This window comes from Symphalangus syndactylus, chromosome 12, assembly GCF_028878055.3.
Source record: "Symphalangus syndactylus isolate Jambi chromosome 12, NHGRI_mSymSyn1-v2.1_pri, whole genome shotgun sequence".
In the NCBI taxonomy this organism is placed as follows: Eukaryota; Metazoa; Chordata; class Mammalia; order Primates; family Hylobatidae; genus Symphalangus; species Symphalangus syndactylus.
Genome location: NC_072441.2, coordinates 126,753,732 through 126,897,173, shown reverse-complemented (window position 1 = coordinate 126,897,173; position 143,442 = coordinate 126,753,732). Strand labels below are relative to the sequence as shown.

Here is a 143,442-nt window from a genome sequence, read left to right as displayed (position 1 = left end):
TCTTTGCTTAAATATAAACTTTCAGAGGGGCCTTCCTGGACTTGACTTCTCTATCTCATTGATACTTCCTATCCTCCTTTCTTCCTTTTTTTTTTTTTTCTGGCTCTTCTCACCATCTAATATAATATATATGCTCTTTCTTTATGCATTATCTGCCTGTTTCTTCCTAACAGAAGCTAAGCTCCATGAAGGCATGTCGGTTCTGTTCACTGATGTCTCTTCAGTGCCTAGAACAATGCCTCACACATAGTAAGTTCTGCATATGTATTTATAGAAAGACTGCGTCAGCCTCAATGACCACTACAGGGAGGGACTGTGTCTGACTCTTCTCTGAATCCCTAGCGCCCACCTGAGAGCTGGCACAGGATAGGAACTAGTAGAATAAATGAATTGTTATTGTTGTTTTCAGGAGTTGTGCCTGTTTTGTCCTTCAGTGCTTTCTTGATTCTCATGGGGTAACAATCTCTACTCTTTCCTCACCTCCCAAATATTCCCGTGGAGAGACAGGAGCACTCTCTCTAAGTCACTTGATACCTGGGATCTCACTGAATCTCTCCCCTTTTCCCATACTTTTGGACTGAGACTGCGTATCCCAGCTATGCCCTGGACATGTATGTCACCATTACTCCTGCTGGCTCCATTTCTAGAACACCTATGTTTTCTACCTAATTTTAGGTGTCTGGTTTCTCCTTCAGGGCAGAAATGATATTTGACTTCTCTGTGTCCCTAGGACTAGCCATGGGACCCAGCACATATCAAGCACTCTATAAATGGTTCTTGGACTAAACCTTTGCCTATTTCCACCTGTTTCCTGTAATTTCATAGTTCTCATTCTCTCCATAAGTCCACTGTAGCCACCCAAATACCTTAGTAAATGTATTAGTATACATGTCTCTGTGGTGTTGTAATTAAGAGCACAGGCTTTGGAATCCAATAGGCTTAGTCTTGGCTCTGTTACTTACTGGTTGTGACTTTGAGCAAGATATTTTACTTCTCTGAGCCTCTCTTTCTTCATTGGTAAAATGAAAATAATAATGCCACCAGAGGTTACAGTGAAGATTAAACTCAATAGTGTATACGAAGCGCTAGCACTCTAGCACATAATAGCTACATGAATGATAACAGTGGTATCCACTAGCCAACAACAATAAAACTATGAGTATTTTGAGGGTCAGGGACTGTATCTCTAGCATCTAGAGAATATAGACTTTGTCAGGGAAGGAAATGATTAGAGACGGGGCTGGTGAAGTCAGTTAGAGCCACATTATGAAGGGTTAAGCAGTTTAGCGTTTATTCTTTAGATAATGAAGACTAATGAAAGAGTTATGGTAACACCTAAAGCTAAGAGCAAGTCAAAGATGATATTTTTGAGTACCAAATGAGGAAGGCCAGGAGAGCTGCCTGGGGCCATGTTAGCAATTCATTGAACCTTATGGTAACTGACATCAGTTATGAACTCAGGCTATAGTTGCATGATGTCAGCCTTTCAGATGAAAATGAAAACTTCAGTCAAACATCTGGTTGTTTAGTCTACCCAACATCAAAGACCTGGCTGTTCTGAAACTTTCAGATGTTTGGCTGAATGGTTTAGTTTTCATCTTCATCTTAGGGGCCTGGTAGGCACAATCACTATGATTTTTGTCAGCTTTGGGCTTGAGGGTTTTTTTTTTTTATATTTTAATTATGGAAACATTTCTATAACAACATAAAAGGTTTTTTTAAAAAAAAGAAAAACAGTGGAGGTGGGGGTTAGGGTGGGAGGATCACTTGAGGACAGGAGTTCAAGCCCAGCCTGGATAGAGAGGCCCTGTCTTTACTAAAAATAAAAAAATTGGCTGGGCATGGTGGCACACACCTGTAGTCTCAGCTACTCAGGAGGCTGAGGCAAAAGAATCCCTTGAGCCTAGGAGTTTGAAGTTATAGTGAGCTATGATCGTACCACTGCATTCTAGCCTGGGCGACAGAGCAAGGCCCTGTTTCTGTTTCTAAAAAAAAAAAAAAAACAAAGAAAAATAAAACCTCCCTAATTCTACCTTGTTAAAATAACTGGTTTTATTTTTTCATGTTCCCTTAATAGATATATAAAGTTTACATTGCTTATCCACAGGAACATATGTTTGTGCCCTTTTCATTGCACTTATTGTTATGTTTGATTTAAATGTAATTCATATTTTTTGTATACTTTTTATAAAGATAAGGTCTTACTATGTTGCCCTGGCTGGTCTAAAACTCCTGGGCTCAAGCCATCCTCCTTGGCCTCCCACAGTGCTAGGATTACAGGCATGAGGCACTGCGCCTGGCCTCATATTTTAAAATAATTACTATATAATATTATCAACTGGATATGCTAGAATCTACTGAATTTGAACATTCTGCGGTTGGTGTAAATTTTTGTGCCTCTTGGCCGGGCACGGTGGCTCACGCCTGTAATCCCAGCACTTTTCAAGGCCGAGGCAGGTGGATCACGAGGTCAGGAGATCGAGACCATCCTGGCTAACACGGTGAAACCCTGTCTCTACTAAAAATGCAAAAAAATTAGCCGGGCATGGTGGTGGGAGCCTGTAGTCCCAGCTACTCGGGAGGCTGAGGCAGGAGAATGGCGTGAACCCGGGAGGCGGAGCTTGCAGTGAGCCGAGATCGCGCCACTGCACTCCAGCCTGGGCAACAGGTGTGAGCCACTGTGCCCAGCCTCTATGAAATTATTATAAACAAAAACGATTGTTTGTATATATGTATGTATTTATTTATGTGAGACTAGTCTCACCCTGTCACCCAGGCTGGAGTGCAATGATGCAATCTTGGCTTACTGCAAAATTAGAGGCCCCCAAAAATTTTTTTTTTGAGATAGAGGCTTACTGCAACCTCCGCCTCCTGGGTTCAAATGATTCTCCTGCCTCAGCCTCCCAAGCAGCAGGGATTACAGGCGCCCACCACCACGCCCAGCTAATTTTTGTATTTCTAGTAGAGATGGGGTTTCACCATGTTGGCCAGGCTGGTCTCGAACTCCTGACCTCGTGATCCACCTGCCTTGGCCTCCCAAAGTGCTGGGATTACAGGCGTGAGTCACTCTGCCCAGCTGGTTGTTTATCTTAATGAAAAATTTAGCAAATAAAAAAAATTAATATCTCCAGCAAGAAAAATGTATACGAGGAAATGTAATTATGGTATATCATTTAGCTTAGCAGTAAACAACATTCATAATAATTCAGTAAATTTTGATTTAGTGAAAAAATAATTTTTAACTAGATTAGGGGAAAAATAGAGATCTAGAGTGATGAAAGAGGGCTAAATCCTCATCTTGCATCACAGAAATTCAAAAGATAATGTCTAAAATTGATAGGTCGAAAAAAGTACGTATACAAGCAAATTGCCTATTTAATGGAAGTAAATGCCAGATGGCTAAAAAAGTTTGGGGAGGGGGTTTGAGGTTAAAGATGAGCAAGGATAGGGAATCACATTTTTTAATCATAAGCCTTATGGTATTATCTGACTTTTTAAACAATGTGAGTATGTTACTTTGATTGATATTTAAACTTTAAACTTTATTCTTTTTTTATTTTTTATTTTATTTTGAGATGGAGTCTCACTCTGTCATCCAGGCTGGAGTGCAGTGGCGCAATCTCCACTCACTGCAAGCTCTGCCTCCTGGGTTCAAGCAATTCTCCTGCCTCAGCCTCCCGAGTAGCTGGGATTACAAGCGACCACCACCATGCCCAGCTAATTTTTGTATTTTTAGTAGAGATGGGGTTTCACCAGGTTGGCCAGGCTGGTCTTGAACTCCTGACCTCAGGTGATCCACCCGCCTCAGCCTCCCAAAGTGCTAGGATAATAGGCATGAGCCACTGTGTCCAGCAATTTTTAAACTTTAAAAATAACTTTTAAATGTTATATCATTTTCATTTGAATTTGCTTAACTGAAGATCTTTACCATGTGTTTACATACTGACTGTAAATTACTTAATAAACATTTATGTATCTATTAGTTGTTTTGCCCAGCATGGGAGATAATTAAATGAGCAAAAGTAAATCTTTACCCTTAAATAATTCACAGTACAGGTGGGAGAGAGTAAGTAATCAAATAATTATTAAACAGATGACAAGCGCTGTAATAGAGAAATATGTAGGGCACTTATAGGAGCAGAAAGGAAGACCTATCTGGCTTTACCTTGGGATAGGTGGATCTGAGCTACATCTTAGAGGACAAGCTTAGCTTAGCTCTCTAAGCTCTTAGGGAGAGCTTCCTAGGCAAATGGACTTGATGTGAAAAGGGTTGGAGGGGTCAGCAAGTTTCCTTTGCCAAGTTTGTGAAGGCCAAAAGGCAGGATTTATGTGGGATTTGTCTCATCCTTTGTTCAGTTTTATTTGAGCTGAGCCAAGTTTTGTGGCCTTCTGTGCTATGCAGGAAAAATGATCTCAAACTACGTTTCTCCTTTGCTCTCACACCACCACAATAATTATCAACATAGATGATTTCTGTGACCAAAAAGGTGTGGGGGGTTTCCCCACACACCAAGCAGCAGATGCCAGCTGGGTATCCTGCGATACTGTCTACCCAGATACAGTGTCAGATCACTGATTGAGGGCTCAGTCCCACAAAACTGTCCTCTCCTTCCCCCTAGTTGTATCTCCAGATCTCTGAAACTTCTGACTGACCAGCTTCAAGTTGGGGTTCCCACAACCCTCACTTTGGGTTTGATTAATTTGCTAGAGTGGGCCGGGCGCGGTGGCTCACTCTTGTAATTCCAGCACTTTGGGAGGCCGAGGCGGGCAGATTACGAGGTCAGGAGATCGAGACCATCCTGGCTAACACAGTGAAACCCCATCTCTACTAAAAATACAAAAAATTAGCCGGGCGTGGTGGCGGGCGCCTGTAGTCCCAGCTACTCGGGAGGCTGAGGCAGGAGAATGGCACAAACCGGGGAGGCAGAGCTTGCAGTGAGCCGAGATCGCACCACTGCACTCCAGCCTGGGCGACAGAACGAGACTCTGTCTCAAAAAAAAAAAAAAAAAAAAAAAGAAAAAGAAATTTGCTAGAGTGGTTCACAGAACTCAGGGAAACACATTTACCAGTTTATTAGGAAGGATATTTTAAAGGATACAAATAAACAGCCAGATGAAGACATACACAGAGTGAGGTCTGGAAGGGTCCTGAGCATGGGAGCTTTTGTCCCCATGGAGTTGGTGTTGATCACCCTCCCCGCACATGGATAAATTCTTCTGCATCTTCCTGTCAGCCTCCACATGTTCAGCTCTCTGGAAGCTCCCTGAACCTTGTCCTCTGGGCCTTTTATGGAGACTTCATTGGTTGTCCATGACTGAAGCATGTCAAAATGTGATTGGACAAAAAGGATATGATCTAAACCCAGCAAGGCCTATCTGTTCAGATTCTTCTTGGCCTCTCTGTTCAGTATTCCTTCCTCCAGAGTATGGGACATGACCCTCTCTGAAATGAGGGTCTTAAGACCCACAATCAGAAAGGTAGGGGAATATTAGAGTCCTGTCTAGGGACAGGTGAAAGGAGGGCAGGAGAAAGATTCTGTTTCCTGAAACCCCCAACATTATATTATAGAAAAGACTATAACAAGGGCTATGGGAATTATGAGCCAGGACCATAGACAAAAACCCATATATATCATAATGCCACACGCGGGCATTTTAAAATCTCCGAGATGTGTCTGTTCTTAAAATGCAGCTGGGGTCCTGGCTTTGAGGTGGAAATAATGCAAACAACTGTAGATGGTGCAGTGTCACAAATGTGAAGGCCAGGAAAACACTAAAGTATTCCAATTATTTTGATATGTGTGTCCTCTAATGGCCAAGAGTAAAGATTTTCACTTTTGAAAATCTTTGACCCAGCACTTTGGGAGGCCAAGGTGAGTGGATCACCTGAGGTCAGGAGTTCGAGACCAGCCTGGCCAACATGGTAAAACCCCATCTCTACTAAAAATACAAAAATTGGCCGGGCGCGGTGGCTCACGCTTGTAATCCCAGCACTTTGGGAGGCCGAGGCGGGCGGATCACGAGGTCAGGAGATCGAGACCACGGTGAAACCCCGTCTCTACTAAAAATACAAAAAATAATTAGCCGGGCGTGGTGGCGGGCGCCTGTAGTCCCAGCTACTCGGAGAGGCTGAGGCAGGAGAATGGCGTGAACCCGGGAGGCGGAGCTTGCAGTGAGCCGAGACTGCGCCACTGCACTCCAGCCTGGGCGACGGAGCGAGACTCCGTCTCAAAAAAAAAAAATAAATAAATAAATAAAATAACAATACAAAAATTAGCTGGGCGTGGTGGCGGGCGCCTGTAATCCCAGCTACTCGGGAGGCTGAGGCAGGAGAATCATTTGAACCTGGGAGGCGGAAATTGCAGTGAGCTGAGATCATGCCATTGCACTCCAGCCTGGCGGGGAGGGTGAGACCACCACCTCCCCCCTCAAAAAAAAACTTTCTTCAGCTTATATTTGTATAAATGTGTTATTAATATGTGTTCCAAAATTCCATGACATTCCTAAAATTCTGGTATGTCTTAAATCAGTAATAATTGTGATTATTATGTTAAATTGTTATATGCCACAGAAATAACCAAATTTCTTCTTTTTTTTTTTTTTGAGACGGAGTCTCACTCTGTTGCCCAAGCTGGAGTGCAGTGGCACAATCTCAGCTCACTGCAACCTCCACCTCCCGGGTTCAAAGTGATTCTTCTGCTTCAGCCTCCTGAGTAGCTGGGATTACAGGCGTGTGCCAGCACACCTGGCTAATTTTTGTATTTTTAGTAGAGACGGGGTTTTCCCACGTTGGCCAGGCTGGTCTCAAACTCCTAACCTCAGGTAATCTGCCTGCCTCGGCCTCCCAAAGTACTGGGATAATAGGCGTGAGCCACCACACCCAGCCATGAGTATTCTTAATTTATTGCAATATGGTTATTTGCATAAACTCAATAGAATCTGGTTTTTTTATTTTTGTAATAGGACACAATTGGAGACACTGGATTTACCAACGCTTTGACAGGAATATCATATTTTTAGATATGCCCAGGCTGCTTTAAGGAATAGAGGTTAAGGCCAGGCATGGGCCCATGCCTGTAATCCCTTTGGGAGCCTGAGGCAGGACAATCACTTGAGATCAGGAGTTCAAGACCAGCCCAGCCGGGCGCGGTGGCTCAAGCCTGTAATCCCAGCACTTTGGGAGGCCGAGGCGGGCGGATCACGAGGTCAGGAGATCGAGACCATCCTGGCTAACACGGTGAAACCCCGTCTCTACTAAAAATACAAAAAATTAGCCGGGTGTGTTGGCGGGCGCCTGTAGTCCCAGCTACTTGGGAGGCTGAGGCAGGAGAATGGCGTGAACCCGGGAGCCGGAGCTTGCAGTGAGCCGAGATCGCGCCACTGCACTCCAGCCTGGGCAACAGAGCGAGACTCCGTCTCAAAAAAAAAAAAAAAAAAAGACCAGCCTGAACAACATAGTGAGACCCCATGTCTACTCAAAAATTAATTTAGGATGGGCATGGTGGCTCATACTTGTAATCCCAGCACTTTGGGAGGCCAAGCAGGATTATCACTGGAGCCCAGGAGTTTGAGACTAGCCTGGGCAACAAAGTGAGATCTCATCTCTACAAAAAAATGTTTAAAATAGCCGAGCATGGTGGTGTATACCTATGGTCCCAGCTACTCAGGAGGCGGAGGTGGGAGGATCGCTTGAGCCTGGGAGTTTGAGGCTGCAATAAACCAAGATCATGCTACTGCACTCCAGCCTGGGTGACAGAGTGAGACCCTGTCTCAAAAAGAAAAATAAGTCTGGGCGCAGTGGCTCACACCTGTAATCCCAGCACTTTGGGAGGCCAAGGCAGGCAGATCACTTGAGGTCAGCAGTGTGAGACCAGTATGGGCAACATGGTGAAACCTTGTCTCTATTAAAAATACAAAAATTAGCCAGGTGTGGTGGCAGGCGCCTGTAATCCCAGCTACTCAGAGGCTGAGGCAGGAGAATCACTTGAACCCTGGAGGTGGAGGCTGCAGTGAGCCGAAATTGCACCACTGCTCTCCAGCCTGGGTGACAGAGCAAGACTCCATCTCCAAAAGAAAAGAAAAGAAAAATAACTTTTTAAATAATTTAAAAAATATATTAAAGGAGTAGAAGTTGACTTTATGGAGCCAATAAAACGTCTGGAGACTGGCGTGGTACCTTGTCTGTGCAGCTCCTTTACAAGTTTTCTGTTCTTGCAGCAAGAAAAGAATGTCACTTTCCGGCTAAGCACAGTGGCTAGCGCCTGTAATCCCAGCACTTTGGGAGGCCAGGGTGGGTGAGCCCAGGAGTTTGATATCAGCCTGGCCAACATGGTGAAACCCTGTCTCTAAAAATACAAAACTTAGGAGCGTGGTTGTGCATGCCTGTAATCCCAGCTACTTGGGAGGCTGAGGCAGGAGAATCGCTTGAACCCAGTAGGCAGAGGTTGCAGTGAGCCAAGATCATTCCACTGCACTCCAGCCTGGTGACAGGCAAGACTATCTCAAAAAAAAAAAAAAAATTCTAGCAAAGCCAATTTAAATGAACCTATATGGCCACTCACTATTCTTGCTGCACTTTATACAAATAATCAGGCCAAGTATATTAAGACTAAAACTTATTTTGCAAATTAATTGGTCCTGCTATGATTTATCCTTGCTGAAAATGGGAAACTAGAGAGAGAAAAATTATGTTTTAGAAGAAAACTATAGTCCACCCACTATTTGATTCTAGCCCTGTTCATCGTTTGTGAGTTTTTGTTATTTGCCTACAATATGAGCGAAATCATAAATTCTTGCCTGGCTACAAGTCCCTATATTAATGTTTCCAAATTTTTCTTCCACTTTTCTGACTTGGACGCAATACAATTGCTACCGTCTTTTTCCTGAGGCCCTGCAGGCTGAAGCTCATATGTTGTGACATACAAACTGCAGGCAAGAAAAACCTGTCAGAGGCCGGGCACGGTGGCTCAAGCCTGTAATCCCAGCACTTTGGGAGGCCGAGGCGGGCGGATCACGAGGTCAGGAGATCGAGACCATCCTGGCTAACATGGTGAAACCCCGTCTCTACTAAAAATACAAAAAATTAGCCGGGCGTGTTGGCGGGCGCCTGTAGTCCCAGCTACTTGGGAGGCTGAGGCAGGAGAATGGCGTGAACCCGGGAGGCGGAGCTTGCAGTGAGCCGAGATCGCACCACTGCACTCCAGCCTGGGTGACAGAGCGAGACTCTGTCTCAAAAAAAAAAAAAAAAAAAACCTGTCAGATTGCCAGCATCTACTTCCACTTTAACTGAAGATGCTTCAAGTCTTACATCCATACAACTCACCTGACTGCCTCCAGACTCTAAGGAAACTGGTTTATAGATTGTACCAAACATTAACCTTTGTTTTTCTTCTGTTTGAAAGCCCATCTGCGATGTCATCTTCTGATATGAGCAGCTTTTAGTGTGTGAAACTTCTAGGGAAGTTTCAGACAGGGTAATGTTGGGGCCAGGAAACCAATACCACAAAATATGGCGTTTTGGCATGGGGAACTGAAGAAGCCTCAAGGTCTTTCTGACCTTCCCCCAACATGCACGTATACTGTCTCACTCAAAGTCCCTATCTGCCTAACATCCAGACTCTCCAAAAGGAACAATTATTTTTTCTTCCCTTCCCTATAAGACCAAGACTGTAACCACACCTGAAGCAACCCCTTCACAAGATAATGTACAAGTTAATCTCTGTTCCCTGATCCATTTATTCTCCCTAGTAATGCCCTCAATGGAATTCCTCTTCCCCCTCTCACAACCTGCTTTGCCAGAATAGCATACAAGCTTCTGAATCGCATTGTGGGATGGGCAAACACCCCATAATTCTCCCCATGTATGCACATTAAATAAATGTGTATGCCTTTTCTCCGATTAATCTGCCTTTTGTGAGCTGATTCTTCAGTGAACCTTTGGAGGGCAGAGGGGAGGTTTCCCTTGACCTGTAAAGCCTCAGTGTATCTGATTTACTCTGTGAGAAGGACCACTGAGTTGTAGGCAGAGTTCCTGACCGTCCAAATTATAAAAACGAGCTTTTTAATCCAAGCCTCTCCAAGCAAAAAAAAAAAAAAAGCCATCATTGAATAATCTTTCAAAATAGAATGTCCTATAGAAAATATACATTCGCTATAAAAATAAGCACTAGGCCATGCATTCCTTGGTTCCCACTGCCACCGTCCTAGTTCAGGCCCCAATATTAGACCACCACAGCTGAGTCCTAACTACGTTTTCTCTGCCTCCAGTCTCTTCCATCAGTCCATTTCCCCTTGCCACCAGATTGCTGTTTCTAAAGCACAGAGCTAATCATATCACTCTCCTGATTAAGAAAAACAGAAAAACAATTTCAGTGGCTCTCACAGCCTATTGGATCAAGTACAAACTCCTTTGTCTAGTATTCAAGGTCTTCCATTAACTGGCCCCAAACTACCTCCCAACACACACACAAACACACACACACATACTATACACACACACATTCTTTCTCTAAATTTCAGCTTCCCTGAATGTTATTCTTAGAACACAGTGAACTTTCATGTCATCAAATATTTGTATGTGTTTTTCTCTCTAAAATGCCCTTTGGCCTGCCAGTCTTCTCTGTCTCTCTCTCTCTTTTTTTTTTTTTTTTTTGAGACAGGTCTCACTCTGTCACCTAGGATGGAGTGCAGTGGTGCCATCTCGGCTCCCTGGAACCTCTGCTTCCCAGATTCAAGCAATTCTCCCACCTCAGCCTCCCAGGTAGCTGAGAGTACAGGTACACGCCACCATACCTGGCTAATTTTTGTTTTTTGGTTTTTTTTTTTTTTTTTTTTTTTTTAGCAGAGTCAGGGTTTCGCCATGTTGGCCAGGCTGGTCTTGAACTCTTGCCCTCACGTGATCTGCCAGCCTCAGCCTCTCAAAGTGCTGGGATTACAGGCATGAGCCAGGCGGTGGGATAGCTTGAACCTGGGAGGTGGAGGTTGCAGTGAGCGGAGATCACGCCACTGCAGTTCGGTCTGGGCGACAGAGTGAGACCTGTCTCAAAAAAAAAAAAAAAAAAAAAAAAGACTCGGTTTATTTTACTGCAGTTTCAGAGTGAGGAAAAAAGAAAAAGAAAAAGATTCAGCTTAAATGTTCCACCTAATGGTTAAAATCATGATGTCTGGTCTACCTGGGTCCAATCCAGGATTACTTAATGGGTGACCTTGAGCAAGTTACCTAAACTCTCTTTCCTTTAGCTTCCTCATTTATATAATGTGGGAAATAATAGTAACTACTTCTTAGAGTTGTAGGTCATAAACCAAATAATACATGTAAAACATTTAGAACAATGCCGGGTATCTGATTAGAGCTCAATGAATGTCAGCTCTGATTTAAAATAATGATAAATTAATAATGAATAAAGAAACAATACATAAATCTCCTATTTCCTGAGAAGATTTTCTTATTTATCCAAAGAAATGTAATCACTTCTATCACAATACATTCATAGTTTATACTGCTTATAACATTTACTTTCACATCTCTTCATACAATTTCTGGAAGATAGAATGTGTTAAAAAATTATTTGTTTAAAATGAGGTCATATTTACTATTCAAAGTTGTTTTTTTTTTTTCTTTCTTTAGAGATAAGGTCTCACTGTGTCAGCCAGGCTGGAATGCAGTGACATGATCATAGCTCACAGTAGCCTCAAGCTCCTGGGCTCTAGCAATCCTCCTACCCCAGCCTCCCGAGCTGCTAGGCAGGTGTATGCACCACACTGGATTTTTTTTTTTTTTTCTAGAGACAGGGTCTCACTATGTTGACCAGGCTGGTCTCAATCTTCTGGCCCCAAGTGATCCTCCCATCTTGGCCTCCCAAAGTGTTGGGATTATAAGCATGAGCCACCATGCCTGGCCAAGTTTTTTTATTATTTTTTTTGAGAGGGAGTCTCGCTCTGTCATCCCCCAGGCTGGAGTGCAGAGGCACAATCTCAGCTCACTGCAACCTCTGACTCCCAGGTTGAAGCGATTCTTCTGCCTCAGCCTCCTGAGTAGCTGGGATTACAGGTGCCTGCCGCCATGCCCGGCTAATTTTTGTATTATTAGTAGAGACAGGGTTTCACCATGTTGGCCAGGCTGGTCACAAACTCTTGACCTCAAGTGATCCACCCACCTTGGCCTCCCAAAGTGCTGGGATTACAGGGTGAGCCCGGCCTCTGGCCAAGTTTTTTTTTTTTTTTGAGACGGAGTCTCGCTCTGTCGCCCAGGCTGGAGTGCAGTGGCGCGATCTTGGCTCACTGCAAGCTCCACCTCCCAGGTTCACAGCATTCTCCTGCCTCAGCCTCCTGAGTAGCTGGGACTACAGGCACCCACCACTATGCCCGGCTAATTTTTTTGAATTTTTTTTAGTAGAGATGGGGTTTCACCACTTATTTATTTATATTTATATTATTTACATTACTATAATATTTATTTATATAAAATAAAATAAAATATTTATTTCTTTTTTTTTCTTTTTTTTTTTTCGGAACAGGGTCTCATTCTGTTGCTCAGGCTGGAGTGCAGTGGCTTGATCTCGGCTCACTGCAACCCCTGCCTCCCAGTCTCAAGCAATCCTCCCACCTTAGCCTTCTAAGCAGCTGGGGCTACAGATGCGCACTACCATGCCCAGCTAGCTTTTGTATATTTTGTAGAGATGGGGTTTCACCGTCTTGCCCAGGCTGGTCTCAAACTCCTGGTCCACCTGCCTGAGCCTCCCAAAGTGCTGGGATTACAGGAATGCGCCACCACGCCCAGCCTGCGTACCTAATTATATAAATTCTATGTTCCTCTGGTAATCCAACAAATGTCTACATGCCATCAGAAGTAGCCCAACCTACTTCAACTAGTCTTCATTGGAACTAAAAATCAGAGCTATAAAGGCCCTTAGAGTTCACCTAACCTAGCCTAACACTGCTGAAGTTGGGGAAATAGTTCTAGAGAGGAGACACTGACCCAAAGTCATGGAGTATTTCAGTCGTCCACTGCTATGTAACAAACTACCCCAAAGCTTAGTGGCTTAACCCAACAACCATTTTATTATTTCTCATAATTGTGTGGGTCAGGTATTCAGTCAGGGCTAGGCAGGTCACTTCTGCTGTTCCACATGAAGTCAATTGGGGTCACTCCATGGTATTCACTCACATGCCTTGAGCCTTCACTCATATTCCTTAAGCCTTGGCAGGAATGGCTGGAAAGCTGGCTTCATTTAGGCCCCTCTATCTCTCCATGTAGTTTTAATATGATCTCTCCAGCCAAGTACGTGGTGGGCTCCAAGGGACAGTGTTCCCAAGAGGCAGGAAATAGTAGTTACTAGTCTGAATTTCCTGGGCTTGGAAAGTAGCACAGTGTCACTTCTGCAGTATTCTATTGGTCAAAGCAATCGCAGAGGCCACCCAGACTCAAGAGGAGGCACTCCTTGATACTCTTACCCACCTGTCAATGGTAAGAGTATCAAAGAATTTACAACCATCTTTAATCTGTAACAGTCAGCCCTCGGGCCACAAATTATTTACATTCCTCACACATGCAAAATATATTCACATCTTCAAAGGACCTACCCAGCAAAATTCAGCACATTACAGCATCAGACTCAGGATCAAGGTCCATGATCTCATCATCTGAATAAGTTCCAGATGTGGAGGTGGGCTCCTCAGATGCAGTTCCTAGGGTGTAGCTTCTTTTCAACCTGAAGACTTGTGAACTAAAGAGATAAGTTATCTGCTATCTGCTCCTTATATAACCAGCTATAATGGTGATAGAGGCATAAGAACTGCAATAGACACTTTGGTTCAAAAGAGGTGGTAGCCTGGCGTGGTGGCTCATGCCTGTAATCCCAAGACTTTTTTTTTTTTTTTTTTTGAGATGGAGTCTTGCTCTGTCACCCAGGTTGGAGTACAGTGGTGAGATCTTGGCTCACTGCAACCTTCACCTCCTGGGTTCAAGCGATTCTCCTGCCTCAGCCTCCCAAGTAGCTGGGATTACAGGCACCTGTCACCATGCCCCGCTAATTTTTTGTATTTTTGGTAGAGACGGGGTTTTACCATGTTGGCCAGGCTGGTCTGGAACTCCTGACCTCAGGTGATCCACCCACCTCAGCCTCCCAAAGTGCTGGGATTACAGGTGTGAGCCACTGCACCTGGCCTGTAATCCCAATGCTTTGGAGGCTTAGGAGGGAGGATCCCTTGAGCCTAGGAGTTCGAGACCAGCCTGGGTAACATAGGGAGACTCCATCTCTACAAAAAAAAAAAGAAAAAAAAATTAGGCCAGGCGCGGTGGTTCACGCCTGTAATCCTAGCACTTTGGAAGGCCGAGGCAGGCAGATCACAAGGTCAGGAGATGGAGACCATCCTGGCTAACACAGTGAAACCCCATCTCTACTAAAAATACAAAAAATTAGCTGGGCGTGGTGGCACGTGCCTGTAGTCCCAGCAACTCAGGAGGCTGAGGCAGGAGAATCGCTTGCACCCAGGAGGTGGAGGTTGCAGTGAGCCGAGATTGCGCCACTACACTCCAGCCTGGGTGACAGAGCAAAACTCCATCTCAAAAAAAAAAAACGAAAAAAATTAGCTGGGCATAGTGGCACATATCTGCGGTCCCAGCTACTTGGGGCAGAGGTGGGGCGTACATCAGGAGGATCGCTTAAGTCCAGGAAGTGAAGGCTGTAGTGGGTCGTGACTGTGCCACTGTGCCCCAGCCTAGGTGACAGAGCAAGACCCTGTCTCAAAAAACAAAAACAATAAACAAAAGAGGTGGTGGTGGGGAACAAAAGCACATAGCAGTCACTGGTGCATAGAAATTCTGAAATCTAGCTAGGCATATTTTGCCAGTTCTGCTCCCTACAGATGATTCTCTGTGAATTTTGATTCTGCTTCTGAGTCATCCTTCCTTTTCCATAAGAAATAGCCCATTTTTGTAGCTGAGCAGTTTTCTTAGTCTGCTTTCGGCCCTACTGGCTGGAGGGGAAGAAAGGGGGGATCTAAAGACTTCTTCATTTTGTACTATCTCAGTAGGTTTCAGGCCAAGCTAATGTAATCTTTCTAAAATTTGGGGAGTTTCCCATATGGCAAGTTACACTTCACTCCATTAGCAAAGCACCACACCCACAATGTCTCTCAAACAGCCTTTCTCTACCTTGGACCTCCTGTAAAGCTGCTGCGGCACCACAGCAGTAAGACTCTAAGAAACTCAATTGTTTAGCACAGAAGGTCTATAAGGCACAAAATTAAGTTCCTTATAATTTTTTCCTTAGAAATGATTTTGAAAGTATCTATGAGACACTGCCTTAAATCTTTCTGATCTCTTAACAAAAGGTTTTACATTGCGTGCTTGACTTGTCTTTGCCCTGTGATACCATTTTACTGGCAACACCATGGTCTTAATTGTTACCCTAAGGCCATTTCTTCCTTTTTTTTTTTTTTTTGAAGCCAGAGTGTCTCAATCTGTCACCCAGGCTGGAGTGCAGTAGTGCAATCTCAGCTCACTGCAACCTCTGACACCAGGGTTCAAGCAATTCTCATGCCTCAGCCTCCCAGGTAGCTGGGACTACAGGCGCACGCCACCACACTCGGCTAATTTTTTGTATTTTAGTAGAGACGTGGTTTCACCAGGTTGCCCAGATTGGTCTTAAACTCCTGGCCTCAGGTGATCCACCTGCCTCGGCCTCCCAGAGTGCTAGGATTACAGGTGCGAGCCACCGCGCCTGGCTCCTTTGAGATTCTTATTCGAACTAGAAATATTACCCTGGGCCCTTCTCATATCTCATCATAGCCAACTAGGAAAAGACAGATGACACTGTACTTTCTGCCTGGAATCTTCCCAGCCAGATCCATAAGTTCATTAGGTATCTTTCTATTTTCCATGTTACCTCAAGGGACAGCATTGCCAAACTTTCCTCCAGCTTCCAATAACAAGTACTCACCAACAATCTCCTCTAGGCCTTTCCAGTATGCAGTAATAGACTCCTCAAGACCCTTCAAATCTCCACCCATTGCTCAGTCCCAAAGCCAGTGTCATATATTTTGGGTTGTTATGAAACCACCATTGCAAAATTGTAACTGAGACAGTGAAAAAGAGCTGACTTAACCAACTCCATCTTGCTTCTAACCTTCAAGCAAATGGAGTTGGTTAGGTCAGATCTCCAAGTTATTCATTCCTGGGCATAGGCTGAACTAATTTTGGGAGGAACTTAGTTTATAGTTTTGTTTTGTTTTGTTTGAGACAGTCTCGCTCTGTCACCCAGGCTGGAGTGCAGTGGCGCAATCTCACCTCATTGCGACCCCTGCCTCCAAGATTCAAGCAATTCTCCCTGCCTCAGCCTCCCAAGTAGCTGGGATTACTCAGATTCAAGCTGCCCGCCACCACGCCCAGCTAATTTTTGTATTTTCAGTAGAGGCAGGGTTTCACCATGTTGGCCAGGCTGGTCTCGAACTCCTGACCTCAAGTGATCCACCCACCTCAGCCTCCCAAAGTGCTGGGATTACAGGCATAAGCCACTGCACCTGGCCATAGTTTATAGTTTAAAACAAAGATGATAACAGCCCTTTCCCAAAACAAACTTCCTTCTTGTCTGGGGACTAGACTGCCTTTGTAGGACTAACAGATTAACCACAAGATTACAAATTATGGTTTAGGAGTCCTGCAGCTGGAGGCTACAAGATTCTGACCCTCCCTAAACTGTTCCTAAAATCAGTGCTTGAGATATTTTGCAGACCCTGCACTTGATGGATCAGTTGACACCGCCCAGATGGATAAAATGGCTCATATGATCTTGTGGCCCCCAACCAGGAACTGACTCAGCTCAAGAAGACAGCTTCACTCCCTATGATTTCATCTCTAACCAGACCAATCAGCACTCCCGGCTCACTGGCTTCCCCCCACCCACCAAGTTGTTCTTAAAGACTGATCCCTGAATGCCTGGGGAGACTGATTTGAGTAATAATAAAACTCCAGTCTTCCACACAGCCCACTCTGTGTGAATTATTCTTTCTCTATTGCAATTCCCCTGTCTTGATAAATTGGCTCTGTCTAGGCAGCAGGCAAGGGGAACCCATTGGGTGGTTACAGTTACAGAAGCACCCCATTTCCAGGTATCAGATTCTGTTCCAGATATCAGTTGTTGTATAACAAACTATCCCCAAACTTAGTTGCTTTATTTAAAAAAATGTATTATTTCTCTCAATTCTGTGGGCCAATATTAGGGGTGAGGCTTGGATTGCCGATTCTTCTGCCCCACCGGGAATTAACCAGAGTCAGTTGATGGTATTCAGCTAGCAGTCGGGACAGTCCAGAGCTTCCAAGACTGCTCCGCTTCCATGATTGACATATTGGCAAGGACAATTGAAAGGCTGACTCAGCAGGGCCCTTCACCCTCTCATGAAGGCTAGGCTCAGCCAGATCCTTCTAGTCTCAATGCCTATCCATGAGGTCTCTCCAGAAGAAATGTCAGATATCTTACAGGACACCTAAGGACCCCAAGAAGCAGTGTTCCAGGAAATAGGACGTGGAAGCTTTTCGTCTTTTAAGGTCTGGGCTTGGAAACTGAAACAGCATCATTTCTACCATATTTTATTCATCGAAGCAGTTACAGAGTCTGCTCAGATTCAAGGGGAAAAGATAACTAACTGGGATAGCCCACAGTCTAATAAGGTGAGTAGATATCTTGAAAGATAATGCTAGATGCTAATAGACAGGTGTACCAAATGCTGGCAGAACACAGGACTAGGAAATATCTATAGTGGGGAAAAGGGAGGATCAGGGTGGGCTTCCCAGAGAAATGACTATAGTGTTGAGTTTTAAAAGATGAAGAACACTGGGTGTGGTGGATAATACCTGTAATCCCAGCACTTTGGGAGGCCGAGGCAGCCAGATCACTTGAGCTCAGGAGTTTGAGACCAGCCTGGCTAACATGGCGAAACCCTGTCTCTACAAAAAATACAGAAGTTGCCCAGTGTTCTGTTACCTATTGTTCAAACACTAAGCAAATCATTCTGCTTCTCTGTATTTTTCTTTCTCTGAAAGCTCCAAGGACTGTTCCTTCCCATCTTGGAATACAGGGCCCCGTTTGTCAAAAATAAGCTTGACAAACACAATATTCTATCCATAACTTTGCCCTCATTTTTCTAATTTTTTTCACTGCACAAACTGTTTTGAAACAATAATATTAACGAGAAAGAGAGAGAATATTGCTGACAATCCTCTCCTATTGAACCATTTTGATTTTTCTGTATTACCTTGGTGACCATTGTCTCCAAGTTCCAAAATTCTAGTCTCTGTCAACATGTCATTTTTTCATCGTTTTAATGAGAGAACACATTTCATTGTATTTTCTGTATTTTTAACTAAATATTATATCCCAATAAAGTTTTATGTTTCATTCATGCATATAGCCAACAACTATACAGTTCCTACAATGTGCTAAACTTTTTTTTTTTTTTTTGAGGCAGGGTCTATAGAAGCTCATCATTAACAGAAAAAATAAAATAAAGGGACAGGGTCTCTCTCTGTTGCCCAGGCTGGAGTGCAGTGGCATGATCATGGCTCACTGTAGCCTCAATCTCTCAGGTTCAAACTCTAGGGCTCAAACAGTCCACCTGTTTCAGCCTCCAGCATGGCTGGGACCACAAGCACGTGCCACCACGCTCCACCAGTTTTGTTTATTATTATTATTTGTAGAGACAGGGTCTCCCTGTGTTGCCCAGGCTGGTCTCCAATTACTGGACTCAAGCTATCCTCTGGCTTGGCCTCCTAAAGTGCTGGGATTACAGGCATGAGCCACCATTCCTGGCCATTCTTTTTTTTTTTTTTTTTTTTTTAAGACAGGATATCATTCTGTCAGGCTGGAGTGCAGTGGCCCCAACATAGTTCACTGCAGCCTCAACCTCCTGGACTTAAGCTCAACTCCCAATGTGTTGAGATTATAGGCGTGAACCACCATGCTTAGCCTCTGAAACCTTAATGTGCATACAAATCACCTGAGGATCATGGTAAACTGTATATTCTCATTTGGTCAGTCTCAGGTGGGGCCTGAGAGGTTGCATCTCTAACAAGCTCACAGGATATTCAAATTAGTGCTGATCAACAGAGCATCCTTTGAGTAAGAAGGCCTTAGAACAGCAACTCTCAAACTTCCCATTTTGGATTAAAAAGTGTTGAGTTCCTTCTTTTCCCATATGCAAAAGAAGAAAAGAATAAGAAAATGTTTTGAGAGAGAGACAAAAAAGAAAAATATTGAGAGGCCAGGCTTGGTAGCTCACGCCTGTAATCCCAGCACTTTGGAAGGCTGAGGCAGGAGGATCACTTGAGCCTAGGAGTTCAAGACCAGCCTGGGCAATGTAGTGAGACACTGTCTCTACAAAAAAAATAGCTGGGCATGGTGGCGTGTGCCTGTAGTCTCAGCTACTCAGGAGGCTGAGGCAGGAGGATAGCTTGAGCTAGGAGGTCAAGGCTGCAGTGAGCTGTGATCATGCCACTGTACTCCAGCCTAGGTGACAGAGCCAGCTCAAGCCCCTGCCTGTAAAACAAATAAATAAAATCTACCAATATTTATCATATTAGAAATTAAAATTGAGAAATATAAAAAATATTTATTTAATTTGTTTAAAAGTAATAAATTAAGCCCAATAAATGTTAAGATAAATAACATGTTTATGAAAAATAACTATATTTTCCAAAACAAAAAAAGTTCTACATTTCTGCAATATCACTTTAATATCTGGCTCATTTTCTTGGAGAAATAGGCCAGCAAAAAATATGTAATAATAGGCCGGGTGTGGTAGCTCACACCTGTAATCCCAGCACTTTGGGAGGCTGAGGTGGGCAGATCACTTGAGGTCAGGAGTTCGAGACCAGCTTGGCCAACATGATGAAACCCCGTTTCTACTAAAAATACAAGGAATCCAAGGGAAGTTGATCTGACATGGAGAGACATAATGTTACTGCTAGATCAGACACTAACCCCAAATGAAAGAAGTGCCACCATAACTGCAGCCTGAGAGTTTGGCGACCTCTGGTATCTCAGTCAGGTCAATGACAGGATGACCACAGAGGAAAAAGCAACTAAGTCAAAAAGTGAAAAGGGAGCTTACTAACTCAAAAATCTTAAAGTATGGGGCTATTCTGTTAGAAAAAGGTGATTTAACACTAACCACTGAAAATTCCCTTAACCCAGCAGATTTCCTAACAGGGGATTTAAATCTTAATTACCATACAAAGGTCCGACCAGACCTAAGAGTAACTGCCTTCAGGACAGGACGGATAGATGGCTCCTCCCAGGTGATTGAGGAGAAAAAAACACAATGGGTATTCAGTAATTGATAGGGAAACTCTCGTAGAAGCAGTTAGAAAAATTGCCTAATAATTGGTCTGCTCAAACGTACCCAAGCTGTTTGCACTCAGCCAAGCCTTAAAGTACTTACAGAATTAAAAATCTCTATCTCAATCCTGACCCAAAAGGTTACCTGCAACATCTCTGAAATGAATTTGCATAAGAATTGTTGTTTATGGGAATGCATCTTGATGGGGCAGCTGGGTTGTTATGAAATACTCAGGAACCCAGCCCAGCTCTAGGACTCACCCTGAGCACAAAGGCAATGTTGGGCATGCTGGTAAAGGATCACCAGAATTCAGCAACCTGGACCTTTCTTTGTGGTCAAGAAAGGCAGGAAAACAGGTGCAAGACTGCTACATTGGTAAGCATAACTAATCCGATAAGCAGAGGTCCATGGGTTGTTAGGCACCCTGGAAAGGAATAAGCATTAGGACCATAGAGTGACGCTCTAGGACTAATGCTCATCAGAAAATGACTAGGGGTGCTGGCATCCCTATGTTCTTTTTTCAGATGGGAAACATTCCCCCCAAGGCAAAAACGCCCCTAAGATGTATTCTAGAGAGTTCGGCCCAGTCAGAGTGCGTGTACCTTTTTCTCTCTCAGACTTAAAGCAAATTAAAATAGACCTAGGTAAATTCTCACATAACCCTGAGAATTAAGTTAGGACAATCCTTTGATCTGACATGGAGAGACATAATGTTACTGCTAGATCAGACACTAACCCCAAATGAAAGAAGTGCCACCACAACTGCAGCCCGAGAGTTTGGCGATCTCTGGTGTCCCAGTCAGGTCAATGATAGGATGACAACAGAGGAAAAAGAACAATTCCCCACAGCCCAGCAGGCAGTTCCCAGTGTAGACCCTCACTGAGACACAGAATCAGAACACAGACTGGTGCCGCAGACATTTGCTAACTTGCGTGCTAAAAGGACTAAGGAAAACTAGGAAGAAGCCTATAAATTATTCAATGATGTCCACTATAACACAGGGAAAGGAAGAAAATCCTACTGCCTTTCTGGAGAGACTAAGGGAGGCGTTGAGGAAGCATACCTCTCTGTCACCTGACTCTATTGAAGGCCAACTAATCTTAAAGGATAAGTTTATCACTCAGTCAGCTGCAGACATTAGAAAAAAAAACTTCAAAAGTCTGCCTTAGGCCTGGAGCAAAACTTAGAAACCGTATTGAACTTGGCAACCTCTGTTTTTTATAATAGAGATCAGGAGGAGCAGGTGGAACGGGACAAACGGGATTAAAAAAAGGCCACCGCTTTAGTCATGGCCCTGAGGCAAGCAGACTTTGGAGGCTCTGGAACAGGGAAAGGCTGGGCAAATCGAATGCCTAATAAGGCTTGCTTCCAGTGTGGTCTACGAGGACACTTTAAAAAAGATTGTCCAAGTAGAAATAAGCCGCCCCTGGCCGGGCGCGGTGGCTCAAGCCTGTAATCCCAGCACTTTGGGAGGCCGAGGCGGGTGGATCACGAGGTCAGGAGATCGAGACCATCCTGGCTAACACAGTGAAACTCCGTCTCTACTAAAAAATACAAAAAATTAGCCGGGCGTGTTGGCGGGCGCCTGTGGTCCCAGCTACTCGGGAGGCTGAGGCAGGAGAATGGCGTGAACCCAGGAGGTGGAGGTTGTGGTGAGCCGAGATCGCGCCACTGCACTCCAGCCTGGGGGACAGAGAAAGACTCCGTCTCAAAAAAAAAAAAAAAAAGAAAAAAAAAGAAATAAGCCGCCCCCTCGTCCATGCCCCTTATGTCAAGGGAATCACTGGAAGGCCCACTGCCCCAGGGGACAAAGTTCCTCTGAGTCAGAAGCCACTAACCAGATGATCCAGCAGCAGGACTAAGGGTGCCCGGGGCAAGCGCCAGCCCATGCCATCACCCTCACAGAGCCCTGAGTATGCTTGACCATTGAGGGCCAGGAGGTTAACTGTCTCCTGGACACTGGCAGCCTTCTTAGTCTTACTCTCCTGTCCCAGACAACTGTCCTCCAGATCTGTCACTATCCAAGGGGTCCTAGGACAGCCAGTCACTAGATACTTCTCCCAGCCACTAAGTTGTGACTGGAGAACTTTACTCTTTTCATATGCCTTTCTAATTATGCCTGAAAGCCCCACTCCTTTGATAGGGAGAGACATCCTAGCAAAAGCAGAGGCTATTATACACTAGAATTAGGAGAAGGAAAAAGGGTAAATATATATAGAGACTCTAAGTATGCTTACCTAGTCCTCCATGCCCACACAGCAATATGGAGAGAAAAGGAATTCCTAACTTCCGAGCGAACATCTATCAAATACCAGGAAGCCATTAGGAGATTATTATTGGCTGTACAGAAACCTAAAGAGGTGGCAGTCTTACACTGCTGGGATCATGTGAAAGGAAAGGAAAGGGAAATAGAAGGGAACTGCCAAACGGATATTGAAGCCAAAAGAGCAGGACCCTCCATTAGAAATGCTTATAGAGGCTGGGCGCGGTGGCTCACGCTTGTAATCCCAGCACTTTGGGAGGCCGAGGCAGGCGGATCACGAGGTCAGGAGATCGAGACCACAGTGAAACCCTGTCTCTACTAAAAAATACAAAAAATTAGCCGGGCGTGGTGGCGGGCGCCTGTAGTCCCAGCTACTCGGAGAGGCTGAGGCAGGAGAATGGCGTGAACCCGGGAGGTGGAGCTTGCAGTGAGCCGAGATTGCGCCACTGCACTCCAGCCTGGGTGACAGAGTGAGACTCCGTCTCAAAAAAAAAAAAAAAAAAAAAAATGCTTATAGAAGGACCCCTAGTGTGGGGTAACCCCCTCCAGGAAACCAAGCCCCAGTACTCAGCGGAAGAAATAGAATGGGGGGCCGGGCGCGGTGGCTCAAGCCTGTAATCCTAGCACTTTGGGAGGCCGAGGTGGGCGGATCACGAGGTCAGGAGTTCGAGACCATCCTGGCTAACATAGTGAAACCCTGTCTCTACTAAAAATACAAAAAAATTAGCAGGGCGTGGTGGCGGGCGCCTGTAGTCCCAGCTACTCGGGAGGCTGAGGCAGGAGAATGGCGTGAACCCAGGAGGCGGAGCTTGCAGTGAGCTGAGATGGTGCCACTGCACTCCAGCCTGGGGAACAGAGCCAGACTCTGTCTCAAAAAAAAAAAAAAAGAAATAGAATGGGGAACCTCACGAGGACATAGTTCCCTCCCCTCAGGATGGCTAGCCACCAAAGAAGGAAAAATACTTTTGCCTGCAGCTAACCAATGAAATTACTTAAAATCCTTCACCAAACCTTTCACTCTGGCATTGATAGCGCCCATCAGATGGCCAAATTATTATTTACTGGACCAGATCTTTTCAAAACTATCAAGCAGATAGTCAGGGCCTGTGAAGTGTGCCAAAGAAATAATCCCCTGAACTTCAAGCCATACATTTCAATCCCTGTATCTTTAACCTCCTTGTTAGGTTTGTCTCTTCCAGAATCGAAGCTGTAAACTACAAATGGTTCTTCAAATGGAGCCCCAGATGCCGTCCATTACTAAGATCTACTGCGGTCCCCTGGACTGGCCTGCTAGCCCACGCTCCGATGTTGATGAGATTAAAGGCACCCCTCCTGAGGAAATCTCAACTGCACAACCCTTACTTCGCCCCAATTCAGCAGGAAGCAGTCGGCCAACCTTCCCAACAGCACTTGGGTTTTCCTGTTGAGAGGGGGAACTGAAAGACAGGACTAGCTGGATTTCCTAGGCCAACTAAGAATTCCTAAGCCTAGCTGGGAAAGGTGACTGCACCTACCTTTAAACACACGGCTAGTAACTCAGCTCACACCCAACTAATCAGGTAGTAAAGAGGGCTCACTAAAATAAAAATTAGGCTAAAGCAGAAGGTAAAGAAATAGTCAAATCATATATTGCCTGAGAGCACAGAGGGAGGGACAATGATTGGGATATAAACCCAGGCATTTGAGCAGGGAGTGGCAACCCCCTTTGAGTCCCCTCCCATTATATGGGAGCTCTGTTTTCGCTCTGTTAAATCTTGCAACTACAAAAATAATAATAATAATAAATTATATTTTATAATTAAGTCCCACTCTTTGGTCTAAGGACACTTCCCAAGGGCTCCTTTCCAAAACCAGGTTAGGAAAAAGATCACTGAATAGCTACTTCCTTACATGTGAATACACGTTTATGCCGAAGGCATTCAAGATAAGCCTTCTCCCATTCCCTTTATCTGTGAATAGCCATGTGACATCACGCAAGTTACTTAATCTCTTTGAAGCCATATTTGTATTTCTTTTTTTTTTTTTGAGACGGAGTCTCCCTCTGTCGCCCAGGTGGGAGTGCAGTGGCACTATCTCGGCTCACTGCAAGCTCCGCCTCCTGGGTTCACGCCATTCTCCTGCCTCAGCTTCCCGAGTAGCTGGGACTACAGGCGCCCACCACCACGCCCGGCTAATTTTTTGTATTTTTAGTAGAGACGGGGTTTCACCATGTTAACCAGGATAGTCTCGATCTCCTGACCTCGTGATCCCCCTGCCTCGGCCTCCCAAAGTGCTGGGATTACAGGCATGAGCCACCGCACCCGGCCATATTTGTATTTCTGTAAAAGATGACTATCACTATACCTTCCAGGTCTCTTTATTTGTCCAGTTCTATCTAATAAATGGCAGTTATGATTATACACACTAACAACTGTGGCTGGGTGAGGTAGCTCACGCCTATAATCCCAGCACTTTGGGAGGCTGGGATTGCAGGTGTGAGCCACCACGCCTGGCTCTACACAAATTTTAAAAATTAGCCAGGTGTGGTGGTGCATGCCTATGGTCCCAGCCACCTGGGAGGCAGATGCGGGAGGATAGCTTGAGCCCAGGAGTTCGATGTTGCAGTGAGCTATGATCTTTCCACTGCACTCCAGCCTGGGTGATGGAGGGAGACCCTGTCTCTAAAATTCAATAAATAAATAAATAAATAAGAAAAAAATGTGTTAAAATATTCATATACGATTAGCAGTAGGCATACATAATATAATATAATAATAGATGCTTTTTTTTATCATTGCATATATTCCAACTGAATGAGATCAGAGACAGCCTCATGAAGAAAGTGGTATTTCAGGATAATTTTTTTTTCATGTCAGACCCATAATGTGTCGACGTTGTAACAAGGTTCCAGGGTGGCACATCTCACACATGCACGTGAATACCCAGTCATCATGCTTATGAATTACAAAAGAATCTGAGAATCTTAAAAGATGCTTGATTTCAACAGAAGGGAACAGCATGGCAAAAGTTAGAGGATAGAGGTGGAAAGGCATACTGAAAGTCAAGGCTGTGGAAAGCACTGTGATGTGGCTGGAATGTAGGATGCCAGGTTGGAATTGGAGTCACTTGGTTAAGTGTAGACAGTCAACGAAACAATTAATCAAGTCCTGCAACATTTGTTGATTTCCAACGTATAAATACTCTCACCATGGGCAATTTCAAGCTACCAATCTGGCATCATTAAACACAGAATTAGGGAGAGATGTTCAGCGGCTTGTCATTATAAAGTTTTTTGTTTTGTTTTTTTTTTTTGAGACGGAGTCTTGCTCTGTCGCCCAGGCTGGAGTGCAGTGGCGTGATCTTGGCTCACTGCAACCTCCGCCTCCCAGGTTCATGCCATTCTCCTGCCTCAGCCTCCCGAACAGCTGGGACTACAGGCACCCACCACCACGCCCAGCTAATTTTTTGTATTTTTTTTAGTAGAGACGGGGTTTCACTGTGTTAGCCAGGATGGTCTCGATCTCCTGACCTTGTGATTCACCTGCCTTGGCCTCCCGAAGTCCTGGGATTACAGGCGTGAGCCACCGCGCCCGGCCGTTATAAAGTGTTTCTACTACAGAGATACACTAGAAGGAAATAACCTCAATAACACAGATAATAGTGAAATACAGTAAAGTAGTTAGAAAGCCATTAGTTTTGGGTATTTATTATGTTTGTTTTTAATATACCTATTTAACTGTAAGTTTACATAATTTAATTTTTAGTAATGACTATGTTTAACAACAAGGTCACACAATTCCCGAAATTCTAACAATTGGCTCATATGAGCTAGTATGAACCAACTCTAGCACATCTGTTTATATCTTACATCATTTGTAATATGGGGATATCAGCAGTGTCCATTTCATAGAGTTTTGAGGGTTGAATGAATTACCAGAGAGGGCAAATAAAACACATGCTGTCAAACAGAGAGTGTTTTATAAGTATTTGCTATGATGGCTATTATTCAACTTGGGCCAAAGAAAATGTTATTTTCACATCTGATTAGCTTGTGAGTATCCAAAGAGCCATGACTGTGTTAGGCCCTAGTCACTCTGCAGATCATTTAATTAGCATTAAATGAACAGAAGTAAAGCATTTGGGACAGTGCCTGACACGTAGGAAGCACTACATAAGTGATAGACACAATTTTATTCTGGTAGTTTTATTCATTATTATCAAGACCACATGGCTGGGCATGGTGGCTCATGCCTGAAATCCCTGAACTTTGGGAGGCCAAGGCAGGTGGATCATTTGAGGTCAGGAGTTCGAGACCAGCCTGACCAACATGGTGAAACACCGTCTTGATTAAAAATACAAAAAATTAACTGGGCATGGTGGCCCCTGGCTATAATTCCAGCTACTCAGGAGGCTGAGGCACGAGAATCACTTGAACCCAGGAGGCGGAGGTTGCAGTGAGCCAAGATTGTGCCACTGCACTCCAGCCTGTGTGATAGAGTGAGACTCCGTTTCAAAAAACAAAAACAAAAACAAAACAAAACAAAAAAACTTCCATCTTTTTTTTAAACTATGTGAAAATTGTAGCTGATATTTTACTCATCCACAAGAAAATAATGGTCAATAACCATTCACCTTTTCTAAAATATCATTTCCCCTGAGCTCAGGGGAATATGCAACAGTTACTCTCTCACCAGACACAGAGGTCTAAAGCTGTACCTTTGTGAGGTAGTGATATATATATGCTCATGGAAGCAAAAGTTAAAAATAAAAGTAGAACAAAGATAAAGGTCTGAATGTAGCCCTGCTAACTGTTCACCTACTTGTCTCATCTACTTGAGTTTGAGCTATTTGAAGGCAGGGACCATGTCCAAGCCATTAATGGGATTCAAATGCTCCTCCCATCTTCTGTCGAACAACCAACCTTGTTTGTTTGTTTATTTATTGATTCTCCTGCCTCAGCCTCCCAAGGAGCTGGGATTACAGGCCCATGCCACCATGCCTGGCTAATTTTTGTATTTTTAGTAGAGATGGGGTTTCGCCATATTGGCCAGGCTGGTTTCGAACTCCTGACCTCGTGATCTGCCTGCCTCAGTCTCCCAAAGTGCTGAGATTACAGGCGTGAGCCACCGCGCCCAGCCCAAGCTAGTTTTAGACTTAGCAATATCACTTATTTTCACAAGGCACTGTAGAACTTTTCAAGGGCTTGTGTCAGTGTTATCCACCTGTGGAAAAAAAGTATGAAAAACAAAACTTAAAAAAATAAATCTGGCCTGGCGAGGTGGCTCACGCCTGTAATCCCAGCGCTTTGTGAGGCCAAGGTGGGTGGATCACCTGAGGTCAGGAGTTCGAGACCAGCCTGGCCAACATAGTGAAACCCCGTCTTTACTAAAAATACAAAAAATTAGTTGGGCGTGGTGGTTCGTGCCTGTAATCCCAGCTATTCGGGAGGCTCAGGCAGGAGAATTGCTTGAACCAGGGAGGTAGAGGTTGCAGTGAGCCAAGATCGCACCATTGCACTGTAGCCTGGGCAACACAAGCGAAACTCTGTCTCAAAAAATAAAAATTGGCCGGGCGCAGTGGCTCACGCCTGTAATCCCAGCACTTTGGGAGGCCGAGGCGAGCGGATCATGAGGCCAGGAGATCAAGACCATCCTGGCTAACACGGTGAAACCCCGTCTCTACTAAAAATACAAAAAAATTAGCCGGGCGTGGTGGCGGGCAACTGTAGTCCCAGCTACTCCAGAGGCTGAGGCAGGAGAATGGCGTGAACCTGGGAGGCGGAGCTTGCAGTGAGCCGAGATCGCACCACTGCACTCCAGCCTGGGCTACAGAGCGAGACTCCGTCTCAAAAAATAAATAAATAAATAAAAAATAAAAATTAAAAAAATTAAAAAAAATTAAAACTAACTAAATAAATCTATGTCTGGCCAGGCATACAGTGGCTCACACCTGTAATTCCAGCACTTTGGGAGGCTGAGGCGGGAGGATCGCTTGAGCCCAGGAGTTCGAGACCAGCCTGGGCAACATGGCAAGACCTCGTCTCTACCAAAAACAAAAACAAAAACAAATGCAAGGCATGGTGGCGTGCACCTGTAGTTCTAGTTACTGGAGAGGCCTTAAGCAGGAGGATCACCTGAGCCCAGGAGGTTGAAGCTGCAGTGAGCCTCGATCAAGCCAGCCTGGGTGACAGAGTGAGACCCTGTCTCCAAAACAAACAAACAATGTCTACAAATTCTAGCACTGTGTAAATATTATGTCAAATAATTTTATAAATTATTATTAATAAAAATTTCTTTAGGTGTGACAATAATTTGTGGGGTAAATTTTCTCATTTTGTAAAAATTCCAGGGTACCTCTGATTTCTGGTAAATTTATTTATTTATTTATTTATTTATTTATTTTTTTTTTTTTTTTTTTTGAGACGGAGTCTCGCTCTGTCACCCAGGCTGGAGTGCAGTGGCGCGATCTCGGCTCACTGCAAGCTCCGCCTCCTGGGTTCACGCCATTCTCCTGCCTCAGCCTCTCCAAGTAGCTGGGACTACAGGCGCCCGCCACCACGCCCGGCTAATTTTTTGTATTTTTAGTAGAGACGGGGTTTCACCGTGGTCTCGATCTCCTGACCTCGTGATCCGCCCGCCTCGGCCTCCCAAAGTGCTGGGATTACAAGCGTGAGCCACCGCGCCCGGCCTTCTGGTAAATTTAGCCAATCATAAATTAAACGAGTTCCTGGAAGCTCAACAATTCCAAAACCAAAATTATGAGTCAGTTAGTTTGTTCTTTCTTTCCTTTCCTTCTTTCTTTCTCTCTTTCTTTCTTCCTTTCCCTTTTCTCTTTCTCTCCCTTCTTTCTTTCCTTCCTTCCTCCCTCCCTTCTCTCTCTCTCCTTCCTTTTTTTTTTTTTTTGAGACTGAGTCTTACTCCCTCACCCAGGCTAGAGTGCAGTGGCACAATCTGGGCTCACTGCACTGCAACCTTCATCTCCCAGGTTCAAGCGGTTTTCCTGCCTCAGCCTCCCAAGTAGCTGGGACTACAGGCGTGCACCAGCACACCTGGCTAGTTTTTGTATTTTTAGTAGAGATGGGGTTTCACCACGTTGGCCAGGCTGCTCTCGAATCCCTGACCTCAAGTGATCCACCCGCCTTGACCTCCCAAAGTGCTGGGATTACAGACGTAAGCCACCACACCCGGCCCAAAATTATGAGTCTTTTCAAAAATTTTATATCAAAAAGGTGATATTTAATGTGGAATTTGAGTGCATTTAAATAAGATAGTGACTTCGTAGAATAGGGACTGCAGAGTAAGAATGTTCAGACCCATTCGAGTTTAATATAGCCCTACCTCTAAGAATCCTTTCTGTTCCTCACTCAAATGAACTAATTGCTGTCTTCCGGTTCCTCTAAAAACCTTGGGGTCCGTGGCAGGGTGTGGGCTTAGGACTCATCTGATTACTTGTATTCCCAGGTGGTCTCTGGGCTCTATCAGGAACAAGCCAGGTAAGATCATCCTTTTCCCTAGTCCTTAGCGTGGGGTCTGGTATACACACGCACACACAACTTCAGTAAATGGTGAATGAAACGAAAGGCAGTCAAGATCCACCTGTTGAATGAACGTCTATCAGGAACACTGTCATCTTCTTGGTTCCTTCTTTTGCATATGTTGTTTGAGCTGCTCATTCAACCAAGGAGAGAGCATACTCTACCTTGGGCAGTGTGCCAGCCTTGCACAGAGGGACAGATGATTCAGCTTGATCAGGCTGTGACAGAGAAAAGCTCAGGGTCTGAGAGCACAGAGGAAGCGACTAACCCAGACTGGAGGGTCAGGAGAGTCTTCCCAGGGGAAATGAATTTGCATCCAGAAGGATTCCTGAGAATAATGATTAGCCTGATAAGATGCAGAAAGTTTGGGAGTGGAGAGAAGTGGGTTTCTGTGAGAGAAACAATATGGACAAAGGCCCCAGTCAGAGGCAATAGTATTCCAGATAACGAAAAGCATTTTAGAGAATCTAGTTTAGAATTTGTGAAGGAGGTGACAGTGCTGCTAATGAGATTGAAAGGGAGTCAGATTTGTAAACCATTTAAGGATTGTCTTAAGGACAGCCTTGAGGAGACATTGAAGGTTTTAACAGGAGAATGACATGATCCGATTTAAATTTTAAAAAGATAACTCTGTCAACTGTGCCAACGGTGAATTGGATGTGGGCAATGATGAACTCAGGAACAGCTGAGAGTCTATTGCAGAAGCCAAGGTGAGATATGATGGTGGCTTGGACTTTGGTGCTGGGACTGGAAAGAAATGAACAATCTGATATACAACTGGAAGAATAATCTCTCTGGCTATGATGTGGGAGGATAAGGACATGATTGGATAGGTAGGGAGGGTTCACTAACGAGCTAGGACTTTATTCTGAAGGAATAAAGGGGAAGCCTTTTAACATTTTAATCATGGGACTGATCCATTCCGATACGGGTTTATATAAACAGACCGCTTGGCCGAGGGTGGTGAGAAGACTGTCAGGCAGTGCACAGGTAAGAACTGAGCCCTAGACGGGGCGGGAGCAATGAATGTGGGGAGGCGCGGAAGACGGGAGATTGGTTTCGGAGTCAGGTACGGAGCCAAGCAGAGAGAAGCAAAAATTGACGCAGCACCGGGAACAGCTGCTAGTGGAGAGGGGGATGGGCGCCGCCGGAGCCGCCCTCGCCCCCTGGCGCCGGGGGCGGGACCAGAGCACGCACGGCGCGATGACGCAAGGCCCGAGCCGGCCTCGTTCTGGCTGCCGCCGTCTCGCTGAGGCGGAGTAGGATGAGGCCCGCGGCCGTGGCTCCGGCGTCGGCGGGGGCAGCAGCAGCTGAGGCAGCAGCTGAGGCAGCCGCGACGGCCGCACCCCCCCTTGCTGACCTGGATTAGGCCCAGCAGCTCCGTGGCCGCCGCCGCCCCGCGGGGGGGCGGGGTGGGGAAGTGCTTGGTCTCCCCGCCCCCCCCCCCCCCATCGCTGCCTCGCAGAAGGCAAACGCCGCGACCCCAGCGGAGCCCGCGGCCCAGCCTTGAGCCCCCACCCCCGGGGGCTGGCATGAGCGACCCCTCGGCGGCACCGTGGGGCGGTGGAGTCGCCTCCGCCTGATCCCCGGCCTGCCGCCCGACCCCACCTCGCCAACGGAGGCGGACCGCGGAGCGTGCGAACGACCCCACCGCTGCTTTCTCCTCCCCTAGATCACGCACCCTAGCTCCGGAAGATGGGGAACTGCCTCAAATCCCCCACCTCGGATGACATCTCCCTGCTTCACGAGTCTCAGTCCGACCGGGCTAGCTTTGGCGAGGGGACGGAGCCGGATCAGGAGCCGCCGCCGCCATATCAGGTAGGGGAGGGTGTGTGTTGGGGGGAGCGAGGAGAGGCAGCTCTGGCGGAGATTGAGGGGGCTTCGGGGCCATCTCTGTCCCCGGCTTCGGCAAGGCCTCGCCTGGGCGGCATTGACCCCTTAGGGCTGGATCTGAGGGCATTTGCTCTCTGATCTCAGAGTAAGGTTGATTCTTCGCCTCCCCTCGGGCACCGAGTGGGGATGATACCCTCTGCCCTTGAGTTCTGGGATCAGAGTATGTGATCACATCCCCTTGGCCAGTGTCTGGTGGTTCGCTTGTGGAGTTTGGGAGTGACATTTTCCTGCCTTTATGTCTGAATCGTATGATTTCCTCATCGCACCGCCAACTGGATTATGGGTTCTGGATAGGTGGTTGCCAAGCACCACCCCCCCGCCCCATTTATGTTTTCATGTGTGGCCATCCTCTTACCCCCCTCCCTCGTCTTTTTGTTAATTAGATCTGGCAGGTTTTCCCTCTGCTTGGGAGACGGATCTCCAAGTGGTGATTTTAACCCTAGCGACATCGAGTTACTTGTTTATATATATATATATGTATATATACATTTTAATCCCTCCTCCTCTTGCTCCACCCATATGACACACCTTTTAAACGTGCTGACTTAAGAAAACTTGATTAGCTTGAACTTTGGAAACCTTTAAACCTGGCTTGGGAAATTCCTTCGGTTACTCGTGTTCTGCCTTTGTATCAGAGACTCTCCTAAATATGTTTTACTGCTTTTTGTACAACAATCAGTAGTCCCAGATGTGTTGCAGAATTCGAGTGAAGACCTCTTAAACTCAAAATAGGTATGTGGATATTATAATCCACAATATATGTGTGAAAACCTTTCCTGTGCTTTTTTCATTTTAGATGATATTGAATACAACCTTTTCCAGAGGGCTTCAATGGTAGTAGTGCTTAATTTTTTCCTGAAGAGTTTAGTTTTCTGACTGGGTAGGCTCCTTTGTTGTTTCATGTGATGACATCATTATCTAGTGTTTTCTTTTCTCATTTCTGTGTAAACCAATGTCTCATCATACCAGAAAAACCTGATCATATATGTTCGTTTTCTGAATAAAATTCTTCCGGGGTATTTCATATATACCAGTAAGGTCCAGTCTTGATTGTGATATACAGAAGCCTCCATGACTTCTCTCTCTTAACATTCCATATTCCAGGCCTACCAAATACACCAGGCTGTTCACACCTTTTTTTTTTTGCTCCAGTTCCTCTCTGCTTGGAGCCCTTCCTTCCCCAGGTCAGCCAGGTGGACATCTAATCCTCTTTGAGAACTCAGCTTTCATGTCTGAAGTCCCAGCATTCCCTTCCCTCCCAGCCCGAATCCCTTGTGTCCCCACTGAAACCTCTACACTTCCATAAGCAATATCTATAACACTTTAGTGTTGTATCTTTGTTAGATGTGTGTCTCATCCTTGCATTCGCCTCCTTGAGTGCAAGCTGCGTGAAGGTAGAGAATCTGTGTTTCCGGTTTGCTGTTGTATCCCTCGCATCTGCCTCAGTAGGTACTCAGTAACTGGGAGATAAATTACAAGTAAGAGCCCTTGAGAACAGGGACTCTTCCCTCGCTCAGTTTCTGGCACATAAGCACCTAAATGCTGAATTAATTAATTAAGTTGAATTTAGTATTTTCTGTATTTACACAAATATTTTTTCCAAAGTAAGTTGTCACAAGGGTAGTCTCTTAAAAATCAAAGCTGAATCTGGGTGTCTTTACAAGTACCTTTGAGTGAAGCAAGCAAGCTATGTTTATCCTTCACTCTTTCACTCCTATATTTACTAGACAACAAAAGTGCTTATTTAATTTTTTTTTTTTTTTTATGAGACGGAGTCTCGCTCTGTCGCCCCGGCTGGAGTGCAGTGGCAGGACCTCACTGTTCACTGTAACCTCCACCTCCCGGGTTCTAGCGATTCTCCTGCCTCAGCCTCCTGAGTAGCTGGGATTACAGGCGCATGCCACCACACCTAGCTAATTTTTGTATTTTTAGTAAAGACGGGGTTTCACCATGTTGGTCAGGCTGGTCTTGAACTCCTTTCCTCAAGCAGTCCACCCACCTCAGTCTCCCAAAGTGCTGGGATTACGGGCGTGAGCCACCGCATCTGGCCTGAAGTTTTTATTTTAAAATCTCTTATGCTCCCTACCCTCACCCCCTTCTATTTTTAAAAAAATAGAGACAGGGACTTCTATGTTGCCTAGGCTGGTCTTGAACTCCTGGCCTCAAGCAATTCTCCTGCCTCCTATCCCCTTTCTTAATTGAATATCTCTGACTTGTTCTCTTTCTCCTATCTTTGTGATAATTGTACTATTAAAGGTACTAGAATTTATGGAAACTGTGTTTGCCTTTTCCAGAAGAACTAGATGATGATGAGGGATGAGGGGTTTTTGGTGTCATGAAGGAACTTTTTTTTGGAAATGTTATATTTTTGACAGTGGGAGTTTTTTATGGTTGCAGTTTCCTGAAGTGAATGACGCAGGCTAATATACAAACTCAGTATCAATTGGAAGAAAATTGCTTTAAAAGATGGGAGCATAAAAAGAAACTTTTGGAGAAAAAGTATTGTCCCCCACCCCCAAAGAAATAAGATCTGTTTTAGGAATGGTTATTTTAGATGATCTGAGAAACAGCAGTCCAAGGTTATTTATTCATTTATTTGAGTTGAAAATCTCCCTCTGTCATCCAGGTTAGAGTGGATTGCTCACTTGGCAGCCTCAAACTCCTGGCTTCAGGTGATCCTCCTCCCTCAGCCTCCCAAAGACTAGGATTACAGGCGTGAGCTACCTCACACAGCAGATTTATAGTATTCTCAGTTGATAAAATTAACTTTTTCAACAAATTGTACGTAATTAACAGTGAATAGCTGATTGTAAAGGAACATGTTCTCTTGAGGTGAGTAGTTAAAAGATGTCATTGTTTGCTGCTTTATATGTACAGTGTACCTATAATGACAAGAGCCAGTTCCAGTTATTTCCTATTAACATCTGACAAATTTGTTTTTATTTATTTTTGCCTAAAAGTAAACCCCTGCACCATTATGATCCAAGTTTGTAGGAAGTGCATATTTCTTTCCATGGTTTCTTTTGTAGCCTCCTAACAGTTCTCCCTGCTTTCACCCTTGTCCTCGCTAAGGCCTGTCCTCAACACAGCAGCCACAGTTATTTTGGTAAAACTGAGCATGACAGGCTGCCCAACCCTCTGTGTGGATCCTTGTTTCATTTAAAGTAAAAATCAAATTCCTTATAGTGTCCCATAAACCCTACATAATCTGTACCCCTTGTTTCCACACATGTCCCTTGACATCTACAGCTAACCGCTTTGTTGGCTTCCCTCCGGCTTCCCTGGCCTCATTGCTATTCTAGGACCTTTGTCCTCCTTATTCTGGAATACTCTTCCCCAGATTTCATGGCTGACTGATCCCCTTACCTCCTTCAAGTCTTTTCTCACTGCCACCTTAAACCTTCTCTGACCACCCTGTTTGAAAGTGCAACCTGCCCTAATACCCTAGAAGTCCCTCTCACCCTGTTCTGTTTCTCCCCCCCAGTACCATTTATTATATTCTAACACACGTTAGAAAGTTACGTTGTCTATTACCTGTCTTCTCCCACTAGGTAGAAAGGAGGAAAGGGGATTTTTTTTTTTTTAATTGGTGTTTCCTAAGTACTTACAACAGTGCCTGGCACATATTAGGCATTCAGTAATTTGGTTGAATGAATGAATAGATTTCTTTTAAATGAACTAATGTATTTGAGGCAGGTATAGCTGAACTGCTTACAAGAACTCTGCATATTCCTAGTGCCATTTTTGCTTCTATATTGTAGATCAGTTTTTTTATTTTTTTTTTTTGTTTTGTGACTGGGCCTCCCTGTGTTACCCAGGCTGGTCTCTCTCTGTATATATATGTTTGGGTTTTTTTGTTTTCTCTTTTTTGAGACCAAGTCTCTCCTTGTTGCCCAGCTAGAGTGCGGTGGTGTGATCTTGGCTCTGCCTCCTGGGTTCAAGCGATTCTCCTGCCTCAGCCTCTGGAGTAGTTGGGACTACAGGCATGCGCCACCAAGGCCAACTAATTTTTGTACTTTTGTTAGAGATGGCGTTTTGCCACGTTGACCAGGCTGGTCTCAGACTCCTGACTTCAGGTGATCTGCCTGCCTTGGCCTCCTAAAGTGCTGGGATTACAGGCGTGAGCCCCTGAGCCTGCCCTTTATATTTTTTAAATTTAAAAAATAGAGACAGGGTCTCATTATGTTGCTAGTCTCAAACTCCTGGGCTCAAGGGATACTCCTGCCTCAGCCTCTTGAGTAGCTAGGGTTACAGGTGCACTTCCTCTCTGCCTGGCTCAGGTTTTAAAAAAAGTTTATTTCCTTTAGAGATGAGATCTTGCTGTGTTGCCCAGGCTGGAGTGCAGTAGCTATTCACAGGTGCAATTATAGTGCATTGCAGCCTCCACCTCCTGGTCTCAAAGGATTTTGTGGCTTCAGCCTCCTGAGTAGCTGGGACTACGGGGGTACACCACTGTGTCTGGCTGTTGTAGATCAGTTTTAAGGAATCCTAAAAAGTCAAATTCCAGGCCGGGCGCGGTGGCTCAAGCCTGTAATCCCAGCACTTTGGGAGGCCGAGGCGGGCGGATCACGAGGTCAGGAGATCGAGACCATCCTGGCTAACACAGTGAAACCCCATCTCTACTAAAAATACAAAAAATTAGCCGGACGTGTTGGCAGGCGCCTGTAGTCCCAGCTACTCGGGAGGCTGAGGCAGGAGAATGGCATGAACCCGGGAGGCGGAGCTTGCAGTGAGCCGAGATCGCGCCATTGCACTCCAGCCTGGGAGACAGAGCAAGACTCCGTCTCAAAAAAAAAAAAAGTCAAATTCCAGTAATATTAAATACAGTAATTGGTTTAAACTAATGTGTTAAGTGATTTAGGGGTTTTTACCCTGTATATATATCACCACAAGATATTTAGGTAATGGGAAAGTACTTGGGGGAGAAAAAGGAAGTACTTGAATCCCTATCCTTGAAGTATTGGATGGGAAGAGATTTAGGGTGTTTGTCGAATTAGAAAGTAGAAACAAATTTGTCACACCCTCTACCCAACTCCCTTATTCCTAAATGTTTAAAAATAGTACAGAGGAAATCTGCCCAGCCAAGGCAATCTTGGAAGGACGGTGAGTGGAAGGATAAGCCAGGAAAGGCTGAAGAAGGGAGGTCCATGAGAGGGGGAGGCCAGGTAGGCAGCCCAGCCCTGAAAGGCATATATATAACAGCTTGAGGTACCCCTCTGTCACTGTCAAGAGCTTTGTTATGTGTTAAATTGAGGGAGGCACTCTGTTAAAAGAGTGTAATATTCATTGAACAACAAACCATGTTATATTTTCTAATCTGAATATATAAAAATTAGGATAGGTGTCTCTCAATTTTGCAGTAGTTATATAGTTTGAGATTCGGCAGTCTTCTTCCCCGACCTATACTTTTTGATTAATACATTTGAAATTTTAAAATCCTAAGAAAATAACTTTGTGTAGCATTGAATGCAAGTATAGCTCTGGTTTTAGAGTCAGATGGTCCTGTGTTCAAATTCTGGCTTTGCCGCTTACATGTAAAATACGAAAAAGGAAAGAATTTATCAGATTGTTTTGGGGAACTTTTTTGACAAATAAGAAAATGTAACATTTTGGATATTTCAAATTGCGCCTGCATAAAGCTTTCTTCAAGATACTTTTGTTTTTGGCTGGGCACAGTGGCTCACGCCAGTCATCCCAGCACTTAGGTGGCAGAGGCAGGAGGATCACTTGACCCCAGGAATTCGAGACCAGCCTGGGCAACAAAATGAGACCCCATCTCTATTAAAATACCAAACAAAAACAAAAAACAAACAAAAACAAAAACCCTCTTTTTTCGTTAAAAAGATTGGTTTATCCTGTAGAATGCACTAAAAATAACCCCCTTCCTTATAAAAAATCTAGAATGTACTGCTTATTTTTAAGCATGCAATGCTATAATGTTTTGTGGGGGATGGGCTTGTTTTTTAGAGATGGGGTCTCACTTTACCCAGGCTAGTTTCGAACTCCTGGGCTCAAGTGATCCTCCCACCATTCCTCCCAGTGTTGGGATTACAGATGTGAGTCACTGTGCCCTGCCTGTAATGGTATATTAATGCCTCATTTTCCTGATAACTTACGAAGTTAAATTTAGATAATTAAAGGGTTGTGTTTTTTTTCTTATTAGCATTTTGTTTACTATTTTGGTGGAAAATATCCCCAAATTTATTTCATATATTTGGCCTTATTATACAATTATTCAGCTTTTAACAATTTACCTTTTTGAAGTTTTATCCCTCCCCTTCTTCATGTTCAAGAAGTTCAGCCTTCTTATTGAGGGGCAGATCAACTAACTCCACCTTTCCTAATAAAGCCTTCACTGACCATTTTTTTCCTTTCACTGCTGATTTGTCATGTATTTTTTTTGTGTGTTTGTAACATTTATCTGGAAATCATATATTGCCTTATTAGCTTTTGTTGCTTTAACAGTTATTTTTCCATATCACAATTTCCTCAAGAATGAGAATGATACATTAAACTTGTAAGATGTCTTAGTGGGGTAGAATGTTACCTTCCATATTGTAGACACCCAGTGAATATTTGATGATAGACTAACTTTGAACTGTGACTTCTTCACCTTGTAAGGTCACCATCATAATTGAGGTCCTCATCAGTTCTTACAGCAACATGATTGATGTCTCCTCCTCATTCATTTCATACCATGTTGCCAGATAAATTTCATCCCTGATCAGATCACTTGCCTCATAATCCTTAATTATTATTATTATTATTATTATTTTTTGAAACAGAGTCTTCACTCTGTTGCCCAGGCTGGAGTGCAGTGGTGCCACCTCAGCTCACTGCAGCCTCCGCCTCCCAGGTCTGAGCAGTTTCCCTGCCTCAGCCTCCCGAGTAGCTGGGATTACAGGCATGCACCACCACGCCCAGCTAATTTTTGTATTTTTAATAGAGATGGGGTTTCACCATATTGCTCAGGCTGGTGTGCAACTCCTAACCTCAGGTAATCCACCCGCCTTGGCCTCCCAAAGTGCTGGGATTACAGGCGTGAGCCACCATGCCCGGCCCTTAATGATTCTTTATTAGGACTAACCACTGAAGATATCTGACTTAGCGTTCAAAGTCATGATTTGGCTCTATGTATACTTTTTCAGCTCTTCATAGCCTTGTGCTTTCTTTTATACAACCTGTATACTCCAGTCATACTGAGCAGTTTGCTGTATTCCATGTATGTCTTCTGCTTTCTTGTCTTTCCCATTCTATATCCATTGCCCAGAATGTTCTTCCTTAATCCTTCCCAGTCTCATTTCTAATATCCAGGGCCCAGTTCAAATGCCAAGAATCCACAAATTCTGATTTCTCCTACGTATACTTTTCTTAATCTGAACTCCTTTATTACTTCATGCACCATTCTTAAGACACTTTACCCTTTTAATTTTAATTATTTGTGACAGTGTCACATCTACTCTTTTAGAATTCAAGTCTGGTTCATTTTCGTATTGCTAGAACTACAGTTTTCACAAAGCAGGCGCTTGTACTTTAGTGAATGTCATGATCAGCATTTTGCTGTAAGAGTGTGCGATTGTATGGTTGTTAGTGTCTATTAAACATTCCCAGAATCCTGTGCTTTAGTGTTTGGCCTATCACTTCTAATTTATAAAGTGCGTTGAGCTTTGGGAAGGTTAATTTCATTGTATATTTTTTGAATTTGGTTTTGTGTTCCATGAAGTTCAGCTTGCCTAGGTGACTTTTATAAATAAGTAACCAGTTATTTGTTATTTGTGTGACCCCATTGTTGCAGGTTTTTTCTTTGTTTCTGCCTGATCTTTCATTCTGAATGTGCTTTAATAAAGGCTGATTTTTTGGCATTAAGATTGTATGCATCATTGAGAGTAAGACAGTCTGTTCAGAGTTTAATTCTAGAGCTAATTGTAGGGTAACTTGAGAAGATGGGATGGTGAGTTACTTGGTACATAAGATCTGAGCACTTGATTTTCTTAAAATATTTTTTAGGTAATACTTAGTAGAAACCTTTGTTGCAGAATTTTGATCTTTAAAAGTTTTAATATAAATACTTAGGTAAACTGGGATTCTTTTTCTTTCTTTGAGACATAATCTTACTCTGTTGCCTAGGCTGAATGTAGTGGCATGATCACGGCTCACTGTAGCCTCAGCCTCACAGGCTCAAGCCATCCTCCCACCTCAGCCTCCTGAGTAGCTGGGACTACAGGTGTGCACCACCTTGCCTGGCTAATTTTTATTTTTTGTAGAGACAGGGGTCAAGCAGTCCTCCCACCTCAGTCTCCTGAGTAGCTGGGACCACAAGTGCGTACTACCGCACCCAGCTGTTTTTTGTATTTTTAGTAGAGATGGGGTCTCACTGTATTGCCCAGGCTGGTCTCAAACTCCTGAGCTCAAGCAATCCACCCACCTCGGCCTCCCAAAGTGCTGGGATTACAAGTGTGAGCCACCATGCCCAGCCAACAGCCTTTTTTTTTTGGAGATGGAGTCTTACTCTGTCACCCAGGCTGGAGTGCAATGGTGCAGTCTCAGCCCACTGCAACTTCTGCCACCCGGGTTCAAGTGATTCTCCTGCCTCAGCCTCCTGAGTAACTGGGATTACAGGCACCTGCTATCGTGCCTGGCTAATTTTTGTATTTTTAGTAGAGACGGAGTTTCACCATGTTGGCCAGACTGCTCTTGAACTCCTGACCTCGTGATCCACCCACCTAGGCCTCCCAAAGTGCTGCGATTACAGGCGTGAGCTACTGGGCTGGCCACCAACAGCCTATTTTTAATAACCCATATGAATACAGGACAGAAATATATCCCTAACTCTGTACCTGAAGTAAGGTAATACATAAAAGACATATTTGCAAATGACTTGAGGCAAGAAAAGAAATGTAACACATCTCTAATTCTGATTGTATCTACAGTCAACCTCTTATCACTTCCCTCTTCATGTGCAGAATTTACCTTGGCTGAGACACAGTCAAGAAAGAAGACAGGCGGCCAGGCATAGTGGCTCACGCCTGTAATCTCAGTATTTTGGGAGGCTGAGGTGGGCAGGTCACCTGAGGTTAGGAGTTTGAGACCAGCCTGACCAACATAGAGAAACCCGTCTCTACTAAAAATACAAAAATAGCCGGGCATGGTGGCACATGCCTGTAATCCCAGCTACTTGGGAGGCTGAGGCAGGAGAATCTCTTGAACCCAGGAGGTGGAGGTTGCATTGAGGCTAGGTTATGTTGTTGCACTCCAGCCTGGGCAACAAGAGTGAAACTCCATCTCAACAAAAAAAAAAAAAAAAAAAAAAAAAAAAAGAAGAAGATGACAGGCTGTGTGCAGTGGCTCATACCTGTACACCAGCACTTTGGAAGGCCAAGTGGGGAGGATTGCTTGAGCCCAGGAGTTCGAAACCAGACTGGGCCAAATAGCGAGAGCTCGTCTCTACAAAAAAATAAAAAATTAGTCAGGTGTGTTGGCACATGCCTGTAGTCCCAGTCACAGGCTGAGGCAGAAGGAATGCTTGAGCTCAGGAGTTGGAAGGTATAATGAGCTGTGATGGCACCATTGCACTCCAACCTGGGCAACAGAGTGAATGGGGGCATGGGGAAGGCCAGGTGTGGTGGCTCACACCTGTAATCTCAGCGCTTTAGGAGGCTGAGGCGGGAGGATTGCTTGCGTCCAGGAGTTTGAGACCAGCCTAGGCAACACAGTGAGACTCCCATTTCTACAAGAAAAAATATAGGCTGTAAGTGGAGAGTTATTGTTTAGTGGGTCGAGTTTTCTGTTTTATAAGATGAAAAGTTCGGGAGATGGATAGTGGTAATGGCTACATAACTTTATGAATATACATAATACCACTGAACTATACACTAAAAAATTGGAGCCAGGCTTGTGCCTGTGGTCCCAGTTAATGAGGAAGCTGAGGCAGGAGGGTTACCTGAGCCCAGGAGTTCGAGGCTGCGATGAGTTATAATTGAGCCACTGCATTCCAGCTTAGCCAGCAGAGTGAGACCTTATCTCTTAAAAAAAAGGAAAAAATAATAGGCTGTAAACAGTTGATTCTTTACCAGTAACTTTTAATATTGAATTAATATATTTATGGTATTTTTAACATGCTCAGAGTTCAGGCTTTTTTCAGCTGTGATCTAAATGAAAGTGAGGTGGTGAGAGAAGTCGGTGGAAATGTGAGTGAAAGATTGAAGAAGAGCTGGCTTAGATAGCCACAGTGTGTAGTTATTTTTTTTTAGAAATGCGGTTTCACCTTGTTGCCTAGGATGGAGTGCAGTGGCTATTCACAGGTGTGATCATAGCACACTACAGCCTCAAACTCTTGAGCTCAAGCCAACCTCCTGGTTCAGCCTCTCAAGTAGCTGGGACCACAGGCTCATGCCACCACATCCAGTCAAAGTGTCTGGGTTTTTTGGTTTTCAATTAGGTTCCTCAGGTTAAATGGAAGTATGTGTTTTTTGTTTGTTTGTTTTGTAGAGACAGTGTCTCATTATGTTGGCCAGGCTGGTCTTGAACTCCTGGCCCCAAGCGATCCTCCCACCTCAGCCTCCTAAGGTGCTGGAATAACAGGCATGAACCACTAGGCCTGGCCAAAGTTGAAAAGTAAAGTGATAAGGGAGAAGTAAATATATTTTATCCTCTTGGGGAATTTGCTTGACCTATTGATTTTTATATTCAAATTGACCTATTGATTTTTATATTCAAATTGGCCTTTTGAACTCTTAGATGAGTTCCTTATTTTGACAATGAATGCATGTGTCCCTATCTTTTAATTAAATTGCCAGCCTAGAGTGTACTCCCAGGGGCCAAACGAGTAATTATCTTGTTACTTAATCTAGAAAGCATACTGTAAGGTAACTAAAGGATCTGAAAGTGTGGGAATGAAGAAAGCAACCCTCCAAATATATTTGCTTCTAAAATTCTTAAAATTTTCTGACCACTCATAAAGTTGAATGGCTTTAAGAAGAGTGAGACTTTATAATTGACCTAGTTAGTTAAAGTTACATGTAATTTTGTGTAACAGTTTAAACCTTATTTTTGTGGAAGAAAAAGAAGCAGTTTACCATAACTGAGTAGCAAGGCCTTAAGGGTAAGAAATAGCATGCTTGATACCTATTTTCTTCTTTTTTTTTTTTTTTTGAGATGGAGTTTCACTCTTGTTGCTCAGGTTGGAGTGCAGTGTCATGAGAAAGTACATTTACAGTGCTATACTGTATTTTCTTTTTCTTTTTTTGGCTTTGAGATGGAGTCTTGCTCTGTCACCCTGGCTGGAGTGCAGGGGCACGATCTTGGCTCATTGCAACCTCCGCCTCCTGGGTTCAAGCGATTCTCCTGCCTTAGCCTCCTGGGTAGCTGGGATTACAGGTGGCGCCACCACGCCTGGCTAATTTTGTATTTTTAGTAGAGACAGGATTTCTCCATGTCAGGCTGGTTTCAAACTCCCGGCCTCAGGTGATCTGCTCGCCTCGGCCTCCCAAAGTGCTGGGATTACTGGCGTGAGCCACTGCGCCCAGCCTCTAGTTTGTTCTATCAGTTAGCAAGTATGTTTTAAGCTCCACGGGGAAAGGAGAAATGATGAGTCTCTTACCCCTAGGAGCCTACAGTTAAGGGACAAGACATGAAGCAATTATGAGGTCAGCATGAAATAGTACATAATCAAGTATTAAATTGTTTCGTATATAGTTTTGAAGTTGTGTGATCAGTTTGTGATAGGGCAGTGAATCACAAATGTACTTTTTAGCTTCTGAATCCTTCGGATAATCTTACTTGGAACTTGAGTATAAAAAATAAATAAAAACAACAGAGCTGCCCTGATTAAATTGAGTGGTGGAGCTTGGAGTCAAAAGATAGCCTTCTGTATTAACAGGTTCCACATCCTCTGATCCATCCAATCACAGAAAATATTTGGGAAAGAAAACAATAAAAAACAATACAAGAGATAATACAAATTAAAAAAATATATAGTGTAACTATTACATAACATTGTATTAGGTATTATAAGTAATCTAGCGATGATTTAAAGTATATGGGAGGGTGTACAGGTTATGTGCAAATATGCCATTTTATATAAGGGATTTGGGCATCTGAGTATTTTGGTGTTCAAGGATTTTGGAGTCAGTCGGGTGGGACTAATTATTAGATGGTGGATATGAATTTAGAGGTCATTGAGTTGTGTAATTTTGTACAGTAAAAGTATGTGTGTGTAAATCTTAATTAAAATGTATTATACAGAAACTAGTGTATCTTTAACACAGTATCTTGAGTTTCTTTTGATTGACTGATTGATTGGTCGATTGAGATAGGGCTCTTGCTGTGTTGCCCAGGATAGCATTGGGCTCAAGTGATCTTCCTGCCTCAGTCTCCCAAAGCTCTGGGATTACAGGTGTGAGCCACTGCACCCAGCAGGTTTCTTAATTACATAGGCTGGTGCACTTGCAAAATATAGCCACAACTATAATGTAGTCTATTTCCAAGCCCCCAAAAGGCTCCCTCCTGCCCCCTCCAACAGTTAGTACCTTTTTTCCAAAGGTAACTGTTGGTCGTTATGACCTCCTATCACCCATATTTGTTTTGTGTGGTCATGAATTTCAAACGGAATAACATTCTAGCATTGTTTGTGAAATTTGTGTTCTTACATAATGGCAGTACACATTCTTTTTCATTGCTATGCAGTATTCAAAATTGTGTAAATATACCACATTTTATTTATTCATTCCATTATGTGTATTTGGGTAGTATCAATTTTTGGCTGTATAAATAAAGATGCTGTGAACATTATACCTGAGCACCTATTTTGAGTTTATATCCAGGGATAGAGTTACTGGATAATGGAGCCACGTGTATATTTAGTTTTTCCTGCAGCATTTTATTACAGAAATTTTCAAAAATAAAGAAGAGTTGACAGAATTGTTTGAATACCCATATTCATTCCTACCACCTAGATTCTGCAGTAAACATTTTGCTGTATTTGCTTTCACACATACCTATTCATCATTCTGTCAATCTATCCTGTTGATGTGTTTCAAAAATAAGTTGCCAAATAGTTTTCCAAGTGGTTGCACTAATTTTCTGCTTGTACTGACAACATGAGAGTTTCATTTGTGCCACATCTTCACCAGAACCTGGTATTGTCAATCTTTATTTTTGAAACTTTTTTCAGCTTTGAAGTATAATTGATATAATTATATATACTTATGATGTACACCATGGTGTTTTAATATATGTATACATCATGAAATGATTACCACAGACAAGCTAATTTACAGATCCTTCACCTCACAGTTATGATTTGTTATTGTGAGAATATTTAAGATGTATTTTCATAGCAGTTTTCAAGTATACACAATACGTTATGCTAAGCTGTAGTCACTATGTTATACAACAGATCTCCGGAATTGTAGATCTGTTTTATTTTAGACATTTTAATAGGTGTGTAGAAGTATAGAAATGCAGTTGACCCTTGAACAACATAGAGTTGAATAGCATGGGTCCACTTACAGTGCTAATTTGTTTACACAAGTATGTTGGAATTTTTGTTTGAGATTTGTGACAATTTGAATAAACTTAGGTGATTCTCATTTTTTGAAATATCAAAAAATTAAGATATGAAGGATGCATAAAATATGTAGATACTAGTCCATTTTATCATTTACTACCATAAAGCATTCACATCTATTATAAAAAATTAAAATTTGGGCTGGGCATGGTGGCTAATACCTGTCATCCCACACCTTTGGGAGGCCGAGGTAGGAGGATCACTTGAACTCAGGAGTTTGAGACAGCCTGGGCAGGATAGCAAGACCTCATCTTTACAAAAAATCAAAAGAATTAGCTGGAGCCAGGCGAGGTGGCTCATGCCTCTAATCTCAGCACTTTGGGAGGCCAAGGTGGGGGGGATCACTTGAGGTCAGGAGTTCGAGACGAGCCTGGCCAACATGGTGAAACCCTGTCTCTACTAAAAATATAAAAATTAGCTGGGTATGGTAGTGCGTACCTGTAATCTCAGCTACTCAGGAGGCTGAGGCAAGAGAATTGCTTGAATCTGGGAGACAGAGGTTGCAGTGAGCCAAGATCATGCCACTGCACTCCAGCCAGGGTGACAGAGCAAGACTCCATCTCAAAGCAAAAAAAAAAAAGAAACAGAAAAAGAAAATACAGGATAGCACTGTAAATGTATTTTCTCTTCCTTAAGATTTTCCTAATATTCTTTTCTCTGGCTTATTTCATAAGAATGCAATATGTTTTACATGTAACATACAAAATATGGGTTAATCAAGTTTGTGTTATCCATAAGGCTTCTTTGGTCAACAGTAGCTTATTAGTAGTTTTTGGGAAGTCAAAATTTAGGCCAGGCATGGGGCATATACCTGTAATCCTAGGTATATGTCTTGGGAAGCCAAGACAGCAGATCATTTGAGCTCAGGAATTCGAGACCAGCCTGGGCAACACAGCAAAACCCTGTTTCTACAAAAAATACAAAAGTTAGCCGGACGTGGTGGCGGGTGCCTATGGTCCCAGCTACTTGAGAGGCTGAAGCAGGAAAATTGCCTGAGCCTGTGAGGCGGAGGTTGCAGTATGCCAAGATTGCGTCATTGCACTCCACCCTGGGTAATGGGAGTGAAAGCCTGTCTCAAAAAAAGAGAAAAATTATAGGAAGGTTTGCGACTGCACTGGGGGTCAAGACCCCTAATCCCCATGTTCAACGGTCAACTGTATTTCATTGTGGTTTTAATTTGCATTTTCCCAGTGAGTACTAGAGTTAACCTTTTCAAATGCTTGTTGGCCTTTCGGGTATTGTCTTTTGTGAAGTCTTTTGTCCAGTTTTTATGTGTGTGTGTGTGTGTGTGTGTGTGTGTGTGTGTGTGTGTTTTGAGACAGAGAGTCTTGCTCTGTTGCCCAGGCTGGAGTGCAGTGGCACCATCTGGGCTCACTGCAACCTCCACCTCCCAGGTTCAAGCAATTCTCCTGCCTCAGCCTCCCAAGTAGCTGGGATTACAGGCGCCCACCACCACACCCAGCTAATTTTTTTGTAGTTTTAGTAGAGATGGGGTTTCACCATGTTGGCCAGGCTCGTCTCAAACTCCTGACCTCTTGATCCACCCGCCTCTGCCTCCCAATGTGCTAGGTTTACAGATGCGAGCCACCGCACCCGACCTTGTCCAGTTTTTAATTGGGTTGTCTGTCTGTTAAAAACTTGATTTGTAGGAGTTTAAAGTATATTTTACTAATAAAAAAGAATGGTAATTGTTCTCTGCATAATATTTAGAAAATAAGGCCGGGCACAGTGATTCAAGCCTGTAATTTCAGTGCTTTGGGATGCCAAGGTGAGAGGATCCCTTAAGGGAAGGAGGTTGAGACCAGCCTGGGCAGCATACTGAGACCCCATCTCTACAAATAATATAAAAAAGTTAGGTGTGGTGGCATGCACCTGTAGTCCCAGCTACTTGGAAGGTTGAGGCAGGAGGATCACTTGAGCCCAGGAGCTCGAGGTAACAGTGAGATATGATCACACCACTACACTCCAGCCTGGGCAACAGCAAGATCCTGTCTCTTAAAAAAAAAAAAAAAAGGGAAAAGGAAATAAAGAATAGAAGCAAAGTAGAGATTGTGTTAGATCCTAGAATGTAAAGATAAATAAAATGATCTCCATGTTCTCTGTACCTTCATTCTAGAGAGGGATGTAGGTAAATGGATATAAAATACACTGCCATAAATTTTATGAAGAAGAATGTTTAGGGTGCTATAATTTGCTCAACACTTCATTATTTTTGCTTTCTTGATAGTTTAAATAATACTATGAATGTTTAATCGATAAAACATCTTGTTTTAGAATATTTTGTTAGTATAAATTTTTTTAGGAATTGCTGGATCTGGCCAGGCACAATGACTCATGCCTGTAATCCTAGCACTTTGGGATGTGGAGGCGGGAGGATTGCTTGAGCCTAGGAATTGGAGACTAGCCTGGACAACATAGTGAGGTCCCATCTCTAAAAAAAAAAGGGAAGGAATTGGAAGGAATTGCTAAATCAAAGGATGTGAGGATTTTAAAGCCCTACACAATCAAACAATCGGATCATCCGAAATAATTTATCGAAACCGTGGAAGTATATGTTCCACAACAAAGCATACCTCTTTGGTGACCAAAATGTGGCATTGATGAATATTGGGGGGTTCCCCCTAAAACTTTAACCCCCTTTGTGTTGGCACATTCATGAGATAATTCTGTTGACTAGGTTATAGTTTTTTTTTTAATCAAAGAATAAAACATGGTCTCCTTGATTAGAGTTAGATATCACTTGCTAGCTCCTTGAATGAATTCCTTTTTCTTTTTCTGTTTTTGAGACGGAGTCTTGCTTTGTTGCCCAGGCCTGTAGTACATTGGCACGATCTCTGCTTACTGCAACCTCTGCCTCCCGGGTTCAAGCAATTGTGCCTAAGCCTCCCGAGTAGCTGGGACTACAGGTGCATGCCACCATGCTTGGCTAAATTTTTTGTATTTTTAATTTTTTTTTGAGATGGAGTCTCGCTCTGTCACCCAGGTTGGAGTGCAGTGGCAGGATCTCGGCTCACTGCAAGCTCCATCCCCTGGGTTCAAGCAATTCTCCTGTCTCAGCCGCCTGCCAAGTAGCTAGGATTACAGGCGCGTGCCACCACTCCTGGCTAATTTTTGTATTTTTAGTAGAGAGGGGATTTCACTATGTTGGCCAGGCAGGTCTCGAGCTCCCAGACTCAAGTGATCCGCCCACCTCGTCCTCCCAAAGTGCTGGGATTACAGGTATGAGCCACTGCACCCGGCCATTTTTTTGTATTTTTGTAAAGGCAGGGTTTCACCACGTTGGCCAGGCTGGTCTGGACTTCAGGTTGCCCTGGCCCCTCAAAGTGCTGGGATTATAGGCATGAGCACCCAGCCTAGTTCCGTTTTCAAATGAATAGCAAAGTATATGTTGGCTCTTACTAACTTTACTGTGGGAGAAAAAAAACATAGCTCCAATTTTCTTTTCATTATAGGCTCTTTCTTGAATAGAATACTTGCATAGAATAACAATAGCTTATACATTGGTGAGGGGAGTGTTTACATTGCCCCCAACATACTGTTTAATGCATAATATACATTATTTTATTTAATTATCACATAGTATCTGTAAAGAGGAACTATATTATTTTTAATACTATTTATATGCTATATAATATGTATATATATGTTTCTACTTATATATCATATGTAATATGTACATTATAGCTGACATAGAGACTAAGCAGTTTGTACTCTGGATAAATTTGTTACATTTAATTTTTTATTTTTCTTTTTAGCGACTGGGTCTCACACTGTTGCCCATGCTTGAGTGCAGTGGCACAATCATAGCTCATTGCAGCCTCAAACCCTGGGCTCAAGCGATCCACCTGCCTCAGCCTCCTGAGTAGCTGGGACTAGAGATGCATGCCACCACACCTGGCTAATTTTTGTCTTTTTGGCAGAGACAAGGTCTCGCTCTTTTTCCCAGGCTGGCTTTGAATTCCTGGGCTTAAGCAATTCTACCTTGGCTTCCTAAAGTGTTGGGATTACAGGCATGGGCGACTGCACCCAGCTGTGTTTCACTTTCTTGCTGGTGTTCTTTGAAGCACAAAAATGATTAATCTGATAAAAGCCAGTTTGTCTATTTTTTTCTTTGGGGAGCTTTTGGTATTTTCAAGGAGGGGGTCAAACTTCATTCTTTTGCATGTGTCTAGCCTGATGTTCCAGCACCATTTGTTGAAAATAGTTTTCTTTTCTCATTGAATTATCTTGGTATTCTTGCCAAAGATCAGTTGTCTATAAATGTGAGAGTACATTTCTGGACTCTACTGTTCCATTGGTCTATATGTCTGTCCTTAGGCTTTGTAAGTAAGGTTTGAAATCAGAAAGTGTGAGTCTTTTTTTCGTTGTTGTTCTCCCTTTTCAGGATTGTTGTGGCTATTCTTAGTCCCTTGTATTTCCATGTGAATTTTAAGATCGACTGTCAATTTCTGCAAATGAGCCAGCTAGAATTTTGATAGAGCTACATTTAATTTTTTTTAATGAATCTACATTGAAATATTCAACGATTGCCCAAACATTATCACCCCAAACCACTGTTTACCTTAGAGTTCATTCTTGGTGTTGTACATGGATTTGCCATGTATAATGACATGCATCCACCATTATAGTATCGTACATATAGTTTTACTGCTCTAAAAATTCTCTGTGTTCCATCTGTTCATCCCTCCCCCCAACTCCTGACAACCACTGATGGTTCTATTGTCTCCATAGTTTTGCCATTTGCAGAATGTTGCATATTTGGAATCATACAGTATGTAGCCTTTTCAGATTGGCTTCTTTCATCTAGTAATATGTATTTAAAGTTCCTCCATGTTTTTCATGGCTTGATAGCTCATTTATTTTTTAGTGCTGAATAACATTCCATTTGCATTGATATACTGTAGTTTATCTGTTTACCTACCGAAGGACACCATAGTTACTTCCACATTTTGATAGTCATGAATAAAGCTCCTGTAAACATTTGTTTCTGGGTTTTGGTTGGATGTGTTTTTCAACCCCTTTGAGTAAATACCAAAGGGTGCAATTGCTGGATCAAATGGTAATAATATGTTCAGTTGTATGAGAATTATCAAACCGTCACCCAAAGCATACCATTTTTGTTGTTGTTGTTACTGGTTTTTGAGATAGAGTCTCGCTGTCACCCAGGCTGGGGTACAGTGTGGCATGATCTCAGCTCACCACAACCTCCACCTCCCTGGCTCAAGCGATTCTCGTGCCTTAACCTCCCAAGTAGCTTGGATTACAGGCACGCACCACCATGCCCAGCTAATTTTTGCATTTTTAGTAGAGATGGGGTTTCACCATGTTGGCCAGGCTGGTTTCAATCAAACTCCTGACCTCAGGTGATCCTCTCCCCTTGGCTTTCCAAAGTGCTGGGATTACTGGCGTGAGCCACCATGCCTGGTCGCAAAGCATACCATTTTGCATTCCCACCAGCAGTAAATGAGAGTTTCTGTTACCACACATCCTTGCCAGGACTTAATGTAAGTGTTTTGGATTTTCACCATTCTGATAGGTGTATGTGGTATTTTTTGTTTTAATTTGCAGTTCTCAGTGCTTCTCAGTACCTCCCACCCACCTTGTCTGGGACAGGATGGCTGGAGGGGCTGGAGTTGGGTAGTTCCCTTTCCCCAGGTAGGTTAAGCTCTGGTAAAAGTTGCTCCCAGAACTTTATATTAAATTAAAAGTTTCGCATGAGGATAAGACATTAGGAGCAGAATGCTCTGGCATATTTAAAATGGTTTATTTTCCTCTCCGCCTCCTGGAAGCACTCATGTGAGGACCTGGTAGAGGTTTTGGAGTTAAAATTCACAAAAATGTGGGGGCCCCATATGATTGGGTCCACTTGGAGTTTTTGTTTTAATTTTCTTTATTTTTTATTTACATTTTTTGTTTGTTTTTTTGTTTTGGAGATAGTCTTGCTCTGCGGCCCAGGATGGAATACAGTGGCACAATCTCAGCTCACTGCAACCTCTGCCCCCTCCAATTCAAGCCATTCTTGTGCCTCAGCCTCTCTGGAGCAGCTGGGATTACAGGTTTACACCACCATGCCCGACTAATTTTTGTATTTTTTGTAGAGATGGGGTTTCGCCACATTGCCCAGGCTGGTCTCAAGATCCCAGCCTCAAGTGATCCACCTGCCTCAGCTTCCCAAAGTGCTGGGATTACAGGCATGAGCTACTGTGCCCAGCCTTGACTTTTTAATAATAGCCATTCTGACTGATGAGGTGGTATCTCATTGTGATTTTGATTCGCGTTTCCTTTCTTTTTTTTTGTTTTTTGAGACAAAGTCTGTCTCTGTCGCTCAGGCTGGAGTATAGTGGTGTAATCTTGGCTCACTGCAACCTCTGCCTCCCGGGGTCAAGCAATTCTCCTGCCTCAGCCTCCCGAATAGCTGGGATTACAGGCACCCGCCACCATGCCCGACTAATTTTTGCATTTTTAGTAGAGATAGAGTTTCACCATGTTGGCCAGGCTGGTCTCAAACTCCTGACCTCAGGTGATCCACCTGCCTCGGCCTCCCAAAGTGCTGGGATTACGGGTGTGAGCCACTGCATCCAGCCAATTTGCATTTCTCTAATGATCAATGATAATCGGAATGGCACGCAATTTACATTAGTTGTTTATTTCTGGAATTTTCCATATAGTGTTTTCAGACCATGGTTGACCACAGTTAACTGAAACCTTGCAATAAGTGGGGACTACTGGAGATCCTCTTCATTTTAAAGATGAAGAAATAGGTTGGGCAGTAGAGCAGAGCAACTAGGAGAAATGCATTTAAACAATAGGGATAACTGCACAGTGAGGCAGAAAATGTTATATAATACACTAGATTTGGCTCAAAGGCAGTCACAGGAGCCTCTAGGAGTTCATTTCCAGTAGAGTCCAGGAGAGGAATGGGATATTGGAATTAAGTAGGTTATACAGTGATACTTGAAGTAATGAGACTTCTTTGAAATGAGTCTTCTAAAAATGTTTCATAAATCCTAAAGGTAGGCACAACATATGGCACATAAATTATCAGAAATACCCATATGTATAACATCTCTTTTTTCGTTTGGAAGTAAACAGCCCTGTCTCAGCAAATTTCTCAAGTTAACAAAATGTTTTTAGTGTCCCCATGTCTTCTTTTCTATTCTCAGTTGGTGATTTCCTTTCTTTTGCCATTCTCCCTGATAGGCAATCTGTGCTCTCTGTCTAACCTTTCTCTCTTGAATTTATAGTGTAGTTATTACTAAGGCACAATTCTATCAATTAAGGCTCATTTCAGTGTAATGTGGATGTGTTTTATTGATGTGTTTTGTTTAGTATTATGTCCACTAGGCCTTTGTATATTTAGCGTTTGCACCACTCCCCACCCCATTTTCATGTGACAGCTGGAGGCCTTGTTCAAAAAACTACCAGAAAAAGGACATGTATCCCATCCTTTATGGCTTTCTTATAACACCAGAAACTATCCAGCCTTGTTTTGTCCTGTTTACTGTAAGATCCTAAGCCAGTGGTTCTCAACCAGGATGAATTTGCTCTCCAGGAAACATTTGGCAAAGTCTAGAGACATTTTTGGTTGTCACAACATGGCAGGGAAGAGGGTGCTACTGGCATCTAGTGGATGGAGAGAACTGCCAAACACCCTGTGATGTACAGGACAGCCCCTACAACAAAGAATTGTCTTACTAAAATGTCAGTATTGCCCAGGTTGAGAAACCCTTCACTAAGCAAACCCCTTTTCCTCTCTAACCTCAGTTAGGTCCTTAATTAAGTTTGTTTCTTCAACTGTAAAGTGGAGGTTACTGTACTTTTTCAAATGGTTGCAAAGATAAATGAATTTAAGGCACGGAAATATGTAGCACAGTGTCTGACACGCAGTGGCACTCTGCTGAAAGAATAAATTAGGGTTTTAAAAAAATGTTGTATAATGCAGCTTCTCATCCATCCTGATTTTCCTGCAAAAATTCTCATGTTAAATGTTTTGATCCATTATCACTGTAAATCTCTTACATGTCATAGAAATTCCTGTATTTAAGCCTCTAAAATTTCCTAGACTACCTCTTAAATATGTTTTGATTTTTGGTCATGAAAGCAATGATTATCATATCACCACTGGAACAAAATCTTTTTAAGTAAGAGATACCTTTTCCTGTTCTTTTCTAAAGCACTTCAGTGAATTAAAGATTGGTGAGGAGTGTAGGTCAAAGTTTAAGTCAATCAGTAATTGAATATTTTCTGTTGTCAAACAGTTAATAAGTTCATGATCAAATAGCATATGTAGGAGAAGACGTTAGATTTCAGAAACACTAAGCTTATCCCATTCTCTTTGTGCTTTTAATTTTATGTAGCAATTCAAGGCTATCAATAGTTGTAGTCTTAAAAGCCCCTAAAAGCAGAAATGATATTACTGTCAAGAACCAGTAAACTATACATGAAAGATTTGTGGATTGTTTAGATTTTTATGATATACCCCTGTTTGCAAGGTGGTGTTAGGTCCTATGAATCAGGAGTTTGTAAGTTTAGTTAATTGGCTGAGGCCCATTGTTGATGTGTTAATTTTTTTGTGAATAGTTTTTAACATACGAATCCTGCACAAGATAAATTTATACCTTTAAACATTTCAACGTTTTTGGTGTCTTAAATGGTGTTCAAACTTTTTATTTTGGCTTCCAGTTCATTGCTGGTATTTACAAATACAATTGATTTATGTGTGTTCTTTTAACCTGCAACCTTGCTGAATTCATTTTAGGAGGTTTTGGTTAGAGTCCTTGGGATTTTCTAAATAGGCTCATGTCTGTTTGTCTCTCTTTAATTAAAATTTTTAGGGTGTGTTTTTGTAAAGCATTAATATTCAATTTTGGGTGTTTTCATTCTGAGGCTGATTCTCAACCTGGCCCTCTTTTAAACTTTCACACCTTCTCCCTTTTCATCTTCACTCCCTTCCCCAGAAATCACTGAAATGACTTCTGAGCACATTGTCATTTTATCTTACTGATTCAAAATTATTATTAGATACGTTTATTATACCCTGGAGGTAACAGAATAGTGCATCCAGAGTCTTGAATTATGTAGGACAGTTGTGTTAGTGGGTGAAAGCTGTTAGGCCTTTGGATTCTTGCACCTACTTTTTATTGATTTTTTTTCCCTCATTGTCAGTTCTTCATCTGCTGTTAGTGTGTCTGCCCTTAAAGTACCTCTTCCTACTTCTAATAATTTGGCATGTTGGAAAACCAGATACTCAAGCTCATCACAGTATTTTCTAGCAGCTCCCAATAGAGAGATCCCAGAGACAGTGGCAGCTGAGGAAAGTTGCATTTTCACTTGTGAATAAACTATTCTGGGGTTTAGATACATAGGTACTTTATATTTTTTTAAGTTAAAAAATTTTTTGAAGTTCGGAACAAATTTGCTTAATAAAGTCAGTTTTAGCGGGAAATTCACATGCACATGAGAATTGAAAGAAAGAACCTTTAATGTTGATACAAGCTTATCGTTCCTTTTTCACATATACTGTGCACCACCTCCTCTGTGTTTAATTACCTGAACTTTTTTCTCATCCCTAGATTTTGTTTCTCAAAAATGTTTCTCCCTTAAAACATGTTATAATGAACTCTTTGTAAGATCTAAGTTCTTAATCTCAAAGTAATCTTTAGATTGAGGAGTACTAAAATTGAGATCCACAGACCCTTTAAGGTCAGGGACAGGACTGCTTTCAGTGTGATCGATTTCCTTAGTAACCTTATGTGTTTTATTCAAAAACCTCATCTGAAATAGCTTTCATTGGACTGCATAAGGTTTCCATGGCAAAAAAAAAAAAAAAAAAGTTTTAAGAATCCGTGAGAGGCAATCCCAGAGTGAGCTCCTGTCATTGCTGCCAGAAACCACAAAGCCTTTTGAGAGTTCTGAACTCTGAGTCACAGAGTTCTGATAGGTATGTGGTATTGTAATTCAGTTGAATTTTGCTATTGCAATATTTAGGTAAATTGTCAGACATAATTAAGATTTGCAGCACGAAATGGGCCCATATATATATATATATATATATATATATATATATATATATATGGAGTCTTGCTCTATTGCCCAGGCTGGAGTGCAGTGGCACGATCTCAGCTTACGGCAAGCTCCACCTCCCGGGTTCACACCCTTCTCCTGCTTCAGCCTCCCGAGTAGCTGGGACTACAGGCGCCCCCCACCACGCTCAGCCTGTGATAAGATTTTTAAATAAAAATTTCACGGCTTGTCACTGTGGCTCATGCCTGTAATCCCAGCAGTCTCGGCTCACTGCAACCTCCGTCTCTCCAGTTCAAGCGATTCTCCTGCCTCAGACTCCCGAGTAGCTGGGATTACAGGCACATACCACCACCCCCAGCTAATTTTTTCTATTTTTAGTAGAGATGGAGTTTCACTATGTTGGCCAGGCTGGTCTCGAACTCCTGGCCTCAGGTGATCCACCCGCCTTGGCCTCCCAAGTAGCTGAGGCTACAGGCATGTACCACCACTCCTGCCTAATTTTTGTAGGGATGGGGTTTTGTCATGTTACCCAGGCTGAGATTACAGGTGTGAGCCACTGCACTTGGACCCAAAACAATTTTTAACGGATGATGCTGGGACACCTACATATAACCACATAGTTATGTGAGGTTGGGCCTCTTTTTTTTTTTTTTTTTTTTTTTTTTGAGACAGAGTCTCGCTCTGTCACCCAGCCTGGAGTGCAGTGGCGCAATCTCGGCTCACTGCAAGCTCCGCGTCCTGGGTTTACGCCATTCTCCTGCCTCAGCCTCCCGAGTAGCTGGGACTACAGGCGCCTGCCACCACGCCCGGCTAATTTTTTTGTATTTTTAGTAGGGACAGGATGGTCTCAATCTCCTGACCTCGTGATCCGCCTGCCTTGGCCTCCCAAAGTGCTGGGATTACAGGTGTGAGCCACCGCGCCCGGCCCCCCTTTCTTACTATATGCAAAAATTAACTCAGAATGGTTCATACACCTAAATGTAAGAGCTAAAACTTTATAAACCTCTTAGAAAATATAGGAGCAAGTGCTCATGACCTTGGGTTTGACAAACTTCTTAGGATACTGAAAGTAAAAGTAACCAAAGTTGAATTTCATTAAAATTTAAATTTAAAATTTGTTATTCAAAGAACATCAAGAAAGTGAAAAGATAACTCATAGGATGTAAGAAAATATTTGGGTTTTTTTTGTTTGCTTGTTTGTTTGAGACAGAGTCTCCCTCTGTCATCTAGACTGGAGTGCAGCAGCACAATCTTGGCTTATTGCAACGCCACCTCCCAGGTTCAAGCAATTCTTGTGCCTCAGCCTCCCAAGTAGTTGGGATGACAGGTGTGCACTAACACCCCCTGCTAATTTTTTTTTTTTTTTTTTGTATTTTTAGTAGAGACAAGGTTTCACCATGTTGGCCAGGCTGGTCTTGAACTCCTGACCTCAGGTGATCTGCCTGCCTCAGCCTCTCGAAGAAAATACTTGTAAATCATTGGTCTGATGAGGGACTTGTGTCCAGGAGATAACAAAAAGATAATTTGCTATCAGAGAGGGCAAATCAAAATCACAATGAGATACCACATCTTACCCATTTGAATGGTTATAATAAAAAAGATAAGTTTAAGCAATGCTGTAGAGAAACTGGAACATTCTATTTCCCTTTTTAAAATGCACACTTCATTGCTTTCCAGTGTGTTGAGAGTTACACAACCATCCCTTACCAATACAGCTCTCAATGGGATTGTAAGATGGTGCAGGTGCTTTGGAAAAGTTTGGCAGTTCTACAAAAGGTTTTGCAGAGTTCCATTCATTGGTATATATACCCAATAAAATGAAAATATTTACAAAAACTTATACATGAATTTTCATAACAGTATTATTCACAGTAGCTAACAAGTAGAAACAACCCATGTCCATCAGTGACTAAACAAAATGGTGGTGGACTATTCAGCGATAAAAAGGAATGCAATTCTGATAAATGCTGCATCATGGGTGAACTTTGAAAACATGCTAAGTGAAAGGCGAGCCATGAAGACCACATTAGTATGATTCCATACACAGTTTTATTGCACTTCTCAGGGTTGTGTGTGTGTGTGTGTGTGTGTGTTTACACAACTTGAAGGTTTGTGGCAGCTCTGCATGAAACAGTTCTTTTGGCACCATTGTCCCAGCAGCTCACTTCATTTCTCTGCTACATTTGGTAATTCTCGTGCTTTCAAACTCTTTCATTATATCTTTTACGGTGATCTCTGATCAGTTTTATTAGGGTGTTCTGGAATGAAACCCACACATCTGAGTAATGCTTATCTATGAAATGCTCAGAATAGGCAAATCTATAGAGACAAAAAGCAAATTCGTTAGTGGTAGCCTAGGGCCGGGGAGTTTATGGGAGTGACTGTTAATGAGTACACTTACTTTTGGGGGTAATGAAAATGTTCTAAAATTGATAAGTGATGGTTGCATAGCTCTGAACACACTGGAAACCGTTGAAGTGTGTATTTTAAATAGGAAATAGAATGTGAATTATATCTCTAAGGTGTTACAGTTAATGGAAGCCTTTTACCTTATCGTGATACTGTATTTCCTCAATGGCTAAGATGTGCTTTTTTAAGACTGGGCTTGGCTGCTCACTCCTGGGATCCCAGCACTTTGGGAGGCCAAGGCAGGAGGATTGCTTGAGCCCAGGAATTCTAGACCAGCCTGGGCAACATAGTGAAAACCTGTCTCTACAAAATTTATTTTTTTAATTAGCGGGGCATAGTAGCATGGGCCTGTAGTCCCAGCTACTCAGGAGGCTGAAGTGGGAGGATCACTTGAGCCCGGAGGGTCGTCAAGGCTGCAGTGAGCCAAGATTGTGCCACTGCACTCTAGGTAACAGAATGAGACCCTATCTCAAAAAAAAAAAAAAAATATATATATATATATATATATTAGGAAGATAGATGTGATGCTAGCTTTTAAATCTCTGTGTGTAATTGTTCAGGAACTGCATCAGTGCTAATCTGGGAGTTTTTGTTTTGGTCAAGATTTCATGGAACATCAGAACTAGAATATACATTGAGACCAACTATTCTAAATCCTCCATTTTATGGTCTTAAATGTCAGTCTGGCAAAATTCAGAGAAAACATTTCCCAGTAGGAGACTGCAGCTGGGAAGAAGGTGGTGCCAGCAGCAGCTTGTAAGGATATAAAGAGAAAGATCAGAAGAGCTGGCTCTTATTTCCTACTGGAGGAAAAGATACAGCTTTTGGTGACAAGCTGCATGCTTTAGCAGTGACTTTATTTTTCCTTCACCACAAACCAGACTTGTACTATTTCCAGCCTCAGCACATTATTTAGGCACTTCCCCACTGCATTGTTTTCATTTCTGAAATTGTATCACATTCCCTAAATTGAATCCAACTTTTAATGTAGTGCCCTTCAGACAGACACGTTTTACATTCACTTGTTTTGTGTCTTTCTTGGCTTAAACCACCTAAGATTAGGGCCCGATACATTCTTGACAACATCCATCATTTTAGAGGTGCTTCATTTATATATTAACAGACAACCAGAATGCTTCAGAGATTTTTCTCATCAGATCAGACCTTGCTGTTTTTGGTGTTTGACCCTATCTTCTGGCCAGGCGCGGTGGCTCACACCTGTATCACGCCTGTAATCCCAACACTTTGGGAGGCCGAGGCAGGTGGATCACTTGAGGCCAGGATTCGAGATCAGCCTGGCCAACATGGTGAAACCCTGTCTCTACTAAAAATAAAAAATTAGCTGGGCATGGTGGGGCGTGCCTGTACTCCCAGCTACTCGAGGTTAAGGTGGGAGAATTGCTTGGACCTGGGAGGTGGAGGTTGTAGTGAGCCAAGATCACGCCACGGCATTCCAGCCTGGGTGACAGAGTGAGATCCTGTCTCCAAAAAAAAAAAAAGACTCTTCTGTCCTGCTTCAGCATATTTTATAACCCTGTCTTCCATTTCTGTTCTACCCCCTTCCATGCTGCTGCAGTTTTCCACAATGCATATTTTAATTTTAAATTATTCCTTTTCTCCTTTTCTTAAAGGCAGATGATTTCCTTTGGATTCTCGCTCTTTCTCTCTTTTGCATGCAGACATATGGAGAACTAAAGAAAGTATTAAGGAAAAGATTGTTTAAATTTATTTGAAATTTGCTTCTCTGTGAATTCCATCTTAAAATTTAAACTCACAGGGCAAGCCCATGTGTCTCCTAATCAACAGTGAGGAAATTAGGTAAGACTGTATAAGACATTTAAGTAGATGATAGTGGAAAAGGGAAGAGAAGAAGTCAGAGGAATCAGGAAGGATGAGATGTCTATCTCCAGTGACTAGTGGTGTCATTAGAGAAGAGCCCATATATTAAGCCCTTACCTTGGTAAGTGCTTTACTTATCTGCTTATTCCTTACAATACTTTTTTTTTTTAATGGAGTCTAGCTCTGTGGGCCAGGCTGGAGTGCAGTGGCATGATCTCAGCTCACTGCAACCTCCGCCTCCCAGGTTCAAGCAATTCTCATGTCGCAGCCTCCAGAGTAGCTGGGATTAGAGGTGAATGACTGCACCTGGCCTCCAACGCTTTATTAAGATAGGTATTTTGTCTGTTATGCTGATGAGGAACCTTAATGCTCAGAGATATTAAGAAGCTTGCGTAAGGCCACATACATAATTAAATACCAGAGCAGAAATGCCAGGGAATGCCTGTACTCTTTCCATTATGCGTTTTTGTTCATTCACCTAGGTAGGGGGCATAGAAATTCTGAGTTGGAGAAGCATGTGGAAGGAAGTATATTTGGTTTGGTTTTGGACCTATTGAAGTTCCTGTGGGATGGGTAGGTGGAGCTTTGAAAGAGGCAACAACCCAGGTATTTTCACTTGGGAGAATGTTGGGTGTAATTTATATCAAGTTTTCCTTTTTGGTTTTATTGTTATTTAATCCAAATCATTAGCAGTTTTTCTTTTTTTTTCTTTTTGAGAGCAGTTTTTCTTTTTGTTATTGTTATTTAATCCAAATCATTAGCAGTTTTTCTTTTTCTTTCACTTTGTCACCCAGCCTGGAGTGTAGTGGTGTGATCTCGTCTCACTGTAGCTCAACCTCCTGGGCTCAAGCGATCCTGCTGCCTCAGTCCCCCAGGTAGCTGGGACTACAGGTGTACGTCACCACTTCTGGCTAATTTTTATATCTTTTATAGAGATGGGGTTTCACCATGTTGCCCAGGCTGGTCTCAAACTCCTGAGCTCAAGCTATCTGTTTGTCTTGGCCTTCCAAACTGCAAGGATTACAGGCGTGAGCCACTGTGCCAGGTGCATTAGCAATTTTTCATAGCATATCTACAAAGTTCTAATATGTATATAATGTATATTGCAAGAACATAAGTGCTTTGATTTAGGTTGTTCAGTTATATAATTATGTTGAGTCCCAACTATGTGCCAGATACCGTGCTGGGTAGGTAATAAACATTGGTAAGCAAAACAGACATAGCCCCTGCCCTTATCAAACTACCCAGATAGCCCGGGCACAGTGGCTCTCACCTGTATTCTCAGCACTTTGGGAGGCCAAGGCTAGAGGATTGCTTGAGGCCAGGAGTTTGGTCAGCCTAGTCAGTGAGACACTGTTTCTACCAAAACAAAAAAATTGCTGGGCATGGTGATGCGTACCTGTAATCCCAGCTACTGGCGAGGCTGCAGTGGGAGGATTACTTAAGACTAGAAGTTGGAGGTTGCAGTGAGATGTGTTTGTATACCTTTTATCATTAGGTCCATATTTAGGCCCTGAAATAGGCTAATCAAAATACTTAGTTTTTTGTTTTGTTTTGTTTTCAGCTGGGGACGAAACACAGTAGCTTTGCAAATATAAAGTGGGAGCACAACCTAGCACTGGCATTGGAGGTCCTCAAAACAGTCCCCAAGTTTGTTGATTCAATAGGAGGACTCATAGGACTTAGTATATAATCTTACTCACATCTATGATTTGTTACAGCAAAGAATCAAAGCAAAATCAGCTAAGGGGAAAGGTGCTTTGGTCCAAAGGGAACTAAGCACAAGCTTCCAAGAGTTATCTCCTAATGGAGTCACACAGGACATGGTTAATTCCTTCAACATATGTGAAAGGTTTTCTGCCAGAGAAGCTCATTTGGAGACTCAGTGCCCCAGGTACTGATTAGGCACCCACTGCCTAACATATGACAAAATTCCAGGTTCTCAGAGGGAAAGCAGGTGTTGAACATAAACCATATAGTGTCTGCAGATAGGGAATGGTGGGAACCACCCCCAAATCCACATCTTTTTTTGTTGTTAAGATGGAGTCTCGCTCTGTCACCCAGGCTTGGTAGCAAGATCTTGGCTCACTGCAACCTCTGCCTCCCGGGTTAAAGCAATTCTCTTGCCTCAGCTTACTGAGTAGCTGGGATTACAGGCGTGCACCACCACGCCCAGCTAATTTTAGTATTTTTAGTAGAGATGGCGTTTCACCATGTTGGCCAGGCTGGTCTCGAACTCCTGACCTCAGGTGATCCGCCTGCCTCGGCCTTCCAAAGTTCTGGGATTACAAGCATGAGCCACCACGCCCAGCCATCACATCTTTTAAAATTGTTGTTTTTATACCCCTGTCTAATCTTCTACTCACTCAGTGTCTGTTAGCCAACAATTGAATCAAGATTCCATTTTGCTGCCTAGAAAATCAGTGGCTCTCTAGTTACAAAAAAATTGATAACTCAGATATCAAGCCATTTTAAAACAAGTATCATGAGAATTAAAATTTAAAATTAGGCATGTGTGGTAAGAAGGGTGAGGCCACATTCATCTTTAAAATATCAGGAGGTCTTAGTCATTTCCTTTCCTCTATGGTTTTCTGAACCATGTAAACTGAAATTAGATTGTTGAACCATTTTAAATATCTAAAAGATATATAGAGGGTTCCTTTGTTTTAACAAAAAAATGCCAAAGGAGAAAGTACACTCATAACATGAATTAAAATATAGTTTTTATTTTCTTCTTTAATGTTTATTAATGTTTCCCCATAAAGTAGAACTTTTCTTTTCTGTTCTCCTTTCTGTGTTCTCTACACATATGTGAACCACAAGACTGAAGAAATCTAGTCTCTGAAAAACCCATAGTTGGAGTTTATTTTCTCTAAAACAATTTAGTTATTTTTTTTGTTAGGTTCAAGGATTTAAGAGACCCTTTATATTATCTTAGTCTTAAACCAGTTTGTTCCCAGTTTGCATGTGGATGACAGCTCATCAAAACTGGTCAACTAGGACTGAGGCTAAGATTCAGGAAGGTAGTCTAGACTGGAAATGGTAATTCAAGGGTTGAAGAACTCAGAGCTGGCTTCAAAGAGAAGCCAGAAAGCCAGGACCAAAGCCAAGGACAGTAGCACTTAGCTTAAAGTCTGTAAAGCAGAGAATCATGATGGGGAGAATTATGACGATGGGGAGATGTTAGAATAATTTACAAATATTGGCATTTACAAAGCTGTTAGTTATCTCATGATTATATCAACTCTCTAAAGTGGGTGCTGTTATCTGCTTTATTCAAACACATTAAGAGACTTGGTCCAAGCAATCACAGTAAGTAGCCGAGCTGAGACTGAAATCTTGTAATTTAATTCTTCAGACTGAAAATCTCGTCTTCTGAGATAGTAGTGTTTTTCAGACTGTTCTGTTGATTCTGAGGATTCTGCAGAGGTAACCAAGGTGAGGGCTTGGGAATGGGGAGCCTCATCCCTTCTAGGCCACACTGCATCCCAGCTTCATTCCATCAGAGTTGCTCAGTTTTAAATATTATTATAGGCCAGGCACCATGGCTCACCCCTGTGGCCCCACTACTCAGGAGGCTGAGGTTGGAGGGTTGGTTGAGCCCAGGGGTTGAGTTTACAGTAAGTTGTGTTTGTGCCACTGCACTTAAGCCTGGGCAACAGAGGGAGACCCTATCTCAAAAAAAGATGGGGGTTATACACACGATTCCTTTGAATGAATTGTTTTGTCGTGTAAAAAATCAGTTGGATTAGGAGCAGCAGAATTCTAATTTCAGTATTGTCAGTTAGTGACTGTAGGCAAGCTTGGTCCTATGAAATGGGAAAGTTAGTCTTAGATAACTTTCAGATTTATTTTTGCCATAGTCCAGTCCATTTAAAAAGTTTTTAAAATTATTTTTAGAGATGGGGTCTTGCTGTGTTGTCCAGGCTGGTCTCTTATCATGTGGAAATAGTTGATTTAACATTCCATGCCAGTTCTTCAGTGAAGTCTGTGTTTATATCCTTTAGGCAGAATGAGAATGTTTTGGTGTGTGTATGTTTTATTCTAGTAGCTGAAGTTAAGGCAGGATGAAACACAATCATACAGCCAAACACTAGCCCAGCTTCCTACCCCTCCCAGGGCTCCCTTTCCCTTCTATCTCTGACCAAAAAATAAGCCCTCGAAAGGTTTTTAAAAAATAATCTTTTTCCTCTATATTTTAATATTTTAGGAACAAGTTCCAGTTCCAGTCTACCACCCAACACCTAGCCAGACTCGGCTAGCAACTCAGCTGACTGAAGAGGAACAAATTAGGATAGCTCAAAGAATAGGCCTTATACAACATCTGCCTAAAGGAGTTTATGACCCTGGAAGAGATGGATCAGAAAAAAAGATCCGGGAGTAAGTTTTAATTTGTACATTTCAAAGTTTTATTTTCAGATTGCTTTTGAAAAATTTGCCTTTTCTCCTGCACTTTAGAAAGTCAGACATTTAATATATTGAAACACTTCGCTTAATGCAAGAGAATGTTTAATTTTTTTTCATAGCTCTATTACTGGCTATTAGCAAGAGAATGTTATGTAGTAATTAAGAATGTTCACAGGCCGGGCACAGTGGCTTATGCCTGTAATCCCAGCACTTTGGGAGGCTGAGGTGGGGGGATCACTTTAGGCCAGGAGTTCAAGACCAACCTGGCCAACATGATGAAACCTCATCTCTACTAAAAATACGAAAATTAGCCAGGCATGGTGGCACGCGCCTATAATCCCAGCTATTTGGGAGGCTGAGGTGGGAGAACCACTTGAAACTCTGTCTCAAAAAATAAAATAAAATAAAAAGAGAGAAAGTTAATGTTAATGAAGAGAGCTTTAACTACAGCAACCCAGTAAGTAGGCTGAAATTAGTGTTTCTGTTTTTACAGTTATTAAAATGAAAATTATCTTACTCTAGGATTACTCTAAATAGCACAAGGAAACAAAGTTGGCTGAAGTTAGTGTTTCTATTTTACAGTTATTAAAATGAAAATTGTCTCAGTCCAAGATTACGCTAAATAGTGCGAGAAAACAAAGTTGATCTAACTGATGCTTTTCTACCTAAAATAATCCCATTCTCTTTCAGGTGTCTGCTATAATATGTAGCTGTTTACAAGCACAGCAGTAGACTTGATCCATATGTAATCCATTTCTCTTTGCTCTGTTGATTGCTCCTAAGTCCTGCAAATTCTCAGGGGATTGAAATAAGAGACTGTGGACAGATCAACATTAGGAAAAAATTCAATTTGCATGCTTTGGTGATAAGATGACAAGCAAAGCATTCTGATGTGTTGCTCAGATTAACACTGTCTTTAATGGGATTTAAAGAGTTTTCTGAATAGGACACTTCTGAAAATGCCTTCTGATTTCTTTCCATTGCTCCCAACAGGTGTGTGATCTGTATGATGGACTTTGTTTATGGGGACCCAATTCGATTTCTGCCGTGCATGCACATCTATCACCTGGACTGTATAGATGACTGGTTGATGAGATCCTTCACGTGCCCCTCCTGCATGGAGCCAGTTGATGCAGCACTGCTTTCATCCTATGAGACTAATTGAGCCAGGGTCTCTCATCTGACTTCAAGTGAACCACCATTTTGGTGGTTTTGATCTTTTGTCACTGAGCCCAAAGAGCCAGGGATTAGGAATTAAGATCATGCACAAAAGTTTCCTTAAAATTCCTGGATGGCTGCAGATGTTGGGGGGAAAAGTACGTGATATTTTAGAAACTTAGTGGGAAAAGTAGGATGGTATTTTTATGTAAAGCCTTGACCCAATGTTTAAAAATATAATTGTATTTAGGTCTTGTTATTGCTCCAGTACATAGGAATTGTGTAAAGTGTTACAGCAGCTGTATTTGTTTAAATTGTGTGTATTGAAGATTAGGAAAAAGATAGTAGTTATTTTTCCTAAATGAAATAACTTTCCTCTCTTCCCCTTCCCCACCCAAATTCTCTTCTGAAGTTGCTGGCATTTGGGTCAAGGTTTTATTAAAAGCTACATTTTATAACACTGGCACACACAAAAAAGTAGTTTTAAGCTTGTTTGCACAGTTCTTTTTTCCATTGGAAATGGAATTCATTGCCTTAGGTCTTTTTAAATAGTGTATTATTATCGTTGGGGCTGGCTCTATGCTTGAAAACCAGTTTATTTATAACCTGTTATAAGTGCTATATTCTGTTTGCAGTTAGGAAATGCAGAATTCAAAGTGATCTCCTAGCTTGTAAGCAAACTGAGATGCACTATCCCTTTTCTATAAAAAATAAGTTAATGTGTCAAGAAACCAACTCTATTAAAGTGGGGTTCAATATTACCCTTTCCTATGTGTTTTATCTAATTATTTTGGTTGTTAATATGGTGATAATGGAAAGTCAACTTAAATTTTAAATATTAAGAATTCTGATTTATTGAGATTGAATTATGCCACCACATTTATGTAAAAATGAAGATGGCACCGTGGTGAGACCTAATGAGAAATAGTTACTCAGTTGTAAAAATTTTGATTTATTCTCTTTCTTCTGACCTCCTTCCGTCTTGTCTTGAACCATAGCAAAAGGATACTGCATCTCTCATTACTGTAGTGCTGAGGTTATTGAAGTTATATAAAACACATCTCAGTCTCTGTTTCTTGGAAAGGTATCTATTACATCCTGCTAGCTGACTGACAAAACTAAGCAGGGAGAATAAAGATAATTGTATTTTATGTTTTGCACACAAACTTAGAATTTGTATAACCATATGACTTCATAGTTGTGATCTCAAAAAAGAAGGAATTTCTCCTTTGTTTCTTGCAGTTAATGTAAGAATACTTTGAATCTCTAAGCTTCTGAAGTGGTAGAGGTAGAGATGGTCTAGTAAAGATGTAGTAGTAATGTTTTATCCATTTAGCATGTGTTTATTTTTTCATATGTACTCAAAGGTGACTTATTGGTTCACCTCAGTGATATTACAGCTAAAAAAAATCATTCATTAGCAAAAGGAAAAGTGGTCTCAACCTAATATCAGAAGTGTTTCTTATTATTATTTTATATTGAGTTGAATATTGAACTCTTAACACTTTTCTACATACAAAACACAGTGTCATGAAGGTTATTCATAATTGCATTATAGAGGAATGTAGTATGTCATAAGTACTTCGTAAAGATTTGACATTCAACTGTAGTATCCATATGTTGCTTAAATTTCCTTATGAGCCCCATGATGGAAAGACTTAAAGATGAATTTGAGAAAAATTGAAAGAAATTAGATTATCAGGTTCTGTTAAATTGTTACGTGTATCTTGCTTAAATTTCTGTTTATTAATTTATATCCACCCAATTACATAAAGCAAATTTGGAGGAAACAACTGAAGTTGTGCAATATTTTCTGATAATTGCTTTTTTTATTCTTGTGTTTTCTACGTAAACATAATGTCTATGTCATCAAGTATTATAGTCAGACTTTCTTTTTTTCTAGATTGTTAAAATTGGCAAATGAACTTTTTTTAAAAGCATCTTCCATGTTGCAGTTAGTCTTTCTTTTCATTACAGGTCCTTCACAGAAGTTTGGTGGTAATATTGAAAGAACTAGCATTGGGCAGAGTGTGTCTTTTTTTAGGCACTTTGTATTCTCAACGTACAGTGTTAAGAACCATCAATTTTGACGTTTAGTAAGTTGTTAAAGTTATAATACAGCTGTGAAGGGCTAAAGTTAGAGTTGATTACGTAAGTATTCCCCATATAATCTTTTAAAAAGTTGTGTATGATTATTTTAAAATATCTCTCTCTATATATATATACCCGTGGGAAGTATTTTTTATTGTTTGGCATTTAATATCATTTAATCATATACTTAGGCTTGATAGCACCAAAGTTTCTAAAACCAAACAATAGCTGTAATCTCTTGATTTAGATATGGGCAAGATATGTTCAAGCTTGGCTGTGGGATTTGAAATTTCTGAAAAGCCTAACCAGGAAGAAACAAAAGAATCTTACCCTTTTGAATGCAAAACCTAACAAGTTGAAATACTTTGAGATATTTGTAGTTTAGCTAACACAAACTTTTAAAAAATTCTGTGAGTTTCTTGATAGGGAATCTCCTCAGTCGGTACTAGAAGACTCGCCCCCTACTATTGGTGTTTATCATGTGATATAAAACAGTATGATTTCACGCAATAGTAAGCATTGAGGTAACAGATCACGTGCTTACAAATCTTCTTCATAAGCATTCATTTTTAAAAAGGAGCAACACTTAATAAAGTACAGTAATCCCCCTTATCCACGGTTTCTGCCATTTCACATACCCACACACTACGGTGCAAAAAGGTATTTTGAGAGTGAGATACCACTCACATAATATTTTTTTTTTTCTTTTTTTTTTTTTATTTATTATACTTTAGGGTTTTAGGGTACATGTGCACAATGTGCAGGTTTGTTACATATGTATCCATGTGCCATGTTGATTTCCTGCACCCATTAACTCGTCATTTAGCATTAGGTATATCTCCTAATGCTGTCCCTCCCCCCTCCCCCCACCCCACAACAGTCCCCGGAGTGTGATGTTCCCCTTCCTGTGTCCATGAGTTCTCATTGTTCAATTCCCACCTATGAGTGAGAACATGCGGTGTTTGGTTTTTTGTCCTTGCGATAGTTTACTGAGAATGATGTTTTCCAGTTTCATCCATGTCCCTACAAAGGACACGAACTCATCATTTTTTATGGCTGCATAGTATTCCATGGTGTATATGTGCCACATTTTCTTAATCCAGTCTATCGTTGTTGGACATTTGGGTTGGTTCCAACTCTTTGCTATTGTGAATAGTGCCGCGATAAACATACGTGTGCATGTGTCTTTATAGCAGCATGATTTATAGTCCTTTGGGTATATACCCAGTAATGGGATGGCTGGGTCAAATGGTATTTCTAGTTCGAGATCCCTGAGGAATCGCCACACTGACTTCCACAATGGTTGAACTAGTTTACAGTCCCACCAACAGTGTAAAAGTGTTCCTATTTCTCCACATCCTCTCCCGCATCTGTTGTTTCCTGATTTTTTAATGATGGCCATTCTAACTGGTGTGAGATGGTATCTCACTGTGGTTTTGATTTGCATTTCTCTGATGGCCAGTGATGATGAGCATTTCTTCATGTGTTTTTTGGCTGCATAAATGTCTTCTTTTGAGAAGTGTCTGTTCATGTCCTCTGCCCACTTTTTGATGGGGTTGTTTGTTTTTTTCTTGTAAATTTGTTTGAGTTCATTGTAGATTCTGAATATTAGCCCTTTGTCAGATGAGTAGGTTGCAAAAATTTTCTCCCATTCTGTAGGTTGCCTGTTCACTCTGATGATAGTTTCTTTTGGTGTGCAGAAGCTCTTTAGTTTAATGAGATCCCATTTGTCGATTTTGGCTTTTGTTGCCATTGCTTTTGGTGTTTTAGACATGAAGTCCTTGCCCATGCCTATGTACTGAATGGTATTGCCTAGGTTTTCTTGTAGGATTTTAATGGTTTTAGGTCTAACATATAAGTCTTTAATCCATCTTGAATTAATTTTTGTATAAGGTGTAAGGAAGGGATCCAGTTGCAGCTTTCTACATATGGCTAGCCAGTTTTCCCAGCACCATTTATTAAATAGGGAATCCTTTCCCCATTTCTTGTTTTTGTCAGGTTTGTCAAAGATCAGATAGTTGTAGCTATGCGGCATCATTTCTGAGGGCTCTGTTCTGTTCCATTGATCTATGTCTCTGTTGTGGTACCAGTACCATGCTGTTTTGGTTACTGTAGCCTTGTAGTATAGTTTAAAGTCAGGTAGCGTGATGCCTCCAGCTTTGTTCTTTTGGCTTAGGATTGACTTGGCGATGCAGGCTCTTTTTCGGTTCCATATGAACTTTAAAGTAGTTTTTTCCAATTCTGTGAAGAAAGTCATTGGTAGCTTGATGGGGATGGCATTGAATCTATAAATTACCTTGGGCAGTATGGCCATTTTCACAATATTGATTCTTCCAACCCATGAGCATGGAATGTTCTTCCATGCGTGGGCCACTGCACCCAGCCTTGCGTAACTTTTATTACAATCTATTGTTATAACTTTTGTAAATACAGTTTTTAAAAAACACTTAATCTTGGCCGGGCATGGTGGCTCACACCTATAATCCCAGCACTTTGGGAGGCCAAGGCAGTTGGATCACTTGAGGTCAGGAGTTTGAGACCAGCCTGGCCAACATGGTGAACCCCGTCTCTACTAAAAAGACAAAGATTAGCCAGGCATGGTGGTGCACACTTGTAATCCCAACTACTTGGAAGCCTGAGGCAGGAGAATCACTTGAACCCGGAAGGCAGAGGTTGCAGTGAGCCGAGATCGCACCACCGCACTCCAGCCTGGACAACAGAGTGAAACTCTGTCTCAAAAGAAAAAGACAAAAACTTACTGTTTTACCAGTGTTGTTCCTAATCTCTTACTGTGCCTGATTTGTAAATTAAACTTTGTCATAGGTATGTATGTGTAGGTATGTATGTTGTACTATCCACAGTTTGAGATATGCAGTGGGGTTCTTGGAGAGTATACCCCATGGATAGAGTTGGTGATACTGTAGTCAAAAGGAGAGCTGCCTAAGGTCTTGAGACTGGAAGTGGTAAACGAGAGAAAGTATGTTTCTTCAGCATAAGTCACAAAAATAGTTGGTGGCTATCTCTGCTTACAAAAGCAGTGGGTAGCAGTCATGGAGTCAGCTGATGAAAGTTGCGTTAAATGCATCTTGGTGTAATAACCTCACCTAATTTTTTAAGCCTTAATTTTAAAATTTGTGGACACAAGAAAAGTTGGATTTTAGGTTAATATCTCTTCAAGTAATGTTAAATTTACCTATCTGAATTTAAGTAAACACTCTTCTATGTTTTTTAGTTTTTATTATATTTTTATTTTTAAAATATTTTTTCTTTTCAATATCAACTGCTCTTTTACTGGGCAGGAAGAGAGAGAAGACAATTTGACCCGTCCTTCTGTACTTTTTTTTTTTTTTTTTGAGACGATCTTTCTCTGTCTCCCAGGCTGTAGTGCAGTGGTGTGATCACGGCTCACTTGGCTCACACATTTTGTCTCTCTAAGCCACATTTTCCCCACCATGGGAGTGTTGGTAGATCAGTTGTTCTCAGGCCAGGACAACCAGAGCAGGACAACCTAGGTAATTACCTAGGGCTCTGGATGTTTATTAGTAATGGAGACCCCTATCATATCAGAGTGGCAGAGGAGAAACAGAACTTTTTGAGACAGGGTCTCTATCTCCCAGGCTGGAGGGCGGTGGCACAACTGCAACCTCCACCTCCCAGGCCCGAGTGATCCTCCCAAGGAGCTGAGACTACAGGCACATGCCACCACACCTGGCTAATTTTTGTAATTTTTTTGTAGAGATGGGGTTTTGGCATGTTGCCCAGGCTGGTCTCGAACTCCTGGGCTCAAATGATCCTCCCACCTCAGCCTCCCAAAGTACTGGGGTTACAGGCGTGGGTCACTATACCTGACCATCTATCATTTGTAACAGGTTCTCCAAGTGATTCTGATGCACTAGCAGGTATTGGAACCATTGGTAGATGATCCCTTCCCAAACTTGGGAAATACAGGTTTGGTTCATTTTTTGTTTCCTGAGAAATTAGAAGCAGTATTGGGCACTTGTTGGTTATTCAGAGATGGATTGTCCAGGCACGATTATCTAGCCTTTCTGCTCTTCATTTGTCCTTTTCCTATTTCCTTGCTCTTTAGCATAGATACAGAGCATCCAGATAAGTCCCTTTACAACCTATTTCCTGATTTTACAACCTTCTTCCATCAGAGGCACCAGTGAATTATAAAAAGGGTTTGAGATTTATTTGCACATTTTAATTGTCCACATTGTTTTTGTTTGCTTTATCACACTGAGCAGTTAGGCACAAGCTTTTGTGTTGGAGACAGGGTGTCACTGTGTCCCCCAGGCTGTAATGCAGTGGTTTGATCATGGCTCACCGTAAGTTCAGACTCCTGTGCTCAAGTGATTTTTCCCACCTCAGCCTCTCGAGTAGCTGGGATTGACTGCAGGTGCACTCAACCACATCCAGCTAATGTTTTTTTTTTTTGTAGAGACTGAGTCTCTATGTTGCCCAGGCTGGCCTGAAACTCCTGGCCTCAAGAGATTCTCCTGCCTCAGCCTCCCAAAGTGCTGGGAGTATAGGCCTGAGTCACTGCTCCCAGCCTGGCACTGCCTTAGGACAATAGCTGGATGCATCTGATTAATGTTATTAACTGACTAAAGCCATTTATTGTTTCTTCACATACAGTTTTTTAATAAAGTATGGTCGAGATTACCTTTTCATTACATTTCTGTTTCTTAAGAAAAATTACTGTTCACTGGTACATTTAGTCATCTTTGGGTGCTTCCCGTAGAAAGTTTTTCTCTTTGAATGAAGGAGTGTTAGCAAAGGCACATGTTTTAGGCATCTAAAACTGATCATGATGAAAGGAGCAGTGCCTATTTGCTTTGAACCCCTTCTCTAATATTGGTGCTTATGGGCTCCACATCTCTTAGCACTGAGAAAAAGAAGTTGAGGAAGATAACTAAGGGGCCTCCCTAAGAGTCTTGTCATGGCAGTGTGTACTTTGAATGCCTGTGAGAAGATTTGGTTGGCTGTGCAAAAAAAGTTCAGCTTCTCACTGGAGGCCACCACAGTAGCTAATCTGGTCAGTTAGGGCCCAAAAGCAAGTTTTAAGCATTGTGTGTGAATTGAGAAGCCTGGACTATGCTATCAGAAAGGCCTGAGATTGGCTTCCAGCATTATCCAAATGAGGTGCAGGAATAGGCTACATTCTGCCAACCCCAGAATTGGAGCCAGGCCTTCAGCTTTGAAACAATGCAGAGTGATGATCCTCTATGCAAAAGCTTAGCTGAACTGGGTAAACACATCATAAGTTAACAGCTACAACTTTACAGTGTGCAAGGTGTGGGGAAGGGAAGAGGTTTGGTCTTCGTGCCATTTGCTTATACTCGTCACTATCTGTAGTGTTATCTTGACACGAGGAAGAATAATTCATAGGCATTCTTTTTTTTTTTTTTTTTTTTTGAGACAGAGTTTAGCTCTTGTTGCCCAGGCTGGAGTGCAATGGCATGATGGCTCAACGCAACCTCCGCCTCCCAGGTTCAAGCAATTCTCCTGCCTCAGCCTCCCGAGTAGCTGGGATTACAGGCAGGCACCACCACGCCCGGCTAATTTTGTATTTTTAGTAGAGACGGGGTTTCTCCATGTTGAGGCTCGTCTCGAACTCCCGACCTCCAGGTGATCCGCCCACCTCAGCCTCCCAAAGTGCTGGGATTACAGGCGTGAGCCACCACACCCAGCCGGCATTCTTATTTCTGGTTGTGAGACAGGTGCTATTCTAGTAAGGCATTTTCAGATGGGCTGTTTTTGCAAGTCCTGTTCTCAGGACTCTTTCTTAAACTTTGAGTTAATGGCTTTGAAGATATACTTGAAGTCAAGAAATCCTGGTCCTGGGCATTTATTTTAATAAACTGGATTTCTGATTTTTTGTGAAGAGCAAAGAACATGAAATACCTACTCATATTGAGTCTTAGCACCTAATTATAACTTAGCATATTGACAGCATTGACAGCTTTTTTTTTGGGACATAGTCTTGCTCTGTTGCCCAGGCTGGAGTGCAGTGGTGCAGTCTTGGCTCACTGTAACCTCTGCCTCCCGGGTTCAAGTGATTCTCATGCCTTAGCCTCCTGAGTAGCTGGGACTACAGGGCACATCACCATGCTCAGTTAAAATTTGTATTTTTAGTAGAAATGGAGTTTCACTGTGCCGCCCAGGCTGATTTCGAACTCCTGAGCTCAGGCAATCCACCCGCCTCAGCCTCCCAAAGTGCTAGGATTACAGGCGTGAGCCACTGCGCCCGGCCAAGATGCAGCATTTTTATGGTTTAGACAAACCAGAAGCAATTGGTGCTGGAGACTAACTTCCATGTTTAACCCTATATAATCCATTCTTCACATAGCAGTTAAGGTGAATAAATAAATTGATGTCATTTCTCAACTTAAAACTTTAATAGCTTCCTGTAACGCAGAGCATAAAACTCAAACTCCCTAACAGGGATGAGTTGGTTTTTTGCCTTTTCATTTGAATCAACCGTTTAGCCTCATGGGCCATCTGTGTGCCTTCTAAAATGGCAAGTTCTTTCCTGTCTCGAGTCTTTTTGTGCTATTATTTCTGCCCTGCAGCTCTCTTCTCCACATTGTTCAGATAGCTGACTTCTTATCCTCTAGACCAGATACATCCCACTTACAAGCATGCATTAGGAATTTTGTCCTCATGGAACATCATAGAATGTACTTGCACAAACCTAGATGGTATTGTTGCTCCTAGGCTACAGACCTGGGCAGCGTGTTACTGTGTTGAATATCCTGGGCAATTGTAACACAGTGCTTGTATTTGTGCATCTTAACATAGAAAACTGTAAAAGATAAAAACAGTATACCTGTAGTTACCATGAAGGGAGCTTGCAGGACTGGAGGTTGCTCTGGGTGAATCAGTGAGTGAGTGGTGCATGAATGTGAAGCCCTTAAGAGATTACTGTACACTACTGTAGACTTTATAAACACCACACTTGGGCTACATTGTGTATTATTTAAAATATTCTTTTTTCAATAATTAACAGCTTACTGTACTTTTATAAGCTTTCTAATTTTTTTAACTTTTAAACTTTTGTAATATGTACCACATGTAATTGTATGTGCTATAACTGCATACAACTGGGCCGGGCATGGTGGCTCACGCCTGTAATCCCAGCACTTTGGGAGGCCAAGGCAGGCAGATCACCTGAGGTTGGGAGTTCAAGACCAGCATGGCCAACATGGTGAAACCCCATCTCTACTAAAAATACAAAAATTAGCTGGGCATGGTGGCACATGCCTGTAATAGCTACTCGGGAAGCAGAGGCGGGAGAATCACTTGAACCCAGGAGGTGGAAGTTGCAATGATGTGGAGTGCTGAGATCATGCCACTGCACTCCAGCCTGGACGACAAGAGTGGAAGTCCATCTCAAAAAAAAAAAAAAAAAATTTGATGATTGGCAATGCAGTAGGTGTGTTTACACCAACATCACCACAAATGTGAGTAATGTGTTGCCCTACAAACTTAGCATGGCTATATCACTAGGGCATAGGAATTTTTCTTATTTTGTTTTTTTTGAGACGGACTTTCGCTCTTGTCCAGGCTGGAGTGTAATGGTGCGATCTCCGCTCACCACAACCTCTGCCTCCGGGTTCAAGCGATTCTCCTGCCTCAGCCTCCCAAGTAGCTGGGATTACAGGCATGTGCCACCACATCCAGCTAATGTATTTTTAGTAGAGACGGGGTTTCTCCATGTTGGTCAGGCTGGTCTCGAACTCCCAACCTCACGTGAGCCACCGCACCTGGCAGGAATTTTTCAACTCCATCAAAATCTTATGAACCCACCGTCACATATATGGTCTGTGATTGACTGAAACATCGTTATGTGGCAGATGACTGTATTTACTCCGTGGCTCTAATTCTTTGTTAACTTCTATGACTTCACTTTCAGAACAAGCTCCATGAGAGCAGGACGGTAGGTGTTCGACAGATATGTATTAAATGAAGGGAAGGAGAAAATGGGGAAAAAGAGGTCCTTAGAAATCTGAGCTAACATCTCAAGGAGTTTCCTGTTGCAAAATAGGGATCTTATAAAGAAGAGTTTGGAGGGTGGCCAGGAGAAGGGCAACAAAGGCAAAGCTCTCCTTGAAGGTGCAGCTTGCTTCTTTCTTTCCTTCCTTCCTTCCTTCCCTTCCTTCCTTCCTTTCTTTTTCTTTCTTTCTTTCTTTCTTTCTTTCTTTCTTTCTTTCTTTCTTTCTTTCTTTCCTTTCTTTCTTTCTTTCTTTCTTTCTTTCTTTCTTTCTTTCTTTCTTTCTTTTTCTTTCTTTCTTTTTCTTTTCTCTTTCTCTTCTTTCTTCTTCCTTTTTCTTTCTCATTTTCTTTCTCTTTCTTTAACTCTCTCTCATTTTTGAGACAAAGACTCACTGTGTCACCCAGGTTGGAGTGCAGTGGTGCAATTTTGGCTCACTGCAATCTCCACTTCCTAGGCTCATGCAATCGTACCTCAGCCTGCCAAGTAGCTGGAACCACAGGCGCATGCTACCACACCTGGCTGATTTTGTGTGTGTGTGTGTGGTTTTGGTAGAGATGGAGTTTTGCCGTGTTGCCCAGGCTGGTCTCAAACTGGTCTCAAGCTATCCACCCAGTCTCAGCTTCCCAAAATGCTGGGATTACAGGTGAGAGCCACTGCACCTGGCCTGAACATGCAGCTTTCTGATAAGCCTTGTCTCTAACCAGTACACCTACTGTTGTCATCCTCCCCTGTTCTTGGGAATGGGGTAAGTCATTCTTCCTGTATATCGACTTTTGAAAGAAAGGACGTAATAGTGGATTTATGGTGTTTTTGTTTGTCCAATACAGTGTCTTCCCTTTTAGTAATTCCCCCACTGAGCATATGTCTGAAGGTAGGCCAATTGTGGTACCTCACTGCCATTCTAGGGCAGTGGGTCTCGAACTTCAGTGTGCATCAGATTCATGGGCAGGTCTTTTTTTTTTTTTTGAGACACAGTCTCCCTCTGTTGTCCAGGCTGGAGTGCAGTTGCGCGATCTTGGCTCACTGCAACCTCCACCCTCTCAGGCTCAAGCAATTCTCATGCCTCAGCCTCCCAAGTAGCTGGGATTACAGGGATGCACCACCACATTCAGCTAATTTTTGTATTTTTAGTAGAAACAGGTTTCACCATGTTGGCTAGGCTAGTCTTGAACTCCTGACCTCAAATGATCCGGCCACCTCAGCCTCCCAAAGTGCTGGGATTGCAGGCATGAGCCACTGCACCCGGCCATCTACAGGTCTTTTAAAACTCAGACTGTGGCCGGGCATGGTGGCTCATGTCACCTCAGGATCACCTGAGGTCAGGAGATCAAGACCAGCCTGACCAACCTGGTGAAACCCCATCTCTACTAAATTAGCCAGGCGTGGTGGCACACGCCTGTAATCTCAGATACTCAGGAGGCTGAGACAGGAGAATTGCTTGAACCCGGGAGGCGGAGGTTGCAGTGAGCCGAGATCATACCACTGCACTCCAGCCTGGATGACAGAGGGAGACTGTGTCTCAAAAAAAAAAACCAAAAAACACCTCAGATTTCAGGGCCTCAAACCTACAGTTTTTCGGTCAAGGTGGGATAGAATTTGTATGTCTAACAAGTTCCCAGGGGATGCTAATGCTGATCGGGAACAACACTTTGAGAAACACTTGCCTAAGGGATGGACATTTGAGCCAAGCCAGACTAATTGTCCTTATCTGGTATTGTTCATACTGGAATTAGGAAAAGCAGCCCTTGGCTTCACTGGCCATATGCCATAAGGACATGAGACCTAAAGTGCCATGTACTCCTGCCATGCAGAGAAGCCAGATCAAAAGAATCTAACACAGGGGCAAAAGCCAAGAGGTAAAGAAAGCTTAACTGTGGCACTAGCGCCCCCGATTCAGTCATCCATCAGGTCAAATCCACCATTGCCTTCGCACAGTAGAAGTAAGCCAATAAATATACCTGAATATTGTATACTCGGGGCCATGCTAGGCTATTTATTTACATGCTTGCTCTTTGTCCTCAACAACCCTTGTGAAGCAGTTGGCATTAAACCCCATTTTGCCTTAGACTAAACTGATTGTCTAAATAGGGTGAAGTAGTTTGATTAAGTTGAATATACTGTGCTTTTACCCACTACCCCATGTAATTAATCGAACTTAAAAGTTGGTTAGGCCGGGTGTGGTGGCTCAGGCCTGTAATCCCAGCACTTTGGGAGGCCGAGGTGGGAAGATCGCCTGAGGTCGGGAGTTTGAGATCAGCCTGACTAACATGGAGAAACCCTGTCTCTGCTAAAAATACAAAAGTAGCCGGGGGTGGTGGCACATGCCTATAATCCCAGCTACTCGGGAGGCTGAGGCAAGAAAATCACCTGAACCCTGGAGGCAGAGGTTGCAGTGAGCCGAGATCACGCCATTGCACTCCAGCCTGGGCAACGAGTGAAACTCAGTCTCAAAAAAAAAAAAAAAAGTCTGGATATTTTTAGTAAACCAGGCTTTCTCATACTGTGAATTTGCTCACAACCTCTTTTCCAGAGAACTGTAGGAAGTCATCTCAGTACCAGGAGGACAAAGCTGTGGCCCGTGGGTCACTTTGACCCACAAATGTGATGTGCTTAGCCAAGCACTCATAAGTGCTTAAACTATAAAACAGGTTTTAGTGCCTTTGGCATCATATGCTTCCCAGTTTGCCAGTGATCCTCTTTCTTATTGTCTTACACCAAGCCCCTTCTAGCACATGACTTGCTATGCATCAAGCCTCAGTGCAGGCTTCACTTCCCATCTCTGGAGTAGTTGAGTGGAACTCTACCTATCCGAGTGGGGACTGGATCATGCCTTTTCCTCCACCATCCCTCGATGATTTTCTGAGCAAATACTGTTGTTTAAGGATTGCTTTTCTTTTGGCTTTTTCCAAGTTAGGCCCTCTCCCTACTTCATGATGCCAAGTGCCAAAGGGAACCATGCCACACAGACATGCTCCATGTGTTTGCAGCCGAGCATCTCCAACGGTGGAGCTATTAGTACTTCTTCCATTTTCACAGTGGCCCAAGAGTCAGTATAAGCTGGGTCTAACTTTACACAGGATTTTACAGCTTGACCAACAGTGTAGCAAAGTACGGGCTTTAGAATTCAGCAGCCTGTCTTCAGATCTTTCTGCTGCATAATCGTTGTGTAATCTTAGGCAACTTATTTACCTGTGCCTCAGTTTTGCCATCTGCAAAATGACAATGGCCCCACTTCATAGGATTATATAAATGTTATGAGGATTACATAGATGTAAAGTACTTAGAATAGCAACTGGCACATAATGAGTAATAAATTCTAGCTTTTATTCTTTTCCCCAGAGCATATGGTGTCTGATGTTCTGAAGTGTTTGTTAATGTGGAGGAAGAAAAACAAACCTTATCTAGTCATTTGTGAGACATCAGCTGTGATGTCTCTGATTAAACTTAAATATCCACTTTTTTTTTTTTTTTAGATGGGAGTCTCGCTCGCTCTGTCACCCAGACTGGAGTGCAGAGGCGCGATCTCAGCCCACTGCAAGCTCCACCTCCCGGGTTCAAGCAATTCTCCTGCCTCAGCCTCGTGAGTAGCAGGGACTACAGGTGCCCGCCACCACGCCTGGCTAATTTTTGTATTTTTAGTAGAGACCGAATTTCACCATGTTGGCCAGGATGGTCTCAATCTCCCGACCTTGTGATCCACCCGCCTCGGCCTCCCAAAGTGCTGGGATCACAGGCGCGAACCACTGCGCCCAGCCAAACATCAACTTTTAACAGTCCATAGAGACCTTCAATAGTTAATTCTATGTCTTCCCAAAGGGCTCTATTCTTATTTTGTCACTTAACAGTTGACTTTATACAGTGGAAGCAGTCATAGATTACTCATTTAGAGATGGAGTTTTCGAGTCCCCAAATGAGGTTTCTTGTTTGTGGACCTAGCCTATTAATCAGTAATGAACTTTGCACTGGAATTCAAAGGAGCCATGCTAACCCGAGCAGAAGGCACTTTCCAGCCTTGGAAGGCTGCATCTGAGGGTGGGCGTGAGAAGTTCCCATTTGCTGCTTGGATTGCAGAATCCAGACACCTCTCGTTTATTACTGAATTAGTGTGAGGATGCTAAGGATGTTGAGAAGGCACTGTTAGACTTTAAATTTGAAGTAAACGAGGAAAAGACTGTTCTGACTCCCATCATCTTAGAAGAAACGAACTTGGGAGTAACTCCAGAGGAAAGGGTCTGGATTTGATTCCCTTGAATGGTTCTAGTACTCAGTGCACTGGGGCTTTCTTAAAGCCTCTTGGTGCCATTATTCACTTGGGAATCTCCCACCTGGACCTCAGCCAAATCTTAAGTTGGTGTTGGCCTTTTAGGATCCTGGCTTTGATGTCAGGTTGTGGCTTTCTGCTGTGAATGATAACTGTCTTGGAAACACTCCCATTCTGGCTCAAGAGATAAGGAATAGGGCAACCTGCTAACCCATGGGAGAGCTGAGGGCCCAGCACACTGCTAGAAGCCACTCTGCCATTCCGAGGGCCTGTGATCAGTGAGAGGCTGAGGTAGACTTTCTGTTGCCAAGGACCTGTTCAGATCATGTTCCAAGGTTGCTACTTCCCTAACAACTGAATGCATCTTGGGGCACAGGATTTAGACTTTCTCTAAATGAGGATTACTTGCGCTCTGGGTGTTCTGGCTACTGTAGAGCCCCTAAGGAAGTCTGTTATTTCTGGTTGAATTGCTTAGGGACACAAGGCTTTGGCAGAAAGGTAGGGAAGTGTATCTGTTGCCTCATTTTGCAGATGAAAACCCATAAAATGTAGAAGGCAGGAAAGAGCCTTAATCTTGTCCAAATTGCTCATTTTTAGAGGATCTGTGACTTTCCCAAGGTTACTTTGAAAATCAGTAGCAAAGTCAGGACTGGAATTCAGGTCTCCTTATTTCCAGGCTCAAACTTTCCACCTGATCTGCGGCCTCTCCATGGCAGATGCGCTGGGAAGGTCTGCACTATTAGAGAAGCAGTGACCACAGATGACTCAAATAAGACATTGAGAGCCTATGACAGAATTTTCACTTTCTTGAAAACGCCCTTGCATAAGAAGGATATGGTGATGTTAGAAACCCAGTGTTTTCATTGTCCTTCACATATGTGTGTATATATATATATTTGATAGATTATCTCAGAATTTGCAAGTGGGATACAGGAGGCAAAACCCACTGATTTATCTTATCAGGGCAGCAGAGGTAAAAGTGACATAGGATTAATTAACAAAGTCCAGGAGGAAATCAACAGCAAATGTTGACGAGGAAATCATCTTGACAAAATTTTAAAATGAAAGCACCCGTGGCCGGGCGTGGTGGCTCATGCCTGTAATCCCAGCACTTTGGAAGGCTGAGGCAGGTGGATCACAAGGTCAGGAGATCGAGACCATCCTGGCCAACATGATGAAACCCCATTTCTACTAAAAATACAAAAATTAGCTGGGCATGGTGGTGCATGCCTATAATCCCAGCTACTCAGGAGGCTGAGGCAGGAGAATTGCTTGAACCCGGGAGGCAGAGGTGGCAGTGAGCTGAGATGGCACCACTGCACTCCAGCCTGGTGACATAGCAAGATTCTGTCTCAAAAAAAAAAAAAAAAAAAAGCACCCAAAATGAATGTTGAGATAAAGTTGTTTTTGTAAACTGCAATTTTCCAAAGTATGTGTTTGGTGTCCTGTGAGTAGTGCTGCTTTGATCCAGCAGCAGGCAACATTCCAACATGTGGGGAAGCCATGAAGGCCTGTCCTGCAGCCTGTCTCTACCCCCTCACCCTGTCCTGTCCAGGAGCCTAGAAACAGGTTGGTCTCCCAGCATCCAGGCTTTGGAGAAGAGAGAGCTTGCAAAGGGATTACTCTCTATGGAGGACATTCTGCTGTTTCATTCTAACAATATGAGAGATTTTTTTTTCATAGCATTCCTACTCTGACAGTACCCATTGGAAAAGATAATCTTGGATGAGGGTTTTTTGGTTTTTCCTAATAAATAATATATTTTGCCTAAAACCCATTACTTCATTCGCTGTCACCCATAGGAGGCTGGTCAACTGGATCTTTTTTTTTTTTTTTTTTTTTGAGACGGAGTCTCCCTCTTGCCAGGCTGGAGTACAGTGACGCGATCTCGGCTCACTGCAACCTCCGCCTACCGGGTTCAAGCGATTCTCCTGCCTCAGCCTCCCGAGTAGCTGGGACTACAGGCATGCGCCACCACGCCCAGCTAATTTTTTAAATTTTTAGTAGAGACGAGGTTTCACCATATTGGCCAGGATGGTCTCGATCTCCTGACCTCGTGATCCACCCGCCTTGACCTCCCAAAGTGCTGGGATTACAGGCAGGAGCCATCGCGCCCGACCAACTGGATCTTTATATATTAACCCAGACCCCTGGCAGATACTCATGTTTGTTAAATACAGCAATCCTAGAAGACTGGAAAGTTTAACTGGTTCTTCTTTTGTAGAAATTGCATTCATGCATTTGGGGAGTAAGGTTTTCACAGATGAATATTTTTACCGTGTGCATGATTTTCCCTACGGGGAAATGGTTAGGTTGAAGTGTGCTGACATCAGAAAGTGAAGGGTAAAACCTGGTGTTGGTCATTGAACCTGAGTTCTCACTTTAACAAACAATCCTAGAGGTTGCAAATTCAGATGCTTTTAGGGGCCAGAAAGGTAATAGAAGTGTTTAAAGTAGCCTCCACCTAGCTCCAGCTGATTGTTGCCTCATGGGAATGAGGCTCAATGTTGCCAGTTTTTTTTTGTTTTTTTTTTAATTACAGGCCAGGAACCAGATTCACCTGTAAAATCTCCCAATTTGCGAATGCTGGTAACTTATTCAAAAAGTTTAAAACATTGTGTGGTCTAAATAAAACATACATAGGCCGTGTGGCTTCTGATCAAGACTTTCTGCCTGGCCTAAGGATTCATGCAACACATATTTTATTGAAATACATGATGCACGATCCCTTAAGGGCATAAATTTTATCACTTAAATATCTCTTTTAACTGAAGAATCTAACACATACACAACAGGTCAAGAATAACAGTTCTAAGAAAAATGCTGTCAGTAAGCAAATGTACCTTGGAGTAAAGTACAGAAGATTTTTATGTTTCATAAATTATTCCCAGTGGTTTCAGTTTGGCATACAGCAAAGATACAGACTGGATTCTGAGAACCTCCTCCTGCCCCCAAACTTCTGGCTTTGGCTTAGAAAGGGCCACACAGCTCTTCCATCAAGCCCTGGCATTTCCTACTGGTAGAGATGATTGATTTTTCTACAGAAGAGCTCAGATTTTATCTCACTAAAAAGACGTGCTTGATTTTTAAATTGGAAATTTACAAAAGGAGTGAAATGAAGTGTGAGTAGTAAGGTAGTGGGTGTCTGTGTGCATCCTGGTGCCCAATCCCAGAAGCATTGAAGCCTGAGGCTTAGCCTCTTCGAGGCATTCCTCAGGTCCTCTGAAGGGCCTTCTGTCACACAAGCTGAGAACTTGCTGAATTTGAAAAGCAATTTGCCCTTTGGCATCATCATATAAAGAGATTTACCTCCAGATGATAATAGGTGAAGACAAAGACTTAGAGGTGGTTGATTGTTGTTGGTTTTTAAAGCCAACTGTGATCCCATCAATGTATTTCTAAGGAAAATGTAAACTGTTCATACATTCTCTTAAACATCACAGTGAAAAGCAAGTACCCGTATGTGTGATAGGGCAGGCAGAGGGCTCCACCTGCTCTGCCCTTGGCAAAGGCCCTTGGCCACACTGGTGAAAATGCCAGCTTGGCTTCTACACGGATACACCATGTTGTGCCATCCAACTGGAGCGCCGGTGGACCCTGAACGCAGGGCAGGGCAGGGGGAGGGGATATTTTGAAATGTTTTCAGGAGCTCTGTCCAGCTGTCTCTGTTTGTCTTCCAGCCTGGAACTGCTCCACAAAGCTACAAGGACACTGATGAGACCATGGATCTGCTGCTGTTCTCTAGGGAAGACTTGGCTTGGAGTGTGGCTGCCTGGATTCGAAAGTGTGTCCTTGACTCCATGGAGTAATTCTTGTAGTTTTGCCTGGAATTGAGCAGAGAATCAGACACATGAGGCTGCTTGCTCCCAAAGATGCTTTTCCTCCTGTTTGAGCTGTGTGAGCCCCGCAAGCCAAGGAAGGATTGTAGAGAAATTAATGTGTCCAGAGAGAGTTGAGCCCTGCCCAATGGGAGAGTTAACCAGAAGGGTTTGTGGCCCCTCATCCCCGGTATCATGCCCACTGGAACCACTCCTGGTCCTCCTGGGTTCCTAAGCTTAAGGGGTGGTTTTAGGGAATAGGCCCCTACCCTGGAAGGCAGGAGGCATGGGTCCTCACACAGCCGTGCAGCTGGCTTCTGATGTGACCTTGGGAACTTACTTCCTGCCTCTGGGAGTCTAACTGCCCATTTATACATGAAGAAAGAAGTCTTCCTATGACAGGTGAGAGCTGGATTCCGAGGGACACAGGTCCACCCTCTAGACTGCCAGACTGGCCTTGCTAACAACTCCACTCACTGCTATCTGGGCAACTCTGTCCCCAGCCAGCTCCTGAGCTGAGTTCAGAGGGAGCAAAGGACAGACTGCGGTTACCCAAGCCTTACTTGGCAGATTCCAAGAGTTTGATGGCCTCTTCGTTTCTGCCTTGCTCCATAAGCAGCAGGGCCAGCTCCAGCAGGGCATTTGGGATCAAGTAGTGGTCATATTTAATCTTCTTCTCACTGCAGAACAGAGGACATGGCTCAGGTTCCTCCTCCTGAGCCTTTCCCAAACTGCACGTGAGGATTTCCTAACCCGAACTCCAGTTTTGGGAGGTTCCCACTACCCAGCCCTAGAAAGGCTGGGATCCATAGCAACGCCTTCCCATCCTGTACCTTGGGCTCCAGCTCCCTGGCAACCCATGGCTCCTGTCATGTCCTTTGTCCACCGCCACCTAAGTCCCGACCTCCCTTTCTCCAGGTTGAATGGTTTATTAAACTGTAAAGTCTTCTGTCTCTGATCTACCCTCTCTGACCCGACCTCCATGCTGCCCTGGAGATGATATCCTTTTAAACCCCAAGTCTTCCTTGCCCGGTACCCTTTCTGCTGGGATACAATTTAGCCTTGTGAACAAAACATCCAGGCCCTTCTCATTCTATCCCTCCTTATGTCATCTTCAATCTTTTCTCTGACTTCACTCAGGCAGGTAAAGACCCCACCACTGTCACCCCAGCCTCAGGTGTCTTTCCTGTGTCCATGCACTGGTGCATGCTGTACCTACTCCACTTCAAACTTGTCCTCCCTTGCTTTCTCTACCTGATGAACTTCCCACTTTCAACATCAGCCTTGGAAAGCCTTTCCTGGTATCTCCCATTGAGTTTAGGTCCCTCCTTGGGGCACCTGCTGTCCTCTCTGCTTTCCTTTAGCATGGCCCTGACAAGCCTTGGTTGGGTTGCCTACAGCTTGCCATCTGTCAAATTGCCCTCCCCGAGGGCAAGGATAGAGTCACTGAATTACAAACTCCAGGAGACACTGTTCACTCAAAACAATGTGGATGGACTCTTGTAGTCAGGCAGTTTGGTGGCACTGGGAGGCTAGGTCTGAATTATCTGTACAGGTCCGGCACAAGTCCTGGCACAGAGTGGACACTGGTTTAGTACCTGTGTGGTGAGTGGGGTTGGCTAGGGTCAGCCACTGCAGTGGGCATGAGGATGGAGAAGCCCTGAATATTCTACCCAGGAGACTCAGACCCAGAAGGAGCAGCTGCAGAGGCACTTACTTGGCAGAGATGCTCCTAAAATTCTCCTCAGCCTCCTGGACACGGCCCAGGTATTTCAGACACAGGCCTTTCAACAATTTCACCAAGCACTCGTCATCCACTGAGTACTCGTTCTCTGAAAATAGGGATGTGAGGGAAAAAGACAGACTTGTTCATTTCTGCAGCAGTTACTTATGGAGCCCCCTACTCTGTGCTAGGTCAAAGGGACACAGGTAAATCAGACATGGTCCCTGTCCTCAGCGGGGGTCACATCTAAGAAGGAAAGGCAAATACTGAGACAATGACAATACAGTGAGGTCAGCACTGAAGGAAGCCCCACTGCTGTGGGAGCCCAGAGGCTTTGACCCTACCAGGGGGACAAGGAACAGCTGCTTGGAGGAGCTCAGTCTAGAGAGATAAAGGAGAGTTGCCAGGGTAGGGAAAGGAGGAAGGACATTTTTGGCAGAGGGAAGCTTTAGCTGTAAAGACCTGACCTAGCCTGGCAGGCTCAAGAGCCTGAGGGAAGTCACCTGGGCCTTTCTCCAGCATCTCTTCAGCCTTAGTGATAATCTCAAGTATCCCATCCGTGAGTTTCGGCTGCTTCCCAATCACAGCGTAGCCGTTCCAGATGTACATCATTTCCTGAAGGCAGGGGGCAAGTCAGTCCTAGGTTTCTTCCTTAATGGGGCCTCAGTTTTCCCATTTACAAAATGGGCAGTTCAGATCAGAGGTTCACTAAAGGCCCTTCTAGCTCTAATCATCCATGACGGGTCTCAGTCAGCCTGTGAAGCTGTGGGCCTGAGGGGGTTATAGGAGCCTTATCATTGATTTCTTACTGAGATCTCACCTTATCCCAGTGAAGATGTAAGATGGACCAATGTCCGTAATGTGCTGCTCATAGCTGCCCAAGTTTTCCAGCTATTTTTCTGCTCATGCCCTCCCTGAGTGCTATTATGTCCTTTCTCCCAACCTCTCTGGGGCCAAACACTTTCTGTCCTTTGAGGACCAGGCCATGCTCCATACACACATTTCAAGACAACAGAATTTAAGGCTATGTCACCTTCTCTCCTACTCCTAGTCTCCCAAAGCAATAGGCTAAATAATGACACATATTCCATTTCCTTTAGAATGAAGTTACCATCATTGAGACTCTTAAAACACATCTAATTCCTTTTTTTCTTTTTCTTAGATTCTTTTTTTTTTTTTAAATTAAAAAAAAATCTGGGAGGGGGGCACCAGGTGCAGTGGCTCATGCCTCTAATCCCAGCACTCTGGGAGGCCAAGGTGAGCAGATCACCTGAGGTCAGGAGTTCGAGACCATCCTGGCCAACGTGGTGAAACCCCATCTCTACTAAAAATACAAAAATCAGCTGGGTGTGGTGGCAGACACCTGTAATTCCAGCTACTCGGGAGGCTGAGACAGGAGAATTGCTAGAATCCAGGAGGCGGAAGTTGCAGTGAGCCGAGATGGCACCACTGCACTCCAGCCTGGGTGACAGAGACTCCGTCTCAAAAAAGAAAAAAAGAAAAGAATCTTGGGGCCAGGTATGGTGGCTCACACCTGTAATCCCAGCACTTTGGGAGGCTTAGGCAGGTGGATCATAATCACTTGAGCTCAGGAGTTCAAGACCAGCCTGGGCAACATGGCGAAACCCCATCTCCACCAAAAAAAAAAAAAAAATTAGCCAGGCATGGTGGGGCAAGCCTGGGGTCCCAGCTGCTTGGGAGGCTTAGGTGGGAGGATCGCTGGAGCCCAAGAAATCTAGACTGCAGTGAGGTATGATCACCCCACTGCATTCCAGCCTGGGTGACAGAGTGAAACTCTGTCTCAAAAAAAAAAAAATTGTTTTTTCTTTTCACCTTGTCTTTGTCAGGCTATTGGTTCCTTTTGTTTGTTTTTGCCTCGACTGCCAGGAAGCTCAGAATACTAAATTAGGCTGAATGCGGTGGCTCATGCCTATAATTCCAGCACTTTGGGAGGCTGAGGTGAGAGGATCTCTTGAGCCCTGGAGTTCAACACCAGCTTGGGCAACACAGTGAGATATCATCTCTACAAAAAAATAAAAATAGTAGCTGAGCATGGCAGTGCACGCCTGTAGTCAGGAGGCTGAAGTGAGAGGATCCTTTGAGCCCAGGTGTTTGAGGCTGCAGTGAGCTGATATCACCACTACACTCCAGCCTGCATGAGAGAGTGAGACCCCACCTCTAAAATAAATATTTAAAAATAAAAAATAAAAATAAAATAATACTACTAAACTTTCATTCATAGTAACTGTGTTTGCTTAAATAAGCATTTCCTAAACTATCAAACCAGGTAATGGATGTGAAAACACTTTGTAGCCATAAAGTTCTAGAAAGACATTATTGTTGTGGTTCTTATGTTCTAGGAAGGGAATTTCAGTTTGGACCAGTATTTCTCAAATTGTTTTGTGGTCCCAAGTTAGCAAATGTTTCATTTTATTTTATTTTAGAGACAGGGTCTCACTCTGTCACCCAGGCTGGAGTGTAGTGGCACTATCACAGCTCACTGTAGCCTTGACCTCCTGGGCTCAAGTGATCCTCCCAGCTCAGCCTCCCGAGAAACTGGGACTACAGATGCATGACACCACGCCCCACTAATTTTTGAATTTTTTGTAAAGATGGGGTTTCACCATGTTGGCCAAGCTGGTCTTGAACTCCTGGTCTCAAATGATCCACCTACCCTGGCCTCCCAAAGTTCTGGGATTACAGGCATGAACCACCACACCTGGCCAGCAAATGTTTCATTTTTTAAAAAAGGATTCTCCCCTTCCCCCCAGATAAATAAAAATTAAAGTTAAAAATGATTCTGTGGCCAAATAAGTTAGCGAAAAAACATATCTTTAAGCTTCTTCTTAGATTAATATATAAAGACTCCAAGAAAGTCTATAGTATATAAACTGTGTTTAGGCCAGTCTTTCCCAAATGTATTTAATCACAGAAATCATTTAATGCATAAACAGTATTTTGCGATTACAGTTTGGGAAATTCTCCCCTACGTTTTTGGTGTAGTTGCTTCCCTTGCCCTTCCTGCAATAGCCTCCTGCTCCACTTGATAGTAATAGCTTTACTGTATTTTTTTTTTTTTTTTTGAGACGGAGTTTCACTCTTGTTGCCCAGGCTGGAGTGCAATGGCGCGATCTCGGCTTACTGCAACCTCCACCTCTCGGGTTCAAGAGATTCTCCTGCCTCAGCCTCCCACGTAGCTGGGATTACAGGCATGCGCCACCACGCCCGGCTAATTTTGTATTTTTAGTAGAGGCAGGGTTTCTCCATGTTGGTCAGGCCAGTCTCGAACTCCTGACCTCAGGTGATCTGCCTGCCTCGCCTCCCAAAGTGCTGGGATTACAGATGTGAGCCACCATGCCCAGCCTATTGTATATTTTAAACCATAAAATATTTTAAAACTTTAGAAATATTCAGGTTGTAAGTGCTAAATCAAACTACATAAATATTGACCTTTTCAATTTATAAAGTGTTTAACACATTTTCCTCGTTGATGCTCATAACTGCTCTGTGAAATCGGAAAGGAATCTTATTATACCCATTTTACATAAGGGGAAGAGGGAACTGACCTAAAGCTACTCAGTTAATGAACAGTACAGCCAGGACCAGAAAAAGGTCTCTCAAGCAGGCTTCCTTCTACTTTTCCAGCTCCCTCACTACTTGAATAACAAGGACACTTAGCAAGCTGGAACTTTATCTGACACCTACTCAAATCGTGCATAGAATTAGCATCACAAACCATGGCTCAGAATATGGGCTGTGGGCCCAGACTGCTGAGTTCAAATTCTGACTCCAACTCACCAGCTGTGTGACCTGGGCAAGTTATTGGATCCTTCTACTGATCTATTACACCTTATTACCCCCATCTGTAAAATGGAGACACCAGCTGCGCCTACTCAGAGGGTTGATGTGAGGCTCCAATGAGGCAATAGGCAATGGGTATGGGCAGCCTTGAATATAGCAAGTGCTCGATAACAATGTTGGCTATTATGTGAGTTCAGAGTTGAATATAACGTGAAAAGGTTGGCCGAGTGAGGGGGACTGTGAAAACAATTATAATCACTGTGACAAGACTGGAGCAGACAGGCTGGGATCACAGGCAGCCGGGTGATGCCTCTGCCTGGGCACAGGGACATGGGGCTATCTGTCCAGGAGGGTGTCCCTCTCTGTCTCTTATCTGCAGCCTGCCTGTCTCTCCACTCCCAGCCCCAGTGGACCATCTCTAAGGGGCAGACTCCCAGGTGAATTGTGAAACCCTCCCCAGGCCCCTGAGGCATGAAGGTCTTTCTCCTCATCCACTTTCCCCTGGCTGTGGCTCTCAGTGAATCCCTACAATTCTATACCCGGAGGGCAGCACCAGTCCAGACCTCCTACCCACCAGAGCAGGCACTGGCAACGAGATAGGGTTGGAGGAGAGGTAGCGCCGGGACTTCCGGATGGCAAACTTCTCTGTGGGTAGAGATTTCCCAGCAATCTTGAGCTTCAGGCCTGGCACAGCTCTGCAAAAGAGATGGGGAGGGTGGGAGAGGATGAGAAAGAGCAGGAGAGGGCAGAGGGTCCCCAGCCTACCCAGCTATGCTTGGCCCCCTCTGGGCCTCAGTTTTCCCATCTGTACAATGAGAGTGTTGGACTCTAAAGAGCCTTCTAGGTCTGAAATAGCCTGCAGCTATGATTTTAGAGACCGTGCCCCAAGACCTGGCCACTTCCTATGGCTGGGCAAGGGGTTCCTCCCCGCCAGCTGGCAGAGGTGAGAGTGTGCCAAACACCCCTGGGCCGGCCCTGCCTCCTAGTTATCACCTCCACTCCCAGGCCCCATTTCCGGGGAGGACCCAAGAGAAGTTTAACCCCAATTTCATAGGAGAGACCAACACTCAGAGAAAGGGTGGGACCTACCCAAGACCAAACAGCTCAAACCCTTAATTAACTCTTGCCTCGAGAGTTCTGGCCTTCTCAGCTGTTTCCAAGGGCAGAGCAAAATGCGGTATGCCGCCAGGCACGCCTCATCATCTGGGGCCTCACCCACCCAGCTCCATCCCACCCTCCTCCTATTTCTGCCACAGTCATTGGGTGTGGCTGTGACCTCCGGCCTGAGCCATTTCAGCTCAGGAAACAGCTGGATGTGGGTGTGAGGTACCCCCAAACTCTTCCTTTGCTTATTCACTGTAGAACCTCTCTTGGCCTTAATTTCCTCATCTCTAAAATGGAGATAATGACACCTGCCCTCCTAGGCTTTCTGGAAGAGTCATCTGAGAGGGGGACATGGAGTCTGCTGTAGTGGCAGACACCCTGGAAGTGACAAATGCCCTATTATTGTGACAACAGTAGCCTAGGAGGCTCATGTTATACCCACTTCCAGGTCTGCAAATTGGGGTCAACCTCACCAAGACTGGAGGAAGGCTCTAGGCTCCATTCTCCACCTGCCAAGGCTGAGCTCTGCTCTAAAGACGCTTCACAGGAAGCAAACACGGTGGTACAGAATGAAAACAGCCATCACTTAGTCGGCAGCTTCTAGGCTCCTAGTTCTATGCCGGGCTCTTTACATTTGTTATCTAGTTGATTTGCAAAACAGTGCTGCAAGGTGGAGGTTCTTATTCCCATTATACAGATGCTGAAGTTGTCCAAGGTGACACAGCTAAGAACAAGCAGAGGCCGGTTTACTCCTGTTTGTTCGATTCCGACTCTCAGCTCTCTACTGTGCTTCTCTGAGTGTCTCACGTTAACTCGGCAGAGTGAAAGACCTTCCCTCCCTGGACCTTGGGGCCACATCTGTCCTACTGCCCACATGAGACTCGGAGGGAGACGATATTGACAAAACCATTTCTGTGAAAGAAAGCCTCTAAAGAAATTCAAAGGGCTCCAACTACCAGCAGCAGCAGCAGCATGGGGTGGCGAGGGGAGGGGAGGACACACAGGTGGGGCAGTCCTGGGGTGGGGGCAGGGAGCCACCCTGTTCCTCCCTCCCCAGTGCCCACAGCTCAGGGCGGCCTGGCTGGTCTGTCCATAGCAGCCTACACGGTGGGAGCGGCCTACACAGTGGGAGCACGATGGTGGGACCCACCTAAATAATTCCACTTCGTTGTCCCCGAACGGCTTGTAGTCCTCCTTCCCAAACATGCTGAGGTAGGCGGCCTTCATGTAAATGTAGGTGGCCTGTGCGAGACAGAGCAACAGCCAGGTGTGAGCAGCCCTCCTCCAGCCCCAGCCGGGCTGAAATCTGCAGACGGACCTCACGTGGCCCAGCACAGGAGCTCGCGTTGTCTCCAAGCCCCACGGGAGAAATGAAGGTAAGAAGCTGAAGCAACTTGAAGACCCGAATCCAGCACAACCCATGTCAAAGCAGCCACCTTCTTCTCCACTTGAAGCAGTGGCAAGAAGAACCCATGCAACTAGTAATGGGCAGGACAGGCTGAGGCTGCAGCAGAGACACAAGGACAGGGGCGCACTCAGGGCTTCCGGGAAGCAACAGCTTCACAGTGGGCCCCTGAAGGGCAATGGGGAAATTCCCTGAGGCCCCAGACAGGGCCTTCCAGCCAAGGGGAAGAGGCTGAGCAAAGCCAGGAGGTGGCAGGATGTGTGTGGATTACCAATAGGAGGATGAAGCACGGGCTGTAAAAAGAAGAGGCTTGAGCCAGAAACGTGAGCAGGGCCTGGGTCGGCTCAGCTCGGGCCACCCTGGTAGAACTAACTGCCTTGCTGTGTGTGCCAGGCACATCACATCCAGCACCTCGCTTGATCCCAAAGCCAATGCCAGAAAGGAGTCCGTACCCCACCTCTGCTTCCTGGGACCCCAGAGCTACTGGGGCAGAGCCGGGAGTCGACCCCAGGACCTTGCCCACTAGATGCACAGCCAGCACTGACAGGGAAACCGTGGCCCTGCGGGAGACCCCCTACCCCACCCAGTCCTCCCTGCACGCCACGCCCCTTCCTCAGAAGTCCTGAGACAGGAGCCTGGCTCTGTGCTGCCCCAAGTGGCCAAGCCCCGAACCACAGCTCCTGCCTCCTGGCTAAGAAAGGGTGGAAAGGAAAGGGCGCCGGACATCCGGGAGTTTTTCCTAGAGCAGGCGGAAAGCGGCCCCCACCTGGCAGCCCCACCTATGCCGGGGCCTCAGCCCGCCCTTTACAACATGAGGAAAAGCTGGTCTTTGTGGGCCACGGCGGGAAGAATCTCCCTCCCTGAAACCTGTTCCCGGTCCCATCTTTTTTTTTTGATATGGTCTCGCTCTGTCGCCCAGGCTGAGGCTGGAGTGCTATGGCGCGATCTCCGCCTCCCGGGTTCAAGCGATTCTTGTTGCCTCAGCCTCCTGAATAGCTGGGACTGCAGGCATGCACCACCACGCCGGGCTAATTTTTGTATATTTTAGTACAGACGGGGTTTCACCATGTTGGCCAGGCTGGTTTCAAACTCCTGACCTCAAGCTATCCGCCCGCCTCAGCCTCCCAAAGTGCTAGGATTACAGGCATGAGCCACTGCGCCTGGCCCCGGTCCCATCTTTAACCTCCCGGGTCGCCCTTGTCCTCTCCCTTTCCTCTCCCCTGACGTGGAGGCACCAAGTCCCAGTGACTTTACCGCCCGTCTCACTCTAGGATCCTGCTGGCCTTGCCCTACGGCTCTCATTATCGGACTGCCACCATCTCCACAACGTCTCCCTGTTCCAGGCTACCCGGGATGTCTTTCTGCCGTCCTGGTACATATTGTCTCCTATCTCCCTGCTCCCACTCCTGTCCCCTGCAAGCCATTTCGCACACTGACCTTTTTAAGTCAGATCATGTCAGTTCCTTCTGGAAATCTGGTTATATCCCATCACACTCAGGAGACATCTCCTACAGTTTCCTTGACACCTGCAGCACTCCAGCCACACGACGGCCTCAGGGCTGTTCCCAGGACACATCAAACACACTCCTGCCCTGCCCTGCACAGCTCCCTCTGCCCGAACGGCCTGCCTTGTGACTGCCACGCGCTGCTCCTGCGCTCCATTCTGGTGTCCCCTGAGACAGGCCTCCCCCGACCTCCCCTTACAAAGGAGCCTCTCCCATCACTCCCTGCACCCGGCCTCGCTTGTTCTTCACTGCACTTACTGGAACCAGACATCATGTTATATTGCCCATCTGTGTTTCTTGTCTCCCCACTAGGACGTGAGCCTTGAGAGGGGGTCTTTTCCTGCTCATTCTTGTATTTCCTGGCCTAGAATAGGACCTGGCCAGTGGGGGTGGCCCAGCAACTGCTGGTGGGCTTTCTAAAGCACCTGTCTAAGCCACAAGCCTGCCAAGGCTCCCCCACTGCTGGATAAAGCCCAAACAGCCACTCACGTCCTCCATGACCTGCCCTAACCTTTCTTTTTCTGGCTCATCTTCTGCCATTTCCTACCCTACACTCCTTCAACTCTCCCCAGGTCTCTGCCTGTGTGCTCCTCGGCCTGGGATGCCATTATCCCTTCTCCACCAGGCTCATCTCCAAGAGTCTTCCCTCCTGCCCACAGACAGCTCACCCTCACCACACCACCAGGGTTAGGATGGAGGCTATGACAGAGTTGTGGATGCCCCAGCTCTCCAGGGATGTACGGGGGCTATACTGGGACAAAAGAGCAGCTGTCTCCCCTGATCCAGGCCCCCTGCCCTTCTGCCGCACCAACTCTTCACTCTGCAGCACAGAGCCCCTATGCAGCGCCCTGGCTTCTGAGCCTTTGGTCCTGCTGCCCTCTTGGCTTGGGGTGTCCTCTCACTTCCTCCACTCTGCCTCCCTAAGTCCTTCCTCTCTAAGACCCACCTCAGAGGTCTCTCCTCAGAAGCCTTCCTGTCCTCTTGGGTTGCCTGGGGATGCCTTTAGCTCCTTGGGTTTCCCAAGCCCTGAGCACGCCACTGTCACCACCTTGTTTCTGGCCATCTCAGCCTCCAGGCTGCCAGCACTGGGGGAAACACAAAGGCCTCTACAGGGCTGACGGCAGGAGATAGGTCAGGGTGGTGGGAAAAATTATAGAAAGAAGCAAACCTTCTTGGAAGGCTGGGAGGTTTTGCAAAAGCTTCAGGAAAGGATTTGGCTGAAGGCAGCTGAATTCTCTCAGAGTAGATAACAAGAAGGGAATTGATCTAGATTAGTTTACTTAGGCCTCAGAACCTGGCCTTTCATCATCGTGCGGAGGACTGCTCTCTCCGGTGGCGGGGTGGGGGGCGGGGGCGACAATGTCAATTACCCACAAATGGAGTTTGCTTTAGGCCTTTGTCATTACATCTGTACTAAATAAATGCAAGCGTGGCAGGCTTATGGGGGCCACTGCTGACTCTGGCAGGGGTCCCCTATCTGCTGACAGGCAAGCCTGTGTCTGCATACTCCGTTCATCTGTCGCTCAGCCAGGGTCTGCGGGTCAGACCCAGCAGCTGACCTCGGAGGATCCTGGCAGAGAGGGGCGCTGCCTGCACAGAGCGGGTGGTGCCTATGGCAATGGCCAGAGGCCCAGGCTTCAGGACTAGAAGTTGGTGGAGTCTGTGGTGGCCAACTTCTGGAGATTAGAAACGGGTGAGGCCCCAGAACTCAGAGTGTTACAACCCCCATTTTTCACAGGAAGTCCTCATGAGGAGAGTGTTGCAGAGAGAGAGGGACTGGCCACTTCAAAGCCACACAGCGGGCTGGGGACTGAGCCAGAATTCCTGACAGCTGGGAGGCCTGGCCCACCTTCTGTTCCTCTATATAGCAGCTGTGTGCCCCTGCCAGGTCTCTCCTTCCCCATGTGGTTAGCCCCAGCCGCCCACCTCACTCTACAGGAAGGCTTCGAGAGTCACTTTCAGTTCAAAAAGGTTCCCTAAGGCCCGGAATCCCAGCACTTTAGGAGGCAGAGGTGGGAAGACTGCTTGGGCCCAGGAGTTCAAGACCAGCCTGACCAACATAGCAAGACCCTGTCTCTAAAAAAAGAAAAAAGGTTCCTTGAGGCCTTGTCCTTGTTGGGAGTAGGAGGTAATGAGGAGGGGATGTGGGGGCCATGGGAGCTGGGCCTGAGGAAGCACCTTCAACAGCAGGATGGGCTCAGGGCAAGCTCCGACTCCTCACTAGGACTCTAGGAGCAAGAGAGAAGCAGAGGCCCCTGAGTCACACAGGACTGTCCTCAAATCCGGTGTCTGTCACCAACAGCCATGTGGGTGGGAAAATCACAGTCCTTGCTTAGCATCAGTGGCCCTCATGTGCCCAGTGGAGATAGCAACTTCTCCTCACTGGGTGTGGTGCGGAGGACATGACAGGTACCAGACACACGTTGAGAGCTCAGTAGAAGCCTGCTCCCTTCCCCAGCCCCACCTGCCCCAGACCCAGAGAATTCCCCTTCAGCTTGGTCCCCAGGCAGGGCTACTGAAAAGAGACCTCCATGCAGAGGAGGGGGAGGGACCAGATGCAGATGACAGGTCTCCTAACAGGTGCCAATGCAGGTCAGTTCTAACGGCTGCCTGGAGCTTTGCAGGGAAGGCATCTAAGGTCACAGCCAGGCTCATGGCAGAGGATTGATTAGCAATGTCTGCTATGGGCAGGGGATGAAGCCATGAAGACACATGTCCTGTGTATTTACAAATAACAGATTAGATGTTTGCTGAGCTAGGTGGTTCTGAGACTCTTGGTTCCAATTTATGCACTATCATTACTATGATGGTATAAGCTAACACTTATTTCAATACTTACCGTGATAAATTTCATCTTTGGTAGGCGGGCATTTGTTTGGCTTTGTTTTGCCTATATGGCATCTTGTTAATCCCTCCACTATTTCTGGGTGCATCATTTTCTTCTGTGGAACCATCCCTCTCCTACTCTCAGCCCATGAAGAATCTTCCCACCCCTCTGTTCCAGGCATTGGCATGTGACAAGTCAGACCAGTAAGGCTCAACTGTGGGACTCTGGTTGAAACCAAGGGGAGGATGTGAGTAGAAGCAGCCCATGGCCACCTTGCCTGTCACATGGAGAGAACCTTCCTGCAAAGATTAGCAGAAACAAAGATGTCATAGGAGAGAGCACAGCCACAGATGGAAAGACCAAGCCAGACGACATCATTTGAATTCCTGGATCTAGCCCTACCTGAAGTTGGATGTGCCAAGAATGTTCAGTTATATGAGCCTTTTGTGTTTTGGACCTGCATAGTCTAATACAGTGGCCACTAGCCCTACATGGCTATTTAAATTTAACATTTAGTTAATTAAAATTAAATAAAACTGAAAACAATCAGTTTCCCAGTTGCACTAGGCACATTTCATGTGCTCATTGTGTACATGTGGCTGGCTGGTGACTACCATATTTGGGCAGTGCATAAGTAGAACATTTCTACCGTAGAGACAGTTCTATTGGACAGAGGGAGCCCTGTTTCTGTCCTTTTGACTAGAAATCTCTTTGTGACACATTGTGGTTCAGAAGTTTCTCTTGTGGTCTTTAGTTCCTTCCAAGCCTGAGTCCTATTAGAATTTATGGTTATGTTTAGATTCCAGCTGAGGCATCTGTGTTCAGTTAGGGATTTGGCCTGTGGTCTGGAGGCACACAGTCAGCCCTGGTCACCCAATGCCCCTAACACGTGGCATCAGCCCACCTTGGACCAGCAGTTCTCCTTGCTGAGTAGGTCGGCATAGAAGTAGGACATCTTCCACTGGCCCTTGTAGGTGAAGCACCACATCAGCTCCCAGTAGCACATGTGGTGGAACTGCTTCCAGTGCTGCTGGGCCTCACAGCACTCCTCGAAACGCCGGATGGCCTGCAGGCATCTTCTGGTCAGCCTGACGGGTGCCCACCTAGCCTCAACCCCTCTGCATCCTCTGAACCTCCCAACACCACAGCAGACCGGGCCTCCTCCAGGGCATGGTGGTCCAGCCCTGTGCTAGGCTCAGGTGGGGCCCCAGGAGCCAGGAGATCTGGCCTCCAGTCCTGGTTTTACCTCCTAAGTCTTACATGACCTTGGGCCCAAATACAGCCCCCGCCTGGGACTCTGGTTTTTAGTAACAAAATGAAAGAGCAGGACAGAGCTATAATGGAGGGGAGGTACCAGACTCCAGCTTAATCGCCATGCCCTAAACAGATGGGCTTTCCTAACCTCTGCCTCCCTCAAGCACCTCCCTCAACCTCCCTCCACTGCAGTGCTGCAGTCCTGTATCTCCCAGTGAAAATCCCAGGCACCACAAATGCCTCCTCCTCCCTCGTCTTCCCACGTTGCTCTGTCAGAAGGGCCTCTCCCGCTCCTGCTCTCTGGTTGGTTCTCTCTTGGGGGCCCCCTCCCAGTCTGTCCTGTCCCTGAGTGTGTCACATGTGCCTGACTTCCTGCTGGCCTGGGAGACCCCGAGGGATCCCCAGCCCCGGCCCGGACCCCCATCACTCACTGCGTCAATGTTGCCTTTAATGACTTCAATCCGCCCTGCAAAGAACAGGAAGATGGCGCCCTGCAATGACACACATGTAAGTCTGTGTGGGTCCGTGGGTATCTGTGGGTGTTTGTGGGCTGGGGGTACCGGGCAGCGCATGGGGCTCACCTTAGGGTACCGGTTCAGGTAGGGCTTCAAGAGCTTCTCGGCCTCCTCGATGTTAACATTCCCAGTACCTGGAGGAGGTGGTGGGGGAGACACAGAACATGTCACCACCCCTGGCTCCTGTGATCCTGCCAGCAACCCAGCAGGGACTTCCCGGGGCCTCCCCCTCCCCCTCTGTGAAATGGGGATAATTCTCCGTGTCCCTAGGGTGACATGAGGATTAAATAAGGCAGTGCAGATATCGCTCCAGCACTTCACAGGGCTCGATAACCAGGAGCCTGCGTCCACCAAGGCCGTGCCCAGAACCATAAGGTGCTGTACACAGTGTCTTCACACCCTGCACAGGGTGGGCACTACCACCCCCATTTCACAGATGAGAAAACTGAGGCTGGAACCCAGTCACACTGTGAGGCAGTGGGCATCAGTAGGCCAGTCCCCGGGACAGTGGATGTGGCTCTGTTTCTGGTTTCAGTACCCCTATCCCTAGCCACAGGGACATGAGCAGGGTCTGTAGCCCCTCATTCTCCTTCCCCACTGGAGATGACCAAACCCCAGGGCCCCAGGGCCCCAGGTCCCCCTGCACAGGGGCACCTACCGAGCACGAAGGTGAGGAAGGTGTGGTAGCACAGCAGAAGCATGACACACAGCACAGCGCGGAAGCTGTGCCCTGACGCGCCCTCCTCCAGCTGCAGCAGCCCATAGTCCTGAGGGGACGGGAGGGTGGGTGAGGCTCCCAGAGAGGGCAGGGGCTGGGGAGGCGGCTGCACAGCTGTGTGGGCAGTGCTGCCGGCACAGGGGCGGAAGAGCACTGGAACCCTGGAGGCTGGGTCAGCTGTGTGGCCCTGAGCAAGGGGCTGCCCCTCAGTGCCCCAGCACATTCCTGGGGGAAGGGGACACAGCTGCCAAGGCCAGGACAAAGGCTTGGCGGGTCTCAGGTGTCCCCCACCTTCTCCACAGCCCCTTCCCCACCCTCCATGTAGTCACCGGCTTGGCTGCCCTGCGATGGGTATTGAGGGCCTGAGCAACTGAGGTCTGGTTGGGAGCAGGAGAGACACGGAGCTGGATGATCCCAGCCGTGGGCTCAGGGCACAGGTGGGGCCTGGGAAGGCTTCCTGGGGGAGAAGCCTCCAGAGCCTGGCTGGAGAGGGGCTGGGGGCAGATCCCCCACCTTGTTTCCCTGCCTGCAGTCTCTGCTCCTCTGTCTGTCCTCCAGAGCATTCTTGTTCTTTCTAAAACACAAATGTGACCTGCCTCACTCCTCCCTCAAACCCTCCGTGGCTCCCCTGCCTTCGAGATAAAGAGGAAGCCCAGGCTGGCACAGTAGGTCCCGCAACCCGCCTGGCCAGGCCACACTGCCTCACCTCTGGGCCCTCCCTTCTTCATCCTGAAATCCTACTCATGACCCACGTGCTTTCTTAAGGAAACAAAACTGAAAGAGACCTTCACAGCCTCTAGTCAATGTTTTCCAAAGCTCAGGCAGCAGATGGCAGCTAAGATTTCAGGGGTCCATGGGCAGACGCCAGGAAACACTGAGTCATGGTAAGGGTTTTCCCTTCTCAGTTATCTTTCTATCCTTTGGTGGTGCCCAGGAGAAATCGCCAGTCCTTTGCTCGTGGGGTTCGAACTCTCTCACCCTACGCCCCCTTTCTCAGAAAGAGGCAGCCTGGCTGAGCCCGGGCCCACTACACAGTCTAGCTGGGCTTTCCAAAAGATGGCTGGGCCCTCGTGGTATTTACTTTTATGATTATGTTCTTATCATGCCAAATAATATGGAGGTTTGTGTAGAGATGTTTCCTTTAAATCAATTTCAGTAAAAGTCATGAGTCACTTTTGAGAAAATATATAAATTATAATAGAGAGGTCCGTGGGTGTGGCAAATATCAGTAAGGGCCAGTGCACGTTTGAGAAACACTTATCTGGTCCATAACAAAGCCCTTATTTTACTAAAAGGAGGCTCAGAGAAGGGAGGGACTTGCTCAGAGTCACAGAGAAAAGGGGATGAGGCTGGACTGACCCAGAGCTCCTAACTTCCAGGCCAGTGCTCCTTCTCCCACACCAGGCCTCCTCCACCAGGAAGCCCTCCCTGATCTGCTGCCTTCAACCTGGGATTGGTACTCAGGTTCTTGCCCTCAGTAAAGTCTCTGGGTGCTTGAGTTCTCTGGTTCCTCCTCAAGGTCTGATGCCCAGTAGGGCTTCCCTCGGGCATCTGCTGGATGAAGTGGTAGCACCAGAAAATGGTCCTTGGGGGAAGGACTTGCTCAAAGTCTTAAAGTGAGGCAGAATCTTCACACCCACCCCCACCCAGAGCCTCTGCACCCTGGGAGGGCCAGGCAGGGATCACTAGCCCCATTTGCCCAGAGAGAAGACTGAGGCCCAGGGAGGTCTGGGCATTGTCCAGGGCCATACAATGAGAGGGGCTCAGCCAGGACGGGCACCTAGGCCCTGCGGCCTGTCAGCCCCACCCTGTCCAGCCCAGCCCCAGTTCTGGGGCTGAGCAGGTCAGGGGTGCTAGGAGGCAGGTGGTTACCTTGTTTCCTGAAAACCCCACAAACTCCAGCAGCCTCAGGATCCTAGTAGGAAGCATGGACAGTGTCTGCAAGAAAGGAGGCAATCAAGCATGTGAAGGTACCCAGAGTGGGCAGGGGCCACCCCCACTGTCCCAAGTCTTGCTCTTTAACAGGCTTTACCTGGAGGGGAGAGGGCCACCCCTCTAACTTTGGAAAGCCTCTAGCCAATGTTTTCCAAAGCTCAGGCAGCAGATGGCAGCTAAGATTTCAGGGGTCCATGGGCAGGCGCCAGGAAACCTAGCCAGGAAACCCCTGGCCACCTAGGTTCCCGAGGCTAAATCTTCCCTGGGAATCTCCTCCTCCCTTGATCAGGCACAGTTTTCCCAGCCTTCCTGCTCCCTCTGCCTGGAAGCCCCTCCCCAGCTGGGAAACTCCTAGGGATCCTTCAGGAGCCAGCACAGATGCTCACCCCCTCCCGTAGGAAATCTTCCTCCACTCCATGCAGGAGGAAGACTTAGTTCTCTGTCCCCTCTAAGTCATCAGCTGGTTTCAGGACTGTCTCCTTTCCTGCCACTGGTAAATGTTTAACCAGCAGCTCTCCAGGGCAGAGAAAGCCCTGATGTATTATGTGTGCCAAGGTCGGGGGCTGTGAAGGCTCCACCATAGTGGATTTCAAGCTACTGGCCTGACTTGGGAAGAAATGCACCGATGGACTCGAGCTGGCTCCAGCGCCCACTCCACTCCCACCCCAGCTGTGAGCCCCTGAAGGCTGGCCACACGTCTGGTCACCTCTGGATCCCGGTGCCCAGCACACAGCCAGGTGCAGGGGCACTTGGCAGTGACCACACATGAGTCAAGGACAGAAGGGGAGACTGAGCTCGAGCCCGGCACTGTGGAAATGGGGAAGGAGCACTCACCAGGTTGAAGGCCCCCACACCGAGCTTCACTCCTCCTTCAAAGTGCGGGTGGTTCTCGCCCTTGCAGTATCGTGAGGACTGGACAAGGCTGTCCAGCTCCCTGCAGAGAGATGCCAAGTGCTGTTTCAGCCACTGCTGGGGGTGGGGGGTAGGGGCTGGGACCCCTTCCAGCTGGGCCTCAGGTAAACTCCCTGGTGGTGGATGCATACAGTTCTGGTAATCCTGAGAGCTGATATTTGAGGAATTTCGAACCCCATCTCCCACCATGATAACACACTCCTCACCCCCTGAATTTCAGCCGTATGGGCCCTGGCACACTCTGTCATGGGCAGCTTCTGGAGATTTGTTTGCACTCCACATCCTGTCTAAAAGAGGTTTTCTCAGCCTCCACACTACTGACATTTTGGGCTGGATAATTCTTTGTTGGCGGCAGCGGCAGGGGAGCTGTTCTGTGCATCGTAGGATGTTTAGCAGCATCCATGGCCCCTGAGCACCAGATGCCAGTAGCATCCTCTCCCCAGCTGGACAACCAGAATGTCTCCAGATACCCCCAGATGTCTCATAGGGGGAAGTCACCCCTAGCTGAAAACCACTGGGCTAACCCAAACACCACCTCCTTCAGGAAGTCTTCCTGGAGTCTCTTGGTTGGAATTCAACTCTATTTCTCCTGGTTACCAACTGCACAGAGCCCCTAGCCCAGCCACCTGGGGCAGGACAGAGGCTTTAATGATGTGTCTGCCTCCTTCCTGGGCTAACGGCATTTTGAAGGCTTTCAATTAGCAAGCTTGAGGCTTCTCTGTGCCGGGCACTGGAAGACAGCAGGGACCAAAACCACCAAGCCATTGCCCCCACAGCATTCTCACTTTAAGGGACAGACTCCCCCGCCCCCTCCTCCCAATTAAGTCACTATGAGAGTGATGACAGGCTCCAAGGAGAAGAATCCTTGGGCCTGACCTAGTCTGGGGATAGGAAAGGCTTCCCTGAGGAGGTGACATTTGAGCTGAAATCTGGTACAGAAAGCCCGGTGCAGAAAGTGTTTCCGACAGAGAGAACAGCACGTCCAAAGGCCTTGAGGTAGGATCCACCTTGGCATATTTGAAGAACTGGGGGAAGGCCCAAGGACCTAAGGCAGAGTGAAGCGGGAGATGTGGCAGGAAGGGCAGGGATAAGCTCCCAGGAAGGACTTGACAATAATGCAGGACTTCTTTTAAGAGCAAGAGGAGCCTTGGGAGTTAGCAAGGGGTGGCCTGACAAGGTGTGTGCTTTGGTGACATCATTCTGGCAGCTGGTAGGGAGGCTGAAGGGGCCAGAGCACTTGTCTGGTTTTTCTAGAAAAATTCTAGCATAGGCCCCCAAGGTAACGTGATGTTCACATGCTATATGGTACATTATACCCTAGCAATACCTTGTAACAAGCTCACAATATCCCTGCAGGGAAGCAGCCACATTAAATGGGGAGATAAAGATGATAAATAGGCCAGGCGTGGTGGCTCACACCTGTAATCCCAGCACTTTGGGAGGCTGAGGCAGGTGGATAACCTGAGGTCAGGAGTTCGAGACCAGCCTGGCCAGTGTGGTGAAACCCCATCTCTACTAAAAATACAAAAAATTAGCCAGGCGGGGTGGCGCACGTCTGTAGTCCCAGCCACTCAGGAGGCTGAGGCAGAAGAATTGCTTGAACCCGGGAGGCGGAGGTTGCAATGAGCCAAGACTATGCCACTGCACTCCAGCCTGGACAACAGAGCAAAACTCCGTCTCAAAAAAAAAAAAAGACTTTTTTATTTTTCCTCTTTTTTTCATTTTTTTTTTTTTACTGTGATAAATATACATATCATGAAATTTAACATCTTAACCAATGTTAAGTGTACAATTCAGTGTTATTAACTACATTTACATTATTATGCAACTATCCCCAATATCCATCACCATGAATTCTTTTTTTTTTTTTCTTTTGAGACGGAGTCTCACTCTGTCGCCCAGGCTGGAGTGCGGCGGCGCGATCTCGGCTCACTGCAAGCTCCGCCTCCCGGGTTCATGCCATTCTCCTGCCTCAGCCTCCCAAGTAGCTGGGACAACAGGCGCCCGCCACCATGCCCGGCTAATTTTTTTTTTAATTTTTAGTAGAGACGGGGTTTATTTTTTTTTTTTTTTTTGAGACGGAGTCTCGCTCTGTCGCCCAGGCTGGAGTGCAGTGGCGCAATCTCGGCTCACTGCAAGCTCTGCCTCCCGGGTTCACGCCATTCTCCTGCCTCAGCCTCTCCGAGTAGCTGGGACTACAGGAGCCTGCCACCACGCCCGGCTAATTTTTTTTTTTTTTTATTTTTAGTAGAGACGGGGTTTCACCGTGGTCTCGATCTCCTGACCTCATGATCCGCCTGCCTTGGCCTCCCAAAGTGCTGGGATTACAAGCGTGAGCCACCGCGCCCGGCCTAGAGACGGGGTTTCACCATGTTCGCCAGGATGGTCTCCATCTCCTGACCTTGTGATCCGCCCACCTCAGCCTCCCAAAGTGCTGGGATTACAGGTGTGAGCCACCATGCCCGGCCATCGCCATTAATCCTTTTCCTCCTGTAAAAGTAAAACTTTACTCCCCTATCTTTTGGTCTACAGCTTCATGTCTATCCTTAGCCCCCTTTGCCATGATATTCCTCTCTCTCTCCTGCCTGATGGAAAAAGCATGAAGTAAATTATGTGCCTTCTCTGTGGTGCATGTGGACTACTGAGCAGGTGTAGTAAGATGTCACCATAAATTTATCATCACCAGCTTCAGCTGGGCTTCTCCGTACTGCCAGTCACTCTTGTGCTGTTTCCATAGTGATTTCTCCATAACCTTCTTCATATTTCAAACCTTATCTACTCTCTATAAACCTCTTGCCGCCCCCACTTTTTTTTTTTTGAGACGACATCTCGCTCTGTCACCCAGGCTGGAGTGCAGTGGCACGATTTCAGCTCACTGCAACCTCCGCCTCCCAGGTTCAAGTGATTCTCCTGCCTCAGACTCCCAAGTAGCTGGGATTACAGGCGCCTGCCACCACACCCTGCTAATTTTTGTATTTTTAATAGAAACAGGGTTTCACCAGGTTGGTCAGGATGGTCTCGAACTCCTGACCTCAGGTGATCCGCCTGCCTTGGCCTCCCAAAGTACTGAGATTACAGGCTTGAGCCACTGTGCCTGGCCTCAAATCAACTTTTAACGGAAACAAGTTTTAATGCAAAACTTGGTGAGTGGGGGACTGGATTTTCAGAGCTTTTGTTGCTGTGGGAACCATAGATAAGGGATTATGGATCCATGTTGGGTAAAAATGCTCCCAACTGAATCTTCATTCATAAACACGACCTGTGCCTGGGCCAGTTTGAATGTCAAGGATCCAGAGATAGCATGGAAATGAGGAAATGATTTTGGCCTGCAGAGAGCGCGTGCATGCACGTGTGTGTATGTGTGTGTGTGTGTGTGTGTGCATGTGTGTGTATGTATACCTTTCCTGTATACTAGAGGGGTTAAAGAAGGCTTCATGGGGAAAGTGGCATTTGGACTGGGCCTTAACAGATGTGTAGGAGTTCTGCTGCTGTTCCCAAAATGGTTGTTCCTGTGGCTGTCTCCCTGCCCCCACCAGAACCCCTGTGCAGAATCTGTGTCTTATTTTCCCCAGCAGGGGTCAGGCATGGAGTAGGCACTCAAGGGACCAAAGGGAAGAGACACAGCCAGCAAGCCAGGGGAATCTGATTCCAGGAGACCGAGGTCCCGAGGGCATGGAAATCAGACTGCAACAGCAGTCTACTAGGTTCTGGCCTCGGTTAGTACTCTTTTCCTCCCACAAAGCCGCCTGAGGGGGACAGCATAGCAGATGCTGTGGCCCAGGGTCTCCCCACAAGCGCATGGCCAGCCCCACTCACTTGTAGGTCTGGTAGCTGTTTCGAACTTTGATGCCACCTTTGATGAAGCTCACCATGTTCTCGTCCTGCAGGAGGAAAAGATGCTGATGGCCTGGCCCAGGTGGGCAGCTGTAGGCGTGAGAGGGATCATGCAAGGCTCTGGGCCTGACTGCTCCCCTCCCCGTGAGGAACCCTGGGGGGATGAGGTCGGAGGTCAGCCAAACCAGGCCCCCCTGCACTTTGGCCCAACAAAACCTCTAAAATGCCCAGGGTTGGACCAGCCTCCCAGGTACACATACTCTGTGCTTGGAGAGAGGACTGGAGGGGCCACGCCCAATGGTTAACAGTATCTCCCTCTAGGTGGAGGGACTGCGAGAAAGGAGGGGGGATGCTTGTTTTTGGATTGTTTGTGGTTTTTACAACAAGCAGGTATTTATCACATTTATAAATGTAAAGCTCTGTTGCCTACAGCCCGCCAGCAACTCTATTCACTGTGTACACACAACGGAAACGGATGCACAAGGGTTGTGGAAGTTCATGATAGCCAAGAAACAGAAACAGCCCAAATAGCCACCAGCAGAAGGACAGATAAACAAACTGTGGTGTGTTCATGCAAGGGAATAACACATAAGGCCGGGTGAAGAAAGCAAGACCCGTACCACTTAGGAAGCTCAAAACCAATGGAAACATCACAATATGCTGTTCAGACATGAGTACAAAGCTGAGGAAGCTATTTAAAAAAAAATAGGGTAGGGCCAAGGGGGGCGCATCACTTGAGGTCAGGAGCTCGAGACCAGCCTGGCCAACGTGGTGAAACCCCATCTCTACTAAAAATACAAAAATACAAAAATTAGCTGGAGGCTGAGGCAGGAGAATTGCTTGAACCCAGGAGGCGGAGGTTGCAGTGAGCCAAGATCACACCACTGCACTCCAGCCTGGGCAACAGAGCGAGACTCCGTCTCAACAACAAAAAAAAAGCGTAGAGGACAATAAACATAATACTCTAGGTAGTGATTCCCCTGTTGGGTGTACGGACAGGGTGAGGAGGAGCCCCAGGGTGAGGAGAGTTATTGCCAGTGTTCTGTTCTCCAGTTGGGTGTGGTGTTGGTGGGTGTTCATTATTTGTAAAAATGTAATAAACAAAACAAAATGTCATTTATGGTGCAATCATTACAGTGAATCCTAAAGCAAGGATTAGGATTAATCCAATTCTAATCTCCCCAGGTCAAAAAGATAGAAAAAAAGCTATGAAATTAACCAGCACCCCAACACAAAAATGCCCTCTCCTGCTAAATACACATATATAAGGATGATGATATGTTCTCATTATAACCCAGGCTTTCAGGCAAAAGCATGCAGTGATCGTTCTCATCATTCCCACTGTGTGGTGAGGAGACCTGGGCTCCAACTTCATCAGACCTAGGTTCAAATCCGTGCTCATCATTTGCTAATCATGTGACCTTGGGAAAGTGACCCCTCTCCTCTAAGTCTCCCCTTCACAGGCCTCTGTGGTGAAGATTAAATAACAACTATAAATGTTAGCAAAACAAACTGTAATGTGTGTAAGGTATGTAAAAACTACATACCTGTACCGTGTGCAAAAAGTCTGGTACATCATAGGTGCTACAATGCTTGTTGAACGAATCAAATGGAAAGCAGGCTTTGAGACAATGCCTATCACCCCCACATGACCCTTAACAGGAAATGCAGCAGTCACACAGTGGAAACAGCATCCCGGTAATGGTGGGAGCGCGTGTGCTCGGGATGTGAGGAGATGATGCCCATCACTTCCCTTTGAGCCCTGCCAGGGGCAGGAGTGTGAAGGATGGGTCACGATTGCTACAAGGGATGGGTCGTGGTTGCTATGGGGGATGGATCACGGCTGCTCTAGGGGATGGCTCGTGGTTGGACGTGGAAATTGATCTTCTGAAATCCCAGCCTCCTTGTACAAGTGGGGGTCCCTACCTGCAGGAAGGTCAGGGCTGCTCGCTGCAGCAGGCACTCTGCATAGCAGACCTCAGCGTGGATTTCCTCTGTGGGGAGAAAACCAAAGCCCCGTGGCCTCCTGGGACTCTAGTCAGGAGGCCTGGGACAAATCCTCACACCCCCACTTCCCCAAAAGCAAAGGGAACCTATGTCAGCACCTCTCCTGTCCCCTACCTCATCACCCAGCGCTTCAGGGCATTCATCACTGTCCTTAGAAGCTAGCTCACACCCTCCCCTAGAAAGTTGCCTAGTCTTGTTCTCCAAGCACCACTGTAGGTGCTGTGTACTCAGCAACATCAGATGCATTGTGGGGCGCTAGAACCTTCCAGGGCTCTTGAGGAGGGTAAGGCCACTTTCCCCTACGCTGCAGAGCCCCTCACTGCTTGTGGTCAGCCACTGCTGCCTCCAGGACAGCTGCATGTGGTCATGGCACAAAGACCTGGATGGACCATGACAGCCCGGACCACCTTTTCTCATGTTGTCCCAGTGACTCAGCTGCTGAAACCGCATTCCCCTCTGGGGCCCATGCGATCACTAGGATAATTAAATCAGTAAACTTAACTGCACATACAACTCTAAACACCCGTTGGCCTGAGGAGCAGAGCCCTGGCCTTGTGACAGCTTTCCCTTTTCTTGACTTGCAGGTTCTCAGCCAGTAGTGCTATCACATAAGTGGGTCTCACCTGCCCCCCACACCCTCACTAGAGAGCCATGCCTCAAAAGGCCCCAGGTCCGACCCATGTGTGTCCTGGCATGGACACCAGGGCCTGGCCCCCTAGGCGATGACAGGGAGGAAAACTGCCCCTTCCTGGGCCTGGAGCTGGCCGCCTGGGCTTAGCATGGTTGAGAAGATGTCCTGGATGCCACACCTTCCGTGAATTGGCCCAGCGTGGGGCGGTTCACCAGGCTGCTGAAGGAATCTGTTACAGAAGACTTCCTCCGGTGCCTGAAGAGGAAAAAGAGGGGCCTCAGGTGAGGATTAGAGAGAGGCCACACTTGTCTCTGCCCCTCTCTGCTACACTGTAGAACATTCCTAGAGAGACAGAGCTAACAGAAAGAACACAGGCTTAGGGGTCAGGCAGAAGAGGTTTGATATTCTGGCAAAAAAGTCACTTAACTTCTCTGAGGCTCAGTGTCTTCACTGGCAAAATGGGGACAGTTACCACCTGATCAGTCCTGGGGCTGGGGCTATACAGCAGCTCCTGGCCAACCCGCTTCCTGGCCAGGTGATGCTGCTCCTGGCAGCTCCCAACCTGTCCCACATTTCGGTTCCTCTCCTTAATGTCTCTTCGTGCCCAGCCTGGCCTACCCTTCTGCCCACCCAGGTCTTGGTGCCTTCTCCTCTGCTCTGTCACCCTGGTCCCTAAAAGCTGCCCAGTGACTGGCTCAGACAACGTAGCTCCTGAGGCAGGGCCAACAGGGAAGACTCTTAGCACATGCAGAGACAACCTCTTAGCCAAAAGCAGCAGTGCAAATAGTGGCATGTTAGGCCCTGGAATGGGCCAGGGTGACAGAAGGATGGGCCTCCCAACCCCTGATCCCTGCTCCCAATGCCCCCAACCTCTGACACAGCATCTGTGCCTCCTTCATCATGTTGCCGGCGAGCAGGATGTCCTGAGGGTCGAAGGTCATCATGGCCTGCATCTCCAGGATAGTGGCATAAGTCAGTGAGTGGTACATGCTTTCCTTGGTTCTGCCAAAGAGAAGGGACATTGAGAGCACCACCGTATAGAGCCCCAGAAGCAGCTGGCCCTGGGCAGCTCATCTCCACCCTCCTCCATTCTACAGTGAGGTGAGGGGACTGGAGGTCCAGGCATGGGGAGGGCCTTGGTCAGGTCTAATCTGCTCACTGCACTCAAAAGACCTCGGATTCTGTTTCCAGCTTGCCTTCTTCCTGCTGGGTGGCCCTAAGTGATCTACCAGATTTGAGCCTCAGTTCCTCATCAGCTCAGTAAGGGTGGCAGCAGCATAGCTGCCATGAGCACTGAGAAAGGGTTTGGTGTATGTCGGCCAGAGGCTGCCCTTCCTTGCACCCAGTGCCACCCTCTTGCCTTCTGCCCCCACCTCCTGCAGGCTGAGCCCAAGTCCTGTCTGTGAGATCCTGTTTAGCCCAAACCCCACTCCTGGGCCGCCCTCAACCCCACTTCCCTGGACCTCCTCACTAGTCACCTGCTGCCTCTTCCCACTCCCTCCCCTCATCTGATCATGGTGCCCAATGGTTACACCTTCCCATGGCTCCCATATCCTAGGAGATCCTGCCGGGCCTAAAGCTCCATGAGACGCCAGCCCTACCCACCTCTCCAGCCCGCTTGATGCTTCTGCTCCTCACCCACCCCCATCTGGTCACATTCAAGATTGCACCCCCAGCCACAATGAACCACACAGACCTTCCATGAGAAAATCCCACATTTCCCTCCTCCGGGCCTTTGCCCAGGCTGTTCCCTCAGATTGCAATGCCCTTCCTCGGCCAGGTGTGGTGGCACATGCCTGTAATCCCAGCACTCTGGGAGGGCAAGGCGGGAGGATTGTTTGAGCCCAGGAGTTTGAGACCAGCCTGAGAAACATAGTGAGACCCTGTCTCTAAAAAGTAATAATAATTTTTTTAAAAAAGAAAGAAATGCCCTTCCTCTACATCTCCTGACATATCTGTCAAGGCCCTCAAATGCCTCCCAGGCCACTGGGAATCCAGGCCTCCTCCTCAGGGACTCCATCTGTAACTGAGGCACGGGCCACGCTGAACTGACATCAGCATAGGCTCAGCTCTCCCCAGACTGTGGGCACCTCGAGGACAGAGCTTGTGTGTGACTCATCTCTGTCCTCAGCACCGATGTCAGGGCTGAGCCAAGGTGGCCTCAGGAGCCTCCAGACTCCCTGCTCCTTCATTGCCCCAGGCTCCTCAGCTGAAGGTTGTGTTGGGGGCAGGGGGTGGCATTTAGTCCATCACATGGAGAGGGCAACAGGCAAGGAGAGACAGGAACAACACCAGGTCCTCTCTGTATGTGGAGGGAGTCACTTAACACGTCCAGGCCTAGATTTCTGCTTCTGCAAAATGGGGATGATAATGCCGCCTGCCCGGGTCCCTGCGAGCCTGTGGGACTGACTGGGAGTGCCTTTACCCCCTTCCCCAGGTCTCCTTGTGAATTATTTATGAAGCTCCTCAGTGCCAGGTTTATGCTGGGAACTTCAGAGGAAAGAGAGATGACTAAGGTTTACAGGCTGTTTGGTTGTGAAATCATGTGACTTTACCCCTTTTCCTGCTTTTCCTGTTCATAAAACACTCGTAAATTAAGTTACTTCTGGGTGACACTCCTGTGATCCTTGAGGGTCAAAGGAAGGAAACCAAGGCTGCTCCACCAGTCGCCAGCTGGGGGGCACTCTCTGGATGCTCCCAGGCCTTTGCCAGGACTGCTTAATCTGCAGGCAGTGGCTTGTAGAGAGGAGCAGGCTGCCCAGAGTGGGGGCCAGAACCAGGTTTCAGAGTCCCTCAGACACAGGTTGGAGTCTCAGCTTTGCCAGCTACCAGCTGTGTGACCTGGCATGTCTCATGTCTCATAGCCTCTCTGAGCCTCAAGTTTTTCCCTGCAGAAGGAAAACCTTAACTCTTCTCCCCCACGGGTTTTTGCATGGCTTAAATAGAATACCCAGGCCAGGGGCCACTGCACCAAAGCTCGGTAAATATGAGTCCCTCTGTGTCCGGCGTCACTTCCCTGCATAAAAACCTTCTCCTTGAGGAGGGGCTTCCCTGGCAGCACAAAGACCTATCCGCCAGATAACACCCCCAGCCCCCAGGCCTCTCCATCTCTCAAGCCCTTGTCTCTCTCTTCCTGTCCCGCTGCAGGTCTGCGGCCTGGGACTCAGCACCACCTGCTCAGCCCCACCTGTGGAACCTTGTCTGGTGCTGGGCCCAGAAAGAAGGACAGCCCCACCCGGGCAGCTGGCAGACAAAGTGGAATTTCTAGTCTGAGGTCCAAGGCCCCAACAGGCACCTGTGGCTAAGAATACTAGCCCCTCCCCAGCCTACCTCCTGGAAGCCCCCAACTCTAGTCTGAACTGGGAAATGGGGTACAGAGGTATAACAACCCTCAAACCTCAGGCACTCCAAGTTTAGCTTGTACCCAAGTTCTTATTTGCATATATATCATCCAGGTCACCAGTCCCCTCATTCCTGAGCCGTCCCCTCACTCTGGGACATGTCTACTGGGGTCCCACCTTCTTGGGCCCAGACCAGCTGTCAGGATAGGGAGGGCACTGGAAGGCAGAGGCAGCCCCTTGGCCTCTCCAAGTCTCTGCCCCTTCGTGCTCACTGAAGCTCCCCCTACTCCACTTGCTGGTCCTTTCAGACCCCACTTCATTGTCTTCCTCTCCAGCCCAAGTTGCTTCTATGGACTCCCCATCCCCAGCCCGCTGTCCATCACCCTGCCCTCTTCCTTCTGGGACCGGCCTCAGCTCCTCCCACTCCAGCCAGGGTGAGTGTCTCCATCTCTCAGATACTCCAGACCCTCATTCACTGCCCAGCCTTTGCACAGGCTGTTCCCTCTGCCTAGAAACGCCCCCTCCATCTGGCTGACTACTTCTCATCCAGTCCATCTCAGTGTAAATGTCACTTTTTCCAGTAAGCCTTCCAGGGCAGCTTCATGGGTGTGTGGTCTATGCCGTTGTACAGGGCCTGTGCCTAAAAAGGGCCCATGTTTGGTTTAATTCTCTGCTGTCACTGTCTTTAAATTTTAATAATATTTGAACAAATGACCCTGAATTTCTATTTGGCAATGAGCCCCAGGGAATGAGGCAGCCCTCCTGACTAGCCCCTTTCCCATAGGAAGTGGGGTCCCTGGGTAGTTTTCGGCACCCCTTATTGCTTGTTTCACCATTTCGCTACTGGACCCTGAGAACAGCCCACATCTTGCTCAGTAATGGAGCCCCAGCACCCAGCACACTGCCGGGCCCAGAAGGGTGCTCAAAGGCTGTTGCTGAATGAACCAGTGACAGGTGCCCAACCACCTCCATCCTTTGAGTCACCTTGTCTTCATCACACAGAATGGCTCTGCTTCTGGAGTTTTTTTTTTTTTTTTGAGACGGAGACTCGCTCTTTTCACCCAGGCTGGAGTGCAGTGGCGTGATCTCGGCTCACTGCAAACTCTGCCTCCCGGGTTCATGCCATTCTCCTGCCTCAGCCTCTCCGAGTAGCTGGGACTACAGGCGCCCGCCACCATGCCAGGCTAATTTTTTGTATTTTTAGTAGAGACGGGGTTTCACCGTGGTCTCGATCTCCTGACCTCATGATCCGCCCGCCTTGGCCTCCCAAAGTGCTGGGATTACAAGCGTGAGCCACAGCGCCCGGCCTGCTTCTGGAGTCTTAAAGGATGCCGCCACCTTCCCAGCTATAAGCCTCCTGACCTGCCTGTATTGGCTCATCACTCCTGCTGCCCATCCTCCCTCCTCCAGCCTGTCGCCTCTTCCTGACTGCTTAGCCTAGTGTCCTCATACCAGTCTCTCTCTCTCGTCAACATACTCAATGCCAACCCTGCCAACCTTCTGCTAAACCGAGCTAGGAGCCCAGCTCAGGAGCCATGCAACCACCCACCTTCTCCACACGGCCACTGAGCAATGCTGGAGAAAGCTGCCCCTACACAGACGGACACAGGCTGGGTTGGGGCCTCAGCCTCGGCCAGGCCCAGCATCCTGCCCAGAAACACCTCTTCCCCTCTCCTCGTTATCCCTGCAACACCACCTGGCCCCTTGCTCTTGGCAGGTGACCTTGCCTCTTCCCTCAGAGAAACTATAGAACACTCAAGGTCATACCCTGAACTTGCTGCACCCCTACACGTGCCCCCGGTGCACCCTTTCCACCTCCTTCACTCCTCGTGGTTTGGGGGAGGCAGATGTGAGGCCCCGCCCAAGATAAATGCCGCCAACCCAAGGGGGACGGCAAACCACACACACAGCAGTCGGTGTGTGGTTTGTGCAGCTGGAGGACCTGGATCCGGATCCCAGTCTGCCGTTTATTAACCACGATCATATAATTCAAGATAGCCCAAAGCAGTAGCCTCCATGTCGCAGAGACAGTGCGTCAGGTCAGACTCAGTGCTAAGTGAAATACGCTAGAAGCAGAGACAACGCTACTCAAAGGCGTGACTTATGGAAAGCAGAGGTGAGGCGGGGAAGGGAGCTAGGAAAGCCCAGATGCCCCACGCGGAGAGAAAGAGGAGCACCATCCCCCACTGCATGGGACCAGGACAATTAAATGAGACAATGTGTGTTCAGTGAAGAACAGCGAATGACACTGGGCCCAACATCTTCTGAAGCTTCGGTGGCCATCAGTGAGGAAAGGAGGCTGTTTTCTAGCAAGAATTATTTTCTCTAGACCCGTGGTTCTCAATGGAAGTGCCAGGGTATTCCCACTCCCAATGTGAGGACATGTGGCAATTTCTGGAGACATTTTGGGTTGTCACAGGTGGTATGGGGGGAGTGTGCTACTGACACTACTATTTGGAGGAAAACTGTTAAACTCAAAAAGAAAGAAAGGGCCTGGTGTGGTAGCTCACACCTGTAATGCCAACACTGTGGGAGGCCAAGGCAGGTGGATCACCTGAGGTCAGGAGTTCGAGGACAGCCTGGCCAAAATCGTGAAACCCTATCTCTACTAAAAATATAAAAAATTAGCTGGGCGTGGTGGCACGCACCTGCAATCCCAGCTATTCGGGAGGCTGAGGCAGAAGAATTGCTTGAACCCAGGAGGTGGAGGTTGCAGTGAGCCGAGATCGCACCACTGCACTCCAGCCTGAGCAACAGAGTGACACTCCGTCTCAAAAACAAACAAACAAAAAAAGAAAGAAAGAAAGGATCCTTTTCTGGAATAAGGCAGGGGCTAAGAAACAGAAGCTGCACTGCTTCCCACGTGAGGTAACAGGTGGCTCCATGGGAAGACTGGTTTCCTGGGGTGTCTCTGTTAGGACAAGGGTTTCCTTTGGGGATCCTGAGTGCTACAGGACTCCTGTTAGAATGCCCTCCTGAGGTGAGGGGGCCACAGAGGGAAAAGCCCTTTCAGGGACCCTGTGGCAGGGACAGCTCGAGGACCCAGGCGCAGCCACAGCCTTTGGTTTTAGTATTTTCTCCTGTGTTTCGACTCCCTTCTGTTGGGCCCAAGTCTGCAGGACAGTTTAGAGTAGGCTGAGGCACGGCCTTGTTGGGGCTTCAGTGGGTGAGGAGAAAGGTGCCTGAGGTGTCTGTGCTTGGGGTGTGGGACAGGCTGAGCAGCTGTGTCCTGGGCAGCTGGTTTCCAGTGCAGGAAGGTGGCTATGGTCTGGGGTCTAGGCTCGAGTGAGCGACAGGAAATGACTAGGGGAGAAGCGAGGGCTGGGGAGCCTTCCAAGAAAACTGAGAGGGAAACCCGGACATTCCAAGACAGAGCAGGCTGCGGCTGGGCCTGCCTCAGGCCATGGCCACGCTCTTGCTGCAGGCCCTGACCCACCCAGCCTGACCCCCTCAAGCCAGGGCCCCTCAGAGGGTGGGAGTGAGGGATGGAGACTGCCACATGCCCTGGAACACCCACCCCACCCCAGAAGCTGGGCCACTGACCCTAGATGGGAGAAAGATGGGTCCATCATGTCTACAGAAATTGAACAGGTCAGGCCTGGGGACTTGTGGAAACCAGTCCCCCGGCCTCAGCATTCACTTTTCCTTGGGGCTTGGGTGCAGGGGACAAGCTGGAGCTGAAAAGAGGGGGACTAGGGGTAATAGGTGGCAGAGATTATTAGACCCCAGCCCCTAGTCTCCCAATTCAGGCCGCCAGGGCTCTTTGTCCAGGCTGAGAAATGGAGGATTCCTCTCTGGAGAAGCCAAGCCATCCCGGGTGCTGACATCTGGGGGCCAGCTCTCTTCCAGGTCATCCAAAGCCAACCCCACTAACTACAAGGCAGCTTGGCACAGACCTCCCAGCTGGCCTTCGCATGAACTCATTCTTAAACAAGACTAGACAGATAGCCGGGGATGGTTGGGTTTTTGAAGAAAGCACCCCATGAGAAGAGGATTCCCCCATTAAACAGACTCCAGGAACACGGAGAAAGCCTAGTTATGCAGGAAAAGAACGAACTATTTTAAAGAGAAATAATATTCTGTGACAATAATAACAATAAATACTTTATTAGATACTTAATACATGCCAGGCACTGTCCTAAGGGCCTCATATTCCAAATATAGATATAAAGAAGTTAGTGCACCATAAACCAAGAAGAAGATGTTACAGGGAAAAAAGAACATTCAGAGAATAAAGAATACCAGGAAATTAATCATATGATTAGAGAGATAAAGAAGTCAACAGAAGGAATTAATGAGAAGGGTGAGGAAATCTTCCAAAACTCAGACGAGATAAAAAGATAAAGCAAGGGGAAAAAGGAGAGGGAGAGGGAAAAGGCTCAGAAGAAGACTGACCTAGGAGGTCCAAACGGTGAGTTAAAGAAAGCCCAGGAAAGGGAAACAAGATGGAACCATCGTACAAGAGCATTTCCCAGAACTGAGAGCCCGCATAACAATCCAGAATAGAAAAGACTTCATTGCCACACATCATGGTAAAATTCCAGATTTTCAGAAATACAAGAGCCAATCCTAAACCTTTCTGGAGAAGGAGTAAGTAAGAAGAATTTCGGTTCTCACAGCTACAGTAAATGCTAGAACACTGAAGCAAGGTATTCAAAATTCTTAGGGAAAAAAATATATTTATGCAAGTCTTTCTTAGAAAATTTCTTTTTTTTCTTTTTTTTCCAGACAGTCTCACTCTGTCACCTAGGCTGGAGTGCAATGGAGCAATCTCTGCTCACTGCAACCTCCACCTCCTGGGTTCAAGCGATCCTCCCACCTCAGCCTCCCGAGTAGCTGGCATTACAGGCACTCGCCACCATGCCCGGCTAATTTTTGTATTTTTAGTAGCGGCGAGGTTTCACCATGTTGGCCAGGCTGGTCTTGAACTCCTGACCTCAAATGATCCACCCACCTCAGCCTCCCAAAGTGCTGAGATTACAGGCATGAGCCACTGTGCCCGGCCTTTCTTAGGGAATTTCTGTAGGACATTCCCTGGCAAACGAGGGGGACACAAGAGACAAGACCTGGAATCAAAGAAACAGGAGAAAAGCAAAGGAGCTCCAGGAAACAGCCGGGAGGAGCCAGAAGACATGCCTGTCCTCCCAAGGATAGGTTTCCAGGAAAATGAGGGGGGTACTGAGTGCTTACTTGATAGGTTTCAGCATTTTGGGAAAAACTCACGATAGGATGATCTGATGGAGTGGTTATAAAGATTTACAGATAAATGTTTAGCAAATTAGGCCAATGGGAAAAGCAAGAAAATTATTAACTCTAGAAGGAAACAGTCTCACACATGATTGTCTTTGCAATAAGCATTAATCACAAAGGTATAGTAAGGTAAACAGTGATTATTTCTTTCTTTTCTTTTCTTTTTTTTTTTTTTGAGACGGAGTCTCGCTCTGTCGCCCAGGCTGGAGTGCAATGGTGTGATCTCGGCTCACTGCAAGCTCCGCCTCCTGGGTTCACGCTGTTCTCTTGCCTCAGCCTCTCCGAGTAGCTGGGACTACAGGCGGCCTGCCACCACGCCCGGCTAATTTTTTGTATTTTTAATAGAGACGGGGTTTCACCATGTTCACCAGGATGGTCTCGATCTCCTGACCTCGTGATCTGCCCACCTCAGCCTCCCAAAGCGCTGGGATTACAAGCGAGAGCCACCCCGCCCAGCCTTTTTTTTTTTTTTTTTTTTTTTTTTTTTTTGAGACAGGGTTTTGCTCTGTTGCCCAGGCTGGAGTGCAGTGGTGCACAAGGTCACAGCTCACTGCATCTTAACCTCCTGGGCTCATATAATCCTCCCACTTGAGCCTCCTGAGTAGCTGAGACCATAGCTACTATACACTGTAGCTGAGACTATAGGCACACACCACCATACCCAGCTAATTTTTTGTATTTTTTTTGTAGATATGGGGTTTCACCATGTCCAGGCTGGTCTCAAACTCCTGGGCTCAAGCGATCTACCTGCCTCGACCTCCCAAAGTGCTGGGATTATAGTCATGAGCCACTGTGCCTAGTTAAACACTGATTATTGATTTATCCCAATATTGTGATATAATGACAAGAGAAAGATGAGGGAAGGAAGGTGGGGCAGGGGTGTAAGAAAGCTAAATTCTCATCTATCAATAGATGTTTTCCGTTTTTTTTTTTTTTTTTGAGATGGAGTCTTGCTGTGTCACCCAAGCTGGAGTGCAGTGGCACGATCTCGGCTCACTGCAACCTCCAACCTCCACCTCCAGGGTTCAAGTGATTCCCCTTCCTTAGCCTCCTGAGTAGCTGGGATTACAGGCACAAACCACCACACCCAGCTAACTTTTTATATTTTTGGTAGAGATGGGGTTTCACCACGTTGGCCAGGCTGGTCTTGAACTCCTGACCTCAAGTGATCTGCCCACCTTGGCCTCCCAAAGTGCTGGGATTACAGGCACACACCACCACACCCAGCTAATTTTTTATATTTTTGGTAGAGATGGGGTTTCACCATGTTGGCCAGGCTGGTCTTGAACTCCTGACCTCAAGTGATCTGCCCGCCTTGGCCTCCCAAAGTGCTGGGATTACAGGTGTGAGCCACCACACCCAGCCCAATAAATGTTTTAAAGTCATAAGAAAGGGTGAGTTTTATGGTATCTGAATTATATCTCAATTTTTAAAACTGAGAAAAAGTATTAAGTAAAGAAAAAGGAGTATATGCACATTATTGATTTGTATTTACAGAAACATGGCAGTGAGCACTCAAGGAAATGGTCAAGCAAGCAGCCCTCTTGATTGCCCTAAAACACCCAGGAAAGCAGGCAACCTAAGTCTTTAGTGCTTTGGGGAAAAATAAACAAAGGAGTCGTGTGAGAGCTGGTGAGGAAGAAACTCCAAGTGGATTCTGCAGGAACAAGTAATGAAATGTGAAGAACCCTCAAGAGCCTAAGGAGAAGTAAGTCACAGTGACCTTGGAGAGGGCCTGGCTGCACACAGGCCATGGAATGGAGCCTGAGCCATTTTTATGGGACTTCTCAGAGGTCCTGGTGACCCAAAAACCGAAGGCATTTAGTTACACAGGGTTCCTCTCATACAAGACCTCTGGTTCTCCCTGACCGTCACGCACACCCCCTACCCAACCGGGGCTTCAGCCTCACCTGGGCTTGAGGTAGCTGAGTGCTTCTGAGAACTGGTTGGTGAGGAAGAGGTCCAGGGCGGTCATACACTGGTCCAGGGCCTCGTGGAGGCTGCTCTCAGGAGTCCTGGGGGAAGAGATGTGGGGCATGACACAGGGGCCCTCCAGCCCTCCAGCCTCTCCTGGCTGGAACAGAGCCTCACAGCCTCCCTGGGTCTACTCAGCCTCCCTGGCCAGCCTTGGGTGCCTGTCACGAGCTCTTCCAGGCTGCCACTCTGTACTGAGACGCAGGGACAATTTGGACCCACCTCTTTGTGTTCCCAAGGGTGGGAGGGGGAGCAGAAGGGTATGTCATCTGAGATCTGATGGAGGTGGGGGAGGGGCCAAGGGCAAGGTGCAAAGAGGCCTCAGGAATTAATTATCTTACCCTCCACACGGGTAAAGGGAGTCTTTGTGGCCCTTCTGACCCATTGGGCTCTGCTGCCCCCCGGGGGGGTGCAGCCCACCCAATAAATCCCACAGCCCCTTTTTCCCTCCTCCTTCTCCAAGGCCTCCCCCTCCCCCAGGCCTGGACTCTAGAATCCCAGACGTTGTCACAATGGGCTTCGAGGGTCAGCAGCCCCATGCAAGAGGCCCAGGGCCTTTCAAATTCACTCTGCCAATGGCTCCTCCAGAATACCTGAGCCCTTTCCAGTCCCTATGTTTCTCTATAGCTTTTACCACCCTCTGACATATTTTACTTATTTTTGTGTTTGTTGTCTTATTTCCTTGTGTGTTTTGCAATTATATTAGAAATTCATGTTTGACAGATCCAAAGGGACTGTGGGACAGGATACATTGCTCCACTAAACTATAAGCTCCAAGAAGCAAGAATCTTTAACTGCTGTATCCCTAGCAACTAGTATCCGGTACAAAGTAGGCTTTTAGTCAATATCTGTTAGGTAAATGAATGAACGAATGAATGAAGAGTCTAAGGCTAGGAAAGCAAACCCCTGACTTTTCTGGGTCTCAGCTTTCCCATATAAAAATGAGAGATGAAACTAAGAGATCCCAGAAGCCCTGTCTATTTGATGTTTTCATAATGCCTCTTCTCAAGGGGCCTCCTTTGAGTGAAAGAATGTTCCAGAAAGGGGCTTGATGCTCTCCCTGAAGGGAAATCCTATTTCCCAAAAGTTAGTTAAAAGAAATTCCCTCTCCACCAGGTAAACTCCTACATATACCTTAAGGCCCAGCTCTAAAGTCTCCTGCTCTGAGATGCATCAGCAGATCTTCCCAGGCAAACTGAAACATGTCTTTTTCAAAACTGAACTCTTGTTCATTCTCCCAATCTATTCTCCCCCAGTCTTTGCCTTTCTTTTTTTTGGTACATATGGGGTCTTGCCATGTTTCCCAGGCTGGTCTCAATGAACTCCTGGGCTCAAGTGATCCTCTTGCCTCAGCCTCCCAAAGTATTGGGATTACAGGCGTGAGACACCATGCCTGTCCTCCATTTTTTAAAGAGCAACACTCCCCTACCTGATTCCTCAAGTCAAAAATCTGATAATCATCTTTGCCATATCCCTTCTCTGGCCTCTGTCATCCCCTCCATCACTAAACTCCACTAAACTCTAAACCCCATCAATTCTACTTCCTTTTTTTTTTTTTTTAAGAATTTTTACAGAGATAGGGTCTCATATGTTGCCCAGGCTGGTCTCGAACTCCTGAGCTCAAGTGATCCTCCCACCTCATCCTTCCAAAGTGCTGGGATTATACGTGTAAGCCACAGCCTACTTCCTAACATCTCTCAATCAACCCCTTCTATGCCCAATACCTTCTGGTCCAGGCCAGCACCATCTTTACCCAGGTCTGTTGGAACACTCTCCATTCCACTCTTTCCACCTCCTTCTCTCTTCTCTGTTAGACCTTTTTGTTCCATATTTCATGTCTCTTAACTAACTTCTATACCATCTCTTGGGCTCTCTGTTATACCCTGAGTAATTTCTTTCATTTCACCAGCTCTCTCATTAGGTGTGTCTGACCTGCTACTTATCCTATCTACTGAATTTTTCATTTCAATGACTATATTTTTCATTTTGTGAAATTCCACTTGGTTCTTTTTCAAATCTTAGTTATTTGGGGTAGTATTACGTTCCCTGCCTCAAGTCCATCTTCAATTCCTTTATACATTTTAAACCTAATTATTTCTATTCTATATCTCATAATTCTAGCATTTTAGACTCTCAAGGAAACTAATTCTGCTCTTTCTTGTTTCTGGTGCCTGCTGCTCACAGTGGCTTATTTCCTTGTGTGTTTTGCAATTATATTAGAAATTCATGTTTGACAGATCCAAAGGGACTGTGGGACAGGATACATTGCTCCAGGAAGGATTTTTCATTTACTTTGGCCAGGTTCCCGGGGGAACTACCACCCTGAGACCATTTAAGTTACTTTTTTAAGTTTATGGTTTCCAGGACCACAAAGGTAGTGGTGTGCCATCAAACCCAAAGTTTGTGTGATGGCAGACCAGTATTTATAATTTTTTAGGAAGTCTTTTTTTCCCACCAGAAATGCTGTCTCGCTTTGCTGGTGGGGGCGGACCTTTTTTCTAGCCAATCTTCCTATTCACTGAGGCTGTAGCCCTTGGAGGGTCCCAGATTTAAGTGTTGAGTCGGGGGATGCTAAGTTCCAGCTCCTCAAACTGTAACTGTGTAGGCCCAAGACCTTCTTTCCCATCTGTTGAGTGGCTGTTGAAACTCCTGGCTATAGATTTCTGAAATGTGTAAATAGCCTAAGGTTGCTGTGGCTTCATCTTGTTTGCCAGCCTGACTTCAGTTCTCTCTTCACTCTTGGCTGGAGGGGGTTTCTGTTACTTCTGTGGGAGCTCAGGAATGTACTTAATTATTATTTTTATTTATTTATTTATTTATTTATTTATTTATTTATTTATTTATTTTTTGAGGACAGGGTGTTGCTCTGTTGCCCGGGCTGGAGAGCAGTAGTGCGATCTCAGCTCACAGCAACCTCCTCCTCCCAGGTTCAAGCTATTCTCCTGCCTCAGCCTCCCAAGCAGCTGGGATGACAGGCGCCCGCCACCATGCCCGACTAATTTTTTGTATTTTCAGTAGAGATGAGGTTTCACCATGTTGGCTAGGCTGGTATCAAACTCCTCAGGTGTTTGACCTCAGGTGATCCACCCGCCTCAGCCTCCCAAAGTGCTGGGATCACAGGCGTGAGCCACTGCCCCTGGCCAGGAATGTACTTTAAAGGATGTTTGTTGTAACTCATCCCCGCCTCTAGGTAGTTTCTTCGAGACAGAATGTTGGAAGCATTATTTCCCCTAACCTGTCTCTCCCATAATTGCCAAAGATACATCTTTAAAACCCACATCTGGCTGGGTGTGGTGGCTCATGCCCGTAATCCCAGCACTTTTGGAGGCCGAAGCGGGTGGATCACCTGAGTTTGGGAGTTCGAGACCAGCCTGACCAACATGGAGAAACCCCATCTCTACTAAAAATACAATATTAGCCGGGCGTGGTGGCACATGCCTGTAATCCCAGCTACCACGGAGGCTGAGGCAGGAGAATCCCTTGAACGTGGGAGGCGGAGGTTGTGGTGAGCAGAGATTGCACCATTGCACTCCAGCCTGGGCAACAAGAGCAAAATTCCATTTCAAACAAAAAAAACCACAAATGTCACTTCTGGACTTAAAATCTTTCCCTGGCTTCCCATTGCTCTTAGGGTAAAGGCCAAGTTCCTTTCCATGGCCTAAAAGACCCCACCTGATGCAGCCCCTGCCCCTCTCTTCAGAGGCTGGGATGGTGTCTGTCTCTGTGCCCAGGGCATAGCCTAGTGACTGGTGTTCAAGCCATTCATCTCTGTTGGATCAATCAGTGAAGCGGCAGTGAGCATCTACTGCCTGGGTGTTTAACTGGCATTCTAACTGCTCTCAAAATGCCCTGTGAAATGGGATTATTACCCCTCCACACCTATTGGAGATGGGGAAACTGAGGCACAGAGGACGGGTAACTTGGCTAAGGTCACACATCCAAGCATGCATTCAAACCCAAGTTTTTGCCTGAGCCAGTGCCCATCAGCTCAGCCCCAGGGAGTCAAGCCCATTGTTGTGGTTTATGCCAACCTCTAAACAATTTCTGAGCCAAGAGCCTGCCTCCCATTTCTGCACACACACCCACCCGTCACCGTCTCCATCCCCCACCAAGGAAGAGGTCCTGTCTACTTGGTCTACCTGGAGAGAAAGATCCAGGCCGGATGGACAGTCAATGCAGAGGGGCACAGTCCTTCCCTTGGCAGCCCCAGTACCTCTTAATGGGGATGAGGCTGTCTGCGGTGACCTCCCCGAGACTGGGAGTGAGCTGAACCCAGGGCTGATTTCCTCCCTCCTTCCCTCCCACAAGCACCCACAAATCTCGTGCTGTAGGCTATGCATGGGACTGGGCTCTGGGGACACAGAGTGGACACAGACCTAGGCCTGCCTCTTCAGGAGCTCACCGCCTACGGAAGACAGATGCAGACAGGGCAGCGACCACTACAGTGCTCAGGACTGTGATAATGGGAATCACTGGGGGCCAAAGGGGTCCAGAAGACACCTCTAACTCAGGCTGGGGCACTGAGGAGGCTGAGTGGAAGGAGGATGGCATCATGGAAGTAGGATGACATCAAGGAAAATGCCATCAAACTGAGAACAAGATGGAGAAAGAAGTCTAAGAAGGGGAAACAGCACACACACAGGGCTGGAGGCATGACACCACAGTTAGGAGGTACAAGCGTTCTGGAAGGGCTTGGAAGACAGAGGCTCTGGAAGGCCAGCTAAATGGAGGGGTGAGGCTGCGGTGGCTAGAGAGCTCAGGAAGGCTGGAGACATCCGCCCCATTTGACTTAATAATAGCATTAACAACCACCCATCACCACAAAGATTACCACTTCCAGTTATCTAAATTGATGACTGCATTATTTTACTCAGTCCTGCCAGCAGGCACCCTTATCTGTCTATGATAGATAAGCAGGGACAGGCAGTGAAGACAGGAACGCAGTCAGGCTCCATTCAGGAGCCTGGGAGAAGACAAAAATGCATTCTGTGGAAGCAACAGCGCCAAACCTTTCCCCTCACCTGGCTGAGACTGAGGACTCCATTTCTCCACAGGCTGCCCTTGTGTCTCCAAGACCTTTCTTTTCCCAGGACACCTTGCCTGGCCCAGGTGACATCTATTCCTGTGGTGATGGTGGTCTCTCCACTGTGTGTTGGGGACTGAGGAGAGGGACGTGGAGAAGAGGTGCTGGGCTGGATGGAGCAGAGCTGGTGGCCAATGTCAGGAGCTCTGGCACAGTGGTGGCGGCTGTCTTATTCAGATCCCACCCACACTCGAGGCCCAAATGAGAAGGGAGCTGGAGGGTGGGAGGGGTGTCCGGGAGCCCAGGGCTACCCCACCCTCCCCTCTGCCCTCTCACTTCTCTACTGTAGTTGGCTTGGACCGCTACTGCTGTGCCTCATGGGCAGATCTGGGTAGAGCTGGGAGACCTCAGTTCCCACTGAGAACAGAAAATCCTCCTACCTCCATCCCAGTCAGGATGAGGTGGGTGTGGGGTGGATGAGGCAGCAGAGCGGTCGCTCAGGAAGCCAACTGCAGTCAGAGCTGGATTTTAATCCCTGCTCCACCACTGAGGGGAACTTTGGCTCAGTGAGTAAAATAATCTGTCCATGGGGATCTGTTGCTTCTGAAGTGATCTTTCTAAATTGCAAAAATGACTGTGACTGTCCTTCCAAAGAGTCCCCCTTAGCTGCACATAAATGTATCACGGAGTGATGTAGCATGACCTAATGCAGTGTGGCCTGCGAGAGTTCTGAAAGCAGACAACCCTAGACTCAAGCTGCAGCTATTACTTGCTGGATAACCTTGGGAATGTTCCATACCCTCTATGAGCCTCCGTTTCCTCATGAAGGAGATGGGAATGACAGTACTTACCTCCCACGGTTTTTGTGAAGAATGACTAAGACTATGGAAAGCACAAGAGTACTCAGAAAATGTGAGTAATTAGTATTTTTTCTAAAATTATGTATTGCCTTTTTTTTTTTTTTTTTTGAGAGAAGCTCGCTCTGTCGCCCAGGCTGGAGTGCAATGGCACTACCTGGGTTCACTGCAACCCCCACCTCCCAGGTTCAAGAGATTCTCCTGCCTCAGCCTCCCGAGTAGCTGGGATTACAGGTGTGCGCCACCATGCCCAGCTAATTTTTGTATTTTTAGTAGAGACAGGGTTTCACCATGTTGGCCAGGCTGATCTCAAACTCCTGATCTCAAGTCATCAGCCTGCCTGGGCCTCCCAAAGTGCTGGGATTATAGGCATGAGCCACTGCATGCAGCCGTATCATCATTTCTTGATCAAGTAGCACTGACTTTATAATGAAACTAAATAACTTTAAAAGATTGAGTGGGCCAGGCGTGGTGGCTCACGCCTGTAATCCCAGCACGTCAGGAGGCCAAGGCAGGACTGCTTGAACCCAGTAGTTTGAGACCAGCCTGGGCAACAAAGTGAGATCCTGTCTCTATTTTTTATTTTATTTTATTTTAGATCGAGTGCACATATCCAACAACCCAGCAATTCCACTACTAGGGGGCACCCTCGTGAAACACATGTGCAAAGGACCATCGTACAAGAATATTCACTGTCTGAATAACAAGACACTGGGAACACCTCGACATCCATCAAGAAGGATAAATAAACAAATGGAGGTGTCTACGTAGGGTGGTATATCACACATCGGGGCAAGTGGGACAAGAGCTGCAGGATCAAGGCTAAATCTGAGACCTGAAGTTGAGTGTGAAAATGCAAGCTGCAGCATAACACATGCTATAGGACTCCATTCACAGAAAACTTTGAAGTAAGAACAAACTACATATTTTTAAGACTTACACACACTGAACAAAAGAATAAAAACAGGGAAATGATAAAACCTAAATTCAGGATGGCAATTAATTTGGAGAGGGAAGGCGGGAAGAGGTTTCCACAAGACTTTCAAGGGTCTCTACTATGGTTTATTTCTTAAAAAGAATATAAAATAAATGGGGCACAATGTAAATATCTGACAAAGTTGGGTGGCAAGGGTTTGTGAGTTCATTTTACTATTTGCTATATTTTTCTGAAGGCTTAAAACATTTCATAATTTTTTTTTTTTTTTGAGACGGAGTCTTGCTCTGTCGCCCAGGCTGGAGTGCAGTGGCGCAATCTCGGCTCACTGCAAGCTCCGCCTCCTGGGTTCCAGCCATTCTCCTGCCTCAGCCTCTCCGAGTAGCTGGAACTACAGGCGCCCGCCACCACGCCCGGCTAATTTTTTTTTGTATTTTTAGTAGAGACGGGGTTTCACCGTGGTCTCGATCTCCTGACCTCGTGATCCACCCGCCTCGGCCTCCCAAAGTGCTGGGATTACAAGCGTGAGCCACAGCGCCCGGCCAATATTTCATAATTTTTAAAGAGGTAGAGATTTAAGGCTTGATTTGTTCACCAATGACCATCTGGGCCCAGAGCAGGCCTCGCTGAGTGTCTGTTGAGTGAGTGTCCCTGTAGTGAAGGTGAGAATGGTCCCGCTGCGTGTGGCCCTCCTCTGCTCAGACCCCACCAGGATGACCCTAACCAGGGGTGGGGACAGATGGACAGGTGGCTTCAAAGAAGAGTGGGCAGGCATGCAGAGAGGCAGGTACAGTTTCGCATGAGGAAGACCCACCAGCGTGAGAAGAGCAAGCTTGCTGTCCTGAGGCCTGCAGCAGGGCCAGAGGAGCCCGGGGTTGTAGAGGGCACTTAGGCAGGGATGTAAGCATATAAGGAAGTGGGATGAATGTGGTTTTCAGCCAGGGAGTCTAGACTTCTTTGATAGATACCTTGCTCCATGCCCGCCTTCTCTCCTGGAAACCACTTTTCTGGACCCATCAGGGTGGCGGTACTCAGTCAGGGCTGCGCAGAAGGAACCTACCCAACCTCCAGCTTTACAAAGACTTGGGCCCCGAACAGGAAAGGAGCAGCCAGCCCCATTTCTCCGTGTTTTCCACAAGAGGGACCAGAAGTCTAGGAAGGGTAAAGGACTTGGCCAAAGTCACACAACAAAAATGATCAAGCTTAAACTCACCAGGCAACCCTCTCCCAGGCCAGGGTGTCCCCCAGCAACCCAGCTTCCAAGCCCTGATAGAGCCACACACACGCAAGCCCAGTGGAGGCTTCCAGCTGCCAGCTGGCACCAGCCCCGTCACCTCCCTGTTCATGTGTCAAGCCTCGGGCCCTTAGCAAATATTGTCAGTGGTGGTGAGGCTCCAGGCAGGGTGAGCCCTCCTCCCAGCTCACCTGGGCCGGCTCTCTGCCCAGCAACTTCCCAGCAGTCAGGGCTCCTAGCAGCTGCCCCGTGCCCTGCCCACTGGGGCCCAGGAAAAGCAGAGAGTTGCTGAAGGTCTCCTGGCAGTAGCAGCTGTCACTGCTATGGGGGGTGATCTAGGTAGGGGTCCCATAGGGGTTTCTCAGTGGGCTGTGGGTAGGGTTGGGCAGGAGAGCCACGTTGAAGGTGACAACACCCACTTTTTACTACCCAGGTTCCTGCTGCACCCAGTGGGCCCGGCTGGCCCATACCTTAGCCGTTTAAGTTCCCCTAATGTCCCTGAAGATGATGGGGTGGGGGGATCTGACAACAGACAGAAGTGAGTTCAAATCCCACCCCCAACTCTTACCTCCTGGGTGACCGATGACAAGTCACTTAAGTGCTGTGCCTCAGTTTCCTCATCTGTAACGGGGATGAGAGTAACAGGGCCCACCCCACAGGAGTGAACGCCACGAGGCAGGTGGGGAAGGCTGCTCTGAACGTGTCTGTAACTACAGCTCCGTGAGAAAGTTGGGACCCAGAAGGTGAGTGACCGACCCGGGGTCCCCGCGCCTCCATCTCCTCGCAGCCCCCCGCCCCCACTCCTGACGGCGGCGGCGGCGGCTCCCAGGGACCGGGCGGGGTGGGGGCTGGAAGCCGCAGTGCGGCCCCAGGCCGGTGCGCGGGGGAGGCCTGGCGCGGCGCCCACCACCTGCCCAGGCCCCAACCCGCGCCGCCCGCGCCCCCGGGCCTCCCAGCCGCGCACTTACCCCGCGGGCAGGGCTCCTGGGGCGCCGCCAGCCGAGGTCATCGCCGAGGGGCGCGGGCGGCGCTGCCCCAGCCGGACGCCAATCGCGGCCCAGGTGCTGCCGCCGGAACCCCGAGCCGGGCGCTGTGCGGTCGCGGACGCGGCGGCCGGGGAGGGGCGCGCCGGGGGCGGGGAAGGCGGCGGGGCCGGGCCGAGCCTCGGTCTCCCCACCCGCACGGTAAGGCCATGGCCGCCCGCGGCGACCCGCGCTCCCGCACCGCCGGGGGATCTGGGCGGCCCCCACCCCCGCTCCGACAGGTGAGAGCCCGACGCCCTCTGCTCAGACACCGCCCGGGCCGGGAGCTCGTGCCCTCCTCATACGCCCCCACCTATTTGGCGTTAGAAGTTCTTCTCCCGGACCTGAGGTCCACTTTACTGTCACTTCTCCTCCCCACAGCTTCCGCCCGGAAGCGGCCCCCACCTGAGCCGTCACCATCCTCCCGCATTAATGGGGGCATTCGTGTAGACAAAGACAGCCCCCAGAGTCAGGCCTGGATTTTAATCCCACCATCTCGCCCACTGAGTGACTGCACGAGACCAGAAGGCGGGAAAAACGCGGTTTAGCACTCACTGCTAGCTGGCAGTTTACACTGCCTTCTCAAATGATCCCCATAATTGCTATTTTACAGATGGGGAAACTGAGGCATGGGGTTCATTTGATTCACGCATGGTCACTCACCTAATAAGTGGCAAGCTAGGACTGGAATCCATCCCTCCTGAATCCGAAGCCAACACTCTGGCCCCTTTCCCCCTTGGCCCCCTCTCCCCTGCATTCCCAGTGCCTGTGTGGGGGTCACCCACAACACTCCCCAAATGTCCACTGTGCACCGAGCCCTGAGGCGGGTGTCTCCACCTGACCTGATCTTCTGGCAGAGAGAGCCACTGGCCCATGAAGAGTTAACCAGCCACCACCTCCTGGCCCCAGATGCTGCTCTTAACCATGACTCATCAGAGCATGTGGCTGCCATTAGAGCTGTCCCTTCACAAAGGAAGGGACAGAAGTCAGGAAGGACTGTAGCTCCCCTGGAGCAACTATGACCTCCAGGACGTCAGAAGAGGAAACAGAAGGAGACAGCCTGCAGAAGCAACCATGGTGGGAACAGGACTTGCACCAGATCCCAGGGGAGCCAGGCAGTTTGGGCTTGGTGGTAGCTGCTTAAAATCTAAGCAGGCTGCCTGGAAAGGCAGTGAAGTCCCATCCTGCCCATTTGTGAGCAGGGGCCAGATGCTCACTTGCAAGAATCATCCCATCTCTGGGAGTCTCATATACAGGCATGAAAAAGATAATTAACCGCTAGAAGCAAGCTATGATGACATCCACCAGCAACTATAAAGAATCCAGACAAGGGGAGAGCCTGGGGAGCTTCCTAGAAGACGTAGTGACAGAACTGAGCCTTGAAGTTTATATTATTTAAACAAACTGAAGTCGTGGAGAGGGTGTACCAGATTGGGGAGCAGCATGGATGAAGGCATGGAGGTGGGAAAGGGTGAGGCTGGTGAGACCACAAGCAGTATGTGTAAAGAGGATGATGAGGCTGGGGCCCCTATCACATGCCATGCACTTTCAAATCTCTAGGCATTTAAACATGCTGTTCCCTCTGTGTGGAACACACCTTCCTCCCTTGTCACTTGTTAGTCATTCACGTAACCAGGGGTGGATCCAGAAGCTTACAATGGGGAGGCCACTGTTCAAAAAAAAGAATACAAATTTACCAATACAGGTTGAGCATTCCTAATTTGAAAATCCGAAATCCAGAATGCTCCAAAATTTGAAGCTTTTTAAATTTTCTCTTTTTTTTTGAGACAAAGTCTCACTCTGTTACCCAGGCTGGAGTGCAGTGGCACGATCTCATGATCTTGGCTCACCACAATCTCCATCTTCCGGGTTCAAGTGATTCCCATCCCACAGCCTCCTAAGTAGCTGAGATTACAGGGATGTGCCACCATGCCCAGCTGATTTTTGTATTTTTAGTAGAGACAGGGTTTTGCCATGTTGGCCAGGCTGGTCTCAAACTCTGGACCTCAAGTGATCCACCTACCTTGGCCTCCCACAGTGGGATTACAGGCGTGAGCCACCACGCCCGGCCTGAAACTTGAAGCTTTTTGAGCACTGTAGTTGGAGACTGCAGGCCTGCCATGTTTGCTGTGCTGTTGTTACAGCAGACACAGGCATTCTACTGATGCTCATGTGCTGCTGAGTTACCCTGAACACTTTTTCACTGCATTAATGGCATGTTATATTTTTATTGTTAAGTACTTATGTGTGAATAAGGGTAAAAAAAATGCTTATTGGGAGCACATAAATTCAGAGTCAAAAATGATGGTGATGCCAAATAATCACAGATTGTCCACATGGGTGGCCGAGAGAGTGACACTTCTGCTTTCTGATGGTTCAGTGCACACAAACTTTGTTTCATGCACAAAATTATTTACAATATTGTATAAAATTACCTTTAGGCGGCCGGGCATGGTGGCTCACGCCTGTAATCCCAGCACTTTGGGAGGCTGAGACAGGCAGATCACCTGAGGTCAGGAGTTCGAGACCAGCCTGACCAACATGGAGAAACCCCATCTCTACTAAAAATACAAAATTAGACAGGCATGGTGGCGCATGCCTGTAATCTCAGCTACTCGGGAGGCTGAGGCAGGAGAATCACTTGAACCTGGAAGGTGAAGGTTGCAGTGAGCAGAGATCATATCATTGCACTCCAACCTGGGCTAACAAGAGCAAAACTCCGTCACCCCCGCCAAAAAAAAAAAAAAAAATGACCATTAGGCTGTGTGTGTAAGGTTTATATGAAACACAAATGAATTTCATGTTTAGGCTTGGATCTCATCCCCAAGATAATTCATTATGCATATGCAAATATTCCAAAATCCATAAAAATCCAAAAATTGAAACATTTCTGGTCCAGAGCATTTTGGGTTAGGGATAGTCAGCCTGTATAAAATTGCCAGGGTTCTCCCAGAGCCTTGGAAGGGGCCAGGTAAATGAGGAATCCTGAAGCTATAAGCTGTATTAGCTCCAGGGTAAACCTTTACTGTATTTGACCAACATTTGTTGACATTTTGCCATATGCCAAAACTCCTCCTAACCCTGCAGGTTTCAGTTCAGATGTCACCTCTTCCAGGAAGCCCTCCCTCCATAGATGGGTCAGGGGCTCCCTTTGCACCCACTGCCCTAACCCACTCTGATCTACCTTAATCACCCTGGGCTGTCACTGTCTGTGTGTGGTATGTGTGTTTGGGGTGGTGGGGAGCAGAGAATGAGGTTTGTATGTGACTGTCTGCTTCTGGAGGCTAGGGCCTGGTCCAATTCATCTCTGTGTCTCAGGGCCTGACATCAGGTACCTGACTAGTCACACTAATGTGGGGCCTAGCACTTTACAATTTCCCTCTGAGGTTATTATTATAACAATGGCTAACCCACATCACAGGCTTTTTACATGCTACACATGATGTTCAGTGTATAACATGGATTATCTTATTTAATTTTCACTTTACCACCTCTCTGAGCCTCAGTTTCCTCATCAGTAAAATGGAAATAATATTGCCGACTTCCAAGGTTGCTCTGAGTATTAAGAATTGATATATAACCTGAGCATGGTGGCTCACACCTGTAATCCCAGCACTTTAGGAGGCCAAAGCGGGCGGATTGCATGAGCCCAGGAGTTTGAGACCAGCCTGGGCAACATGGGGAGACCCTGTCTCTACAAACAAAAAAAAAAAAACAAAAACAAAAAACAAAACAAAAAAAGGCCAGGCCAGGTGTGGTGGCTCATGCCTGTAATCCCAGCACTTTGGGAGGCTGAGGTGGGCAGATCACCTGAGGTCAGGAGTTCAAGACCAGCCTGACCAACATAGAGAAACCCTGTCTCCACTAAAAATACAAAATTAGCCAGGCGTGGTGGTGCATGCCTGTAATCCCAGCTACGTGGGAGGCTAAGGCAGAAGAATCGCTTGAACCCGGGAGGCGGAGGTTGTGGTGAACAAAGATCGCACTATTGCACTCCAGCCTGGGCAACAAGAGCGAAACTCCATCTAAAAAAAAAAAAAGCCTGGCATGGGGTACGTAGTCCCAGCTACTCCAGAGTCTGAGGCAGGAGGATCAATTGAGCCCAGGAGGTTGAGGCTGCAGTGTGCCATGATGGTGCCACCGCACTCCAGCCTGGGTAACAGAGCGAGACCCTGTCTCAAAAAAAAAAAGAAAGAAAATAGCAGAGTGCTATATAAATGCCCTGGTGATGGCTGTGGTGGACCACTAGACACTACTTTCCTCCCCATTTCACAGATGAAAAGTGAGCTCAGTAAGGGAAGCAGAAGAGCTGCCTTTAGAGCTGGAACTCTCCCCACACCATCACAGTGACAGTGATGCTGGAGCCAGTCACCTGGTGAGTCAGCACATCAGAGTGGCCCACCCCTCAGGAGGGCCCCACCCAGGCCGTTCCCGGCCCCCAGGAGCTCTGGCCCAGCTCCAGTGCAGGGGAGTCTGTGAGTCACCATTATCATTTCTGCCTCCCCAACTCAGGTGACCTTACTTGGATCACCTGTGTGTCCCCACCTTGAGGTGACAGCTGAGCCCTGGAGATGGGAGAGGATCCTGTGTCCTGGGTGCCTTCCTCCTGTCAGGAGACCTGTTTCCTGGTGCGTTACACCTCGGAGATGCCAGGCCTGCTTTCCTCCCTCGTTTCCTCCCCAACGTGCAAGAACAAATCACCAGCATCACCACACCTCTCAATGGCCCTGAGAACCTTCACAGACTGCTTTCACCTGTGCCATTGTCAACTTAAGAAGGCCCTTAATATGGCCGGGCGCTGTGGCTCATGCCTGTAATCCCAGCACTTTGGGAGGCTGAGGCGGGCAGATCACTTGAGGTCAAGAGTTCAAGAATAGCCTGGCCAACATGGTGAAACCCCGCCTCTACTAAAAATACAAAAAAAAAAAAAATAGCTGGGGGTGATTGTGGACACCTGTAATCCCAGCTACTCAGGAGGCTGAGGCAGGAGAATCGCTTGAACCTGGGAGGTGGAGCTTGTGATGAGCCGAGATCACACCATTGCACTCCAGCCTAGGCGACAGAGAGAAAATCTTGTCTCAAAAAAAAAAAAAAAAAAAAGGCCCTTAATAAATACCTATTAAGTGAGCCCTCAGAATGCCCTAGAAAGTTTGTAATAGCATTACCTCCCATCCTACAGATGAGAAAATAGAGGCTTGGACCAACATCTAGCTGTAGCTTGAACCCAGGTCTTGATTCCTTATTTTCTAGGGAAAGGGGGAAGAAGAGAAGAAAGGAGGGGTGTTTTAAGTGGGAGAGGTCATAGAAATGGGGGATGCAAGCAGTGATACATGATGCCATTGTTGTAGAAAGAGCTTAAGCTGTGAAGTCAGTTCTGCCTCTACCTCTCAGAATCTCAGTTTTCCCATCTGTAAACCTGGGATAATAATCCCAAACTCTCAGGGATGCTGTGCGGATTACTGAGCATTATTTGGGTGACTCCTTCCCCCTTCTCAGCACCCCTCCCAGCCCCCTCCCCCAGGCCTTTCCCTGGCATGAAGCGCCCCCTCCCCAACACCTGCAGTCTCTGCCAGCCCAGATCCCCCTCTTCAGACTCTAGAACCCTTCCTCTCTCGCTGAACTGGTGACTATAAAGCAGGTCTTCTTAAAGCGAGTGAGCCCCACCCTAGCAGGTTACAGGCTTGGGCTCGTTAATAATTTACAAGTGAACTGGCCCATCAACAAAGGGCCTTTGGAGGGCTGTGACAGTGACAGATCTTAAATATTCTCTGGCAAGGGCCCCTAAGGAAGGATCTATTCCTGCTCCTTGGGCAGGCATGGACTCTGCCCCCCACTAGCTCTGTGACCTTTGGCAAGTCACTGCCCCACTGTGGGGCAGTTTCCTCTTCCCAACAGATATAAAGGGGAGAGAAATTTGGGCCAAGAACTCAAGGGCCCTCCCTGCTCTGAGGGTCTCTATTCTAGGATCTGGGCTCTTCTACCCAAGTCTGGTCTCTAGGAGCTGCTGAGGGTAGGTCTAAGGAAGGAGCCTGGGTTAGCACAAGGGACCAAGAACAGCTCTAACTGAAAAAAGGGGTCAGAGCTCTAATGAGGGGCTTCCAGCATTGATGGCACGCTTTCAGGGGTCAGAACTTGGGATGCAGAGCCAGGAAGATCTGGATGGACTCCTGGCCCCACTATGTCCTAGCTGGGCAGTCCTAAGCAATTCATCCGATTAGAGAATAGTTCAGAGAGCAGGTTTGAAAGCCAGGGCTTGCACCTGACACCCTGGGCCAGCACCTTCATTTCTGAAATGGGGATGATGATGGCACCAACCTCATTAGGTTGTCGCAAGGATTAAATGAGCTACATATCTTCAGGGCAGATGAGCTACCTGACACGCTGCCGGTGGGAATAGAAATTGGCTCCATCTGCCTGTAATCCCAGCACTTTGAGAGGCCAAGGCAGGAGGATTGCTTGAGGCCAGAAGTTGGAGACCAGCCTCGGCAACATAGTGAAACCCCCGTCTCTACAAAAAATAAAAACTGAGTTGGGCATGGTGGCACACAACCGTAGTCTGCTACTGTCTATTATCCACACAGCACCAGGCCCATCTGAGACTTAGGCCAGGTCACATCACAACTCTGTTCAAAGCCCTGCAAAGGCTCCCCATGTTCCTCAGCGCAAAAACTAGTCTATCTATGACTCATGAGGCCCTGCACAGCCTGCATGCTCCCATCATCTCCCGACATCATTTCCCTTTATTCCCTCTCTTATTTCAGCCACACCGGCCTCCTTGCTCACCTCCAAATATGCCAGGCACATTCCCACCTCAGGCCCTTTGGACTTGCTATTCCCTCTGCCTGGAATGCTCTTCTCACACGATTCACTACTTCACCTTCTTCAGGTCTCAGCTCAAATATCACCTTCTCCATGAGGCCTTCCCTGACCATTCTGTGTAATATTTTTTGTTTGTTTTTGAGATGGAGTCTCACTCTGTTGCCCAGGCTGGAATGAGTGGTACAGTCTCGGCTCACTGCAACTTCCGCCTCCCGGGTTCAAGTGATTCTCCTGCCTCAGCCTCCCAAGTAGCTGAGACTACAGGTGCCCGCCACCACACCCGGCTAATTTTTGTATTTTTAGTAAAGACTGGATTTCACCATGTTGGCCAGGCTGGTCTTGAACTCCTGACCTCAGATGATCTGCCCGCCTCAGCCTCCCAAAGTGCTGAGATTACAGGCATGAGCCACCGTGCCCAGCCCCATTCTATTTAAAATTGAACCCCTGCCCCCATCCTCCCAGTTCTTCTGCCCTGCATTATTTTTCCACAGTGCTTGTTGTCATGTGACATCTTTTTATTTTGCTTATTCATTTATTCTCCCTCTCCCCATTAAACTAAGTTCCACAGGTAGGGTTTTTGTTTGTTTTGAGTGGGGTCTCACTATATCGCCCAGGCTGGTCTTTAACTCCTGGGCTCAAGTGATCCTCCTGAGTAGCTGAGACTCTAGGGACCTGTGGCTGTGCCCAGCTTCAGGAATTTGTTTTTGCATTACTGTTTTGTTCTCTAATTTGCCTAGAACAGTACCTGGCTCAATAAAAAGACTTGCTGCCTAAACCAATTTGCTTGAATATGGAAAAATATGAAAAAAGCAGAACACAAAATTATCCACCTAATATTAAAAAGAAAACCCTGACATCTATGCATTTTAGGAAGCATGAAGAGGTACTGAAGCCATTTCTGGGGGAGGCAGTACAATATAGTGCTGGGAATAGGATATTTGACTCTGAATTTTGGCTTCTTCACTATAATCCAGGGCAACACTCTTCACCTCCTTGCGCCTAAGTTTCCTCCTCTATTAAAGTGGAGAAAGCAAGGCTTCCCTGGTCAGAGTTGTGTGGATTACAGATGATGCTGCATGTCACATGCTGGCTGTTGGGGCACAGTCAAAGGCAGGTCTCTTGCATTACAGATCACAGAGAAAGGGAAAGAGAACATTCTAGAAGCAGCAGGCAAGTTCAGAAGGTGTCCAGGGGAGAGGAGCTGGGGCTTGGAGGGAGCAGTGGCAAGCAAAGGAGGAGAGAAGGGGAGAAGGGTGGCCACCCGAGTGCAGTGCTGTCGAGTGGAGATTTATCTTCTTTTTTTTTTTTTTTTTTTGAGACAGAGTCTTACTCTGTTGTCCAAGCTGAGTGTAATGGTACGATCTTGGCTCACTGCAACCTCCACCTCCCAGTTTCAAGTGATTCTCCCGCCTCAGCCTCCCAAGTAACTGGGATTACAGGCACGCACCACCAAGCCCAGCTAATTTTTGTATTTTTAGTAGAGACAAGGTTTCGCCATGTTGTCCAGGCTGGTCTTGAACTCCTGACCTCAAGTGATCCACCCACCTTGGCCTCCCAAACTGCTGGGATTACAGGTGTGAGCCACCGCACCCGGCCTGATTTATCCTCCTTTAAGTGGCCTGTCCTGTGCTCAGGGTCAGCCCTTTGGTACACGTTTCAATCACCCAGATGTAAAGCAATTGCCCACATACTCATTTACTTAGCAGTTTCTTTCAACCTGAGATTTAGCTACTGTATGTATCTGAGGAAGGATGTTTCTTAGTTTGAAATGAATTGAGCAGCTGCAGTGCTTCTTCTTGCAGAGTCTGGGGGCTGGTCAGAGCAGACCCTGTAAGAGGGAAGCTAAGGAGTAACACCTGAGGCTGCAGGAGGCAAAACAAATTTCACTCCCATGGGAAGAAAAGGAGCCAAAAGGAATGGAGTGTCTTAGCCCAGTTCCACGTGGATGGGGTCTCTGATGTCCCACCTAGTCCTAATGTAATTGTCCTTTTGGCAGGGGGTCATGGGACAAAGGACCAGCCATTTATAGGGCAGGGGAAGGATTTTACTTGAAAGTGGTAGATTTCTGCACTTCTGATCACCTGGGAAAGACTGATCTATTATTTTATAGCCGATCTTAGCATAAGAAAGGAAGCCTTGGGAATCTTGGGCTAAGAGAAAAGAGGAATTTTTCTCTGGGAAAGAAGATGTTGGAAGACACATCGGGCCCTCCCAGAAGTGGATGTTCTATAGGAAGTCTCCTTCCAGGATGGCTGAGGGGAGAGGGCCATAACATCATAAAATCATCTGTTCCTCGCTCCCTTCTTCCTAAGGTGTTTTTAAAAGTTATAGCCTGGCCAGGCATGGTGGCTCATGCCTATAATCCCGGCACTTTGGGAGGCTGAGATGGGAGGATCACTTCAGGCCAGGAGTTCAAGACCAGACTGGGCAACATGGTGAAACCCCATCTCTACCAAAATAAATTAATAAATAGATAAGTTATAGCCTGGCCTCAGTCGAGCTGCTGGGGAATTAAGGGAAGGGTCTCTCCCACCCATGGCATGGGGTGATTGCTATAGAGTGACAGTTTGCATCCCCCAACATTCATATGTGGAAATCCTTATGTCTAAGGTGATGGTATTAGGAGGTGGGCCCTTTGGGAGGTGATTAGGCCATGGGTGCAGAACGGGATTGGTGCCCTTATAAAAGAAGTTCAAGAGAGACTCCTTGCCCCTTCCTCCATGTGAAGACACAGCAAGAAGTCACCATCTGTCAGCCAGAAAGCAGGCCCTCATCAGATACTGAATCTGCCTTGATCTTGGACTTCCCATCCTCCCGAACTGTGAGAAATACATTTCTGTTGTTTATAAGCTACCCAGTTTATGCTATTTCATTATAGCAACCTGAATGGGAATGAATTAAGAAAGGTGATCTAGCAAAGTGCCTCAGCGACCATTCCCCCACCAGGCCAGGGTGGTGGTGGCAGTCAGGGAGAGAAGGGCTGTGTTCGGCAAGGCCACAACACAGGAGAGTGCTGGGTGGCACAGGCCCCCAGAGGGGCCATGAGGGACCTTTCAGTTTTCAGATCTCAGAGCATGAAAAACAGCAGGGGGACTCAGAGGAATGGGCAGGGTGCTCCAAATATATCGTAATTTGGGTATGTCATGAAACTACAGCTTTAAGGCCTGCTCAGTGGTCACATTTGCTAAATGCTGCCCTTCTGCCGCATCACGCCCCCTTTCTCCTCCCCTCCTCTCCAGCCCATTGGCTGAGTGAGGAGCCTCTTCTTTTTTTTTTTTTTTTTTTTTTGAGAAGGAGTCTCGCTCTGTCACCCAGGCTGGAGTGCGGTGGCGCGATCTCGGCTCACTGCAGGCTCCGACCCCCGGGGTTCACGCCATTCTCCTGCCTCAGCCTCTCCGCGTAGCTGGGACTACAGGCGCCTGCCACCTCGCCCGGCTAATTTTTTGTATTTTTAATAGAGACGGGGTTTCACCGTGTTAGCCAGGATGGTCTCGATCTCCTGACCTCGTGATCCGCCCGCCTCGGCCTCCCAAAGTGCTGGGATTACAGGCGTGAGCCACCGCCCCCGGCTGTGAGGAGCCTCTTCTTACTTGACCCCACTTCTCAGGGAACAGTGATTGGTTGAAGGAAGCACCAGTTAGAGTAGTCTCCTGAGCTTTTTCAGACTAAAGCTGGTGAAGCCCTTCCTCTTATAATCATCACTCGCGCTGGTATAGCAGCGTGCCAGGCAGTGCTTTACATAAACTAACTCATCCGATCCTCACAACAATCCTGGGAGGTGAGTCCTAACGTTACCCCCATTTTACAGATGAGGAAACTGAGGCACGAGAAGCTAAACAGCCTGTCCAAAGTCATACTGCTAGAAAGTCTCAGAGTCAGGCTTCAAAACCAGCCTAAGGCTGGGTGCAGTGGCTCATGCCTGTAATCCCAACACTTTGGGAGGCCGAGGCTGGTGGATCACTTGAGGTCAGGAGTTTGAGACCAGCCTGGCCAACATGGTGAAACCCCATCTCTACTAAAAATACAAAATTAGCCGGGCGTGGTGGCACATGACTGTAATCCCAGCTACTCGGGAGGCTGAGGCAGGAGAACCTGGAAGGTGGAGGTTGCAGTGAGCCGAGATCGCACCACTGCATCCCAGCCTGGGCGACAAGAGTGAAACTCTGTCTCACAAAAAATAAACCGCCCCCCCACCCCCGGCCCACACACACACCAAAAAAACAAAACCAGCTTATGTGGCCCCAGAGTACTTCTCACTGCTTTGATTTACCATCCCAGGACTTGAGCTTGGAAGCTGCTGACAGCCATGTCTTGCACTGAGTGGAGAAGCAGGTGAGCATTAGGAGAGAATGGAGCTGGCCACAGACAGAAACTGTGTTGAGAGGCAGAAATTTTCAGGAAAAGACAAAGCAACTCAACCTCAGGTCACAGATTTGAAGATGTTACAGGAAATGTGGCGTGCTCGCAGAACTGAAGTTGCAACCCAAATCTATTTCTCAATGACCCCCAAAAGGACCTAAATGTTCCAAGTTTGAACCCCTCCATAACTGATAGGGGGACAAAGGTTGCTTGAATGTCTTTCAAGTTCTTGTCACCAGGGATTGAGGATCTGAGGGACCACAATGTGCCTCTCATGCTAGAGCCCTCTCCTACCTGTTACAGTCACCTTCAGCAACAGGGGGCAGAGTAGAGTCCTGGAATTAACAGCTTCAACACACACACACACACACACACACACACACACACACACACACACAAAGAAGAAGAAAGAAATTTTAAATCACAAGTCTGGGAATCACAAATGCCTCAACTTGCAGGATCTGAGAATCACAGAGGTCAAAACTCAGCACTGGCCTCAAGTCCAAATTGATTCCCAGGGAAGAGACCTCAAAGCCACCCAAGGATTCCTGCCACCAAATTAGAAACTCCCAACCTAGAAGCATCTGAGAGCTCCTCCAGCTCAGGCTCAAACCAAGAGCAGGAATTCTGACTACAGCAGTCCTAACAGGCCTCCAGCCTCCTTGGCTGGGCCTCTCCATTCTTGAGGAGGCCCCTCCCTCCCACAGCAGATCTGCCACTCAATTACTCTCTCCAAAGCAATCTGCCGGTCTACACATCCCCTTTTATTTTTGGTGCTGTCCCCTACCGCGAGTGGGGGCTATGGTATGGCTAAGAAGGGCCTGATTTGTAGGCTGAGCAGGGGGCGGTCCCCATTGTAAGATGCATGGGTGTCAGGAACAGTCCCCTTTCCTTTTCCCAGCTACCCAATCCTGGTGCCTGGAATCCCACCATTGACTCTCAAGCCTTTCAGAATCCCCTCTGCTCAATGCAAATACCTTGGAAGGAAGATTACCTCATACCAGTACCGAGAAGGAAGTGAACACGGAATATGCCCCAGTGACTGTTAGGTCCTTTACAAATGACTTCAATAGATCTTCCCACAGCTCAGAGAGTAGCTGTTATTTTACAGCTGAGGAAACTGAGGCTCACACAGATCAAACAATGAATCAATGTCAAAGACCCAGTAACTAAGTGGCAGAGCAGGGGTTGAGCACCCCTCCACATCCCCATCCCCCCTGCCAAGCTCTTTGCCCTTGGCTATGCTGTGGGACACAGGGTGGTGTGGTGGGCGAGGGGTGAGGGTGGAGAGGTCACAGGTCCTGAGCTGGGAGAATGGAGACCCAGGTTTGAGCCTCGGGTGTGAGACCTTGTGTGGGCAACTGAGAGTAAAGAATTCTCTGGGTATTTGTGCCCAGCAAGTTCCAGCTGAAGTACAAAGGCGCATGTGTGCAGGCTCACAATGCACTTCCTCACACAGGCCCACTAGGGGATGCAGAGGCCTCTGCTTGACCAGAGGCCACCCCTACACCTTTTCCTCAGCCTGTCCATTCACTGCTTCTCATTTCTTCCTTCTTAGCGTCTATCTCCCATTCCCTCCATTCTCCTAACCCATACCCAAGCATCTCTCTCCTGGACCACCATGCCAGCCTCCCCTCTGCTCTCCCTGCACACTGAGAGGTGCGTAACATACACACACGGGAGACCCCGAAGGCTCCCTGGTACCCACAGGACGATGCACAACTGGATTCTCCCAGGCAGGGCAGGTCCTGGAAGGCAAGAAAGCCATGTGGCGAAAGGATCTCATGCTCCGCAGAAATCATCCCATGTCCTGATCAAAACTGAAATGCACTCTGAGCCCCATTATGTGCTGTGCTCTGGGAACATGGGGACAAATGAGCCCTGTCCCCTTTCCATAAGTAGTGGAGAAACAGAAAAAGAGGAGGTGACAGTGATCCAGCATTGAAATGGTCTGTCCACAAAAATCCTTTCTCCGTAGGACAGCATGGTCAGCTTTAAATAAGTAAATGCCCTGCTAAAGCCCTCCAGTGGCTTCCCACCACACACTGAAACCTAAATTCCTGGTCCTATTTGTTCTGGCCAGCCTGCTTCCTGGGTCTCAGTGATCTTCCATCACTCTCCCTCCTTTCTTCTCAGACACAGCTCAGGCTTTGATGTGAGCTATCCTGCCTGCAATGCTTCAGCACTGCCAATTTTACTGGGCATAACATTGCCTTATTGTACACCTTGCCCAGCATCTATTTCTGATGTTTACTTGTTTGTGCACTTGTTTATGTCTCTCTTACTAGAACCTGGTCGCCAAGAGCAGGACCTGTATGTCTGAAGTAACACCATACCTGCAGTGCCTAGTACAGTGCTGGCCCAGCACACAAGTGCTCAACAATGTGTGCTGAAAGGCTGAATGAGAGTCACCAAAGGGTGGTGGAGAGCCATGGAAGGGTTTTATTTTCTTTAATGTTTTTTCCCTTATTTATATAGAGATAGGGTCTTGCTGTGTGGCCCAGGCTGCTCTCAAACTCCTGGGCTCAAGCGATCCTCCCGCTGGGATTACAGGCATGAGCCACCATGCCTGGCCCATGGAAGGGTTTTAAAGTAGAAAATGGCTTGGTCTGGTTTGTGCTTTAGAAAGGATGTGTGGAAAGGGAGAGACAGGAGGAGCTGGGGAAGGGGGCCTGATGCATAGTCCAATGAGAATAAACAGCTTTGAGAGACATTGGGAGGTAAAATCAAGAGGACTTGTAGACAGGGGTGGGAGTAAGGTAGGGAGGTGTCAGGGATGACTTCCAGGTTTCGGGCTTGGGCAACTGGGTGGATGACCATTCACTGACCCGGGGACACCAGAGGAGGAACAAGTTTGGGGCTTGCCAAGTTTGAGGTGTTCACAGGACAGTCAGATGGAGGTGTTGGGAGGACAGTTGGATTGCCCTCTCTCTGGCACAGCAGGGTGAACTTTAAAGATGGAAATATGAAGGGGAGGGCTGAACCTCAGAAGATGTAAATATGCGGGGAGGGCTGAACCTCAGAAGAGAGGTCAGGGCTGTCGTCCCCTCTCACAGGAACACAACTGGGGCGCACTAACTTATCCCGGAGGTAGGGTCAGCTAGGGAGGTGGCTGACACACCCTGGAGGGCTCGCCTTGGAGGAGCTGGGGTGCACATAATTCACCCTGGACTGGGCCTGGAACTGGAACCCAGGACTTCCCCCACCTGCTCCTCGGATGTGGACAACCCCGCAGGGACATAGCGCCCTGGCTTCATCTGTCCTGGCACACAGCGTGCCCACACTTGGCTCATGCAGACCTGAGGAGAACCAGGTGAGAGGATGGAGGGTTGAGCGCAGACGCCGCTGCCCAAACCTGACCGCCAGCCCCGCCTGAGGTCCTGCTCACCGAGCTGCCTTCGCAGGTGGCCCGCGTCTTGCGACACTGAGCGGCGCTGAGGTGGGACCGCGTCTACCCTCCCCAGTTCCCGCCCTGCTGGGGGCGAGGACAGAGAGCAGGGGGCGCGCGGCGCTGCCCCTCCCGGGCCTCCGGCCGACCCCCACGCCCAGCAGCCACACACCCTTTCCCCAGCTGTGCCCCTCAGCTGTTTCCCCGACGTCGGCTGGGTCCTCCGGGGGCCCCTTGGTCCCGTCCGCGCCTTCCGCCGAGTCCCCACCCGTGCCTGGTACCTGCAGTTGCTTTTCCGCGAGGCCGCCTCCTTCCATGTGGTCAGAAAGGACATGGGCGCGGGCCGGGCTCGGAAGGGGCCGCGGGCGGCCCCTCGCGGCGGCGGCGGCGGCGGCGGCCGTGGCGGCTACAGTGGCAGCACCTGGACGGGGCGGGGAGGGCGGGACACGTGGCTCCTCCCCGCCCTGGACCTGCGCCTCCCTGCCCGAAAGTGGAAGGGCTTAGGTGTTCCTGGAGCGGGCCTAAGGTCCCTGGGCAAGCCCACTCCCACCCAGGACCAGAAAGGACCCCGAACACTCCGAAACCCCTCATTGGGCACCGGGAGAAACGGAGCTCCAGGCTTTGTCCAAGGTCACAAGGGGGCCAGCGGCCGGTCTCCCACTCGGTCCAGAGCCTAGCCTCCAAACTGACGGGCCACACTATGGCCTTACCAGGGTCCCTGCGGGACATAGCAGCACCACCAACCCTGTTCCCTCCTCCCTACATACAGAGCCAGCTTTGCTAGGGCCTCGCCTGAATGGGGTCAGAAGCTCGGAACTGAGTCAAATGCTGGGCACAGAGCACCAGCAGCAGGGGTCTGATGGGCAGGGAAGTGGAGAGCAGCTGTCTGGGCCTGAGGGTGGAGGCTGCAGGCCAGGCCAGGCCCTGGAGTGACCCACTTCACCGACTTCTGAGTCCAGTCCCCCGTGGCAGGTCGCGGGACAGAGGAGAATGAGCCACAGCCCCATCTCCATTGTAAACTTTCTTTGAAGCCCCATATTTCATCTTAGGCCGCATACATTTTTGTTTTTATTTTAAATTACCACCACCAAGCAGAATCAGCTCTGGAGCAAGGGGATCCCCTGGCGTGCAGTCCAGGGACTTTTATGGGAGGCCCAACTAAAGACAAGGAGCAGGGGAGCACCGCGAGGACGCATTTGAGAAGGCCTGCTCCAGCTCCAGTGTGAAGAATGGATTCAGGGACCCCTGGAGACTTAGCTCATCAGAGAAGGTGGGGGTTGAACACAGGGCAGGGGCAGGGTGGCTAAGGCCCATTTTTGTTTCCTTTTGGGCTGGGTCTGTATCTTAGGTACTTGTGCAATACAAATTTTGTGTCCAGTAAGTGGTGACTGGTTCTCACATGTCAGGTGTTCTCTCATGTGTCAAGCCCTGAGCCAGGCAGTTTACACCAATTCTTATTTATCTACATCTTGTTACATACTCATCCCCATTTTA

The 143,442-nt window shown here is 46.5% G+C and overlaps 2 protein-coding genes, 1 long non-coding RNA gene and 1 other non-coding gene across 4 annotated transcripts; 2 read left to right on the top strand and 2 right to left on the bottom strand.

Moving 5' to 3' along the window:
- Positions 1-25,447: 25,447 nt before the first annotated feature.
- LOC129469311 (small nucleolar RNA U13) lies at positions 25,448-25,551 on the bottom strand. Its single transcript, XR_008652999.1, has one exon. It is a non-coding gene; the product is annotated as a small nucleolar RNA U13 (small nucleolar RNA).
- Positions 25,552-31,301: 5,750 nt separating this feature from the next.
- Positions 31,302-67,200, top strand: RNF11 (ring finger protein 11). Its single transcript, XM_055254782.2, has 3 exons — positions 31,302-31,929; positions 64,053-64,222; positions 65,243-67,200. The coding sequence occupies exons 1-3, from the start codon at positions 31,807-31,809 to the stop codon at positions 65,412-65,414; spliced, it is 465 nt and encodes a 154-aa protein (XP_055110757.1). The 5' UTR covers positions 31,302-31,806; the 3' UTR covers positions 65,415-67,200.
- A 15,398-nt stretch (positions 67,201-82,598) lies between these two features.
- TTC39A (tetratricopeptide repeat domain 39A) lies at positions 82,599-127,758 on the bottom strand. The gene is given in 19 exon segments (XM_055254779.2): positions 82,599-83,582; positions 84,140-84,256; positions 85,294-85,408; positions 85,803-85,914; positions 89,675-89,795; positions 91,355-91,446; positions 96,846-97,007; positions 97,627-97,686; positions 97,777-97,844; positions 98,369-98,477; positions 100,301-100,366; positions 101,198-101,297; positions 105,092-105,246; positions 105,249-105,263; positions 107,036-107,103; positions 107,926-108,002; positions 108,618-108,749; positions 118,249-118,353; positions 127,329-127,758. Coding segments are annotated over 19 exon segments (1,839 nt in total). The 5' UTR covers positions 127,370-127,758; the 3' UTR covers positions 82,599-83,458.
- On the top strand, positions 126,544-128,303 carry LOC129468876 (uncharacterized). Its single transcript, XR_008652854.2, has 3 exons — positions 126,544-126,699; positions 127,020-127,103; positions 127,764-128,303. It is a non-coding gene; the product is annotated as an uncharacterized lncRNA (long non-coding RNA).
- Positions 128,304-143,442: the final 15,139 nt, after the last annotated feature.

Excerpts from the sequence above, each read along its gene's own strand:
- RNF11 (XM_055254782.2), top strand. The coding sequence starts at position 31,807 with ATGGGGAACTGCCTCAAATCCCCCACCTCGGATGACATCTCCCTGCTT. Across the intron at positions 31,930-64,052 it reads AGCCGCCGCCGCCATATCAG|GAACAAGTTCCAGTTCCAGT; the intron begins GTAGGGGAGGGT and ends TTAATATTTTAG. Across the intron at positions 64,223-65,242 it reads TCAGAAAAAAAGATCCGGGA|GTGTGTGATCTGTATGATGG; the intron begins GTAAGTTTTAAT and ends TGCTCCCAACAG.